General features: G+C 42.6%; 3 protein-coding genes across 4 annotated transcripts; 2 read left to right on the top strand and 1 right to left on the bottom strand.

The window, feature by feature from the left end:
* The first annotated feature begins 68,751 nt into the window (after positions 1-68,751).
* Positions 68,752-118,643, top strand: LOC147424997 (two-component response regulator ARR14-like). Of its 2 annotated transcripts, none has more exons than XM_086499549.1 (5): positions 68,752-69,015; positions 69,104-69,256; positions 116,967-117,365; positions 117,439-117,515; positions 117,609-118,643. In XM_086499549.1, the coding sequence occupies exons 1-5, from the start codon at positions 68,913-68,915 to the stop codon at positions 118,125-118,127; spliced, it is 1,251 nt and encodes a 416-aa protein (XP_086355675.1). In that variant the 5' UTR covers positions 68,752-68,912; the 3' UTR covers positions 118,128-118,643. The 2 variants fall into 2 exon arrangements, with proteins under 2 accessions (XP_086355675.1, XP_086355676.1); XM_086499550.1 differs by having other exon boundaries at positions 68,756-69,015; positions 116,942-117,365.
* A 1,973-nt stretch (positions 118,644-120,616) lies between these two features.
* Positions 120,617-121,883, bottom strand: LOC147424996 (uncharacterized). Its single transcript, XM_086500168.1, has one exon. It carries the CDS (start codon positions 121,723-121,725, stop codon positions 121,000-121,002), a length of 726 nt encoding a protein of 241 aa, XP_086356294.1. The 5' UTR covers positions 121,726-121,883; the 3' UTR covers positions 120,617-120,999.
* A 19,054-nt stretch (positions 121,884-140,937) lies between these two features.
* On the top strand, positions 140,938-141,870 carry LOC147424995 (uncharacterized). Its single transcript, XM_086500011.1, has one exon. The coding sequence runs from the start codon at positions 140,938-140,940 to the stop codon at positions 141,868-141,870; it is 933 nt and encodes a 310-aa protein (XP_086356137.1).
* Positions 141,871-144,179: the final 2,309 nt, after the last annotated feature.

The raw sequence follows: 144,179 nt of genomic DNA, 5'->3' as shown, positions 1-144,179 counted from the left end.
TCCAGCTGGTACATTGGACGATCTTCCGTTACTACTGCAGTTTTCGTTGTAATCCCAAGGAAAGAATCTCTTACCTGTCACCATCCAAGAAACACAAGCCCGTCAGAACTAGCATTACTTGGGAAGACAGGTGTCAACGACTCCCTCCCCTTGTTATTGGTGTCAAAAGTTACAGCAAAAACTAACAACATAACATAGATCAAATATTATATTTAAAAGACTGAGCAATTTATTTCCTATATTGTTTACATCTTTTAATTCCAAAAAAAACGGACAGCATCTCCTTTGTAAATTGGATCAATTTTCAAAAAGTCCAATCTAATGCCATCATCTCTCAGACCCCCACTTGGGGATTAAGGCTCTTTTATCAATGTGTGCAGATTAATTTCAAAGAAAATTACAAAGACCTTTGTTTCAAAAATTATGCATTTATCCATCCAGAAAGGATATCATCAAACATCTCTGTGACTTCACCATATATACTTACCTGAATCAAAAGTAAGCTCCCGCATAGAAGTACAATTTAAGAGAATTGGTTTTTTCTAGTATCTGTAGTAATTCGTATTGCATCCTTCTTCTACAATGTTTACAGCTATGCAACTTTTTTTGCTAGCCTTGAACATAAATAAGTTAATTCAAGCTAATAAAGTTGGGTAAGGTACCCTTGAATTGATTCACTACCTTCCTATCTCATAGTATATCATCCAATTTAAAAACCACTTTCAGAAGATATACCATAATGTTGTTTATCTTTCTATAACTGAGATACCAAAGGATAATCCAGTATCGATCAAAGCCAGAACCTAATAATATACCATATGTGCATATCTTTTATCAAAAGAGACATGTATGTGGATCCAGACCACCTCCTAAAAAGGTATCCCCTTTTATCCTCAAGAAAATCCAATTTTTGGAATAGTTAACCTTTACAAATTTGTTGTATAAAAGCCACAAGATTCCAGCTTTCAATCGATGTAATTAATATGACTGTACAGCTTGACATAGGTTTCAGGGCTTGACATAGGTTTCAGAGTTTATTAATGTTTATGTACCATTCCGTCATCTAAATTTCCCATCTCCAAAGGTAAAAATTTGGACAGCATCTCCTTTGTACAGCGGATAGATTTTCAAATTTCTAGTCAAAGCCCTCTCTACAGAGACCCTCACAGGAGGTTTACGGCCGTCACAACAAGTTCAAAATCTATAATGTCATACCAAACCAAGAAAGTTTGTGTGTAAGCGTATCCGTGCATTCTTTTGCATCTTTAACGTAAAAAATACAATAATTATTACTTGTACATCCACCTACATCATGAGATCCCACATCCGTGATCAGATATGGTGCTATGTATCCCTGTGTACAATCATCATAATCCAACCCATGCATGTTATCAAGAAAGAAGATGGCACTCCGAAATGATCATAAGAGATAACTAAAACAACCCAAGTTTCTCTATAACGTACTCCTCAAACTCAGCATAAAGGAGCAAGCATATGTGCCGGAACAGATCCCTTGATGTATTATGCTCAATACAAGGCTTCCTCCAAATTTTACCCTCAAATTAATTACTTTATTGAGCAGAAGATGACATTCATAATTAAAATCGTTCAGCCAGTATATCCTAACATGTATCATCATCTTTAGCCATAAAAAGTAATTCAAAGTCCAGCATTAGTACGAAAAAACCTGAATTTACAGAGTAGATACATATGTACCTATATGTGTATCATATAGCTTAGATCTTATTGCCGAGCATTTAAGAGCTATTATCAAAATGTTTTTCAAAAGAAATGCAAGCATTTACACCCTCCAATTTTCTTGAGTAGGTGCAAGTGCACCTACCTGTATGACGATGAATCTTGTTTTTTTTATCCGATGAAGCATGAGGGTTGGATTATTCGTGTACACCGAGAAAGGTATTCGACGTTCGATTACATCTTGGTTGACCTCCTAGAGCATGTGTGTGTGCTAGTGTGATGGGAGAACGACTTGGCTGCGATGTGTGTTTTCTGTAAGAATCGGAAATCTGTGGCAAGGAGGGTGTAGAGACCAACCCCTCGTAATCAGGTAGGGATAGAATCGTGAGCAACCCTATATGAACTACTGCGGTGGCAAAGTTGTGAGGCTCTTTGTGTGCACATGATTGTGCATGGGAGGCCTAAATGTCACAGATATTCAATAGCAGAGAACGCGATGTGTTTGGGGTAAGGCTTGCATGCAACAAACTGCCTGTTCCTTTTATGTGTAAGTATGGGAGTGTAGATAGGGTAGGTCGGTAGGGGAAGTAGGCACCGAAAGTGAATAACAAGGTAGACGGGATTATCCTTGAATGCTTTCCCACAATGCCATTGAATACATAGGGTTACCCCATGTGATTGCAAAGAACAGTTCTCATTTGTAGATCCTTGAGTGAAGTCAAGAATGTTAGCTGGAGATTTTGCTTCCAATTTAGCTGGAGATTCTACCACGTGGGTTTGTGTTAAAAGCCTTGTATTACCAGTCGTACCGGGTTTGGTGCAGTTGCTAATAAATGTGTTGTATGTGACACAAGAAAATAGAGCTATAATTGGATAAATACACTTCAATTGCAAGGAGCATGTGTAGCTACACCCATTGGATGGCTATTTGCAAAGGCTAAGGTATTAACTTTGATTTCAGATGTACCAACTTGTTAGGTGTGGTACTATTTACCGCTATTTGAAATTTGCAAGGATTACCATTCCAAGCACATACTCCAGACTCGTAACATGAAGTTTATGACTGGAAACTGGGAATTAATGTTTGGGGTTTGGCTATAGTACGCCAAAATAGAGGTACAGTACGCCAAAATCGAGGGTCCATCATGAAGCTCTCACCTTTATTGACTTCATTATGAGCATCCACCCTATGTGAATTGACTCAGAGCGTTATAGTTCAAATCTACTGCCTGCCCAATCTCCTGTTAGGTTAAAACCCGTGCACATGGTCGATTAGAATCCCAATTAGGGACGAGCCAAAATAGTAACAAACTTGATGTGACCACATTGTTAGGAGCAAGCAAAGACCAGGGATCCCACAAGGACTTCCAGAATACCGTCTTAGCTTAAATATAGGAATCGACACTATCAGCTCATAGAGTGAGACAAAAGTCTTGACTGGAGAGGGGCCGAAATAGAGAATAGTATTCATATTTAATAAGCAAGGGGGTGTGTGTGGGTGTGGTATACATCTGGTACATATTTGGTACCGGGAGCAATTCCATGTGGTCTTCTCTAGATACTCGGTAAAACATTTCTAGAGATTAGCATCTCTATGTTAGCATACCAAAAGGGGAAGCTGTCAGCCAATGGTTAGTCAACAACTTGACAGCTAGATAAGAGTGTGTGTGTGTGTGTGTGTGTGTGTGTGTGTGTGTGTGTGTGTGTGTGTGTGTGTGTGTGTGTGTGTGTGGCCCTCCCCCATCCCAGAGGAGAGATCCACTTCGTGGAGGATGGTCCACCAAGTGGACCAATCCCCCACCAATAGTATTAATTGCTTCCTAGAATTTTCCATGTTTTATAGCTCAGTCACTTGTATGATGTTAAAAAGGTTTAGTTGCGAGATTACTCATTTGTAATGTGTTTGAACAGAACTTAGATGTAAGTACACCCAATTTTTGTATGATAAAGGGGTCCTCCAAGGAGGAGAGTAAGGGATTATGAAATCTACATACCTGATGTCTCATGATCTGGATGATGTCACTCCAAATTTGTGGAATATGTCGTGATGTTGGTTATTGTACAATACTCTGATCCTGCAAGATAACTTGAAGATCCACACCTGCTCGAGGGTAGTTAATAATTATAGTATATGGATTATATGTAAACATGTAGATGCTTGACCAATTTAGGAGCTGAGAGCCCCGACCCATCCCTTTGGATTGGGTGGATCAAGCTAATACTAATGTAACATGTATTAAAGATTAGGCAATCCAATTCTTAGGGTATAAATACCCATATCCTGACAAAATCGTTTGATTGAAGTCAAGATAAATTGGAGTAGCTATATTATTATCTGATATATTATCTAATTCCAATTGCTAAGTATGGCACTAGTCCGACCAAAGACTAGTAGGGAAATTGTGTGTGTGTGTGTTTAAATATGAAAAATCCCATCATAATTGAACCATACTTAGACAACTGTATTAGATAATATATTACTTAACAATATTTGAAAACAAGATGTCATATACACCAATACAACATTCTGTATCTAGTGGATAATACAATCATTTAGATCAAAAATTTGATCCTTGATCACTACAATATAATATCTTGCTGTTGTATCTTATGTGCCTATCCTTTGGGATGAGCTTCCACTACATCTACATGTAGAAGGATCCAACTGGTACATTAGCTAGTACCTTGGACGATCTTCCGTTACTGCTGCAGTTTTCGTTGTAATCCCAAGGAAAGAATCTCTTACGTGTCACCATCCAAGAAACACAAGCCCGTCAGAACTAGCATTACTTGGGAAGACAGGTGTCAACGATTCCCTCCCCTTGTTATTGGTGTCAAAAATTACAGCAAAAACTAACAACATAACATAGATCAAATATTATATTTAAAAGACTGAGCAATTTATTTCCGATATTGTTTACATCTTTTAATTCCAAAAAAAACGGACAGCATCTCCTTTGTAAATTGGATCAATTTTCAAAAAGTCCAGTCTAATGCCATCTTCTCTAAGACCCCCACTTGGGGATTAAGGCTCTTTTATCAATGTGTGCAGATTAATTTCAAAGAAAATTACAAAGACCTTTGTTTCAAAAATTATGCATTTATCCATCCAGAAAGGATATCATCAAACATCACCATATATACTTACCTGAATCAAAAGTAAGCTCCCGCATAGAAGTACAATTTAAGAGAATTGGTTTTTTCTAGTATCTGTAGTAATTCGTATTGCATCCTTCTTCTACAATGTTTACAGCTATGCATCTGTTTTTGCTAGCCTTGAACATAAATAAGTTAATTCAAGCTAATAAAGTTGGGTAAGGTACCCTTGAATTGATTCACTACCTTCCTATCTCATAGTATATTATCCAATTTAAAAACCACTTTCAGAAGATATACCATAATGTTGTTTATGTTTCTATAACTGAGATACTAAAGGATAATCCAGTATCGATCAAAGCCAGAAACTAATACTATACCATATGTGCATATCTTTTATTAAAAGAGACATGTATGTGGATCCAGACCACTCCTAAAAAGGCATCCCCTTTTATCTTCAAGAAAATCCAATTTTTGGAATAGTTAACCTTTACAAATTTGTTGTATAAAAGCCACAAGATTCCAGCTTTCAATCTATGTAATTAATATGACTGTACAGCATGACATAGGTTTCAGGGCTTGACATAGGTTTCAGAGTTTATTGATGTTTATGTACCATTCCGTCATCTAAATTTCCCATCTCCAAAGGTAAAAATTTGGACAGCATCTCCTTTGTACAACGGATAGATTTTCAAATTTCCATTCAAAGCCCTCTCTACAGAGACCCTCACAGGAGGTTAACGGCCGTCACAACAAGTTCAAAATCTATAATGTCATACCAAACCAAGAAAGTTTGTGTGTAAGCGTATCCGTGCATTCTTTTGCATCTTTGACGTAAAAAATACAAAAATTATTACTTGTACATCCACCTACATCATGAGATCCCACATCCGTGATCAGACATGGTGCTATGTATCCCTATGTACAATCATCATAATCCAACCCATGCATGTTATCAAGAAAGAAGATGGCACTCCGAAATGATCATAAGAGATAACTAAAACAACCCAAGTTTCTCTATAACGTACTCCTCAAACTCAGCATAAAAGAGCAAGTATATGTGCCGGAACAGATCCCTTGATGTATTATGCTCAATACAAAGCTTCCTCCAAATTTTACCCTCAAGTTAATTACTTTATTGAGCAGAAGATGACATTCATAATTAAAATCGTTCAGCCAGTATATCCTAACATGTATCATCATCTTTAGCCATAAAAAGTAATTCAAAGTCCAGCATTAGTACGAAAAAACCTGAATTTACAGAGTAGATACATATGTACCTATATGTGTATCATATACGCTTAGATCTTATTGCCGAGCATTTAAGAGCTATTATCAAAATGTTTTTCAAAAAAAATGCAAGCATTTACACCCTCCAATTTTCCTGAGTAGGTGCAAGTGCACCTACCTATATGACGATGAATCTTGCTTTTTGTATCCGATGAAGCATGAGGGTTGGATGATTCGTGTACACCAAGAAAGGTATTCGACGTTCGATTACATCTTGGTTGAGCTCCCAGAGCATGTGTGTGTGCTAGTGTGATGGGAGAACGACTCGGCTGCGATGTGAGTTTTCTGTAAGAATCTGAAATCTGTGGCAAGTAGGGTGTAGAGACCAACCCCTTGTAATCAGGTAGGGATAGAATCGCGAGCAACCCTGTATGAACTACTGCGGTGGCAGAGTTGTGAGGCTCTTTGTGTGCACATGATTGTGCATGGGAGGCCTAAATGTCACAGATATTCGATAGCAGAGAACGCGATGTGTTTGGGGTAAGGCTTGCGTGCAACAAACTGCCTGTTCCTTTTATGTGTAAGTATGGGAGTGTAGATAGGGTAGGTCGGTAGGGGAAGTAGGCACCGAAAGTGAATAACAAGGTAGATGGGATTATCCTTGAATGCTTTCCCACAATGCCATTGAGAATACATAGGGTTACCCCATGTGATTGCAAAGAACAGTTCTCATTTGTAGATCCTTGAGTGAAGTCAAGAATGGTAGCTGGAGATTTTGCTTCCAATTTAGCTGGAGATTCTGTCGCGTGGGTTTGTGTTAAAAGCCTTGTATTACCAGTCATACCGGGTTTGGTGCAGTTGCTAATAAATGTGTTGTATTGGACACAAGAAAATAGAGCTATAATTGGATAAATACACTTCAATTGCAAGGAGCATGTGTAGCTACACCCATTGGATGGCTATTTGCAAAGGCTAAGGTATTAACTCTGATTTCAGATGTACCAGCTTGTTAGGTGTGGTACTATTTACCGCTATTTGAAATTTGCAAGGATTACCATTCCAAGCACATACTCCAGACTCGTAACATGAAGTTTATGACTAGAAACTGGGAATTAATGTTTGGGGTTTGGCTATAGTATGCCAAAATAGAGGTACAGTACACCAAAATCAAGGGTCCATCATGAAGCTCTCACCTTTATTGACTTCATTATGAGCATCCACCCTATGTGAATTGACTAAGAGCGTTATAGTTCAAATCTACTACCTGCCCAATCTCTAGTTAGGTTAAAACCCGATGTGCACATGGTCGATTAGAATCCCAATTAGGGACGAGCCAAAATAGTAACAAACTTGATGTGACCACATTGTTAGGAGCAAGCCAAGGCTAGGGATCCCACAAGGGCTTCCAGAATACCGTCTTAGCGTAAATATAGGAATCGACACTATTAGCTCATAGAGTGAGACAAAAGTCTTGACTGGAGAGGGGCCGAAATAGAGAATAGTATCCATATTAAATAAGCAAGGGTGTGTGTGTGGGTGTGGTATACATCTGGTACATATTTGGTACTAGGAGCAATTCCATGTGGTCTTCTCTAGATACTCGGTAAAACATTTCTAGAGATTAGTAGCTCTATGTTAGCATACCAAAAGGGGAAGCTATCAGCCAATGGTTAGTCAACAACTTGTCAGCTAGATAAGAGAGAGAGAGAGAGAGAGAGAGAGAGTGTGTGTGTGTGTGTGTGTGTGTGTGTAGTCCCCTTTGTTACGACTACCATGAAGTCAAACTCAAGCAATATTATAAACCACTGAACAATTCTTCCAATGTTGCAAGGTTTGTTTACTAGATATAACAGTGCTTGGTGATCTACGAAGAAAACAAACTTGTTTGCAAGAAGGTAATGTCGAATTTTTTGACAGCATATATCATTCCCATACCTTCTCTTTTCCTAGTGGTATAATTTTTCTCTTCGTTGTTTAGTTGTCAATTAGAGTAGCAAATGGGAAAATTCATTTTCTTCTCTCCTGGCTAGGCTAATATTCATCATATGGCATAGGCTACTAATGCATCAACATGAACATGGAAGATTTTGCTCCAGTTAGTGGCTTGCAAAATTGGAGCAGAAATTAGTTGCTACTTCAATTTGTGGAAAGCCTACTCGCATTCTTCTATCCATTCAAACTTAGCAATGAGGGCATACAACGTCTTAGCTATTACAGCATACATATATATGAAATTGTTGTAGTACCCACAATGCCCCATAAATGCTTGCACTTTTTTCATATTTGTTGGTCTCAGTAGTGTGGCAATTATTTGTACTTTTTCTTGATCAGTGGAAATTCCGTTTTTGGACACAATGTGGCCCAAAATTTTACCTTGTCTTACCATAAACATGGATTTTTCAGGGTTTAAGCAAATACGATATGTTTTTCACTTTGGTCACTTCTCCGACGAGAATGAACACAAAGATCATCCATGTATATCTCGAGAAATTGTCTGAGATATTCCTTGAATGCATGACTCGTTAGTCTTTGGAAAGTTGTAGGGGCATTGTTCACGCCGAAAGGCATTACCCTATATGCAAATATACCCCACTGTTGCAAAAATTGTCTTGTGTTGATCTTCTACTTTAATTGTCCAACTGGTTGTAGCCCAAGAACCCATCCATAAAACTATAGGCCTGTTTCCCTGCTACCCTCTCAATAACATGATCCATTATTGACAGTGGATAGTTGTCCCTGATGGTGGCTGCATTTACCTGTTTGAGGTTTACACAGACACGCAATTTTTCATTCTTTTTGGGTACTACCACAATAGGGGACACCCAATCAGTGTGTTCAATCTCGTAGATAAACTCTACATCTTTCAGTTTGTCTATCTCTTCCTTAATTTTCTTGGCAAAAGTCTCATTGAACGTGTAAGGACGTTGTATGTGTGGTCTGACATCACTTTTAAGGGGTATCGTGTGCTGACAAATTTTAGGATCTATCCCCTTTAGATCTTTGTATGACCACGCAAAGACATCTTTATATTGTCTGAGTGTATCTATCAAAAGTCGCTCTTCTTCCTCTCAGTGAGGTCCGTGACAATGTATGCCGGTTTAGGTTCCTCACCTAGTTCTGCTAAGTTGATGCATTTGGCTTTTTCAGGCCCATCATATGAAGTTCCTGATTCTTTGGGATCTCATTTGGGTTTTTGCACCACAATTTTCCTATCTTGAATGGTATACTTCTTATAGTGGGAAGGTGCATCGAATTTGTCATCATTTGATTCCTCATCAGTTTCCATTTCTGTAGTCCAAACTTCTTTAAAGCTCGTTTTAGTTCATTGTATTTGTTTTTGTGCTCCATTTTGGACAACTTCGTCGATTTCTCAGAAATGCTCTCCTTTTTTGGTTTTTGTGTGTTCTTCTTTTTCATTTTTGTTTTGGTTGAGTCAGGTTTCATGTACATCTTTGATTTCCCATAGTTGAGGCAATAAGTTGCTTCTACTAACCTTAAGTACTTCATTTTGTTGGTTAACAGAGGTACTAAGTCTTCTTTTGTCTTGTTTCGTTTGTTTATGCATTTATCTCGATATCTACGCTGTCTTCGAGGATTTTGGTTCGGAAAGTCATAGTAGATCACCTGTTGATCCTTTTGTATGATGTTTAGACTTGAGCTACTAGAAAGCTTGTCATCTGCATTGTCCTCTAACACCTTATCTGTCGAGTCCTAAAAAGCTTCTCCGTCTGTTTGGTCAAGGTCTCTTATTGAGATTTCATCCACTATGCGTCGGCAATTGGCAACCCCTCCTCGTCAAGGACTTCCAATTCTAATTTTGAATCTAGACTGACACCCAACATCTTGAATGGAATGATATCATATCCTTCCTCATCATAGAATTTGGTGAGGATCACTTCGTTTACACAAACATCAAGAGTGGCTAGTATATCTATTGCCATCCAAAAGGTTCGAATATCTCCTCTGGAAAAGGCTCAAGTACATATGCCTCGTCTTGTGTAGTCCTATCAAGAATGCAATCTTTCTTTTTTAAACTACCATCCTTTGAAGCTTCTCCTGTCCAATGGTCAGCTTTGTTCTGCAACCATGCCAATATTCCCCCTTCTTGGTCAGTTGTGGAGTTTAGTTCTTCTCCTGGGGTTTGTTCTCCATTTCTATAGCTATGATCTGTGACACTAATTTTTGTAGTGACATCCTTGTTCCTTAGATAGATTTATATTCGTATTCCCAATCTTGTACCATTTGAGCTGACGCATGAATGGTCTTCCCAGTATGATATCAAAATTGCTGCTCTTATCAAAATTCATAACTGTGAATGTGTGTTTATATGCAATTCTGCAAGAGGTTACTACAATCTACTTCAGGATGCCAGTTGGTCTCTCTAGATACCCATCTGCTAACTGAATTTTCATTCTAGTCTTTTGGAGAGCAGGTTTCCCTTAATTTTTCCACATTGCTTTGGTGGCTATGGCTATTTTGGCCCCACTATCCAATATTGCTACCGACTTAACTTCTTTGTACTCCAATGGCAGGGTAGTTTTTCCTTCTTCACCTTCACAATAATCTCCTACCTTGTTCACTGGTACTGGCTCATGTTTAGCTTGTTTTGAGGTTTGGGTCTTCAGTGTTTTTGAAGAAGCATTCGGTGGCGGAATTACCAACCCTATTTTTTCCAAATTTTTCCCGACCTCCTCCCAAAGATGAGGTCTTATCTGCAGTAACTCTGATAGAGTTAGTGTACAACGAATAGGGGATGACATTAGCTCATGAAGAGTTTTGGTATCCATCATCTTAAGATTGGCCTTCCATTGAGATGGTACTTTCTTCACCTCCGATCGGGTTTCATGGTACCAATAAATGAAGGTAAATTCTTCAATGATTGTGGTTTGTTGTCTTTCAATATCATCGTACCTGCATCACCATACAGCGATCGAATGTCATTTGGGTAGAGCTCATGTTCTAAGTAGATATCTCTGTGATAGGGGTTGACAAAAGTGTAGCACTTCCATCTTTTCTATTCTTGATCTTCTCTCATAGCTCCTGAGGCCATTGTTTTGCCACTTTTGGAATTGGCAGAGGTGCTTGCAAATACATTCCATATGTTCTATTGTCTACCACCCTTGTATCCAATGGTGTTTCGTTTACAGAATTTGGTTGGTCTTCCTTTGCGATTCCCTACTCCTTTAACTCTTGAATTTTTTCACGGACTAATACCTTAGTTTTTGGAGTAGTCGCCCTTGAGCGGCTTGGATGAGCTCTTTGCACATCTTTAGCCTCTCTTTTTCATAGCCCAAATTGTTAAGTATGGAGCCTGATTTACCCTTGTAATTTTCTGTGGTAAAAGCACACATTTGTAAGGCCACCATTATGAGGAGAAGCCATCGTGTGTGAAGGAAAATCACTCACCGGAAACCAAAAATTTCATGGACAAGAATCAGGGGCAACTTTAAAGGCCTCGGGGGCGGAGGCCCCCGAGACTTTTTTTCGCCGAAATATTCCTTTTTCGCCAGAATATTATGGCCGGACGGCGGCCGGAAAGTGGTCGGAAAACAACCGGTCGATTGGCCGGTGGCCGGTAGTCAATGGCCGATGGCCGGTGGTCGGAAGTCAATGGCCGGTGGCCGGTGGTCGGAAGTCAATGGCCGGTGGCCGGTGGCCGAATTCAAAAGCGGACTTGTCTTCTCAAGGGCGGCCACACATGGGCGGATTGAAGGGTCCGATTTGGACTTATTCGCACAAGGGCGGCTACACATGGCTGTCTCTCATAAGAGAGGGCAGCCCTTTTGGCCTATAAAAGGAGGCCATTTCTACACACATTTCATAGTGTGTGAAGTTGATGCAACAAGGTGAGTGTGAGGTGGTGAGAGTGAAGCAAGGCGGGAGCTCCATTAAGGGTATAATCCCTTTGTAAACTACTTCTTATTTTGAAGTACTAAAGCCATTGAGTGGCTGCTTTCCCGTGGACGTAGCCCACATTGGGTGAACCACGTATATCGTGTGTACTCTCTCTCTCTCTCTCTCTCTACTCTTTAACTCGTGTATATAAATCTGTCTCTCTCCATTAAGTAATCTACTCAATTATCTATTTAGCTACGTCTTATTTCCTAACAACTGGTATCAGAGCAAGGTTTGCTCGTAGCTAAATTATCTCAAGGAAAGGATTCCTTGAATTGAGTGGGAGTTATGGCGGAGGAAGGGAAGCTCAAGATTGAGAAGTTCAACGGAAAAACCTACCAACATTGGAAGATGCAGATTGAAGACTATCTCTACCAGAAGGACCTCTATTTGCCACTAGGCGGTCTTGCGAAGAAGCCCGCAACAATGGCAGATGAAGCATGGATTGTCCTTGATCAAAAGGACTGGGAACAATCCGGTTAAGCTTGGCGTCAACGGTGTCCTTCAATGTTTCGGAGATGAAGACCACGGAGGACTTGATGAAGTCACTTGACGACTTCTACGAGAAACCATCGGCATCCAATAAGGTATTTCTTATGAAGCGCTTGTTCAATCTAAAGATGGCAGAGAATGGTTCAGTTGCAGAACACCTAAATGACTTTAACACAAACATAAGTCAACTTCGATCAGTGAAAATCAATTTCGATGACGAAGTGCGAGCTCTCCTTATACTATCATCTCTACCAGATAGTTGGGACAGCCTTGTGATGGCTGTAAGTAATTCTATCTCTGGCACAAATACTCTTAAGTTTGATGATGTTGTGGGTGTTCTCCTAAGCGAGGAAATGCGAAGGAGAAGCACAGGAGAATCATCAAGTGCTGCACTATCAGTGGAAACAAGAGGAAGGCCTAAGGAGAGGTTCAAAAACCAAAAGGGTCGTGATCGCTCAAGACGGAGCAAGTCACGAACAAAGTCAGTTCTTGAATGTTGGAACTGCGGCAAGAAGGGCCACGTCAAGAAGGATTGCTGGTCCAAGAAGAAGAAGGAGACGGAGTCTCAAGACAACAAGCCAACATCGGAGGCTAATGTGGCAGGTAAAGTAGAGCAAGATGCTCTAATTCTCTCATTAGACAATGTGTCTAATTCCTGGATAGTAGATTCCGGGGCTTCATTCCATGCGACACCACACAAGAAACATTTCCAAGACTACACCAAAGGTAATTTTGGGTATGTATACTTGGGAGATGATGAAGCTTGTGAGATTGTCGGCAAAGGTACAGTTTCTGTCAAAACTGCTAACGGAAATGAATGGAAGCTTAAAGATGTTAGGCATGTTCCTTCTCTTCGCAAAAATTTGATCTCTACAGGACAATTGGACGATGAAGGTCACAACATTGCATTCGGAAACAAACGGTGGAAAATCTCAAAGGGATCTTTGGTAGTTGCCAAGGGTGAAAAAGTCGGTACACTTTACTTGTGTACTGTTAGCACGCAACCTTCAGCTTGTGCAGCAACTACAGAAGTTGATAGTGCGGTGTGGCACTACCGACTTGGGCATATGAGTGCCAAAGGAATGCAAATCCTTCAAACGAAGAAGCTTCTACAAGGTTTGAAAGAAGTGGACTTAGAGTTCTGTGAAGATTGTGTTTATGGTAAACAAAAGAGGGTAAAATTTCAAAATTCAGGAAATGAAAGAAAAAATAAAAAACTTGAGTTGGTTCATTCTGATGTTTGGGGTCCTGCAAGCACACCATCACTTGGTGGCTCATTGTACTATGTAACATTCATAGACGATGCGACTAGAAAAACATGGGTTTATATCATGAAGAATAAATCCGATGTATTTTCCATATTTCAAAGGTGGAAAGCCTTTGTGGAGAATGAAACAGGTACCAAGGTTAAATGCCTCAGATCTGACAATGGAGGCGAATATTGCAGCCAAGCTTTTGAAAGATTTTGTGCTAGCAATGGCATTCGGAGGCAAAGGACAACCCCAAGGACACCTCAACAAAATGGGATTTCGGAAAGGATGAACAGGACAATCATGGAACGAGCACGAAGCATGCGGCTACATGCAGGCCTACCGCTTGAGCTTTGGGCAGAAGCTGTAAGTACGTCTGTGTACTTAATCAATCGGTCACCCTCAACGGCATTGGATGGGGGAGTTCCAGAAGAGGCATGGACAGGTAAACCGGTGAATTATGCATTTCTCAAAGTGTTTGGGTGTGAGGCTTTCATGCACATAGATAGAAGCCTAAGATCACAGCTAGATGCAAAGTCCAAAAAGTGTTTCTTCATTGGCTATGGAGAAGGAGACTTTGGGTATCGCCTATGGAATCCTGAAGATGGTAAAATCTTAAGGAGTAGGGATGTAATTTTTAACGAACAAAATATGTACAAAGATTACTTGGAAAGAAAACAAACAAAAGAAACAGGTGATGAGTACATGGAGCTTGAGGACGGTGAAGACTCAAGGACTGCAAACGGTGACAATGTGCAACAACGTCAACCAAATGAGGAGCCTCAACCTATTCCCCGAAGATCTACAAGAGCAAGTAGACCTCCAGAAAGGTTTGTTCCTTCCTTCAACCATCTCTTGATCTCAGATTCTGGAGAGCCGGAATCATATGAAGAAGCTATGAAACATGAATCCAAAGAAGAATGGACGAAGAGCATGCAAGTGGAGATGGACTCACTACATCGCAACCAAACATGGGAGTTGGTTGAGTTGCCTAAAGATAAGCGGGCACTTCAAAACAAATGGGTGTACAAGATAAAGGAAGAAGAAGGTGGGAAGAAAAGGTACAAGTCTACGCTTGTGGTAAAAGGTTTTTCTCAAAAGAAAGGTATTGACTTCAATGAAATATTTTCTCCTGTTGTAAAAATGAACTCAATTAGGCTTGTCTTAAGCCTTGTGGCTGCTCATGATCTAAATCTGGAGCAAATGGATGTAAATACGGCATTCCCTCACGGTGACTTAGAGGAGGAAATCTACATGCTTCAACCAAAGGGGTATGAAGTAAAAGGTAAGGAGAAAATGGTTTGCAGATTAAAGAAGAGCTTGTATGGTTTAAAGCAAGCATCAAGACAATGGTACTTGAAGTTTGATCGATGGATGTTGGATCATGGATTCACAAGATGCAACTCGGATCACTGCGTCTACACGAAGAATTTGGGAGATGGGAAATTCATCATCCTAATGTTGTATGTTGATGACATGTTGATTGCAAGTGCTAACGTGCAGGACATCAAAGACCTAAAAGAGGAGCTATCCAAATCTTTTTCAATGAAAGATTTAGGTGCTGCAAAGAGGATACTTGGTATGAAAATATCAAGGGACAGGACGAAGAAAACAATAAAGCTATCTCAAGAAGATTACATCAAGAAGGTACTAGAAAGGTTTGCAATGCAAAATGCAAAACCAGTTTCTACACCTTTGGCTGGTCATTTTAAACTAAAGAAGGATATGTGTCCAAAGACACAAGAGGAGATAGCCTATATGTCTAAAGTTCCATATGCTGCAGCGGTAGGTTCTCTAATGTATGCTATGGTCTGGACAAGGCCAGACATTGCACATGCAGTGGGAGTTGTGAGTAGGTTCATGGACAACCCAGGTAAAGAGCATTGGCAAGCTGTGAAGTGGATACTTAGGTATCTAAAAGGGACAACAACAAATGCTTTGTATTTTGGAGGAACTGATATTTTTCTAGAAGGGTATGCTGATGCAGATATGGCAGGTGACAAAGATACTCGAAGGAGCACTACTGGCTACGTGTTCACGGTTGGAGGCACAGCAGTAAGCTGGGCTTCAAAGCTGCAAAAAGTGGTTTCACTTTCTACCACGGAAGCAGAGTATGTAGCAATGACGGAGGCAAGCAAAGAAATTCTGTGGCTTCACAGATTCTTAGAAAAGCTTGGATTCAAACAAGACAATTGTGTCTTGTACAGTGATAGCCAAAGCGCTATCCATCTTGCGAAGAACTCAGCCTTTCATTCAAGGACAAAGCACATTGAGGTGAGATATCACTTCATACGCACTCTTTTGGAAGAGGGACAACTAAAGCTAGGAAAGGTGCATACAAGTGAAAATCCTGCAGACATGTTTACAAAGGTGGTCAACAAGGAGAAGTTGAGTTTTTGCTCATCTTCAATCGGCATTCAAGGATAAGAAGCCAGAATGAAAAGCAGTCACAGGTTTGGTTTGGAGATCAGTCTCCAAGTGGGAGATTGTTAAGTATGGAGCCTGATTTACCCTTGTAATTTTTTGTGGTAAAAGCGCACATTTGTAAGGCCCCCATTATGAGGAGAAGCCATCGTGCGTGAAGGAAAATCACTCACCGGAAACCAAAAATTTCATGGACAAGAATCAGGGGCAACTTTAAAGGCCTCGGGGGCGGAGGCCCCCGAGACTTTTTTTCACCGGAATATTCCTTTTTCGCCGGAATATTATGGCCGGACGGCGGCCGGAAAGTGGTCGGAAAACAACCGGTCGGTTGGCCGGTGGCCGGTAGTCAATGGCCGATGCCCGGTGGTCGGAAGTCAATGGCCGGTGGCCGGTGGTCGGAAGTCAATGGCCGGTGGCCGGTGGCCGAATTCAATGGCCGGTGGCGAAATTCAAAAGCGGACTTGTCTTCTCAAGGGCGGCCACACATGGGCGGATTGAAGGGTCCGATTTGGACTTATTCGCACAAGGGCGGCTACACATGGCTGTCTCTCATAAGAGAGGGCAGCCCTTTTGGCCTATAAAAGGAGGCCATTTCTACACACATTTCATAGTGTGTGAAGTTGATGCAACAAGGTGAGTGTGAGGTGGTGAGAGTGAAGCAAGGCGGGAGCTCCATTAAGGGTACAATCCCTTTGTAAACTACTTCTTATTTTGAAGTACTAAAGCCATTGAGTGGCTGCTTTCCCGTGGACGTAGCCCACATTGGGTGAACCACGTATATCGTGTGTACTCTCTCTCTCTCTCTCTCTCTACTCTATAATCTCGTGTATATAAATCTGTCTCTCTCCATTAAGTAATCTACTCAATTATCTATTTAGCTACGTCTTATTTCCTAACACAAATGAGGGTACGTTAAGCCACTTATCCTCTTGGGTTTGGTTAGGCTTTTGCCTTGCATCATAAGCTTTTAAAATCGCATCCAAGGGCTCAAAAACCTTGTCCGCCAAGACAGATCCTTCTGATGGTATAGCCGATGGTTTTTCTACCTCGTTCTTTTCCTTAAGGTCTCTTTCTCTTCTCAATTGTTCCTCTATTTGTAGTAATTTGGTTTCCAAAACCGTTTTTTCTTTCTCTCTTTTGGCTTTTATCTTGTCCCGTTTTGCCTTCCAGGATTTCCTAGGGGTTAGAATAGACAAATTTTTTATCTCTGTTTGACTGGCTGGGGCGTTCCTTGCAGCCTCATGTGCTTGGGCTCTCGTTACCGCGTTTATCAAAATGGTTGGTTTTGTTTTTTATCCACTTGAGCTTGGCGCAATCCCAATTTTATTCATGGTTTCCTTCCCTTTGTTATCAGGGCTTTTTGGACAGTGTGAAATGAGATGGTCAGTTGGTAAATCCTTCACAAATCCCAAAATGTTTAATCCGTTCTCCTTTATTTGGACAAATCCTTGCCCAATGATCACCGCCGCATTCATAGCATGGTCCTACAAGTGGTGGAGAAGCTTGTGGAGCCTCCATCGGTTGTTCTGCTCTAGGAGGATACCCCTTAGGTTTGTAGTTCTAGTTTGCCATGAATATAAGCATATTTTCATCGACCAAGTAATGGTTTTTCGTTGGTTGTGCTATGTATGAGGGCTCGGGCATCCCTTCAGGGATTATCCATGGAATTTGTCCCTCCGGAGCATATGCATTCCCATCAAACCCCCTCTCATAGGTATTGTCTAAATCCTTTTGACATGAAACTACCTAGACCATAGTCTGATCGGAAGGTGTTTCTATGGGTTGAGAAATCCTTACCATGGCCCTATTTTCTTGGGGTGAAGGAGGTCGATGCCCCAACACAGGTTGAGGATTTTCTTGCCCTTGGATTGCGTTATTTGGCTCTAATTGGTATCTTGGAGGGGGTGGAAATTGTTGCCCTCCATGTGGTCTGTATTGTCTCTCTCTAACATAGTTCCAATTGTAGAAACACTCATGGGTTTCATGGTTTTTCCATTTCTATTCGGTAGCACACCACTTTAGTACTCGCAGTATATTTACTCCTGGCCTCTGTTGAAGGTTGCACCACTGAGCTGGATGATCTCCTTCACAAGTGTCACATTCTTGGGTGGGCGGTTCTCGTGTGTTTGGGTTCATCCTGTTTCTTTGGTTTATCCTTTTGATCACTTCCTCGATCATTTGATCAAAGTGCGGCACAGTTGGGTTTTGCCCACCCAATTTCATCGTGGACTCACTAGTGGTTGAAGAGGTACTACTCGTTCCCTGATCTGTGTCTTCAGTCACCTCCCCATATGCCTTGCAATTATCTACCAGATACAATGCCTCTTTCATGACTTGCTCAAAACTTTCACATACCTTTAAGTACAAGTACTTTTTGAGCGTGTCATTTTGCAAACCTTCTATGAAAAGGACTGACAGTCTTTCATCCTGAGGTAGTTCTGGAGCAAGGCATATTTCTATGTATTGCTTGAAACGAAGCGATGCTTCCTTCACTTTTTCTTTCTCCTTTTGCCTAAATGCATAGATCTGGGAGATAGTGTTATGCTTGATTCCTCTCTTTGAGAATTCCTCAGCGAACTCTCGGAGAAGATTCTCAATACTTGGGAATTCCAGGCTGTTTAAAGATTGGAACCAGGTCAAAGTAGTCCCTCTAACGTCAACCCAAAACCTTCATATTGAGTATGGAAATCAGTTACCTGTTCCGCTTTCAACACTTGTTTGAAGATCGAAACATGGACATACGGACCTCCTGATCCACTATACTTTTTGGGTACGCATTTTGCCACTTGAGATGGTCGCATATGTCTGGCCTCCGCAACCATCCTTACAACCCCTGTTCCTCCTAGTGTGGTTTCTCTAGGTTCATAATCTCCTCTTGGCACTACAAGTGGTATCCTATCCACTATATGTTCGTCAAGTTGATCTCCTATAATAGTAGTGGGGATTCTAGTGGTGTAAGTCACGTCAGGAGCAATACTGCCCCTATGTGTGTTCATGGAAGCCCTAGACCCCGTTGATCCTAAAGGCCCTATGTTTGGAACTCATTCATGTCCAAAAGAACCTTCCACTCTGGTTCTCACTGGACTCACATGTGCAGTCTCATGTCTCGTGTGAGTAGTCACGGTTTTCACCTCTTCCGGATTTACATAGTATTGGTGGAGTGGTCCCCCAAAATATATATAGTTCTCTAACTCCTTATAATCCATAGGAGACTACTTTCGGCCATACTTGTCTATTATGACCACCTGAATACTTCTCCCTTTCGTGTACGTAAAAACATATAGTTTTTTACAGTCAGTTAGTTCCTTGATGTGAGGTTCGTCACATCTATAATAGAGTGTTTGTTCTCCATTATTAAACTTATATAGCCCCACATATGTGTTGTCTGTATTAAGACGTTCTGTCTCATTGGTGCAAATGAGCACCACATTTTTCCTATCCACCTTGGGTGGCTCATCTGCCAGCTCTTGATCTACTTTGTCCTTGGTGCCAGTCATTTCCCATTTATCCACAATAAAGGGGTTATGAACCACTAGGTACATCATTCCCTCTCTGTCAAAATATCTATCCCCATCATAATCAACATCTACAAGGTCTCTGAACTTGCTTGGCTTATTTTCCAACTTAACTCAGTAGCGGTCCATTCCATCTTTATACATTTTAACCTTAATCACATTTTCAAATTGAAACTTAAAATACATCAGTTTTACATCAGATGCAGGTTGAGAAGGACTTGCCCCCATTGAAGCTATTCCCATAGGGTTCAACTTGTTAGAAACTTCAGTCATGAGGCTGTATGATCTTTTTGAAGAAGTGTCAGCAGAGAAGCTCTCCTCTAAAATGGTGTCTAAGGACTGCATTGGTCTTTGATTCATGCTTCCTTTAGTTGAGTGATTGTTCCCTTGGTCCAAAACGTTGGGATTCCTATTTTGGTACAATCTTCCTGATTGCAAATTCATGAAGAATTGGTATTGCAGAATCCAAACCAGGTACCTCATTAGCTAGTTTGAATTCCCTGGTTGATCTTACTTGTTGGGTAGTATCCTCTAGTACCTGCAATCTATCAAAAAATGTTTGATAGTTGTGAGCTTACAGCCATTCCTGATAGTTTTGGCTTTTAATCGAAAAAATTTACTAGGTTTTTCAATAGCACACAATTCCTCACACAACATCAACAATTTAGGTCCAATTTCTATTTTGAAAGAGCCACCAGGGTCCTGTGGACTAGCTCTTTGTGTAGTGAAATTCTGCTTCTGTTATGACTCAGAGGAACATGGATCGTAATCCACGTTGGGAAGCCAAATGGAATTTTCTTGATACCATCGGCTTCAGCATGATTAGGAGGTCTTATACTATCAAAAAATTTTAGAAATGAACCTCTCGATTGGAAGCCGAGTAAATTCTGTCACTTTGCCAGAGCTCCTGCCAGTTTTGGGCTTTTGGAATGGTTTTTTGTATCCAAATTCAATTTTGAAAGGACCACTAGATTCTCTGTGATTCCCTCTAGCTATGGTGCAACTTTTGTATCAAAATGTGTCAGAGGAACATGGATCGTGATCCATGTACCTTAGTGCTAGAATGGACTGAAATTTGACTCACAGCTAGTCCTTGGCCTACTAATGCTGGCTATATGGTTTTTGAATGTTTTGGAGTTTTTTAGGTCAACCAAAAGTCAATTTTAGGGTATGTTCGAGTGGTTTCCCCCTTGATCTCTTTTTGCCCCTTTGGCCCTCTTTTTTAACTTCTCTAATAAGGGTTCCTTGGGAGAAAGTGCTTCAAATGTTCTCACTTTTCTACTTGCCCAATATTAGCTCAAAATTCCAAAAAGGTACATGGATCGCGATCCACGTTTGGCAAGATTTTGAACTGATACTTTGTGAGTTTGTGATAAATGGTCTGGTGATGCTATTCTTCAAATCTTTTTAGATTTGATCAACTTTTTCCAAGTCAAAAGCAAGATTTTGTATTTGCTTTGCGATTTTTTGCAAACAACTCCTTTTTTGGTATTTTGATCAGGTTTTTTCACTTTTTGGCTATGGCTCCTTTTGGAAAAGTTGTTCCCTTAGTAATCAAGAGTGCACTAGTCAACTTTCACTATCAGATGTCTTCTAGGAACATGGATCGCGATCCATGTTGGGAAGCATCTAGTCATGATTTTTGATTCTGTTGGTTCCCTGCTTCTAGTTGATCCCAATTCTCTTCCCTTTTTTTGAATTTGGACAAGTAAAAGTTTAGTTTTTCCCAAGTTTCCTCAATTTCCAAGGTTTTGCTCTGCTCAACCCAATTTCTTGATTTAAATGATCTTTTAGCACTCTATTTCTGACCAAACTCAAGGTTCTGGTACCTGAGAGCCTGTTCTAAGCAAAGGAAACAGTTTTAGCCCATTTTGCCAGAAAGGTACATGGATCGGATCCATGTTGGACAAGAAAATTTGAATTTTTTTGCACAGTCTGTTTCTAGCAAGCTTGTCTGTCCCCTTTTTGAAGGTTTTGCTAGGTTTGGTTCAGTTTTGAAGCTTTGACCATCAATTTTTCAACTTTTCAGAGTTATGGTCGTTGACATTAAAATAAGGTTTTTGACAGTTTTTTCCTCGATCCTTTTGGCCCCGACTGATGGTGTAAATTATAAAATAACCTACTCCTATAAACTAAAATAAATCCACAAACATAAATGAATCTAACTATACAAAAACGACAACGAAGTGTGTGATGGAAAAGTCCTTTTCAAGCATGGAAAAATCAAAGAACGAAATACTCTCTTGTACTTCACTCATAGCTTTCTTTGCTATAAGGAGTAGCACTGGCTAGTCTTGGACTCCAGTCTCTACTAAGCACTAAACCTACGTTTTGTCATTAAATCTAATATCTAGCCAACCCAAATGTTTTTCTCATATTAAACTGATCATTTAATGTAGGATAATAAACGAGAACAAGGGTTAGAATATAGACATGTGCTTACGGATCTATCTCAACACGGGGCCAATGGTAAAGGGGTCCAAATAAGAGATAGTCTGTCAAAGAGCAAGGTTAACTATTGGAGCTTAAAAGACCTTAGGGTTAGCTTCATTAAATACCTCCAATGGTTAGAGGGCTGAGCTTGAGGTGAAAACCCAACCTAAGCTTGAGGTGCTTGTCGTGCTTGATGACTAAGGTGCTTGTCGTGCTTGATGACTAAGGTGCTTGAGGTGCTTGTCATGCTTGATGACTACGGTACTTGAGGTGTTTGTCATACTTAATGAGGAAGGTGCTTGAGAAGATTCCCATGTATGGGGGGTAAGGTGCTTGAGTCAAAAAGATACCATACAAACATAATGAGGAAGGTGCTTGACAAGCTTCCCATGCATAGGGGAGTAAGGTGCTTGAGTCAAAAAGAGACCCTACAAACTTAATGAGGAAGGTGCTTGAGAAGCTTCCTATGCATGAAAGCCCCAAAGTTAGGGGAATCTTTGACTTAACCTTCCACTCACCCAAAGGGGGCCCCTTTTCTCAAAGGGCACAGGGGACACATGTTAGATTCTCCCTATGCTTAACCACATGGTGTGCTTGAATGCTATTGGTTGGGCTAAAGAGGGGTCCAATGAGCTTCAAACATGTGTAAAAGCTACAACTCGTCCCAAGCAAGCAAGGGGGGTGTTGGGGGGGATATACACCACACACACACACTCATTTTGTGGATTCATTCTCACTTGGTGAAAGTTGAGGAACTCCACCTCCTTCTCCAAGCTTGTGAGAACTGAGAGCCTACACCAACACTCTTAGCTATGGAATGCAAATACAACCAAGAGCCATGATTCAATGCTTAAGCTTTCCATCTTCTCCATTTTCGTTACTATGCTATTATGTATACTAGCAAGTAGAGTGATGATAAGTGAGGAACTATTTCTTTCTCCTATGGAATGTTTCTTCTTCCTCTTTCCTATCCTCATTCCCCAATAGCTCTCTCCACCTTCGAAGGTGTTTGAGGCCTGGGGACTGAGGCTTGGGATAGTTAATGCTTTCTAAAAAGTTTATGGTATGCTTGTGATGCATGAAGCTTTCCATCTTCATTGCATCACTTAGGTCACAAGGAACACAAAGATTATATTGTACCAAGTCTCTCTTGATGGGAGAAACTATAATACAAATGCCTATCGGAGGGGGACCGGCTCCGTATGAATCCGGTCCTCAACTATTGTCATGTTCTCTAAACTCTCTCTCTTACAAAATTATTGTTCAATCCAAGTTAACTAAGTACCATGTTTATGTTGCTACCATCAATCAAGTTCACCCGCTATGCCACAGAGTAATCTCACAAAAGTGCTTCACGTGATTTCCTAATTCCACTACTCTCAAAGTTCATAGGCCATTTCCATTACATTAGTATCAAAGCATTTTTCTTTTCTTGCTTAAGAAGAGAGCTCCTTAAGTAGCCTATTGATGGTTGATTTTGTTAATTATATTAGGGTAAGTAGGACTAGAATCTATTATCGGTTTTGTTGAGCCCACTATGTGGGATATGGTGCACACCTCGGGAGATTTGGTCTTAATAATGGAGTCTTTTTAGACTTGCTTACGGCTTTACCATTATTGATCCATAAGAATTCCAAAAGGAGCTATTCCTCGGCAACTTCGCTATGTTAGACTCACTCCACTACTCTCTATAATTAACCAATTCGAACCATGGGTGTAGATACTTAAGTGCCTATTTTCAAAGGCTAAGAGGAGTAGCAAGTAAGGTTTTGGATTGCCAAAGCATACACTAAGTAAACATATAATTTTAATTAACATGGCTGACAATAACCAAGAGAGTAGAATGAACATTGATAACTTTGATTTTGCACATGAAGGTGCTAATGATGATGCCCGCATGTTTGTTAATTATCTTGTTACTAGGTTGCGCAACCCCGCTTTACAAGCCGAAGTTACTCAACAACTTTGTGCTTATGGGAATTCCTTTCCTCTCCAAGAGGAGAGAGAGCTTAGGAGGCCTCTTGATGAGACCCCCAAAAGAAGAATCTCTCCCATACGAGAGGAGGAATCCAAAGATCAAGAAAGTAATGAATCCCTAAATTCCTCCAAAGATGTGGCTCCACAAAGAAGGCAGACTAAACGATCGCCGACTCCTCCCAAGAGGAAATGGTTAACCCATAGTCCTTCTCCTCGTCACTCCAAAAAGGAAGAGGGGAAACCAAGGAAGAAAAGGGCAAGAAAGAGGTCACCCTCTTCTCCTTCTTGTTCACCTTCCTCCTCTACCGATGAAAGCTATGGCTGTTTTCCTAGAGAATACAAGAGGGGAGGACATCCAAATCTTACCTTGCATGGTGAAGGTCACAAAAGCTAAATAAGTTCAAAGAGGGAAGAAAGAGTATCTCTTTTCTCACCTATGATGGTACCTTTGGTGCTACCGACAAAGTATTGGCCTTCATCCAACAGTTTGATGCAGCCTTTGGAGACGAGGGCTTCACGGAGTCCTCCAAGCTACACCACGTAGCTATGCACTTCCAAAAATCGGCTCGTCAATGGTGGGCTAGCCTTCGTGGCAATGGCAAAGCCCCAAAGACATGGAAAACTCTATGAGTTTCCATTATGTAGCAATTACTTGCAAGCGATGCAAAGGACAAAGTGCTCACTGACTGGTGGAGTTTGAGGCTTCTCTCTCATGATTCTATCCTCAAATATGTGGAAAAGTTTTGGGATTACATCTCAAGGCTATTGTCTTTCAAAAGATAGACTTTGCTGAGCAAAAGCAACAATTTTGTGCAGGATTACCTGAAGAGATGGCCGAGTATGTCAGCTCTCAACAATCTGGTTCTATCAGCGAAGTAATCCACCATACCATGGTTGCTTCACGCATCAAATTTCCAACAAGGGGTTAGACGAAATGTCAAGCCCATGGAAAATAAAGACAAAAGTGATGCAAAGGGAAAAATTAATGCCCAAAATTCTTCCCAAGGCCATTCCAACAACAACAACAACAATCAGTCCAAGGAGAAAGGAGTTTTCAAAGGTAAAAATAAATTCTATCCTAAAGAGCTTGAAACTTTTCGCAAGGATCACAAATGTTTTAAGTGTGGGGAGCAAGGACATGGTTATCATTCTTGCCCCAAAAGAAATGCTTGCAATGAGACTCCTCGAGCTTCCACTGTCGAAGCTCCAAAAGAGGATGCTCATTGCAAAGGATCACCTCTCTCCTACGCTTGGGGAAAGCTAAGGGAGCATGATGCCTTCATTTTGTTTGACCCTGGTTCTACTTAAACCTTCATACCAATGGAGTTGGCCACCAAGTTGGGCATTCAAGCCTTTGAGATGGAAGATTATGTAACTGCCAATGCCGCTTTCAAGGGACAGCAAGACTCCGTTACTCCCTTGATTGGGAAGTTGAGGCTTCATGTCCAAAGCTATGTCAACACTTCTTTATCTCTCCTCTCCAACATGAGGATGCTATCCTAGGGGTACCATGGTTCAACCGCATGGCTGCCAACATGAAGTTCCCTGAAAGGAGAATCTACTTCACCTACAAGGGAAAGAATATGTATATAGATGCTAATGAGTCTGGTCGTACTATACCACTTGTAAATCCTCTTGCCCTTGATAAATCAATGAAGAGCTCAGTTTTTGCGTACATGATTATTGTCAAAGAGTCCCTAAAAGGTCCTAATGTTTCATCAAACGTGAATGGTCAGAATCAAGAAGAGTTAGACTTGTCTAACTTTCTAAAAGGATTCCAAGATGTGTTCATCGATGATATACCTATGGACTTATCTCCAAAACGAAGGGATGATGACCGTCAAATTGAGCTCCTATCAGGAAGCTCACCACCTAACAAACCTCCTTATCAAGTTTTCGAAGCTCAACAAGAGGAGATCATGAGGCAAGTACAAGAATTGGTAGATAAAGGGGTGGTGAGGCCTAGCTCCATACCGCATGTGTGTGGACTATCGTGCACTAAACCATATCACTATCAGAAACAGATTTCCCGTACCTCAGGTAGAAGGTCTATTTGATAAGCTACAAGGATCTACCTACTTTAGTAGGATTGACCTTAAAAGTTGCTACCATCAAATAAGGATAGTGAATGAAGATATCCTAAAGACCGTGTTTCGTACAATGTTTGGCCTTTATGAATATCTAGTCATGCCTTTTGGCTTGACTAATGCACCAGCTACATTCAATCGATTAATGGAGAATATTTTTAGACCCTACCACAAATTCAATGGAGTGTTCTTTGATGATATCATCATCTACTCCAGTCCCTTGGAGGAACACAAGCAACATCTCCAAGTGATATTTCAAGCATTAAGGGAGAATAAGCTTTTTCTCAATCAAAAGAAAAGTGAAATTTTTCTTCAAGAGATTCAATACTTAGATCATATTATCTCTCAAGATGGTATCCGTATGGATCCATCAAAGTTGGAGGTAATAAAAGCATGGCCTAATCCAAGGAATCTACATGAGCGAAGAAGCTTTATTAGTATGTGTGCATACTATAGATGCTTCAGAGCAAAGTTCTCTCAAATAGCGGGACCATTACATGGCTTAACAAAGAAAAATGTTAAGTATTAATGGACTTCTAAGAAACAAAGTGCTTTTGACAAGCTCAAAGAGAAGCTTACCTCCCAACCAGTCCTCATGCCTCCGGATCTCTCGAAGCCATTTGAGGCCCAATGTGATGCTTGTGGTGATTTCCTTGGAGCAGTCTTGCTTCAAGAAGGGCATGCCATAGCATATGAGAGCCGAAGGCTCAACACGGATGAACGGGTCTTACACATTTATGAGAAAGAGTTGTTAACTATACTACATGCCCTAGACACATGGAAGCACTATCTATTGGGTACTCCATTCATTTTACAAACAGACCATCAAAGTCTCAAGTACTTCATGACGCAAACAAAGCTTTCCGACAAACAAATGAGGTGGGAAAATTTTCTTTTCCAATTCAATTTCCACATTGCTCACATTGCTGGTAAGCACAATTAAGTGGCTGATGCACTTTCACAATGACCAAAAGTTAATGCTGTGTCAATAGCAACTCACAATGATCTATCTTCTATGATAGATGAGTATGCTACTGACCCTGACTTTAAAGACATAATGTCAGCCCTTGCTTTGGGGAAGAAAGAGGAACCATTCACCTTGCAGGATGGTTATCTTTTCCATGGAAATAGGTTATGTGTTAACCACTCCCTTCGTGAGAAAGTCATGTATGAATCCCATGCTCCTCCCTATGTGGGCCATAGAGGCATTCAACCTACTCTTGAGGAGTAGAGACATACTTTTATTGGCCTACCATGAAACTGGACATACAAGAGTATGTTCAAAATGTGTGGTATGCCAAAAGACCAAGTAGGATAGAGGGAAGCAACCTAGATTACTCCAGCCACCATTGCCAATCCCTAATTCACCATGGGAAAGTATATCCATGGATTTTATCTTTTGATTACCCAAGTCTATCCATGGGAATAAGGGAATATGGACAATAGTTGACAGGTTTAGCAAGCAAGCACACTTTATTCCTGTCAAGAAGACTATTAAGGCACACCAAATGGCAACTCTCTTCATATCCCAGATTTTCAAACACCATGGATTGCCAACATCCATCATGTCAGATAGAGATCCTAGGTGACCAGTAATTTTTGAAAAGGTCTCTTAAAAAATCTAGGTACAAGATTGAATTTCTCTTCGACCTATCACCCACAAACAGATGGCCAAAGTGAGATAGCCAATCTTACGATTCTTGATCTACTAAAGACCTATGTTACAGAAGTAGATCAATGCTCACAATGGGAAAAGTACTTACCTCTTGTAAAGTATGCATATAACAATACTATCCATACTTCTACAAGAAAAGCACCTTTTGAAATCATAGAGGGAAGACCTAAAAGTCCCTTGCTACTTAAATTATAGGGGAAGATCTTTGCGGCTGATGAGTATAGTCGTGACCTACAAGCATCTTTTCAAAAGATTAAGGAGGCTATATCCATCTCCCAACTAAGGAAAAAAGCTGTTGTTGCTGACAAGCACCGAAGGGCCTTAACGTTCAAAGAAAATGATTGGGTCTTACTTAAGTTTCCTAAGGCTCGATTGAGGCAAACGACGGGCAAAAATCCTACGGGCCATCAAAAATATTATGCTAAACTAGCAAAAAGATACTATGGTCCTTTTTAAATTTTGAAGCCAATCAATAAGGTGGCTTATCAACTCAAGTTGCCTAACCATTGGCTCATACACAATGCTTTTCATGTGAGCCTACTTAAGCCCTACAAAGGAGAGCCTCCAAATGAACCAATTATTGAAGGCCCTCCCGAAATCAAAGACTAGGAAGAGGTGCTACAACCCGAAGCTATCCTTTGGCATGAAGACAAGGTACTACGACATGGTAAGATTATTCGACGGTATATTATTAAGTTCAAAAATTATCCTTTTGAAGATGCTAGATGGATGCAAGGAATCCAGCTTAAGGATAGTATAAACCTTGTCAACGCTTACAATGCTACATTAGAGTAAGCAAATATACATGTTTCTTTTAAATGATCAATGTTTTTCTCTCTTTATTGTGCACAAATTTAAGTAGTATGCATACTAACAATCATGTTTGGGATGACAACGTCTCTTAAACACCATGTAGAATTTGTCACTCTACGTGGGAGGTTAAAATGGACTAAAGAGCAAACATGCTTGCAGCAGCTATGTCTCCCAAGCACCAAATGGATTAGTCATCCATCTTGGAATGATGTCATAGGGTAAAAAGAGATCCTCTACCCGCTAAGACAAGTTGACTAATGACTATGGCTTTATCTCTTTTACCTCATAGTCGAGGACGACTATGATTTCAAGAGAGAGGTAATGTCATTAAATCTAATATCTAACCAACCCAAATTATTTTCTCATAGTAAACTAATCATTTAATGTGGGATAATAAACATGAACAAGGATTAGAATATAGACATGTGCTTGCGGATCTATCTCAACACGGGGCCAATGGTAAAGAAGTCCAAATGAGAGATGGTATGTCAAAGAGCAAGGTTAACTAATGGAGCTTAAAAGACCTTAGGGTTAGCTTCATTAAAAGACCTCCAATGGTTAGTGTTAAAAGTCCTTTGACCTTAGGCAAGCTAGGGCTGAGCTTGAGGTGGGAACCCAACCTAAGCTTGAGGTCCTTGTCGTGCTTGATGACTAAGGTGCGTGCTTGATGACTAAGGTTCTTGAGGTGCTTGTCATGCTTGATGACTAAGGTACTCGAGGTGCTTGTCATACTTAATGAGGAAGGTGCTTGAGAAGCTTCCCATGCATGGAGGGTAAGGTGCTTGAGTCAAAAAGAGACCCTACAAACTTAATGAGGAAGGTACTTGAAAAGCTTCCAGTGCATGGGGAGGTAAGGTGCTTGAGTCAAAAAGAGACCCTACAAACTTAATGAGGAAGGTGTTTGAGAAGCTTCCTATGCATGAAAGTCCCAAAGTTAGGGGAATCTTTGACTTAACCTTCCACTCACCCAAAGGGCGCCCTTTTTCTCAAAGGGCACATGGGACACATGTCAGACTCTCCCTATGCTTAACCACATGGTGTGCTTGAATGCTATTGGTTGGGCTAAAGAGGGGTCCAATGAGCTTCAAACATGTGTAAAAGCTACAACTCGTCCCAAGCAAGCAAGGGGGTGTTGCGGGGATATACACCACACACACACTCATTTTGTGGATTCATTCTCACTTGGTGAAGGTTGAGGAACTCCACCTCCTTCTCCAAGCTTGTGAGAAGTGAGAACCTACACCAACACTCTTGGATATGGAATGCAAATCCAACCAAGAGCCATGATTCAATGCTTAAGCTTGCCATCTTCTCCATCTTCATTACTATGCTATTATGTATGCTAGCAAGAAGAGTGATGATAAGTGAGGAACTATTTCTTTCTCCTATGGAATGTTTCTTCTTCCTCTTCCCTATCCTCATTCCCCTCTAGCTCTCTCCACCTTCGAAGGTGTTTGACGCCTTGGGATTGAGGCTTGGGATAGTTAATGCTTTCTACAAAGTTTATGTTATACTTGTGATGCATGAAGCTTTCCATCTTCATTGCATCACCTAGGCCACAAGGAACACAAAGATTGTATTGTACCAGTCTCTCTTGATGGGAGAAACTATAATACAAATGCCTATTGGAGGGGGGGACCGGCTCCATATGAATCCGGTCCTCAACTATTAACATGTTCTCTAAACTCTCTCTCTCTTGCAAAAGTATTGTTCATGCCAAGTTAAATAAGTACCATGTTTATGTTGCTACCATCAATCAAGTTCACCCGCTATGCTCACAAAGTAATCTCACAAAAGTGCTTCACCTAATTTCCTAATTCCGCTACTCTCAAAGTTCATAGGCCATTTCCATTACACGTCTAGCTGCTTTACTATCTATGTGTAAGCGGAATGGGTGTCAAAAGATTTGGAAGGGATTTTTTCGTACACTGAGTCACTCACAACCTAAGGTTTTCTTTCCCCGGCAACGGCGCCAATGTTAGCAAGTCGCCGCGATGAACGTCTGCTGCATAGCTTTTCTGTACTAACATAATGTCAATATGCAAGGAAGCGACTCGGGATGGGGCACATAGACTTAATAAGAGTGTCAATCTCACCAAAGTGAACTCAGAGAACTACTCATACCGCAACAAAATCAAATCAGCCACTTCCTAGTCAGAGAGTCAGTACGCGTCCAATCTCACCGCTCTAGGTCATCACGCCTTTTTGGCATCCAAACAAATATGGAATGCAGCAAAACTTAACGAGAGGTATTACAACACCTAGGGACACAATCCTACCAAGTTTTGCAACCATTTGTGAAGGTACATAAATCACGCTCCATCACAAAAAATGTGCAGAGAACTGAAACAAGACTATACAAAAAGGTCCCCCTCAAGCGTAGAAACACTTATCCATGGTCAAAACATCAAAAAACAACCATTTAAACCTTCAAATCAATGCATTTAGCTCACAAGCAATGCGTCGCAAACCACAGCAAAATTGAGAATGGTTATACTTAAATTGTAGAGCAAGAGACAAGGAACACAATGTGCTATTCGGAAATGAATTCTAATAACCACTCCAGGAGAAAAGTGGATTACAACTTGTAGCAGCAAGAAGCTTCTCACAGTGAATGTTCAAAACTCTTTTTAGCTAATGATATCCTTTTGTCTAAAACTAAGGGTTTTGACTTAAAGGCTAAGGGAACTTTCCCACAGCCATTCGGACACTTACAAGGGTGTAGGCTCAGAGAGGCTGAGAGGGTATGCCAAAATATATTACAATTACAAATCTTCATTAGCTGAATTACATAACTTCGTTCAAAAAAATGAGTGAGTATTACAAGGTTTGGTGTAAATCCGCCTATTACGTGTCAGTTTGTTGTGTCCACCAAACAGAGCATTTAGTCCATTCAAGGGCACCTACATATGCACCCAGCAATTGTATGGCCCTAGGGCCATAGGATCTCTAATTGGAATAGAGGGTAACCTATGGCCTTTGAGCTTCTACATTGGCACCCTATGGCCCTAGGGCCATAGGATCTCTAATTAGAATAGAGGGAAACCTATGGCCCTAGGACCTGAGGATCACCTAGATAACACTCTAAAATCTCCCAAAGAGTATTTGCACCATTCAAGGCACCTACATATGCACCATGGCAACCCTAGGGCCATAGGATCTCTAATTGGAATAGAGGGCAAACTATGGCCCTTGAGCTTCTACATTGGCACCCTATGGTCCTAGAGCCATATGATCTCTTATTAAGATAGAGAAATACCTATGGCCTTAGGACTGTAGGGTGGCCTAGGTATAAATGTAAAAGCTCTCAAAAAGCATTCAACCCATTCAAGGGCACCTACTTATGCACCATGATAGCCCTATGGCCCTAGAGTAATAGGATCTCTAATTGGAATAGTGGGAAACCTATGGCCTTTGAGCTTCTACATTGGCACCTAATGGCTCTAGGCCATAGGATCTCTCATTAGAATAGAGATGAACCTATGGCTCTATGACATGAGTGTCACCTACGTGTCAATGTAAAAGCTCTCAAAGAAAATTTAGGCCATTCAGGGATACCTACATATGCACCATGGTAGTGCTATGGCCATAGGATCATAGGATCTCTAATTGGAATAGAGAGAAACCTATGGCCCTTGAGCTTATACATTCGCACTATATGGCCCTAGGGCCATAAGGTCTCTCATTAGATGAGAAGGAAACCTATGGCCCCAGTCAAAGGGTGGCCTAGGTGTCAATGCAAAAGCTCTCAAAGCCCATTTAGGCTATCGAGAACACCTACATATGCACCATGAAAGCCTTATGACACTAGAACTATAGGATCTCTCATTGAAATAGAGGGGAATCTATGACCCTTGAGCTTATACATTGACACCCTATGGCCCAAGGGCCATAGGATCTCTCTTCAAAATAGAGGGCAACATATGGCCCTAGGGATAGAGGGTGACCTATGTGTCAATATAAAAGCTTCCTATAATCATTTAGGCCGTTCAAGGGCACCTACATATGCACCATGTCCCTAGGGCTATAGGATCTCTAATTAGAATAGAGGGCAACCTATGGACCTCGAGATTATACATTGGCACTCTATGGCCCTAAGGCCATAGGAACTTTCATCATAATAGAGGGCAACCTATGGCCCTAGGACCATGGTGTGTCTATCTTTCAATGTAAATCTCTCAAAGAGCTTTAAGCCATTCAAAGGCACCATGGCATCCCTATGACCCTAGAGACATAGGATTTCTAATTGGAATAAAGGGACACAACCTATGGCCCTAGGGCCATAGGATCTTTAATTGGAATAGAGGGAAACCTAAGGGCCTTGAACTCATGCATTGGCAACAACCTATGGCCCTAGGGCCATAGGATCTTTAATTGGAATAGAGGGAAACCTAAGGGCCTTGAACTCATGCATTGGCACCCTATGGCCAAAGGACCATAGGATATCTCATCAGAATAGAGGGAAACCTAAGGGCCATAGGATGGCCTAGGTGTCAATCTGTAAGCTCTCAAAGAGAATTTAGGCTATTCAAGGGCACCAACATATGCAACATGACAATCCTATGGATCTCTCATTACAATAGAGGGCAACTTGAGGTCAAAATTTAGAAATAAACCAAATGGAAAAGGGATTTTTCCCACTACATGCATTGTCATGTAGACGTGGGTGTGCACATACATCACACCCATGCATATAAGTATTGACCAATAAAGATGATATTATAACCCGATGGTCCTAATCTTTGTGCACCTCTAGATCGATGTGTGCGGGGATCTGGCATGGCTAGAGAATGTGAGGTTGTTTACACTATGCCAATGTAGAAGCTCTCAAGGGACATGTATGCTACTCAAGGACACCTACATAGGAAATTTCATTAGATTAGAGTGTACCCTGCTGCCCTACCACCATAGGGTGCCAATGTAGCAGCTCTAAAGAGCATTTAGGCCACTTAAGGGTACCTAAATGGGCACCATGGACATAAGAACTCTCATTCAATTAGAGGGCACCCTATGGACCTAGGTCCCAAAGGCTATAGATTAGTTAGTTTATGCTTATGGTAGAGGTCATAGTTTATATATAAACCAGACAACAAAGGGGTTTTTTCCACTACATGCAGTGACATGGGTGTGCACATATGTCGCACCCATTAATATAGGCATTGACCAATAAAATCAGTATTACAACCTGGTGGTCCTGATCTCTGTGCACCTCTAGACCGAGGTGTGCGGGGATCGGGCATGGCTAGAGAATGTGAGGTAGTTTACACTAAACATTTATGCCACTCAAGGACACCTACGTGGGAACCATATACATAGAAACTCTCATTAGATTAGCGTGCACCCTATGGCCCTAGGGACATAGGGTGCCAATGTAGAAGCTCTAAAGGGCATTTTGGCCACTCAAGGGTACTAAATGGGTACCGTGGAAATAGAAACTCTAATTTTATTAGAGGGCACCCTATGGACCTAGGGCCATAGGGTGCCAGTGTAGAGGCTCTAGAGGGACATTTAAGTCATTCAATGGCTACTACTTTGGCACCCTATGGCCCTAGGGACACAAGGTTCCTCTAATATCATAAGAGATTCTAGGGTCATAGGGTGGCCTAGGTGCCCTTGTAGAACCATTTTGTTGGCACCCTTTGGACCTAGGGCCATATGGTTTCTTTGGACCTAGAGCCATATGGTTCCTCAATAACATAGAGGGGACTCTATGGCCCTAGGTCCATATATGTGTATTAATATCCATCTTGTTTAAATATATGTTGTTATTTTTATATTTCTCATAAGAGAATGTCAAATTCGGTTGATGCAACAAGATCAACACCAAGTTCTTGGTATCTAGATTTTTACTTATCAAATGGTGGAGTTGATGAGAAAGTTCACTTGTTCTTTCAAGATAAAGAGAAATTTCCCTTCAAAGGCTGTGGGATTATTTAGGAGATAAAGAAAGATTGTTCAAATCTTGACATGTCTCCATGTCTCGAAGTGAAGCTACTCAATGGTGTTTCCTACTTGTTGGAGCATATGGCCTTTGCTCCAGATTTGGTGAAGTCTGGTTGTGATGGAGTGACAATGTCAAAAGTAGGATGGGTGGAGCTTAAAAAGGACATTCCAAGTGAGAACTTCATATACTTATATATTGAGGGCTTTAAGAAAGTCACTCAGTATTTAGGTAAATTGAGCAGCACAAAGAAGAACAAGAAGCAAAAGAATGAAGACATAGGTAAAGCAAGCCAAGATAAGACTCTCAAGGAGAGTGAGACTCCCTCACTTGGAGATAACAATAGAAATGTGACCCAAGAAAACCTTTCAATTATACCCTTATAGGATCAAGAAGTAGGAGATACTAGTGGACTTTTGGGAATGTGGAGCTTGAAGTGTTGTGTGAGCTAGTCCAGGCAACTCCCCAAACAGTGCTATAGATATGGATGTTTAAAGTCAACGTGGTTTGAAGATCCTAGACAGACAGGGCAAATCAGGACAGATGATCAGAGCTGAAGTGGATGCATGGCCTAAAGTTCTCATCAAAAGGTGCACATCCGTCTTTTTGGATTGACAATTGGAGTCCCGGTTGCCAAGATATAGGGCTTTGAAGTTTCGTCAGGGGTCAGTTATGTGCCAATTTGGTCGCCTTGGTGGGTGTGCCATCTGAAGTTTTTGGAGGCTTACCAAGGTTTGTATGTGAAATATGGGGTATTTGAAGACTACAAGAGTTGATGGCATGTCAATTGGAATCCGAACGGGCAAGATACTGAAGTTTGAAGTCGACGGAAGTTGCTAGTCAGGTGGTATCAGGAATGTTTTTGCCATTTTGGCACGTATCATTCGAGTGTCCGAGAATCCCAAAATGCAACGAGGTTTGTACAATTGGAAGCCAACAAAGAGGGTTTTTGGTTGGAACTTGCTACTCAAGAAGTAGAGGCTTGAGTAGTGAATGACAACAGATGGAAGCTGGGTGAAAAAAAAGAAAGTTTCTTTGAAAGTTTGGAGAAGGTTTAGGGCTATGGACGGTCCAATGCAGTCAAGAGCCACCACGCATCACTCGTTTTATCCCACATGGGATTCAAAGGCTAGGAATCTCATGGTATGGATACTAGAGGGGGAGCGCCTTATAAGGCATCATAGGAAGAGAGAGAGCTTCCTAAGCTCTTGGCTATGATGGTGACTGCCTACGATGTTGTGCAAGCATTGTCGAGCGGATTTTGGTGGTTCTCAATGCCATTGAGGTGTCGTCGTCGGGAGGCCTTGCACAGTGATGAGTGATGATGTGGCAAGGTGGCATTGATTCCCACGCATCCCAAATGGATGCACCTTTTTAATGCGGACAAGGGGGGAGGGACCTGTGACATATGCTAAAGTGGTAAATTTTGTGATAGGAAAAACCAAAAATATTTTGAAGAAGCGGCAAGCTAGGCAAAGTCTATCAAATGTTGTGGTGCCTAAGCCAATTGAAGTGATGGACGTGAAGCCGAGGTTGGTGCAAAGAGATATGCTGGTGCAAGAGGAACCAAGGGTTGTGTGATTGCAAACAGATGGAGTGGTTTCTATGCCCAAGATGCCAGTTAGGGAAGCTCCATTTGTGAAACAAGAGCGAAGGGTTTCAGATAGGGTAGAAGATGCACATGAAAACTCATGTATGGTTGTTCAAGCCCCATTGGTGTATGCTAGAGATAAAAAGTGTGAGGTTTGCAAATGATGTTGAAGCAGTGAAGGTAGAATAAATCCCTAATCAGAGAAACCAAAGGCAAAACTTGTGCTTGTAAACAAGGTTGGTCATTACTACGAAGTTGAAGAAGGAAACACCACCTTGCCACTAGAGCACGAGGGAATATACTTGATAGCGGGGCTAGAGTGGCCATAGCTACAAAAGAAATATGGGAAAATTAGGAAAGATCAGCTCTCAAGAAAACATGAATGAAGTTGCAACTTGCAGATGGATTTGTGGAAAGACCTTAAGGTATGCTAGACCATATCATAGCATCGTCAAGTGGAATTGAGAACGAGCATACCTTTGCCATAGTGGATTTTGGAAAGGGAAACAACTTTGACGTCATTTTGGGGTGGCCATTCATGCATCAACTTAAAATGGTGCAAGATGGGGGCTATGACCATCTCTATTTTACGGCATAAAGATGTTACCACAATAATCAGTGTCAAGGATCATAGTTACATGGATGCTAATCAAAATCGTGTAGAGGGATTTGACTCGACTATGATCCATGGAAAACCGAATGATGAAACAAAACAAAACAGTGTTGAGAAACTCTTTTATGATTTTCCCAACCAAAAGTCTAGAAGACAAACGAGGTATCCAGTAACATGTGTGTGAAAACAAAAAAAACATGCAAGGAAAACCTATGCCTCTTTTAAACAGCAAAACACACTTTTGATGCTCGTGGGAGCAAATATCTGGGACAAAATAACACAAAAACCAATGAAACTAGCTTCAAAAAAGATTAATCCAAAGAAACAAAACAAAAGGAAACTCAAAGACGTAGCTAAAACATCATAAAAAATGACCAGAATTGAGTGCAGACGTGAATACCAAAAGCTAAAGCAAACCCTGAAGGAGGTTTAGACAACAGAAATGGAAATTGAAGAGGGATCTAGCACTGAAAAATTTGATGCACCCTCTCACTATAAGAAGTACATGATACAATATCAAAATATCATAGTTTAATGAGATAAATTATGGAACTGGGAGCATCTTATGATGGACCTAAAAATGCTAAGCACAGTGACCTAGTTGAACCAAGAGAAGAGCCAAAACCGGCATATATTGCCTCAGACCTCACTGAGGAGGAAGAGCAGGTATTAATAGCTACTCTTAAACAGTATAGAGATGTGTTTGCACGGTCATACAAGGGCCTTAAGGGAGTGGATCCAAGCATTTTCCAACACATGATACCCCTTAAGAATGGTGCAAAACCTCACAGACAACGTTCATATACATACAATAAAACATTTGCAAAAAAAAGATCAAAGAGGAGATAGACAAAATTAAGGAAGCAGAGTTTATCTATGAGATTGAACACACAGATTGGGTGTCATTGATTGTGGTAGTGCCCAAGAAGAATGACAGATTGCAAGTGTGTAAATCTCAAACGGGTAAACACTGCCACCATTAGAGATAATTATCCTCTCACAGCCATTGATTATGTAATCCAAAGAGTTGCGGGCAAGGAAGCTTATAGCTTTCTTGATGGATTTTTAGGCTACAAGCCAAAGGATCAGTATAAAACAACTTTGCAACAAAACGGTGCATATTTGCTTACAGAGTAATGCCATATGGCTTGACCAATGCACCTGCCACTTCCAAAGGTTGATGAGTCATGCGTCTAAAGAGTATCTAACACAATTCGTAGAAATCTACATCAACGAGTTATATGTGCATTCTCTCCTGAGAAACAAACATATAGAGCATCTGAAAAAATCTTCGATAAATGCATGACTTATCACATCTGATTAAACCCAGATAAATGCATCTTCATGGTGAGACAAGGAAGACTTTAGGACACATTGTGTCCAAGAATGGTGTTTCCATTGATCTTGAATACAAGTAATTGTTTCTCTTCCCACATCCATGAAAGTTAGATAGGTACAAGCCTTCATGGGCCATTGTGGTTACTATAGAAGATTTATCTATATATATGCAATCATTGCCAGGCATCTCTCTTCTCTCATTACAAAGTTTGAGTGGATTGATGAATGTGAAGAAGCATTCCAACAATTGAAGCAAAGACTATTTTCTACTCCAATTCTAAAGGTTCTTGATTGGAATAAGATATTCCAAGTCCATGTCAATGCATCAACATATGCTATCAGATGCATCTTAGCACAGCCTAGAGAGAACAACATGGATTTTCCCATCTGTTACTTCAATAGACAACTTAATAGTGCAAAAAAAATTTAATGACCACAAAAAGAGAAGAGTTAGGAATGGTCTATGCAATGAAAAAGTTTAGACACTACCTTCTCATAAATAAATTTATATTCTTTGTGGATCATCAGGCACTATTATACTTGGTGAACAAACCTTGCAATACAGGACATATTGTTTGATGGTTTATCATATTGCTTCAGTTTGATTTCATCGTAGTAGTCAAAAAGGGGATTACACGTCAAAGGGTTGACCATTTGTCTAAATTGACTCATAGAGAAGCACCGAAAGGAGTTGATGATGACTTCCTTGACTCTTATCTATTAAATATTGAGATGTCACCTTTGCTCACCATTTGTTCATTACAAATTGAAAGGCAGTCGTGAGTCACTGAGCACACACAAACACTTGTGCTTATAGTCAAAAGGCTATATAAGCAGGGGAATGATGGACTATCGAGGCTTTGTATAGAGCCAACAGAAAAGAATGTGTACTTGAGGCAGGCTTATGTGCAAACAACAAGGATTCACAATGGAAAACCATAAACATTTCAGTGATTGATGTGACTTGGTGTGTACTTGAGTAACCTGCAACGAAGTGTTCATGATTCTATTAGTTCATGTGACATTTGTGTAAAGCAAGCACCACTAAATCATGGTACACTATTCCACGTAGCAGTTGCACCCTAGTGGAATTTGTACATTGTGGATTACCTAACCAAAGGTGTGCAAGGGTGTCTTACCAAAGGGGTTGAAAAAATCCAAGAGGAGATACATTTAGCCCAAACCAAAGAGCTATGTGATAATTGAGGATCACCTCTACAAGCAAGGAAAGGATAACCAATTGAGAATGTGTGCCAAGGAAAGTGAATATATATTAATTCTTGAGCAAGCTCATGTTGGATAGGCAGGCGGACTTTTTTTGCAGATAAAACTATGAAAGAAATCCTTCTTGCAGGAATTTGGTGGCCGACCTTGTGCAAAAACGTTTGTAAAGAGTTGTGATGAATGCCAATGTACCAAAGCACTGATGAGGCAAGAAAAAATCCCATTACAACCTATGATGGGAGCAAGGGCTTTTGCCAAACAACAGGGAATTTGACTTTGTCGGACCTATCACACCTTCAGCATGTAGAACGCATGCTCAATATATCATTGTGGCCACAAAGTATCTAACTAAATGGGTAGAAACCAAAGCAACACAAAGAAACGATGCGAGAACAATAACACAATTCTTGCATGAAAATGTATTTACAAGATATGGGCTATCGATCGAAATTGTGAGTGTTTGAGGGACTCACTTCAGAAATAAGATGATTGAATTCTTGTTGAAAGATTTCATGGTAATTCATCATGAGTCAACGCTATATCACCCTCAAGCAAATGGAAAAGCACATAGCATAAACAAAATTCTATGTATAGTGCTCACAAAAATAGTGAACGAAATCATTGAGCACTTGTTAATGCCATGAAGTATTCGACATACCTAAAGATGCCACATGTACAATTGATGCCGATTCAGATGGAGCTTAAAGCAACAAACAAAGAGAATATGGTCAAATTAGGTCAAGCCAATGTACCAATCAATATAGATGGCCATCACTACCCACATCAGCTCCATGTAATGGTGCATAATGATCTCAATGAGGCAATCATCTTGGGTGTCTCATGGATGTGCACGTACAAAGAAATTCCAAATTGGCAGGAGGAAACCTTAAAGTTCAACCTAAATGGCACCTCTTTTGGCACAAATTAATTATGCTTGGGATGTACATCCCATTAAAACCAAACAGTAGCTTGAATTGTAGCTTAAACATGTTCAACAACTCAATGAACAACCAATCAGGCATGTATGGGTGAAGAAGTCAATCATGGTCGTCAAACCATAGCAGATATGATTACCAAAGCCAAAAGCTCCATAGGTGCCTTCAATCTCAAAGAACCAACAACCAGCAATATTAGGAAACACTCACAAAAGCTATACTTGGAAGTGGCATCCCAAAATACCAACAAAATCGACACCAAGTCAACCTAGATCCCCAAGAGAAAATCAAAGAACAAGCCCCAAAATCCCAAACCCAATTGGAAATGGAAACCAAAACAAACGATGCAACAAAAATCTCATCCATCTCCACAGCCAAAGTACGAGTGGATACCAAAACAAAGACCACCAACAACAGACATCAAGACAATGGTACTCTCCAAACCAATAATCAAGGATAGAGCATGCCATCTTTAAAAGCTTTCCTTTGGACAATGTCGTTTAGATGGAGCCTCGATAGTGAAAGCCACTGAACAATCAGTTTAGTATGTACATCTTGCATTGAATATTGTTACCACATGCGTCTTTTCCATTGGCATAATAGGGCCACATTTCACGGCCTTGCATTGACATGTTGTTTGCGCCCAGACACATCGCATAAACCTTCGTTCGAGACAACTCAAAATGGGAAGGGGGGAGTAGCAATAGCTCTAGAAGCTTATTGCAAGATCTTTATCTGCAAGATGTCAAGAATTTATGTATATAGTATACAAAGCGTGTCTTTTGCTAAAAATTTTGCTTTATAGTTGCTATTTATTCAGATTTATCTCTTATCATGCATAATTATGAGGTGTATCAACAATTCTTGACAGACATGATGCCTAGAGTGAGAGTATGTATATATGAGTGTGTGAAATATTTTTGGCTAGTTTTTGGCCAAATAATAATATTTTTTAGTATTTTTCTTTAACTTTTAAGCTAATAAGGGTAAAAATATAATAAAATGAGCCAAGAAAGTCAAAATCAAGTTCTAAAAGCATACATTGGATCACAAAGCAAGAGATTCAAGTATGTCAAGTTTAGGAGAATTTGGCATAAGTCAAATTTTGGGCCAACTTTCGATGGGCCAAAATTGCAAAATCAAGGGCAATCAGAGATTGAGCATCCAAATGATGAGCAGTCTGAGCCACAAGTGATATACCATGAGGAATCGGGGCAAACAAAACAATTATGTACTTATCACTCCGGGTAGGTTGGGCACATATAGGCAAAATGGCGGCTCATTTCTAGTGGTCACAGAGAGAGAGAGAGAGAGAGAGAGAGAGAGAGAGAGAGAGAGAGAGAGAGAGAGAGAGAGATCTTTTTTACCTAGTGATGTGCTTTCGTGTTTCTACTTTCGGCAATCACTCAGAGACACCACACACTGCCACATTCACTAGGTATGCTCCTCTATTGTTCACGGACAAATGTGTATAGCCCACACTACACAAAAACCACCAAATCAACTGCACGGATCAAAATCAAAACCGATTGTTTGCAAACTATCAAAGGCTATTATGAGCATCAATTTTTTCCAAACACCAAAAGATTTCACTAATGAGCTCCTCAAGCAGGAAAAAACTTAACCATGCAAACACAATATAATTTAGGTTCGGAACATGGATCGTGATCCATGTTCCTCCATCTCCAAATCCAGAGAAATTTTACCAAGAGACACCTCTCAGTTGCACCTATGCACTCATGCAATTACAATTTCAAAACTCTTCCCAACATGGATCGCGATCCATGTACCCTACAATGCCAAAGCCCTACAAAAATTGACCAACAGCTAGATCTCAACTTAGGGTTATCACCTAGAAATTTTGGGTAGAAATGAACTTTAATAGACCCTAAAACCCTAAAAATTTTAAAATTCGTTTTGCATATGGTCATTTTGACCTAGCCAAAGAAAAGTTAACCCAAACTTCAAAAAAGTGTGACCAATAGCTTAAAGGACTTGTCAGGAACCTTCCCCCCAAGTTTGGTGTAATTTGGCTCCAGAACATGGATCTCAATCCATGTATCTAAGGGACACATTTGACAGAGTCAAAGTCCAAGTGTCTACAAAGGCTAGTATCATCAAGTTATTAAGGAAATAATGCAAGATTGTTCGGATTTTGGTAGTTGGCAATTTCAGAGTATTCAGTGCAAGGTTGTGGCATCTTTTAGAAATAAGGAAAAATGAAATTTCGGTGTATTTTATGTTCAAAAAGGAGTCCCAAAATTCTTACCAGCTGGGAAAATTTTACCAACACAATTAGAGGGATCAAACGAACTCCAAATGAAGTGAAACTTGACAATTAGCTGGCCTTGGGCATAAAATTCAACCTCAAAGCATCAAATCAACCAAATTCGACACACTCTAGCCACAGGGCTCGATCCAACTTGGCTCCTAAAAACCAATATGACAAAAGTCAAAAAAACTAGGCCACAGAGTGGAAAATTGGGTATACTTAGGAAAAACAAATCAAAATTTAAAAAGATTCCACGAGTGTGCTAGGATAGGCCATAGGATTATGTCCCCAAAGTATCATCTCCAAATGTGACCAAACATGGATCGTGATTCATGTACCTTTTCCACATTTCTAAACCAACGCCTAGCCATCAACTCCCAAATGCCAAGTAAAGCTTAACCCTAAAGTTCCAAGTCATTTGAATACCAAAACCCTTGTACAGATGCCAAAATTCTCTGAGTCTATGGAAAATTTTCAAATTCAGGCTTAAACCAGTGATCCAAATCACAAAAGTTTTCATCCATAGTATCCTCATAACATACTAAATCAGATGGTGCAAGCATATCTTCAAAATATGTTCCAACATAGATCACAATTTATATACCTTTGACCCAAAATTGACCCGTAACAATTTGACCTAGTGCCTATACTTGTCACACTAATGAAGTTTGGTCGAATTTGGAACTATTTTGATCAAGTTATGCTCATTTTTCATTTTATGGTCACATTTGTGTTATTTCAACTTTTCAACAACATCTCAACCGGTTTCCAAGCCTAAACAAATGACTTTTTGGTAGTAGGATGCCTCGTCGAAAAGCTCACAAGGAGTGGGAAGTTGCTGCATATGAAGTAGTGGACATCTCCTCAAATGAAAGGGCCCATGTCACCAATGAGGAGTTAGCACAAATACCGGCAATATGTTCACAGGTGGAAAATTTCTGACAGCATATGGGACAAAGGTGAAGACCACAATTTTCCCCACAGAACCATGGACCTTGCATGAAAAGAGATGTGTCAATGCCGGCACTTGGATAGCTACGTCCCTCTCACCCATAGGCAAAATTGTGTGTGCTAGCACCAACTCATTGACCTCTAACATGAGCATACCAAAGAACTCCATATCTGTCAGCTCTGTCATTGTCTCTAGGGAGCAGACCTGCTCTACCTCTACCTGCACAAAGTCTGACAACACCTGTTGTGTCTCACTAGAGCACTGTCGCTCTACCTTTGTCTCTATAGAGTCTACTGGCACGTCCTGCACAACTACATGCTCTGTCTCGTGAGCATGATGGAGCTCACCTGCAAAAGAGACATGTCTCATCTCTCGCTCAAAGCATGCCAGAAAAACAAAATTGAGACTATGCCATCTCGAACCTCAAACACATGCATAGGATATACCAGGTCGTTGCGGGCTCCTCTGGCAATCATTAATGAATCCCAATGCATCTAGAAAGACTGCTCTCTAAGCAATATCTAACAATCAAAAGCTGCCAACTGTCTCACTGGATCAATCTCTATCTCAGCTAACATAGCACACATGTCATAGCGTGTATGACACACCACTAGGCAAAGACAAACAAACCTCTCCTGCACCCTCTATGTTATTGTCCGCAGGTGACCAGTCTTGGTCTTCATTCTTTGTTGTCTTTGATTATTGCATCCTATTTGCATTCTGTATGTCTAACATCTTCTGGGCCATTGGCATTCCCATTATGATGTCGTCTGGCATATCCTTTGCTATGATCACATGAAATTGAGCTATGATGATCTGTGAACTTACTTCAATGGTGGTGGAAATGATTCCCCAGTATTCTGCTCGTTTGTTTCCAGATATGCTCACAAATTCAGGACATCTTCCAGATGTCGTTGGCCCCATCTTTTCCAAGTGCGAAAGGACATGAGGTTCTCGTTTAACTGAAAATCTAGCTTTACTTCACTTGACAGATTTTCTTCGTTTTCATTGGTGATGTTGCACTTGATATTCTCAGAATTTCTTTTTGTATTGATTGATTATGTTGTGGCAGTGTCCTTGGGTTGAGCTCTTTCTGCATTTTCTTTGCTTTGACCACTTGCTTCAATCAATGTTGGCTCCATTGGCTGTAATATTGCAACTTTTTGCAATTGTTGAGCATTGTCCTCCTGCATCTGAGTAACCTTTGATCTTAGAAGATCCACTATAATTTCTGCCAGAATCTGTCTCTTTGGAGGAGATTTTGGTGGTGACCTTTGTGTAGCTTTCTGGACTTTAGCTTTCATTGATTCTGACTTTTTTATCACCTGTTCGGCAGCTTGAGGCTTTGTATCATCTTCAGATAGTCTTTGATTTCAATCGGGCTATCCGTATGGGTTTGTACAAGGTTGTGATCTTGCTGATATTCATTACCATGTGCATCTTGATATGCATATGTGAGCTTGGTCACATGTAACTATTTGAACACTATTGGATTTGTCGATTTTTTACTTTGATTTGTGGAGATCATCTGAAACTTTTGTCCTTGATAATCTTCATATAAGCATTTGCCTACAGATTCTGATGGAATCTGGTCATTTGGAAACTTCCAACAACCATGTGATCTTTCAATGGTTTCTGCCTTGAAGTAGTCTGTTGGCTAGCGGCTCTAGGGCTTCTAAATGGTGTAGCATTTCCTGGTATTAGAGCCGAGCTTGATGGATTTGCAACTCCCCCCTTCCTAGGATGATCACTATAGCCTGCTTCATTATAAGAGTTCAAAATTTTCTGGCTCTAGTTTAGTCTCACCTTTTGGGACTGTGAAGGTACACTTTGGGTAGCATTGTTGATGTTTGGCATTTGTAAACCTTCTACATAGTTTCCTATGTATCTTCGTGAACATGACAAATTATTCCCCAAGTTAAGCTATAAATAGCATTATGAATTATGGGTGCCATACAAAGCTAACATCATTTTGTTTGATGTGTCCCTTAGACTCGTGAATGATTTCACACTTGTGGTAGTGGATGCAAAATCATTTGCAAATTTAACAGTCTTTTCAACATTCGGTGATATCTCGACACCTTGACCAAATTCATGCAAGAATTTGTTGTTTAAAGAATCAATTTTAGCTAACATCATTTTGTTTGATGTGTCCCTTAGACTCGTGAATGATTTCACACTTGTGGTAGTGGATGCAAAATCATTTGCAAATTTAACAGTCTTTTCAACATTCGGTGATATCTCGACACCTTGACCAAATTCATGCAAGAATTTGTTGTTTAAAGAATCAATTTTAGGCTTTTCAGGTGCCTGTAAATCTTTATGCTGATTTTGAATTTGGAGTGTTTTTACTGGTGCTTCTAATGGTAATGCAAAATCATCCGATTGCATTAAAAGTGACGAGTTAATGCACTTACATCGAAATTTACATTTCCAATTTGCTGTGTACCTTGCTTGGAAGTTGATATATCCTTGTTGTCAAAATTTCTTGGACAATCTTCAGAAAAATTTCCACCTTTCCGTCCACAATCTGAGCAATATGCCATGACTGGTGGTATTTTATTTGGTTATGTAATGTCAAGCTCTAGCTGAGGTGCTTCTGTTTCTATGCTAACCAAGTTGTCGGCATCTTCTTTTAGAACACTAAGCATCAAGCTATAGACTGCTTCATCTTGACCTTTGTACCGTCTTTGGTTTGGTTCTCCAATTAGATTGGCTTCTATTGGTTGATCTGTTGGATCTTGCAATTCTGGTTTTCGATTATAGATCTGACCATTGTAATCCATGTACAATGACCCTGATTGCATATGCACCAAATGGATGCTTTGCGGGCTTGTGCAGATATCTAGATAAATACTTGGGTTGACTTTCTGCACTTTTATATGCACTTCATCTTTGAGCTTGCAATACGTGGCTCCACTGAAGTCTGGGAACATCTGGGAGTTCTCTGAATGTGGCTTTACTCTGATCAATAGGATCTTGCCTCCTGTGCTTCTTTTACTGCTCATAAGATACCTATGACCTTATGTATCTGCATACAAAACCTTATCTCCATTGTAGCCATATAGCTGTAAAATCTGCTCTTGTGCAGTTGTGCACGTGTTTCCACTGTTACTAGCATGCTCTGATGTACTTGAACTCTCGGCTCGATTTGAGTCCATGTCAAAGGGTTCTGTAAAACTGTCTCTTGGTAGATTCTGGTACTGATTAGCAGAATTTCTACTTCTCGTACTAGCCTAATCTACAATTACATGTGAGTCGTGCTCCTATTCATGGAAGCTCAATTGCAATGCAATTGCTTATACTTGCCAATTTCTAGCATGCACGTTCACTTCTAGCTCCTTGATCGAATCGCGGCAACTCTGTCAAAATTTAGCTAGAATAATAATATTCTTGGCCAAATTAATTCAATCCCAGTTCCCAAGGAGATTCCAAAATCTAGCTCTAAATTCTGAGCTTTGATGAGTTTACAATTCTGATTTGTTAATTTTTGGCTCGATTTTGACAAATTTAGAAATCCCCCCCTCATAGCTTTGAGTCGATCTTTCCGCTCGCTTTTTTCGATTGTACTAGTTCACTTTGTGCGGTGTAATTCTCGGCTTGCAGTGTTTGCTCGGTGTGCGGTACACTTTTCGGCTTTGCCTTTTTGGCTTTCGATTTTCTCGTTGCTATTTTTCTCGACGTTGTTTTTTTGCTTTTCGGCCTCCTTCTGGCTGTTTCTGGCACTTTCAGCGACTTCCTTTTTATTTATTTTTTAATTATTTATGAAATTTTGAATTTTCTAATTTTTTAGATTTTGTATGATTTTTTAAAGAAAATTTTGATTTGTATAATTTTTCTATAAATTTTGTGATTTTTTGAAGATTATATGATTTTTACAGTTTCTAGGATTTTTCCCGATCAATTTTGGATTTTTTAATGAATTTTTTGAGTTTTTACGGTTTTTTTTTGTTTTAGGGATTTATCTGTGTCAATTCTTCATTTTTTAAAGAATTTTTTGTGTTATTTATGAATTTTTATGATGTTTCTATGTGGGGTTTTTTTTTGAATTTTCTAAGAGTTTTTCTTTTAAAATTTTTTGTGAATTTTTTTTCTATTTTTTGGTTATTTTTTAATGATTTTTTAATCCTTTTTTATTTTTTATTGGTTTTTTATTTTAAATTCTTTTTATGTTTTTTAATTGTTTTTTTATTTTATAACTTATTTTTAAACTTACTTTAACTAAAACTCCTGCAGCAGCAGCAGCGGGCTTTGATTGCGACGCGTTGACCTCTAGCTCGTTGGCAGCGCACAAAATCGAGCTTGAGCAGCTTGATTTCGGCCTGGCGTGATTGAGAGCGGGGCGCGTAGTACTAGCGACAACAGAGAGCGTGGCAGATGCAACAAGAGGCGGTACGTGACAAGCGGGCTGTTGACATGGCAGGATGTGTACGTAAGCACACAACAGCCACTGCAGTGCTAAATGACAAAGCGACAAAGCGGGGAGAGAGTGACTCAGTGAGTGAGGTAGAGAGAGTTAAGAGAAAGAGTGGGAGGAGAGAGAGAGAGAGAGAGTGAGGGCGTGGGAAGAGAGAGGCGGGAAGGTGAGGGGGTGTGTGTGTGTTAATGAGACAAAAGGGAGAGATAGAGGGGGTTCGTGATGCACAGTGCTAGAAGAATACATTTTCCCATCCAAAGAAAATAAGGGCAAACTTGAGGTCAAAATTTGAAGCTTTTGCCAGTAATTACACTAAAACTTGTGAAAATTTCTCTGTTTTCTTCAAGGCTAGCTCAAAATCTAATGGGGATTTTATGATTTTAACCGTTTAAAATACATTGAACCCGAGGAAGAGAGAATAAGGGGGGGAGAGAGAGAGAGAGAGAGAGAGAGAGAGAGAGAGAGAGAGAGAGAGAGAGAGTGTAAGAGAAGAGAGAGAGTGAGTGGGATGGGTTCACGCAGAACGGAGCAAAAAGAAAAAGAAGAGAATTTTAATGTCGACGACGACGAAAGCTATCTGTACAAACCGTAAAGTTTTATCCGACTTGAGAATTTGATGCGCCGCAAGGCACGGGCATCTCAACTCGAATTCGGCTTTTTATTTTATGAATTTTTTTATTTCCAAGTGCCGAAAATGCCAAAATTAGGCTGGAAATTAGTCGAAAACGCTAAAATTGGCCAGAAAATCCAAAAATTTGCCAAAAAGTCCAAAAATTCCCTGAAAATTCTAGAAATCTTAGAAAATCACCGACATTCACAACCAAACATTTCCGATACGCAAAAGCACACCAAAAAAAATAGATTTTATCGCAAATATAATTTACGACACAATCGTCAACCCGGCCCCCGGAAATAGCGAAACGCTCAAGTCTCGACCACGGAAGGCAAAAATGCGACAAAATGATTCTGTAAATACGCACACACAAAATAGATCATAAAGATCGCAAAATATCATTTTTTTGTGAAATTAACCACAAATTAATGCAAAAATTAGTAAAAATTACAAAAATTATCCAAAAAATTTCTACAAATTCTCCCCACATTGGGGAATAGTGCAGCCAATTAAAATTTCCAAAATCGCTTCAATTCAATTGCCAAACAATTTCATCAATAAAATCAAGACTAGGCAATTAAACCTGCAAAATTAAGTCAAAATTTGACGCAATTGAAGTGTGTAAATCCCTGTTTTGAGCACAAAAACGCAAATATTAATCATTACACACATCAATTATGCAATCAAAATATGAATCAATCATGCAAATTAAACTCTTTTTAGGCGCGCGCGCGCACACACACACTAAAAAATTGGCAGTTTTTACCAATCTTTAGGTGCGCACACAAAAGGGATAAACTTGTCGAATTTGCAATGTGACTTCACAAATCATTAGTTTGGCATGAGCACAACACAAATCAATCATGACAATTAAAAAATCATAACACACACATTGATTTTTAGGTGCACAAACATGAGCAAAATAGTGCACACACACCTAAAATTAGCATACACGCACTCAATTAGAATGCACACACACTTGATTTTAGTGCACACACACTTGAAATAGACCATCCAAGCATGCAATCAACTCAATTAGGTGCCCAATTAGCAACGTACAATCATCGATTAGCAATTGAAACTTGTGAAATTCATGCGCCACCAATTCTTTAAAAATTCAGCATTACGACGATGTGAAAATCCATAACATCAACATTGCATTGCATCAACATAGCATAGCATTACATTGCATCATGGTGAGATCTCTACACAATTCTACACATCTCTAGATTCTAGGGAGGTTGAAAATACCACCTTGATTACCTTTCCGTTGAAGATCAATTGGTCAAATGCTCCAATCCTTCATAGCAAATTAGTAAGGTAGCAAAAATTTCAAATTAGCAAGGGGCTGAGTGTGAAATGAGAGTGTGTAAACACACAATTGGCAAGATATGGTGTCAAATTAGGGAATTATGAACATATTGCTTCATGCACACACACATCAAAATCCACAAAAACATAAACACACAAGTGAAATTAGTGAGGGAACGCATTCGTTTATGCCACAATTACACTAGCGTAGGCCATCGTCCCCAGCAACGGTGCCAAATGTTGGGGGTCCCATCGTTAGAATAGCTCCAATGATCAACAAAATTGTCAATACGGAGGAATGAGCTACCCGGCTAGGGCATAGAAACACTCATATGGTTAGTGAGCTAATCGTGGCAACACAAATGGTTAACTCTACGAGGTGAAATTCTCGGCCTATGGAGGAGCTAAGCCACAATGAAGGGCAATCTCCATATCCACTTCTCTTCACCTCTAATCAACCCAATCACACACACTATGATTGCAAAACGCACACAACACTAATCCTATCATGCAACACACTAATCGCAAGCACACACACATAGATCTATCGAGCACCACACTCCAATCAAACCTACATGCACACACAAGCAAGAGAGAGCAATCACACAATGTTAGAGAGGGATTAACCAATAATTACTTAAGATCTAGCTAATCTAAGCATCATAGGCAATCATAAGAAGCATGAGAGAGGCATAGTGAAACAGAATGAATCATTCATTAGTGATAATCAAGTCTCATGAGCAAGGAGAAGCTCAAGGACTCCATAGCCACACACCTCAAGAGCTCTCATCAAAGAGTGCTCTCAACAAATGAGCTTGAGAACCCTAATTTCTTTTACACACTGCCTTATATACCTAGGGTAAAATATGCAATGTTCGGGCGCCCAAGGCCTTTAGGGCTCCACCACTTACTATATCTGCAACCTAAGCACAGTAACTAACCTGTTCTTTACAACTTGGAACTCCCATTGAGCCCGTAACACATTAGAAATATTACAAGGGCTTGAAATAAATTGGGAATCTACAATACATGACCATTTCAGGAAAATGTGGAAAATGTGTAACTCCAATCTTCACTGCTTCTTCATGTTGATCTTCAATGTGCATCCGTACGTCTTCGATCTTTAGAAGCTTTTGTTAACTGACGTTGACTCAGTTAACACCATGTTCTCATCTACCATCCCAGAGCCTCGAGCATACTTCAGTAGGAAGCTCTGCAAGGACGCATACATATCAACCAAGATAGTGCCAAGCACAACATCTTTATTCCCATATCAGCATATTGCATAGAGCCACGTGCAAGATGAAGGCGTGGACGAGAAAGATGAAGTTGGCCTGACATTTGAAAAACCTTCCTCTCGTTGGACTAGCACACAGGCCATCGTTGCATCTCCTTGGATGTGTGGGATAATTAGGAGTACAGTCGGTAAACCAATGAGGATATGTATGCTCATTGGAGCAAAGGCCAACACCATTCACTTATTTGTTTCCACATGCTAAAAAAATTCTTTTGAATTGACAATCTACAGCTAGATGATGGCAATGAACCCTCAACACCTATGTACTGCAATATTGCTCGAGAAGGGGCGGAAGATATTAAATTAACGGCATCCTTAAGTGATTTGATCCGAGACGTCTCCAGAGAGTGAGCTCGTAACTCTTCAAGATAGAGAACCTCTATCAAAATAATTTGTGGGCAATGTTGCAAGAAGCAGGAAACGTAGCTTTTCTACCCACAAAGAGAGAACCCAAAAACTTGAGGAAACTTCAAATTGCAGTGAATTGAGCCAGCAAGCAGAAAAATGGCTAGAAACGCTTCACAAAAGGAAGCCCACAGTCACTGCATTCCAAGAGGCGACATTCTGAATAGGAAGCTCCTCAAGCACTTTTTTTGCTTTCTAAAGCGCACCACATTTGGCATACATATCGACCAAGATGGTGCAAAGCTTGACATCTTTCTCAAGCGCACCACATTTGGCATACATATCAACAAGGACAGTGCCTAGCACGACATCTTTTTTCAAAAAACTCTGACAAACAATATAATTGTGATTTTTTGTGCCCATATCAGCATCTTGCACCACATGCCTCAAGATGCATGCGTAGGTGATTGCATCTACTGAAAACAAACTAGATCTTTCTCATGTGGGGCAAATCCTGCAACACATTCCAAGAGTCCACACTCCAGATAGGAAGCTGAAAATAGACTAGAGCTTTTTGGCCCTGCTTCTGTAGTGCGTATCCCACGACCCGTGCATTCCAAGCATTTGCATCTGCTGAAAACAGCCTAGAGCTTTATGGCTCTGCTCTTGTTATGCACATCCCACATTCAATGCATTCCAAGAGGCGACATTTCAAATAGGTAGGAAGCTCCTCAAGCAGTTTTTGTGCTTTCTCAAGCGCACCACATTGGGCATACATATCGACCAAGGTAGTGCCAAGCACGAAATCTTTCTAGCCCTGCTCTTGTTGTGCGTAGAGCCACATGCCTTCAAGATGCATGCGCAGGTGATTGCATCTACTGAGAACAATCTAGAGCATCCTGAAATCACTACATTCCAAGAGTCCACACTCCGAACTCTGGCGCTACTATTGTTGTGCACATCCCCAATCAGTGCATTTTGAGAGGCGACATTCTTGACAAGAAGCTCCTCAAGCACCTTTTGTGTCCATATCAGCATCTTGTGCCACATGCCTTCAAGATGCATGTATAGGTGATTTCATCTATAGAGAGGCCCTTGCTTTGCATCTGTTGAAAACAATTTTTGGCCTACTCTTGTTGTGTGTATCCCACAACCAATTCATTACAATGCCTTCCATCTATTGAAAGCGTCCTAGAGCTTTCTGGCTTTGCTCTTGTTATGCACGTCCCGTATTTGGTGCATTCCAAAGAGGCAAAATTTCAGGCAGGAAGCTCCTCAAATAGTTTTTGTGCTTTCTCAAGCGCACCACATTTGGCATACGACCAAAGAACTGTCAAGCACAATCTCTCCTCTCAATAGCCCCTGGGGCTGGAAATCTCCTCATGAATTTGTGTGTCGATGTCAAGATTTTGGGTGATGTCGCAGGCCTTCAAGATGCAAAGAGTAAGTAACGGCATCAGCAAAGAAGCCATCACTTAGCATCTGCTCATAGGAGTTCAGAGCTGAGGTGAAACTGCTACTGATTGCCGCAATTGCTGTTTGAATCTACGAGTGGGTAGAGAATTGCAACAATTGCTATATAAATCTGCGCTGAGATTCACTGCAATTTAAAAAGCCGTGCGATGATGATAAAGGGAGACAGCCATTTTAAAGCTCTACCACGTGGGTTACTGAGAGGCCAGAGATTTGAAATTGGCTCCTACGCTAACGAAGTAAAAACTATTGCAAATCTGCTACTTGCGAGCTACACCTAGCTCAAGCTGTATCCACATAAGCATACATAGCATGAAACTGCACAAGACCATGCAAGAATTGCTCTCTAGTGCTCCACATAAGTTGCACTGCAACCTATGAGCAAAACCGCTAAAAATTTGGCAACTACTACCTCATCGGTGGATAAACACGTCGATCGAAAAAATCTGCCAAGAGTTGTGTACGCTCAAGGAAAAACCCACTCCGAAATGGGCTGTCGGAGCCAAAAATGTCAGTATGTGCCGTCGAAATCGGAAAATCAGAGAACGTCAAAGTCAATGCTGTCTTTTGTCGCTAGGCGGAAGCGCCAAAACTCTAGAGTGCACTAGTCAAATAGCCGCAAATCGGTGTCAAAGCTGATGCCCCGAGCCATCAATGCTCAAAGCTGGTGCTGAGCCATCGATGCCGAGGTCAGAGAGGAATATTGCCGAGACACCAAGAAAAAGCCAAAATCGATGTCGAGTTGCACAAAAAACCATAGCCGAGGAGAAGCCGAGGTCGGGTCGATGCCGGGTGATATCCGAGCTTACTAGTCGAGGCTCGCAAACGCTTGTGTGTGTGCGCGGAGCGCACGCCAAAAGAGAGGTCTCTCTCTCTCTACCTCTCACTTGCTTGCTATCTCTCTCTCTCACTCGCTCGTTGTTATCTCTCTCTCACGCTCGCTCACTCTATCTTGCTAGCTCTCTCTCTCTCTCTCACAGCTCTCTCTCACTCACATGTCAGATGTATGTGAACTGGGGTGTGTGAGAGCATAGTCGTAGAGATCGGGAGGGCAGGAGGGGAGGGGGGGGGGGGGGGGGGTGTGCACCCACCCTTGCACACACAAAATGGTGTGTAACTTAAGTTTTTAAAATAACTTTGTCGATTTCTTCTCTGATGAAAATGTCGACTGCAAAGGGTTGCCTAAGTCTAACAAGCGCTTGTGAGTGTGTGTGTGTGCGCTCTTGCTCTCGACCTGCTGCTCATTCCCTACCACTCTTAAGCCTTCAAAGCTTGCCTAAGCTCTGTAGAGCTTCAAACACTGTGTGTGTGTGTGTGTGTGTGTGTGTGTGTGTGTGTGTATAGCAGCCCTTGATTCTTTGGCTGCCATAGTTCCAACGCTGCCGTGTTCACCCAATTGAGTGTTGCTCAAATGCGCCCTCTCTGCCCAATTTCCCCCCCAATTGATGGCAATGGGCTTGGAAAAAAGAAGAGTCATCAGATGCGACCTGGGCAACTACATCCTAAAGAATCTGGTCGAGGCGAATCTGAAGGGGAGTGACCGAAATAATGCATACATGAATGCGGTTCCAATGCTAACCAGGATTGCTTATCAAGGACTGGGCATGATAGATGAGCTACCAGAGGCTGAATCACAATTGAATTTATTACACAAGGCAAAGCATGCGGTGAGGTCAATGGGTAGCTCATCCACAACATCCACAAAGAGAAGAACAAGAGGACAAATTTCCAGGGCCAAAACACTCGATAGTGAGGCCATGAAGTCGGATTTTAAGAATTAGGAGGAAAAATCAAAACAAAAGATATACCCTCCAAATATCAATCTACAGATGAGGAGGAGGACATCACTGCTCCTTTGGTCCAAAAAAGAATGCAGCCTACTAAACAAATTCCAAAATCACAAGATCAGAGATCCATGGAGGAAGCGCAACGACTCTGGGAGGAACGACTAGCCAAGCTAGTCACTGAATAAAAGAAGGTAGATGAAGCTTCCTTTGAAGATGAAGAAGATGATGTTGAGCTTCGTAAAAAACTTGAAAAACTCAAGGAGGACCAATTTGAGAAGATCAAACAATAAAAATGTCAAAAAGCGACTGAGAAGCTCAATTGGTTGAATCCTACAGGCAAAAGATCCATGAGTTATTAAAGTGGAAATTTGACTAGAGAGAGAAAGAAGATTCCAAAAGACAAAAGACAACTGGCTTGGAGTCTCCACTGCACTCATCAAGGAGTCAACAATTTCTGTAGAGAGATTCTTCTAGAGACACAACTATCACAACTCAGCAAGAGGAGACAAAATCAGAGACGGAGCAACAACAAGTCTCACCCAAACTGAGAACTCCTCCTCTTGCTGACAAAGACCATGAAGGGTTGAAGATCAAGGAGACAAGAAGGAATTTGAAGTAAACAAAGGTGAATCTCAAGCCAAAAGCCTAAATATTTTGAAACAGCAAAACAAGATCAAAGCTAGCCAAAAGAAGAACACAAGCAACCTAAAGAGCAGAATGCAAAAGATCAACAAAAAAAGACGGAGTGCCAGAAAGTTCCTAGCAATTGGCAACTCAAGTATGGTGAGAGGTACCACCTCTCTCAAGAGCGGAGGCTGAGGCGACAGATAAGCTCCTTCGAGAGTTTGATTTAGAAGACAATTTAGAAATGATAAGATTGCAATTCAGATGCCAAAGAGCGGTTTAAAACTTGTGGGAAGTGGATGCAAGAGATGCCAAGACAGAGACCAATGCAACCATCAGAGAGATTGAGCGGCTCCGTAAGAAAATTAAATGCCTACAAGAAGACAAAGAGCAACTTCAAGCTACCTTGGCACGAGAAAAACAAGATGTGGTCAACATTTTTCAAGATCTAGAAAAACAGATCTAGGCCAACAATGAGCTGCAGGTAGAGCACCCAGCTCTAGAAGAGACATTGGCGAGAGAGCAATAAGAAATATGCAAAATTGTGTGAGTCATATGATCTGGTCAAGTACAAGCTCTCAACTCTATTGACACTCCAAGAAGAGCCCCCACCCACATTCGCATCCACATCTCAGGCTCCGACAGCCACTGTAGAGATAATCAAAGCACTGAAAATCTACAAAGACAGATGTTGATGGCTGGGTCAATAGCAACCAACACGCAAAGGGAGCAGGAAATCAAGGAGCTCCAAGGATAACTAGCCAAAGCAAGGGTAGATTTGACCAACTAGGTAGAGAGGCATACCAAAGAGTTACAAGCTAAAGACTTGGCAATCAGTGCTCTGTAGTCAAAGGCTATAGTACCTGCTTGTTGGGATAGGCATGTCCTTCTGTAACCATGGGAAACACCTCTACACTTGTATAGCTTAGTATTTGGCATTTGGCCTATGTGTTGTATGGCTATGTGTAAGCTAAGTAGAAAGGGAGGAGCTCCAGCTGGATATCTACTCCAGGCTTATAAAATAAAGCCCTCTATGTACATATTTTTATGCTATGGTGTGTACTTTAATGTAACACCTTTTAAGTCAAATCACAAGTACTCTCTCTCTCTCTCTCTCTCTCTCTCTCTCTCTCTCTCTCTCTCTCTCTCTCTCTCTCTCTCTCTCTCTCTCTCTCTCTCTCTCTCTCTCTAACTGTGTAAGCTATGTCTGCACACACACACAAACCTCCTTGAGCACACACATACACACACTCACCATCAGCCCCAACAATTGGTATCAGAGCTAGTGAGAATCACGACAAGCCTAGCAATCCTATTAGAATCACACAAGAGCCCAATTTGCTGATTTTCAAGTGCATTACGCACTGCTCAGAAGGTGATGAAGAAGCCCAAATCAGCCCCTTAATCAAAGAAAACCGAGAGCATGGCTTGGAGTTGCTTCGATCCGAGCTCGTGGATGTTTATCCCTCACTAAGGAGCTCTCTCTTGAAACTTTGGATCATGCAAAGCTGAAAATTTTAGCTTATCACCTCATTTGACGGCTTCGGCTTCGCTTCCCGGCCTTAGAGATTTGCCGATCAGCACCTTCGGATGTAGTCACAGCTCAAAAATGACCCCTCTTGCAATACCTGATCACGGAATGGCTTCAAGATTAGCCCACCTCGCTTTGGACAGCAACTGCTCATCTTAGCAACTCTCAGGTTTCATTTTCTATGTACATAATCCCTTTTTTTTAATTATAGTAGCCTTTTGAGCCTTTGATTGGCTAGTGGAGCTTCAGACCAACATACTACACATCTCCAACAATTTGCAAAGCTTCCATTATAATATTTTTGTCGATTAAAACCCGCAAGTTTATGCACACTCGAAGTGGCAGCCAAGCTCAACATCGACAACACGCTCAATTTCGTCACCAAGCTCGACATCGCCAAAATTTTATGGTCGATTTGTATTTGATCAAGCTTCCAAGCTGTTTGAACTTCAAAGCGTGCTTCTCCAAGGCACACATACACTTCACACACGTAATTTAATCACCACTTGTGAAGAGGGGCTTCACACATGTGAAGAGTGACTTCACAATTTTGGCTTTTGATCATTATGTACAGGGCAAGACACTGCCATAGAGAGAGTCTCTCTATTGGTAAGACCAAGTCCCTTTGTGTGTATAACCATTTTGCACCATGGGAGAAAAAGGGATTGAAAAATTTAATGGGGACGGTTTCCATACATGGCAGACAAAGCTACATGGATACCTCATGAAAAAACAGCTATGGTCTATTGTGAAACTGAGAGTAATCGAATCATCCACTTCTATTGAAGGCACTCTCACTAGGGCCCAAATCACGCTAAAGATGAACAAGCACTCGACATAATTATCACATCACTCCACGATAATTATGTGCACTTTACAGATAGTTGCACCGCTGCAATCCAAGCATGGGATACTCTGGAACATAACTTTGGTGCTAAACAAAAGCAAAGTAAGATTAGCTCAAAGAAAAATCTTTATAAACTTACTATGCTTCAAGAGGAGGATGTTTCAAGCCTCGTTAAAACAGATAATGAGCATAATCACGCAAGATCACTTACATTCAATGCCAAGCCCCGAAAGAAGATCAAGTCGTTGTGCTCCTAAGTGCTCTACCTGAAAGTTTTGACAACATAGTCACAGTCTTAGAGCAAAAGGAACCCATACCTTCTCTACAATATGTTACAGGGGCAATCCATGAAGAAGAAAAGCAAAATAAGAAGAAATCTAAATCAGTGGGTGGAGGTTATTTTACATCATCATCATCTAGGGAGCCATCATCATCACCTAGATTAAATAACAAGAAGTGTTATGAGTGTGGCAAGCCTGGACACTTCTCCAAGGATTGCTATAAAAACAAGTATTGTAGCAATTGCGGCATCAAAGGTCATCAAATGCCAAGGAAGCAACAAAGACAAAAGTAGAGTCAATCTTGCAGAAGAAGAGGACGGAGATGCAGCTCAACAGCCAGAGAATTGTCTCCCTGTGTGTGCCGTCCCCAACTGCTTTTGAGAGTATACTGATGTACTATAAATAGTTTTCCACCTTCTTTGTTTAAGGGGAGGATTTCTTAGTCTATGTGACACCATATGATGAGACCACTCAGTCTGTGTGACTACGTCCATTTGTTTGACTATTAGCCTGTGTGACTTTAGGTCTCAATCCAGCTTCATTCAGTATAGTCCATCATTGCCACCTAAGGGGAGGATTGTTGAAATAGGCATGTCCTTCTGTAACCATGGGAAACACCTCTACACTTGTATAGCTTAGTGTTTGGCATTTGGCCTATGTCCTGTATGGCTATGTGTAAGCTAAGTAGAAAGGGAGGAGCTCCAGCCAGATATCTACTCCAGGCTTATAAAATAAAGCCCTCTATGTACATATTTTTATGATATGGTGTGTACTTTAATGTAACACCTTTTGAGTCAAAATCACAAGTACTCTCTCTCTCTCTCTCTCTCTCTCTCTCTCTCTCTCTCTCTGTAAGCTATGTCTGCACACACACACACAAACCTCCTTGAGCACACACATACACACACTCACCATCAGCCCCAACATGACCAAAAAGCACAATAAATGCTTGAATTTGAAAGTACAAATTTACCCACAGTGGACTTACCAAGCACATCATCCGAGGGAGGTATGCATGATTTTGAAGAGGAAATGGAGCAGATAGTTTCTCGCGATGAGCTGAAGAAATGGATAGATGACATGCCTGTAGGATCACATAAAGAGTATATGTTGTATGAGCTCACAGTACTAGAATCGATGGCCTTGTAAATGATCAAACTAGAAGAAGTAGTAAATAACTTTGGCCACAAGATGATAGCCCTTCCACTAATGAAACAAGAAGCCTTATTGTGGAAAAAGAAGCTCTTGCAGGCATTGGAATTAATTGAAAAGGGAGACTACATGGATGTGCTAGTTACAGCAAATCAATTACGTCCTCATCCTAGAGAGTCAACCCCCATGGAGAAATAAGTGGTTTGAGAGAAGACCCTAGGTTGAGACCACATATAGGAATGCCTCTCAACAATTTAGGATCAACCCAATCGATTTTCCAATCCCTAGACGGCAATCCTAGGAGAGCTATTACACATGGATAAACAACTACAAACTGATAAAATTGTACATGGTCCATACCATGAAATCTATCATTGCTCAAATGAGGTATGTACATGCTAGTAAAGATAGCAAAAATGATTATCACATGCATACAGGCTGTAACGAAATATGGCTAAATATCATGGATTGTAGCGGAATTAAAGTAACAGCATTTCCTTAAGAGGATTCTTAATGAACATAAGGAGAGTACTTGATTGAAGGTAGCAAAATAAACATCATACCTAGTTAGCTTGGCATGAACAATACTTGCAAAAGAGAGAGGAGAATTAGAAAAATTGACAATAGTTGAGGACCGGATTTACTTGCAGCCGTGAATGCTCAACTTGGTGGCCAACTCCATTGATATGAAGTTGTGAGTAGACCTAGGGTCAAACAAAATGAAGGAATCATGATCCCTTACCTTTCCCCAAGCATATGAGAGAGATGATCCTTTGCAATGAGCATCCTCTTTTGGAGCTTCGATGGTGGAAGCCCTAGGAGTCTCATTGCGAGCATTTTTCTTGGGGCAAGAACGATAGCCATGTCCTTGCTTGCCACACTTAAAACACTTATGGTCCTTGCGAAGCTCTTCATGAGAGAGTTTGTTTTTACCTTTGTAAAATTCCTTCTCCTTGGACCTATTGTTGTTGTAGTTGTTGTTATAGGAAGTAAAAATGTCTTTGTTTTCCATGGGTTTGACATTCCGTCTAGCCTCTTGTTGGAAATTGATGCGAGAAGCAACCATGGTGTGGTGGATTACTTCGGTGGTAGAACTAGGCCATTGGGAATTGACATACTCGGCCATTTCTTCAGGTAATCCCGCACAAAATTGTTGCTTTTGCTCGACAAAGTCTATCTTTTGGAAAACAGTAGCCTTGAGATGTAAATCCCAAAACTTGTCCACATATTTGTGAATAGACTCATGTGAGAGAAGCTTCAAACTGTGCCATTTGGTAAGTACTTTGTACTTTGCATTGCTTGCCAAGGAATTGCTTCATGATGGAAACTCGTAGAGTTTTCCATGCCTTTGGGGCTTCACCGTTGCCACGAAGGCTAGCCCACCATTGAGGAGCCAATTTTTGGAAGTGCATAGCTACATGGCGTAGCTTGGAGGACTCCATAAAGCCTTCATCTCAGAAGGCTGCATCAAATTGTGGGATGAAGTCCAATACTTTGTCGGTGGTACCAAAGGTGCCATCATAGGTGAGAAAAGAGATACTCTTTCCTCCCTCTTTGAACTTCTTGAACTTTTGTGATCTTCGCTAGGCAGGGTATGATTTGCGATGTCCTCCCCTCTTGTATTCTCTAGGAGAATAGCCATAGATTTCATTGAGAGAGGAGGAAGTGAAGAAGAAGGAGAAGAGGTGACCTCTTTCTTGACCTTTTCTTCCTTTGTTTCCTCTCTTCCCTTTTGGAGTGACAAGGAGAAGGACTGTGTGTTGACCGTTTTCTCATGGGAGGAGTTGGCGATTGTCTAGACCACCGTCTCGGTGGAGCCACATCTTCAGAGGAACTTAGGGATTTATTACTTTCTTGTTCTTTGGATTCCTCTTCTCGTCGTATGGGAGAGAGTCTTCTTTTGGGGGTCTCATCAAGAGGCCTCCTAAGCTCTCTCTCTCTTTACTTGGAGAGGATAGGAATCTCATAAGCACAAAGTTGTTGAGTAACTTCGGCTTGCAAAGTAGGATTGCCCATAGCTTGATGCAAGCTAGTAACAAGATAATTGATAAACATGGGGGCATCATCATTAGCACCTTCATGTGCAAAATCAAAGTTTTCAATGTTCATTCTACTCTCGGTTATTGTCAGCCATGCTAGTTATACTTATGTGATTACCTAGTGTATTCTTTGGCAACTCAAAACCTTAGTTTCTACTCCTCTTAGCCTTTGAAACTAAGCACTTAAGTATCTACATCCACGGCTCAAATTGGTTAATTATAGAGAGGAGTGGGGTGGGTCTAACATAGCATAATTGCCGAGAGATATCTCCTTTTGGACTTCTTATGGCTCAATAATGGTAAAGCCGTAGGCAAGTTAAAAAAGACCCCATTATTAAGACCAAAGCTCCCAAGGTGTGCACCATATCCCACATAATGGGTTCAACAAAACCGATAATAGATCCCAGTCCCACTTACCCTAATATAATTAATAAAATCAACCATTAGTAGGCTACTTAAGGACCTCTCTTCTTAAGCAAGAAAAGAGAAACCAAATGCTCTGGTACCAATGTAATGGAAATGGCCTATGAACTTTGAGAATAGTGGAACTAAGAGAATTAGAGTGAGCATTTTTGTGACATTACTTTGAGAACATAGAGGGTGAACTCAATTGATGGTAGCAACATGAACATAGTACTTAATTAACTTGGCATGAACAATACTTTTGCAAGAGAAAGAGAGAGTGTTATAGAACATGACAATAGTTGAGGACCGGATTTACTTGGAGCCGGTCCCCCTTCCAAAAGGCGTTTGTATTATAGATTCTTCCATCAAGAGAGACTTGTTACAATACAATCTTTGTGCTCCTTGTGACCTTGGTGATGCTATGAAGGTGGAAAGCTTCATGCATCATGAGCATAACATAAACTTTGCAAAAAGCATTAACTATCCCAAGGCCTCAAATACCTTCGAAGGTGGAGAGAGCTAGCAAGGAAATGAGGGTAGGGAAGAGGCAGAAGAATCAATGATAGGAGAAAGAAACAGAGGGAATTTCCTAGAACTTGGAAATTGAAGCCCGCAGTAGGAATATTCTCATGGGGATTTCCCTTGCACTACCTGCAGACATTCAAGGAGGCTTTCATCATAGGGTTCTTTGAGATGGACTCCACCATCTTCAATCCCCTAACCAAAGATCTACTGTAATGGAATTTGCCTATTCAATTTGAGAATAGCGGAATTTAATGAGAGTACTTTCAAGAAATGATTTTGTGAGCATAGCGGGTAGACATAATTGAAGATAGCAACATAATCATAGCAATTAGTTAACTTGGCATAGACAATACTTTTGCAAGAGAGAGAGTTTAGAGAACATGACAACAATTGAGGACCGGATTTATGTGGAGCCGGTCCCCCCTCCAATAGGCATTTGTATTATGATTTCTCCCATAAAGAGAGACTTGTTACAATACAGTCTTTGTGTTCCTTGTGACCTAGGTGATGCCATGAAGATGGAAGGCTTCATACACCACAAACATAACATAAACTTGAAGAAAGCTTTAACTATCCCAAGCCTCAGTCCCAAGACCTCAAACACCTTCGAAGGTGGAGAGAGCTAGCAGGGAATGAGGGTAGGGAAGAGGAAGAAGAAACATTTCGTAGGAGAAAGAATTAGTTCCTCACTTATCATACTCTTGTTGCTAGCATACATAATAGCATAGTAATGAAGAAGAAGGAGATGGCAAGCCTAAGCATTGAAGCATGGCTCTTGGTTGGATTTGCACTCCATAGCCAAGAGTGTTGGTGTAGGCTCTCAACCTCTACTTGCTTGGAGAGGGAGCTCTTGCACTTTGCATATCACACAATGAGAGTGCTTGTGAGTGAGTGTGGGTGAGTATACCCCCTAGGCACCCCCCTAGCTTGCTTGGGTCGACCCCCCCTTGTAGCTCATGCCTGAAGCTCATTGGACCCCTCCAGGCCTAGCCAATCACAAGCAGGAGCCATTACAAGCAACATGGGTAGCCTTGGGACAAGTGTCCCCCTTTCCCCTTTGAGAGAGAGGACTTGATAAATGCTAAAACAATTAGATAATTCATGTAATTTATCATTGGACCCCTTTGAAGCCTAGCCAATAGGCTTCAAGCAACACATGAAGGTAACATGGGTAGGGGCCTGACATGTGTCCTTGCTGCCTCTTCAAGATGGGCTTCCCTTGTGTGTGTGAGTGGGTGTTCTCTCTCTAGGCCCTAGGAAAAGGGCTCGCCCCCCCTCTTGTAGGAATGCTTTTGACTTTTAGGTGATCAAGCACCTTACTCACCAAGCATGACAAAGCACTTGAACTAGGGGGGGTTCCCACAAGCATCTCAGGCAAGCTTCTCAAGGCACCTCAAGTACTTTAATCATGCAGCAAGTCAAGCACCTCAAGCATGGAGCCAGTCAAGCACCTCAAGCATCTTAATCAAGCACCTCAAGCATGAAAAACACCTCAAGCATGACAAGCACCTCAAGCAGGACAAGCACCTCGAGCTTGGGCCGGGTTCCCACCTCAAGCTCAGCCCTAGCTTACTTAAGGTCAAAAGGACTTTTACACACATTTATTGGAGGTCTTCAATGAAGCTAACCCTAAGGTCTTATGCTCCATTGGTTAGCCTTGCTCTTTGATAGACCATCTCCCTTTTGGGCCCCTTTACATTGGCCCCGTGTTGAGATAGATCTAAAAGCACATACCTATATCTTAACACTTGTTCCCGTTTATTCTCCCACATTAAGTAATCAATTTAATATGAGAAAATCATTTGGGTTAGTTAGATATTAGATTTTATGACATCTACCGACAAGGCACATAGCCTACCGGAGTGCATTTCTCAACAATCCTTTCAAAGGTCTATCAGTCCAAGCCGACATAGTCACTCGAGCTACCAAGTTCATTCGGATCACAAAGAAATTGGAGAAATGGCAGTTCGACTAGTGAAGAGCAACAAACATGGCTTGCACGAGGACGTGCAACGGATAGGAAAGGGGGAATGTTTGACAAAAGTAGTTGATGGGCACCCTCCTAGCAATCCACACCTTGGCCTAGCCTAAAATTTTGTTGTAAGCCATATCATTTTTCTGAAAAATCCTTGTAAAAGCTGTATTCTTTTATCATGATCCTAGAAGCCTTTGAAGCCGGCCATTGGCTATATGAAAAGCCCTAGGTTAAAAGCTCAAAACCTTAGTTTAAACACACCTTGTAACATCATCCAAATGCCTATTATAAGTCCTCCTAAAGTTTCGTTGCAATCCGAGCTCATTTTGTCGACAAAATGGTATGATGACCTAGAACGGTGAGATAGGACATATGCTAATTTCCCTGATTAGAGAGTGATAGTTTGCTAGTTGTGCTGATAGCTTAGTTCACTAGGTTCGCTTCTGAGATTGACACCTTCAAATTGTCTCCATACCTCATTTGAGTCACTTCCCTAAGTATTGACATTATATTAGTGCCAGATAGCTATGATAGGGACGTCCGATTGTGGCTACTCGCTAACAATATGCGGTGTCTCAACAAATCTAGTTAGTTTGCAAGATCATTGCTTGTATATCCAAAGAATCCCCAATTGATGAGACATACTTCACATTTATTCAAAACAATGGTGAAGTTCTTTGTAATGTTTTTGCATCCCAATGGAGGCTTATGCTCATGTAATGTATCCATTTTGGTCTTGTACATCCCTATTTTGCTTCTCGTCTACACTTGCTTCCATGTTCTTGAAGTTAATTTTTGAATCTGCATTTGGCATGCATGTGGTGTGCTCTAGGATGTCATTTGGTATTCATTCCAAATCTATCCCTAGTTCACCCTGAGTTCATCAATGTGAGTCAAAAACCCATGTATGCATGCTCTTAGAAACCATTTGCAAGTTTTATCCCTAGTTCACCCTCAGTTTACCTCTAGCTCACCCTTATTTCACCCCTAGTTCTTCAATGTGAGCCAAAAACACATGTATGTATGCTCTTAAGAATCATTTGCAGGTTTTTCTCCTAGTTCATCTCTTGTTCACCATTGTGAGCCAAAAATCCATGTTATATGCATGCTCTTAGGAATCATTTGCAAGTTTTGCTCCTAGTTCACCTCTTGTTCACCCCTAGTTCACCACCAATAGCCAAAAACCCACGTATGCATACTCTTGAGACTCATTGGTAGGTTTTTCTCCTAGTTTACCCTTAGTTCACTCTTAGTTCACCACTTTGAGTCACAGACCCATGTATGAATGCTCTCGGGAAACATTTGCAGGTTTTTCCCTAGTGCATCCTTACTTCACCCCTAGTTCACCCTTGTGAGCCAGAATCCCATGCTCTTGGGAATCATTTGTAGGTTTTGTGCCTAGTTTACCCTTAGTTCCCTCCAATTTCACTTTTAGTTCACCATTGGTTCACTCCAAGTTCACGCTTAGTTCACCCTTGTGAACCAAAACCCCATGCTCTCGGGAATCATTTGTAGGTTTTGTCCCTAGTTCACCCTTAGTTCACTTTAAGTTCACCCCTAGTTCACCCCAGCTTTAGGCCTAGTTTAGACTCAATTCAACCATAGTTTACCTATAGTTTATACCAATGCCTAGTTTCCATTTGAGGGATTTCACCCTTACACGACATCCAAACCTTACTTATCCCGTTAATAGCCTTCAAACCTTAATCATCCCATTAATAGCCTTCTTGCCAAGGCACACTCCATACATGGGCCACTCCTTTTATTGCTCTTTGCCTGTGGTTTGTACTATCATTCTTTCATTTTGGACTATAATTTCCTAGCAATGCAATTTCAAACTCATTCTCTCATTGCCTTGTATTTTCCTTGCATTGCATTATTTGCAATTGTTACCTCTTACTACAAACTAAGACCAGAAAGTGATAATTATATTAGAGGGATGGCAAGATGGAATGCATTACATAAAGAGCCAAAATATTATATCATGTAGCATTGTAATTTTTTGGAATAATTTTGACCTTAGGACACTTTTGAATTGGAATTGGTCTTCACACATCATCAAACTATTCATATCCAAAGGAGAGCATAATGAGACATATTGGAGGAAGCAAGATGGACTATATTGCATAAAGAACAAAAAAATTACATCAAAGCCTTATCATGTAGCATAAGAGGCACTAGCATATGATGCACTATGCTCACATAAGGTCTCAAGATTTATATTACAAAAAAATTCACATAGCATCAAATGACTTCCATCAAATGAGATAAAAAGATATGCTAGGCCCATATCTAATCTATAGTCTCCAAGGTGCATCATCCTTGCACACCATCAAGTCCTAGAGTCTTTTTGATCCAAGCAATAAGCTCCTTTTTTAGCCTTTTAATGGCTTGGTGCTTGAACCCGGTCTTTGTCAGCCATACATCAAACATAAGGAGTTAGTGAGCTATGTAAATCACTAAGGTAAGAGCATTGCATGAAGTCAAGTGATCAATCTTGCAACAAAAATCACATACCCATCTCTTTGACTATTTTCCAAGGGCCCCAACAAGAAGATACTTCATGTATACCTTGAGATAAAACCCACAATCATGTGCATTTGGTTGACGAGGAACCTAAAAACATTCATCATTTTGTCAATCGTGCAAATAAAAACCCTATAAATTGACCTTATTAACATGCAACCAAACACACATGATAGCACTTAAGTCATTGACACACCTCATTCATTTCGAGCGGTGATAGTGCTTTCCTCGACTTTACCATGAGCTCTTTCAAACCCTCATTCAAACAATTGTGAGAAAGAATCTCAAAACTAGGAAACTTGTTACTTCCAGCTCTCACCAAGAAATCCCCTATATTCCTTACCACAAACATACCTAAAAACACTAGCAAGATAGGTTGTGGCATCGAAGTCCGGCAATGAATTGAGATACATGATAACATGTGCCTCCCGAGGAAATTTGTCAAGCTTTTTGAACTGATTGTTGAAGAGGACCCAATGGTTCCCTAAAGGTGACATAGAAACTCAACAAAGTAAGTATAACAACAAAGGCACATTACTTTTAAATACCAAAAACAATGAATAGAGCATACCTGTTACTATTGGGAGAAAAATGAACCAATAATGTTGAGACATATCTAAACCTTGCACATAATTCTTAATAGCCCCAACATCCTCATGATGACGTGCATTGTATTGAAAACTTACATCACAAAGACACGTGCTTAAGAGCATTCAAGTGAGCTTTAGATTACACTTACATCATAAACAAGCTCATCGTTTTGGTGGAAGCTTTTGCGTGGGAGATAGCTTGAAGCATTTTCATATCCACCTCCATAGCTTTATTAGATCATTGATATCTAAAGTGAATTGGCAATCCACTTTCAAAGCTATATGCCAAAGCAAAGAATACGTCGATTTATGATAGAGAGGATAATAGTATTCACCGTGCTCGTATGGCCTCACTGTCATATCTACTACTTGCTTCCAAGTTAATTCCCTTGTTGCTTACACGAAGAAAGTGGGATGGATCCTTTGCAAAGGGGAGAGTCACTAATTGTTTGGATTTGGTTCGAGGAGCCGATGGTCAAGCTAATCTAATGTGTTTAAACAAGGTAGCCCCACATCTTCCATTGCTTGTGATTGTCAGTATGTTCAAAGAGCACGATGTGACGATCGAGCATGAAGAGCAAAGGGCACAAGGGTGGGGGTGCAATCATGCTCCAATGGCAAAATCTAGAGCTCGAACCTTTTTATTTAAGGTTGGAGGGGGAAAGAAGACCTTATTAAGGTATTAACGATGAGAAAAGAGCATCAAGAGTTACAACTTGAAATGGTGCTCCACATAAGGCATTAAGGATGAGAAAGAGAAATGGTGCTCCAATGGAGCCGAGGTTTCTTGACCAATGGAGCCGAGGTTTCTTGACCAATGTGGGCATTGAGATTAAAGGGAGGAAATTAAATTGAAGTCGAGAATAAAGTAAAGTAGACATAACATTAAGGTGCGAATGGAGCTATTGGTCTGCTGCATAATGTGCCACAGACAAGCAGGAGGAAGGAGGCAAGAACGAGGAGGCTAGGGGCAACGTGAACACGTGAGGGTGAACTAGGGTTGTGTGTGCCAATGATGGCTTGCGTGGAGCCTTGAATGCTCACGTGCCCCCTCACATTATTTCAACGCCGGCTCTAACAAAAAGCGTGAAGGCCCTTTCCAACTTGGCAAGGCACACATCACCCTCCACCTCAACGCTCCCAATCCGTCGCCATTAGACGACCCAATTGGCTCCTTCCTTTGCTTCCCTCCATCCCCCTTGCCACCCCGCCGTGCAAGATAGTGATAACGCCTGCCCTCCCCATCGCTCCCCATGGTCTCTGCATGGCTGTTGCTCTTTGTTTTGATTTCCAAGAGGGTATTTGGAGAGATACCGACGTATTTGCACGGGCAAGATTCTACCCCCGCCTGCTTGCGGAAGATAATGTCTTTACTCTCCATTCTTGCAAAATGGACAAAGTTAGCATACACCATCTTCTACCCTCGTGAGCCACCCTGCTTAACAACTTGCTTAAAACCCGAAAAATACCCCTAATTTTCTGGAAAATGATTGGTGGGGGTTCTACCCAGCCCGCGCGAATCTGTTCTAATTAACTTGCTGCCCCATATCGTTCATTTTCAACGTGCGCACCTTGCACTGCTGCTTCAGCCTAGTACACACTACCTTCTCCTGTTCTTGGTCCCTTTCCCTTCCCAAGGATATCTTTCTTCTTCTCCTCTCGCTTGTTCCCTTGCGTTCTTCCTCTCACGCGCACATAAAGGTACTCCCATAGTGCAGTCGAAATGGAAGAGCGATTTCCTGCTGGGCTTCGAGTGTTGGTGGTCGATGATGACCCAATTTGTCTTCTTATTGTTGAGCGGCTACTTCGTAGCTGTCTGTATCAAGGTATGCTCTCTCTCTTTCTCTCTGTCAGTGGTTGCTGTGTGCATTCCTTGTGTGTGTCTCGTTTCTTCTCATTCTGTGGTTGTTTCAGTAACGACTTGTGAGCAGGCGGTTATGGCGCTTGCCATGCTGCGAGAGAACAAAAGCAGGTTTGATGTAGTCCTGAGTGACGTGTACATGCCCCACATGGATGGATTCAAGCTTCTTGAGCTGGTTCGCTTGGAGATGGATGTCCCTGTTATCAGTGAGTTTTCACATCCTCCACAGTGATTGCAACTTCTTTGTGAGCGTGTGATCGTACATGATGTAGCTGTTAGGTCCATATGCATGTCATCAGTGCACATGTGTGCGCAACACCGCGTGCATGCACGTGCACGCATGCACATACACTCTCTCTCTCTCTCTCTCTCTCTCTCTCTCTCTCTCTTTCTGCAAAGAAAGAGGCTGATTTCTGTGACTTGAACATCCCTCAGAACGCCCCAAATGGTGCTGATTCTTAGGGCAAGTACATCACTGATTGCCATCGGTAGGATCTGACAACAAAACCCAATGTGGATAATTTCATAAGAAATTGAGACAATGAAAGAAACAGCAAAGAAAGAAGCTCATGAAATGAAAAGAGAAAACATGCTCTAAAAACACACACACACACACTCTCTCTCTCTCTCTCTCTCTCTTTTCATCACCCTTATGCACACACATGAGTGTAAACACACAGCCACACACTAAAACATACGCATACGGTTTTGGATATAGGGGCCTTATTGGTAGATGTTAGTCACTAGATTAATCTGGCTTGCTTTAGCTTTCAGTCTGTGAGCCAATTAATGCAGCAAAGTAGGTTTCTTATTCATAAGCTCACATAGGATGTCGGGTCCCAACCCTCCAGGGCCCCCTTGCTCTGTTGCCAAAGCAAGTACTTTCTTTATTCTTGCACAATGCTGATACAATGTCTAAATGCTGAGGTGTTGGTGCTAATGGGTACTGATGTTGTGGTACTTGATGACGACTATGTCAACGACGACGATGGAGACTATGATGACGATGACGATGGTGTCGTCGTCAAGTCCGGGACTTGCGATGATGATGATGATGTCAACGACAACGATGATGTCGACGACGACGACGTTAAGGTTGAAAAAATGCTAACGCTGAAAACTGAAATCTGTCGTGATGGATTGCTTTTCGACGAGAGTTTGCTGTCGGGAATGGAATTGGGGATGCGACGAGGCTAAAGGGATGGTACTGTTGCAAAAACGTTGATGGCTGAAATCTGCTCCAAAAACACTAGTGCTGTTGGGGTATTGTTGAGAGAGAGACCACCTGCCGGGTGCAACACTTGGTGTACCACCTTTTGCTGCCTCCTCTGCCTCTACACAAGATATCGGGTCCCAACCCTCAAGGGTCCCCTTGCTCTGTTGCCAGAGCAAGTACTTTCTTTATTCTTGCACAATGCTGATACAATGTCTAAATGCTGAGGTGCTGATGCTAATGGGTACTGATGCTGTGGTACTTGATGACGACTATGTCAGCGACGATGGAGACTGACGACGACGACGATGGTGTCGTCGTCAAGTCCGGGAACTGCGATGATGACGACGATGTCAACGACAACGATGATGTCAACGACGACGACGTTAAGGTTGAAAAAACGCTAAGGCTGAGAACTGAAATCTGTCGTGAGGGATGGCTTTTCGACGAGAGTCTGCTGTCGGGAATGGAATTGGGGATGCGACGAGGCTAAAGGGATGGTACTGTTGCAAAATATTGATGGCTGAAATCTGCTCCAAAAACACTAGTGCCTGGTGCAACACTTGGTGTACCACTTCTGCTGCCTCCTCTGCCCCTATTGAGTGCTCAATGGGTTTCTTTTCTAGTTTCTTAGCAATTTGTCCTTAGCCTCGCGAGAACCCGCTCCCACTCAGTTGTAGATCCTCGCTAGTTTCCCCGTCAAGACCTAGATCATCCTAGCGTTTTCAGATTTCAGAAAATCAGCCAACGTTTTGCAATTTCAGCCCTAGCTCGTCGAAGCGGTTGCATATCCAGGCCGCAGTGCCGCCCCAGTAGCAGATTGTAGCAGAGCATCCGGCGTTTTCAGTTTTCAGCCTTGATGGCGTCGTTGTCGACACCATCGTCATCGTCGTTGTCATCGTCATCGCAGATCCCTATCTTGACGACGACACCTTCGTCGCCATTGTAGCAGATCCCGGACTTGACAACGACATCATCGTCGCCATCGTCACAGTCTCCATTGACATCATCGTTGTCGTTGACATCATCGTCATCGACATAGACTCCATTAGCACCTCGTCATTGACATCATTGTCATTGACATAGAACCTCAGTACCCCTTCAGTACCTCAGTACCCAGCATCAGTTGAAACCGGCCCGTGGGGCGGTAGACGTTGGCTTTTACCCGAAATTCTTTACTTTAGACACACACATAGAGCACTTTGCAAAGAGAATCTGCGACGGGAATTAACACTTCAATACACACATGGCTCGGAAGCTAGAATGTCTCGAGCAGATGCCGACAACCTGTAGGCCCCAAAATTGGCACCCCTTTCGGTATTTCTTTATACTTTGAGAGGGTAAATTTACAAAGTACCCAGGTCCTGGGAATCCTTTGTCTATATCCAACTAGATACCACTTGATTTGGCAATTTCGGCAGCATAACAGCCCCAAAACTTGCGCAAAACCAATTCCCCTGTTGGAACTCACTTCCACTGGCATAAACCCTTTGATTCCTGCCCAAAAACAGTAAATTCAGCACGCTGTATTTACTGGTTTTTGCCCTGTTTTCAGCCCCAAACAGTCCCCTAATTGTCCTCTGCCAGTGGGGCACATTCCCAATGGTTCTGGCGTTCGTATGACTGAAAAACAGTCAATTTACAGCGCATACACAACACTGAATTTGCACCTGTACGGTGAGGTTATGACCCTCACCGGTGCCTGCTTTGGAGTAGTAGCTAGCTACCCCTGTTCCTGCTCAAGGAGGCTCTTGTCTCAGCACAAAAGCATGAACCCACACAGCTGTACATCAGTCAAATGAAGAGCCCTCTTGTGGGGCATCACATAACTGCACGTAGGGGAGAGAGAGAGCAGTGTGTAGCGTGCAAGGCATCACTCCTGGCACCACACTGTACATAGAATGGAAAGGAAGCACTCCATAGCTCTTAACCTGTGATAGGCTCTCAATGAAGCATCCCCCTAGCATAAATTGAGCGCCCTCTCTTCTGCCCTTGACCTGTAATGCATCTGTGAACAAATAGATGCAAAAAGGGGAAGATTTCCAAGGGCTCTTCTGCCCTTGACCTGTAATGCATCTGTGAACAAATAGATGCAAAAAGGGGAAGATTTCCATGGCTGCCAAAACCTGCGTATCACTGAAAACACAGCAAAACAGCCTTGCAAACATGCATCTGATGCCTTCCAATGCTGAAAATGAGTTCCTTAGTCTTAGGTGAAGTCATGGGAAGCTAAAAAATGGAGAGAAATGGCTGAAAATCACAGTTATCGGCCTCCAAAACTGCTCCAGAAAGTTGGTTACAGATTCTCTTCTCCCAAACTTGGTAAATTGACCAAAAAGTGCCACTTGGCACTCATACATGCAATTTCCCGGCATTGGGCTTCCTGCTTAAAAATCTCTCAACTGGTGCATCAGTTGACTTTGCAGCAGAGTAATAAAATGTTCCCCTGGTCATACCGAAGGTAATGACGCGAACACATTTCACGGCCCAAAATAGCAGTTCCCTAATTTTTAGGAGATGTTTCCGTTGGGCTCCCACTGGTCATCTGACCATCTATCCTCATTGGGACTGCATCCAAAAGTGCAATGTGGCCCAACTGTCGAATACTTTCTGTTGGTGATCCCACCTTGACTTTATGCCTTTATTGAGTTCACTTCCTAGTATCCACCAACTTGCTAAGTGTGATGGGGGGACCTACATGATCTTGCTCTGAGCTTAGACATCCTCTTTCTGTACAAATTCCAATGCCGACCACTATCCATCTGCGGGTGAAACTACCGTTCACATTGGCCATACAATGTCCGATCATTTGCAACTTCAAAAAGAGGGTCTCAAAAATTAAACAAAAATCATTGGAAAGAAACCAACAACTAAGGTTAGCAGTTGCCACGTCCTCGTGACATCAGTAGCATCAATACCCATTCGCATCAGCATCTCAGCATTTAGTCATTTTATCAGCATTGTGCAAGAATAAAGAAAGTACTTGCTCTGGCAACAGAGCAAGGGGGCCCTTGGAGGGGGTTTGAGTCTTGAGAACCATCTGGTGTCGTATTCTTCTCTCTCTCTCTCTCTCTCTCTCTCTCATTCTCAACACTTTCATTCACAGAAGCATTCACTTTGTTTGTGATCATTGCACTTGCACTCTCTCTCTCTAAGAACGGAAGGCTCTCCCTCCGTAAGTAAAAGGAACCCTTGAGCACAGTTTGGAGCACTCATGTTGAGCACTATCAACATTTACTTCCGCTGCACCTTACAGATTAGGTTTAAAAACCCTCTTTGGGCCACTCAACAAGAACTTCCAAGCTGGTAATAAATTCTTTTGCTTCTTTCCAAAAGGGTTTAGGCCCCTTTGTTGGGTCCTTCTCATTAGGCTATGCTACAACCTAATTCATGAGTTTGTGACATTCAAAGAAATGTAATGTAAGGTGCAGCTGAATGAATGTTGTATTTTCTCAAGATTAGTGATCTTTATTGCTCAAGGTTCCTTTTAGTTCTTAGGGAAAGAGAGAGCTTGAAGAGTGTTGTGGTCACGAACAAAGTGAGTGGATATTGTGCGTGTAAGTGAATGAGACTGAGAGAAGGAGAGAGAAGAGATACGACACCGAGAGGTTGTAAAACCCTCCTCCGAAGGCCCCACTCTCGTCGGCGAGAGTGGTCTACTTTGATTGCACAAAGGAGTACCATGCGAATGCAATGGACTGATGCAATGGGACTATGCCGATGACGACGATGGTGGTGACGATGACAACTTGATGGCTGAAATCTGGGATCTTCTAATCGCTGAATTTGGGGACTGTTTCGGTGGCTGAAAATGACGGTTTTGGCTTCTTGGCTGAAAAATGAGGTTTCTTAGGGCTGAAAACTGATGGTCTTTACGGGCTGAATCTGCTACACTTTAGGTGAATAATGCCGGTCTTAATTTGCTGCTGAAATCCAAAAACGCCAGGGGTTGAAATTGGTCCTTCTGTCGTCGGGGTTCTGCAAATGCAAAAACGCTAGGCTGATCTGCTGTGTCGTGATGACACCGGGGCTGATTTGCTGTGCACAAATCGCCAAGGCTGATCTGATGCAAAAACGCTAGGTCTTCTGTGGAGAAAACGCCAGAGTAGTTACGGGGGTTGGTCTTGTTGAGAAGCTGCCTGTTGAGCAAGGTGCTCCTGTTGCCTCTTCTCCAGAAAGTGTGAACTTTGGTTTGCTTATATATTAACTTAGCAAAATTGCCCTACCTACTTTTGTTGGAAAGTCACTTAAAAATAATAAGTGAAAATAACCAATAAATAGGAAAATAGGCTAAATGCATTGGAAAATTCCCCTAACTGATGCTAATGGATTCTGATGGGAATTCCGATGATCATGCTGTGTGCAACCGGAGGATATGCATCTATGCTAAGTGACTGGGCATGCACGGTCTACGAATAGACTCACAAAAGTGCTAGATCACTGCTAATCTAACTTGATCGGACTGATTGAACCCTGCTGTGGTGTAGCTTGTCCACGGACACATAGGGTTGGGATGTGTCACGTGACATTCCCTCCTTTTCAAAGTGAGGTACTGGTACCGAACTGGATGGCGTCGAGGGAGATCGTCAACAGCATCCGGAATCCTGGAAGGGACTCTTCGCCGGCCCACTCTGCTGTGTGGGTCAAGCAGTACTTGAACTTCATAAAGGTCTGCAACGCTTGCTTCTTTGGGCCGCGTCAAAAGCGACACAAAGTCTTCTGAATCTTCTTTCTTGAGTCAACTTCGTCTAGAGACCTGCTTCTTTCGTCTTCAAGAATCTCCATGGCTGAAAATTCCTGAAACCATCTCCAACACAAAACCATGAACATACCCATTCCATGTAAAGTGAAGGAAAAAAATCTTGTCTTCTCTAAAGACTGTGCATGCAACGTAGATGAACAAATAGACTGAGTGACAACCCGTTCATCAAACACATGCAAATAATGAGGTCGAATCTTTTCTGTTTGATCGAATTCAATCAACTGTGGCAAATCACAAATGGAAATGCCCATGCTTGGTGCTCATACAATCATGTGCTCTTTCGGAAACTGTGTCATGCCAAGGAAGAGACATGGAATGCGACTTCCTTACATACAAACTTAGCTTTGTACGAAAAATCCGCATACATTCGTGCTCATCTATGAGAGAAACGTGCTCAACATATAGTATGTCATGCCTAGTAAAAGGGATCACATAACGATGCTGACTAAAATACAGGAAACCTTCACGAATGAAACACTCGAACAATGGGTGCGTATCAATCATGTGAACACATAGTACTTCCTGTAAGGGCTATTTGGACCAAGGCTCGAGAGCCAAGATCGCTTTTTCCGGATCTATCGAATCTTCGTGTGGGGGATCTGTGGACCTTGACTCGAAAGCCAAGATCAATTCTTAGTGATTGATCGATTCTACAACAAGGTTAGCTTTGCTAGGAAAAGCATCAACTAACACATCATCATGGCGAACAATCACATAATCTTCAGGCAATTGATCATGCTTGTCTTTTTCATCCAAGTCATCATGCAAATCATTATCCTGCAAATCATCATGCTTCTCATAATCATGCAATTCCTGTGTCATGCTGTGGAGAAAAAGTGACTGAGAGAGTCTCTTTATCTCGAATCCTTTCAACCTTGTTCTGCATATTAGCAATGAGAGATGGAGAAGGAGAAGTATCCACTCCATGAAAGACAGTAGGAGAATCGCTTTTGGCATTGAGAGTTAAAGTGCTAGCCTCCCAATCAACGAGAGGGTTGATTTCACGAAACCATTTCATGCCTAAAATCATATCACATCCTGAGAGAGGAGAAACAACAAATCTTCTAGTGAAGGGAGTCTGTTGAATTGCAAACAACACATCAAGGCACTTCTTTGTGATGAGAGTGTCCATACCAGGACGAAAGCCAGAGACCTCGATAGGAGATCTCGGACTAACTTCAAGGCGGGCTCCCTTAACAAGAGAGGGGATGATCACATCATGCATACTACCTGGGTCAAACAATATGACAAAACGGTGCCCCGACGTACGACCATAACATTTAATGAGAGAATCATCAATGGGAGGGTCCTGAGAAACTTTGGGCATAATCGTGTTATCATTCATTGCATTGACAGATGTAGTGGGTGCTGAGGGTTCGTTAGATTTATTCGATTCAAGCTTAGGACATGTTCTTTTTATGTGACCCTTAATGTGACAATGAAAACAACGACCTTCTTTAGAATAAGTGCTTTGTTCTTCCGAAGTGATGTAACCTCCTACAATTCCTTGTGCTACCTTTTCATCTGCAGTAAGTTTAGGTTTAGCAATTGCGTTAGCCTTACCCTTAGATTCATTGGAAGAATTCTTTGATGAGATACTGTTGGTAGATTGGTTAGAAGAGTTATCATTCTTACCATTCTTACCGTTCTTACCGTTCTGAGGAGTCTGCGAGGTACTTGTGGAAGTCTTGTTCTCCTTAGGCTTTCCCTTGTTGTGCTTCATCTCTTGCGCGAGAGCAATCGCTATCGCCTTGTTGAAATTGATTGGATCGAATACCTCCACATCGTACTTGATATACTCGTCCAATCCAAAGAGAAAAGCCTCTTTGCGCTCATCATCCGACATGCGTAATTGGGTACCTAGCTGCAAAACACGACTAGAAAAAGACATAACCGGCATACCATTTTGCTTGGAAGCGCGCCAATCGTCCTTCAACTGTGCGAGGTACGGAGATGGCATAAACCGCGCCTTGAGCTTGTCTTGGAAATCAACCCAACTAAAAGAGAGGGGCGTGAAATCGTCGGCTGCCTCTAGGTGCGCGGCTAGCTGTGCCTCTTGCCATGCGTGGTACCAATTAATGGCATCACCGGCAAGGTACATAGCTGTTGTCAAAACTTTGCTATTGCTTGTTTTCTTAGTTGTCGCAAAATAAGCATTAAATTGATGCAACCAAGAATGAATAACAGTAGTATCCATCTTACCGTCATACTTACTGAAAATCAACTTTTCTGTGATTGGATGGTTGGAATCCGCGTTGTGGCTTGCGCCACTTGACGAACTCCCACGATCTTTGGGTGGTTCAGTCTTCGAGGCTAGGATGTGGGAAATAAATTCTTGATGACGAATCTCCCTTTGAGCCTTTCATTCATCGCGCTCGCGTTCGAAAGCAAGCCGATTTTCTTCTTGTTTTGCGGCAAGAGCAATGCGCTCACGTTCTTGAGCAAGGCGATTTTCATCGCGCTTCTGCTTTGCTTGCGAGTTGTGCCAATGCAACTTGATTTGTTTCTTGTTGTTGTGCCATTATGTCCAACATCGACTTGACCATCATCTCCATAGGAGTGAGTGCAACTGGTGGCGTAGATGATGAAGGGGGAGGGTCGAAAAAGTCTCCTGGTGGGGAAAAATCTTCGCCGCCTCTCTCATGCTCATCACCTGTATGCGAAGTATCCATTCCGCTTCGGGTGACGACCATGCACTATAATCTTGGGTTCTGAAGTTCGCGAGGAACTTGGGTTCTTGAGGGTCTTGAGGTTCTTGAGGTCCTTGATTCGTGAGAATCTAGGGTTCTTGAGGTTCTTGAGGGTCTTGGGTTCTTGGGTTCTTGGGGTTCTTGAGGTTTTCTTTCGCTTGCAAATCGTGTTGAGAAGGATCTTCTCTTCACCTGAGTTCTATCCTTTTCTGCGGGCGCACCCCTTGGCGGCCTTGCGCTCACACCAAGGTTGCTTTTTCCCACCTCACGTCGATTGGCCGGCCGCTAAGTGCACGGTCCGCTCTCAATGAGTGAAAAGAGACACAAGGGGAGGCTGGACAAGCCCTTCTTTCTTGGGATTCCTGTCACTCTTCAACAAAACACGATTAGGAATTGCCACGCCCAAGTAAACTTGGGTTCGTGCGATCGCAACAAGCAAAAAAAATTCTTGTGGTTCTTTCCTTGAGTAATGCAGAACACTTCCAAAGCTCTGATACCAATGTTAGGTGCAGCGGAATGAATGTTGTATTTTCTCAAGATTAGTGATCTTTATTGCTCAAGGTTCCTTTTAGTTCTTAGGGAAAGAGAGAGCTTTCCGTCTTGAAGAGTGCTACGGTCATGAACAAAGTGAGTGGATATTGTGCGTGCAAGTGAATGAGACTGAGAGAAGGACGATTGACAAGTTGTTTGGGACAAGCCTGGAGAGCACCATGAAAAGCACCATATGCATTCTTAAATGTGCACTTTTATGAACCTTAAGCAATACTCCTGACTAGCCCCAAAGGGGAACCTTTTGGCCTAAAAAACCACCAAAGACATACACCGCTAGATCCTCTTGACTGTACCCGGTCTTCATACATGCTCTGACACTGTGTCATACCTCTATAAACACTCATGGACTTGCTTTTCCTTGGCATGGACACTCTTTGGCTGCATCATCATTACCCAACTCGTTTGTTGAACAACCAAAAAAGCTATTTATTGAATGTAAAACTCCAAAAAATAAGTAAACCTCTTGAGCAAAAGAAAAAAGCAACCGCAACTGTATGTACAAAGTTTTATTGGTAAACCTTGTAGACTTCCTTCAAGCGGGTTTCCCAAACCCCTCAGTCACAACTTGATGAACGTCTGGCACTAACTCCTTGTGAAAGTACAGCTTGATACGCACTCCATTGACGCTATGCCTGAGATGCTTACCATTCATTTACAGTAGTTGATAGGTATCATTGGAAGAAGCCCTGTGTACCTTATATGGACCCGTTCAACACTTCTTAGACTTCTTTTGGAAGGTGAAGTCCTGTATCCAAGCCTCAATTGAACTTCACAACTCCCTTCTCTCGTTGCTTCACATAAAAGTCCGTCGTTGCTTCTCTATTCATTTGCAATGTTTCAAGGCAAGTAATCCTGTCTCGCAACACATCGTGCCGAGTCGTATTAACTTGCCATATACCTTAAATAAAGAATCAGGCAAACCGAGGTATAGCAGTTGTTCCACAACAATGGTTACGTATTGCTTATTAGAGCAGATGCACGAATTGCCTCTAAGTATGATGGACACAAGTCAACCAAGAGAAGGAAGAGACAGGGCTAGGTCTTTGCCTGGTTAGTGCTACAATTGCGGAGAAGAGGGACACTACGCTCTTGATTGCCCGCACCCACCTAGGGAAAGAAGAGGCATGCGTCCACTATTTGGAAGAGGTAGAGGAGAGGGTAGGGGCCGAGAATGACTTCTATATTGCTATGACGGTGGGTATTGTTGCTATTGGAGCTGTTTTGTCACAAAAAGTGGATAAGTGCTACATACAATCTATTTCGACAGCAAAGTGATAAGTCTTGGAGAGATGGCCTATATTGAGGCTGAGCAGTGGGTGATGACTCTTTTGTATTTGCATGCCAAAGTTCAAAGTGTACCTAATTGTTTGCAAGTTTTATGTGCTCACATCCATTGATTTGTTGCATGAAGCGGTGCTACATTTGAATCTAGGGAAGTGAATCATGAAGTGGGCATTGAAGTTGCAGGAGTTCGAGTTTGAATTCTAGATTGACCATACCAGTAGGTCTCACTTGGAGGATATTTTGGTTAACAAAAATGCATGTTTGTCGATGTATCCAAGGGTGGTTCGAGAAGAAGCAAGTGAGAAGCCTAGTATAGAAGAGACATTTGTAATGTGGTTCGATGGTGCGTATAAGAGAGTGGCGCTAAAAGCTGGAGGAGATGTAGTAATCCAAGATCCACAAGGTTTATGATTTTGAGAATGTTCACACAAACGAGGCATAGTATTTGGTTTTCTAGTGTGTAAGTACCATTAGAGACTTATTTGCAGGAGATAACATAGATTTAGTAAATATTATAAGGTTAATAGCAACATACAATGAGAAACAATGCAACAAGAGCCCAATCCAACACCAAATTTATTGAATCTTGCAAAACATTTGCAATGAAACGGTCAAAACCGACCTTGATCACCTGAAAACATTAGAAACCTAGGGAAAGTCTCCACATGAGCTATGGTTTCTAATGACAGCAACTTCAATTATAGATTCAGAGAACCCCAATTGCAATCCGATTGCGTACGCCATCCTTAGCATACACCTCGATTTGCGAACGCAAACCCCAAAAATCTATTTCTTTGATGAAACCGTTGCCTTTCAAGCATGAACTGCACGCATTGGCCATCATCAAAAACTTCCCCTTCTCCTTTGTTGATTCGTTGTCTTCCTCCACTTACTTTTCTCTTTACATCGTTTCCCTTGCACAAAAATCCAGAGAGAGAGAGAGAGAGAGAGAGAGAGAGAGAGAGAGAGAGAGAGAGAGAGAGAGAGCAAATGCTCAAGAAGAATAACCCCCCCCCCCCCCCCCCCCCCCCTTCCTCTGCTTGCCCTTCTTCCTTCCTCTTCTCCTGTTTCTTCCTTGAGCCTTAGAAAACAGTAGAGCAGGAAAACTTGAATAACTCTCAACTTGTGTGGAGTTGGCCTATGTGTGTGAGACGCACAAATATTCAAAACTGCCTTTTTTTTGCTCTCTAGTGGCCCGCTTTCACAGAAAATGAGTTTTGTAAAAAATTTACAGAATAGCACTTTTTGGTCTCCAAACTTGGGCTTGCATACTTGCTCTGACATTCTAGCATGCTGATAAGATGACCAAAACACTCAAGTACATCCAAATGCCGGTCTTTCACTCCATGCCCGCAAAACGGCACAACATCCATCCCCTCTTAACCTGCAAACATAGTAACAGGGAATAGGCGAAATGGCCCCTAACCGTATCCAAACGGCGTTCCAATCGGTTCAAGGCGTCGAAACGGTACTGGGAACGAATAAACGTTTCGGAACCGGAACATAACAGTGGAATGGGCGGCAAGATTCAACAAAAGTCATCCTCTCCTAGATAATCCAAACCCTCTCCCTCAAGCCTCAAGCTCTCAAGAGTAAAAAACAGCCCCCCCCATGGCATATTTTAGATTCACCATTCTGACCCCGTTCCTGTTTCGCCGTTCTGCCCTCCCCCCCCCCCTCCCCTTTTCTTTCGGAAATATTCCGGAGGCCCCCATTCCCGTTCCCCGTTCCCGTTTTGTGTACCTATGCCTGCAGATCATCCGGCATGTGCAAACTGGATTGGAATTTGCATATATAAATTGTAAACACACAAGCACTATCCCATTGTAAGCATGCTTCAATAAGCACCCTATCATGGCTGTACTGCATACATGCTGTCAGTAAACTCACAATCTTCAGCCTCATGAGTCCTCCAGGATCATACTTAAAGCTCAATACTTTATAGTCAACCAAGCATAGATACCCTTCACCCAATGAATCCCCTGCTTCAAACGACACGGAGATAACTTGCCATAACCTGTAAGCATCTTCATACTCACTTGTATCAAATGGCATAATAAGAAATTAGCCAAACACTGGAGCTTTATAAAACCCTTCCAACATATGTGGCTGCAAAAAACAATAATGTATGTGTATTTTGCAGACTTCACATAATGTAACACCATAGCACGGCCCGAATACCCCGAATACCATACAACCATATTGAATGTGCTTCCAATTTTTCTGAATCCACTAGGTTTGAACTTCATGTTGAGCGCATAGCAGTTGTAATCTTTGCAATCTATGAAAACTTATCCTGAGCCAAGAGGAAGCATCCAAACCATGTTGGTAATTGGCAACAAAGTCTGTCTTTTGGCATGCAGACGAGAGCAACTACTCCCTTTTGCTGGCAATCAAAAGATCCCTGACACAATCAACAATAGAGGAAGTACCATAAAGAACCCGTATTTGCATATCCTCCGAGGAAGTTAGTAAGCATTTGACATTATTTTTGTGAGAAATTTCCCACATACCGCGCTTGTTGCTCTGCTGCCCACCATCGCTGCAACGCACCCCTTCTCTCCTCCTCGCGTTGGCCCGCCCTACCCCCCTTTCGCCCGCGCATCCCTCCCCGCCTTGCCCATTCTTGCTCGTGCTGCCTGCACCCAACCCCCCGTCCGTTCTAACTGCCCTAACTCAACCTACGGCCCGATCCCCCCCCCCCCCCCCGGCCAGTGCTGCCTCTTCGTGCTGCCCACTCGCTACCTACCCCACCCGCGTTGCTTGCCTTGCTCGCTTCACCCTCCCCCCCCCCTATCGCTTTTCTTTCTCCCGCGTCAGTGGCTTCGGCCTCCCCTCTGTTGCTTGGAATCCTCCAAAGAAAGTGTCACGTGCACATGGCTCTGTGTGCCACGTGGACATGCTTCATCGACCTCTAGAGCCAGTTTTCCCCTTCTTCCTAGATAGGGATGTCTAGAATCCTAGGAGGATTCAAGGTTGTACCATACGTACTGTACGGGTCGTGACTGTACGTACTGTACGTCGTGCTGTATGGATAAATTTTTTAGGTACATAAAAATACGTACCTTTGTAAAAAAACAATAAATGAGAGGAAATTTAAGAAAATTTTATTTTCCTCGTTAGAGGATTAACCAATCTATATCATGCAAAGTACTTGGGGACACATTACTACACACATTATCCACTAGAGATTCACTTAACTTCAAAACAAGTACCAACCTTCAAGAAACAATATACATTGAAGACAAGAGAACTCAGAACAATGACAAACCTTCAAGCATGAAGCAATTGAACAAAAGGTAAGTTGCTGACAATAAACTCAGAACTGTAGAAACAATGCTTCAAATCGATATATAGAGTCCAGTAGCCTAAAAGGGCTTTAAATTTTTTTAATAAAAAAATCACCGTACTGTACGATCCATACGCGTACTGTACGGATCAATACGGACATACCGTACAGTATGGTTCCACACGTACGTATTGGTACAACCTTGGGAGGATTGATATCGACAATTTTGTGAGCCTCTGCATGTCCGGACGAATCCATTAGATTAGGTTTTCCAGTTTTGGAACCCTCTTGCATAAATGGTTTGTTTACGTGTTTTGACAGTTGTCATTACACTACGGTGGGCATCTGGCATGACGAGCATGTAGTTTTAGGTTAGAGGAATCCGATGCGCGAGTCCCTTGTCAATCAGATTCCCGGGGGCGGATGTGCGATAGTTTCACCCAAATCAATAAATCATTTTATGATTTATTTGTTGGAAAAGCTGGTGGACAGTTGCCCTACCTAGGCCTTAATAAATACTTAAGGCCCATTCCTCACCTATAAAGGGGGCAAGTGAGCTCTCAATTGAGTCAAGTTGGAGGAGGAGGTTGCAGAATCTCTAGCACTAGCTGAGCAGAGGAGCAGTCCAGCGTTTTTTGCTCAATTTCAGCCTAGCGTTTTTGCTAGCAGCAGATCAGACCTAGCAATCTCTCCTTGCAGCAGTTCAGCTCTAGCGTTGCAGTTCCCTTGCAGATCAAGCCAGTGTTTTTCAGTTTTCAGCCCAGCGACCAGCGGTTTTACTGATTTCAGCTGTGGCGTTTTTGCTAGCAGCAGATCAGCCCTAGTGATCTCTCCTTGCAGCAGTTCAGCCCTAGCGTTGCAGTTCCCTTGCAGATCAGGCCAGTGTTTTGCAGTTTTTAGTCCATCCTCGTTGCAGTGCGGGTGATATCTGCTAACGCTTCCCGTCACGGTTGTGGTCCGGTACTTTGGAAGCCCATTGAGCCCTCACCTCGGCCATTCCCTCGCCGTCATCGAATGCTCCATTGCCGTCCATCATCGGCATCGTCAAGATCTGCATTTTCAGCCCTTCATTCCTCTCACATCGGGAGTGCAAATCAGTCCCTTGGTCGCCATCCGCAATCCCACATTGAGAAGGATCCAAGGTGCATCAAATCAGCCCGGAGGTGCCTCTTTCTGAGGAGTGACCGTGGTGATTTGTTGTCATCGAGTCAGTAGAGTCTGCATTGAGGTATTGCATTGTGTATACATTCCATTTACGCAATCTAAAGCAAATACCACATCGGTAATGGTGTGGGGGGCCCTTGAGAGGGTTGGTTGGGACCCCATCGGGTGTCGCTCTCTCCTCTCTCTTTCTCTCTCCCTCTACTTACCTCTATTGCATTCTCTCATCCCCTTTCTTCAGGGAAAAGTAAAAAGAACCATCATTCAAGCACCAAGCATTCACTAACGCAAGGAAAGAAGTTGAAGGATTATGTGGAAGTGTAAAACTAGATCTTTCGCATTTCAATTCCACTGCACCTGACAGAAAGCGCTTGCAACAACAAAGGACGTGTCGTTGCCTTGCCCCCCAACAATAGCAGGCACAAATGGAGGCTCGTGCTTTGCCCTAGAGGAACTCCGATAAAGTCCTCTCGACCAACCCCGCCGAGCCCATCATCCGACTTGCTTTGTTGCCATCGAGCGAGAGAGCCTTGCAGAAGAGGTGGAGGCTCCTTCTCCGCATCAGGGGACTCCGATGAAGTCACCTCGATCGACCTCGCCACCATCCGACTTTCTTTGTCGCCATCGGAGCTAGCAAGCCTAAAAGAAGAGGTGCAACACCTTTAGGCCACCTCTGTTATCTGCAAGATTATTGGGAGTAGTCCCAGCAGAGGTGAGGTGCGCGACCTCCTTCAGGCCCGTCTCCTCGCAGAGGTAGGAAAGATCATCGACATTTAGCTTCTCAGGCGGGGGTACTACCAGATAGAGTTTGGACTTCCGAGATGACCGCCGAGGTCATTGCCATGACCCCTCTCGCCATCCGAGCGGTCAAGGTTCATTTCCAACAGTCGCGCCATGGGTTCGACCCAACCTGAGATGTTGCCGAGGAAGCAGATTTACCCATTTTGATGTGCTTCCCCAGTCTGAGGAGATAATACCTCCCACTTCTTTCCAAGATTGGTTCCGAGATCGGGACAATCTTGGAGACTCTGCGCACGGTAGCTTCAGTCGCTGCCAAGGTTGTAAGTATATCCACAGTACGCGTTCTGGTTCAAGAGACCCACACTCTCGAAGGTTGTCCTACCTACGGTGAGTGGCGGTTGGCTCCGCTAGAAGGTGGGGCTTCCGAACTAGTGCTTCATTTGCAGACAGATGGGCAATCTAGCAAAGGCGTGTCCTTGTAGGAGATCGCGATCCGCACCACAGGCTCAACCTCCCAAGGCTGGTCAATCACAATAGCTAGGTACCCAGGGGCCAAGACACACATGCTGGTACTTCCTCAGAGCTCAATGGATGGCTTGCAGCAAGTTCACGATCGCCGTCGACAGGATTAGGCTCGCCACACTACTCCCCTTGGTGGCTGACCTATGATAGTCCAACAACATTGGGTTCCTACAGGGAACCGTTTTGGCCCTTTACAGCAAGATACCCCTGAGGAGCCGCAGTCCACCTCAGCCTCACCGTCTCTCCCCCCCCCCCCCGCGCATATCGACTCCTTTGCTCCGTCCCCACCTCCCCCTTCCCCTTTCCCCCCCCCCTCCTCGTCCTCTCCCCATTGAGGCCTCAACTTCTTCTCCTGACCCTTCTTGCACTCCCCCTTCCCCTTTCCCCCCCCCTCCTCGTCCTCTCCCCATTGAGGCCTCAACTTCTTCTCCTGACCCTTCTTGCACTCCCCCTTAGGCTTAGGGGACTGGACATTCCTCTACAGCTCGACGTTCTCTTGGCAGTGCTTTCGTTACGAACTGTTTGGCTCGGGAGGGACAACCCTAGTTGAGGACACCATTGTTGGTGCAAGCCTCTCCTTTTGCATTAGTCCCTCGTAGGCTGACCAACTTTGACATTCGTCAATGGTGGGACGTCTTCGACTATGGCTTTGATCGATTCCTCGGCGACCCATCTCCTGACCTCAAGGCAACCTGCTTCAGAGTACACGTTCTCTTTCTGGCCGCGAGAGGCACTGAGGCTTTGGACACATAGTTTTGCTTCTCCTTCCCAATGTGTCGCAGAGATCACACAGAATGGACTCTGTATATAGTCCTAGATTGGCTCTAGGTCGAGGCTCTAGAGTTTTCGTACCACGCAGGGGACCTGGGAGTGACAAACTTGATTTAGACTTTTTGTGTCACGTGCGCACTTCACTTGGGCTACGTGGACATGTTCTGCCACAATCTAGCATGATCCAGTAGCTTAGGACTGAGCCTGGCACCTTTGTGAGCCTCTAGCAGGACGTGCATGTCTAGGCCGGTCATGGTTGCATTCCCTCTCTTGCACAGGACATCATTTCATCATGCAGGCATTTTACCGCGTAAACCACCTCTTATAGGTAATAAGTGACTTCATTTATCCTTGTTGGAACTTGGAATGTAGGTAGGGCAAATGGCTAAAGGAACTATAGAAGGAAGCATGGGGCGCCAATAGAGAGCAGAAGAAGTACGGACATAAGGAGGCAGACACCTGATCGGCAACACCTTAAGATCTCTAGCGATTTCTCTAGAAGGAAGACCAGTGTTTCAGCCTTGAAGACTACCGTTTTCAGTTTTCAGCCCTTAGCCTCGCGAGAACCCGCAACATCCATTGCAGATCCTGGCCGCATCGACCATCAGCACCCAGATCAGCCTAGCGTTTTCAGTTTCAGCACAAACCAACCAACGTTTTTGCAGATTCAGATTCATCCAGCTAGCGTTTTGCATTCTCAGCCTCTCATGCATCGGCTGTTGCAGATCAGCCCCGTAGAACCGCCTTAGTAGCAGATCCACAGCAGAAGTTCCAAGTGTTTTCAGATTTCAGCCTTTACGTCGTCGTCATCGTCATCATCATCGTTGTCGTCGACATCATCAGCTTCGACATAGAACCAGTAGTACCCAACATCGGTAGCATCAACATCTCAGCATCTAGTCATTGTATGAGCATTGTGCAAGAATAAAGAACTCGCTCTGGCAACAGAGCAAGTGGGCCCTTGAGGGTTGGGACCCGACATCCCCATGTCGTCTCTTTTCTCTCTCTTGTTTCTCTCTTTCTTCAGTTCAGTTCACTCTCTTCCACTTCAGGTTGCTCATCAGGCTCCCCATCAACTGACACCTCACCTTTAAACGGTTTCAAGAGATTCACATGGAATGCATCGTGAATCTTCCAAGTATTGGGCAGCTTGAGTCGAAAGGAGACATCATTTATCTTTTCTGGAAAGGGCCATAATACCTCATGCTAAGCTTTGGAAAAAGTGGTTCCTTTCCCTTTCGTTTCCTCAGGCGTGCCTTCTCAAAACGTAAGAGCACCCAATCGTCTTCCTTTAGTTTCAAATCTCGTCGATGTCGATCTGCTGCCTTCTTATGTCGTTCTTGAGACTTCTCTAAAGCCTCGCGGACCTTGGCAAAAGAAGTGTCCAAGTCCTCGTGTACTGGTCGGCTTAAAAAATCTTGTCTTTAGTGCTGAGAAAGGGTGGAACCTTTGGAGCACCTTCAATTATCTCAAATGGCGCCTTCCCCGTCAAAGAGTGAACCGTGTTGTTGTAGGCAAATTCCACCAAAGGCAATTTCTTTCCCATTGAGTCTTCTGATCAGAGATGTAAGACTTCAATAAATCGAGAACAACTGAATTTGCAATCTGAAATTGCCTATATGTCTGCGGGTGGAATGATGACGAGAACTGCAACCGTGTGCCAATGTTCTCTCAAATAGCCTTCCAAAACAAATTCGTGAATTGGGGATCTCTATCGGAGACTATTGCCTCAGGCATGCCATGTAATCGAAATATCTGTGCAATGAACAGTCTCGCTAAATGGTCCGGCGTGACTGTTTTCTTTAGTGGAATGAAGTGAGCTTGCTTGCTAAATCTGTCAATGACAGTCCAAATGCCGTCGTGCCCACTCTGTGTCTTTGGGAGATCAAAGATGAAGTCCATTGCAATTTGCAATACTTTCCCAGGGTCAAGTGGGAATGGGTAAAGGCTGAAGTAATCCTTGTGTCTTATGCTTGTCAAACATGACCTTTTGGCATACTAAACAACTGCGAACAAAGTTGTCCACATCCTTTGTTAGGTGCAGCGGAATGATTGTTTGCGCTTTGCTCAAGATGAGTGCTCCGAACTGTGCTCAAGGTTCCTTTTACTTCTTATGGAAGGGAGAGCCTTCCGTTCTTAATGGAAAGTTCTATGATCACAAACAAAGTGAATGGACACTGTGCGTGCAAGTGTATGAGACTGAGAGATACAGAGAGAAGAGGGATATGACACTAGAGACGTTGTAAAACCCTCCGGAGGCCCCACTCTCGTCGGCGAGAGTGGTCTACTTAATGATTGCACAAAGTGGTACAATGCGGATGCACTATGCCGGTGACGACGATGGCGACGACGGCGATGACTTAGAGGCTAAGATCTGTGCGAGTTAGGGGCTGAAATCTGCAAACTTTTGGGGCTGTTTTCATAGGCTGAAAATGACTGTTTTGGCTGCATTTCCAAGGGTTGAAATTGGGGGAACTTCTGCAACCAATTGGGATGTATTTGCTACCTTGCTATAGGCTGAAAACCTGCATTTTTAACTGCTGAAATTCTGCGTTTTTGTCTGCTGAGTTATGGGCTGAAAACGCTGAGGGTCTGCAGGAGCTTGCTGGCGTTTTTGGGCTGAAAACGCTGAGAATTGTAGAAGCTGCTAGCGTTACTAAAAACGCTGCAATGGCTGATGTTATGCTGGCGATGATCTGCAAAAATGCTACACACTGTGGTGATGGCGATGGTCTGCAAAACTGAGGAAAACGCCAAGGATCTGGGAAAATGCCCTGCGAGGATGGGGATCCAAAAACGCTAGGGGTGCTGGGGGGTACTGCTGAGAAGTTGCCTATTGAGCGGGAAGCTCCTGTTGCCTCTTCTGCCAGAAAGTGTTAACTTGGGTTTGCTTATATAATAGCTTAGCAAAATTGCCCTACCTACTTTGGAAAGTCACTTAAAAATAATAAGTGAAAATACAAAAAAATAGGGAAAATAGGCTAAATGCACTGGAAAATTCCCCTGACTGAATTTGATGGATTCTGAAGGGAATATTGATGATCATGCTATGTGCAACCAGAGGATATACACCTATGCTAAGTGATTGGGAATGCACGGTCTACGAATAGACTCACAAAAGTGCCAGATCACTTCTAATCTAGACTTGACTGGACTGACTGAACCCTGATCATGCTTTAGCTTGTCCACGGACACATAGGGTTGGATGTGTCACGTGACATCCCCTCCTTTTCAAAGTGAGGTACTGGTACCGAACTGTATGGCGTCGAGGGAGATCGCCAATAGCATCCGGAATCCTGGTAGGGACTCTTTGCCGGCCCACTCCAATGTGTGGATCGTGTGGTACTTGAACTTCATAAAGGTTTGCAACGCTTGCTTCTTTGGGCCGTGCCGAAAGAGAGACAAAGTCTTCTATGGCTCCTTCGATGCTTCAACTTCGTCGAGTGTCATGCTTCTTTCTTCTTCAAGAATCTCCATGGTTGAAAATTCCTGAAACCATCTCCAACACAAAACCATGAACATATCCATTCCATGTAAAGTGAAGGAAAAAAATATTGTCTTCTCTAAAGACTGTGTATGCAATGTAGATGAACATAGAGACAGAGTGACAACCCGTTCATCAAACACATGCAAACAATGAGATCGAATATTTTCTGTTTTATCGAAATCAATCAACTGTGGCAAATCACAATGGAAATGCCCATGCGTGGTCCTCATACAATCATGTGCTCGTTCGGAAACTGTGTCATGCCAAGGAAGAGACATAGAATTTGACTTCCTGACATACATACTTTTCAGCTTTTCATGAAAAATCCGCATACATTCGTGCTCATCCATGAGAGAAACGTGCCCAACATACAATATGTCATGCCTAGGAAAAGGGATCACATAACGATGTTGACTAAAATACAAGAAACGATCACGAATGAAACACTCGAACAATGCGTGCGTATCAATCATGCGATCACACAATACTTCCTGTGAGGGTTCTTTGGACCAAGGCTCGAGAGCCAAGATCGGTTCTTCGTGATTGATCGAATCTACGACGAGGTTAGCTTCGCTAGGAAAAGCATCCACTAACACATCATTCTTGTGAACAATCACATCATCTTCATGCAATTCATCATGCTTGTGAGAAATCACATCTTGATCATGCAAATCATCATGCTCGTGAGAAATCACATCTTGATCATGCAAATCATTATGCTTGTCATTGGCATCCAAATCATCATGCTTAGTAATATTATTCAAATCATCATGCTTATCTTTGTCAATCAAATCAACATCATGCTTCACACAATCATGCAAATCTTGTGTGTCATGCTTTGGAGAAGAAGAGACTGAGAGAGTCTCCTTTTCCCGATCCTGTTGAATCTGTGCCTGCATTTGAGAAAAGAGTCGCAACATCTATTCTTGCTTTGGTCTCGCGGTCATATTCTGCTTGTCTTGCTTTGGCTTCCAAGCGGGCTTGCTCGCTCGCACGCGCTATGGTTGCCATTCTTTCTTGGTACTGGCGCTCTATGGCTGCTATTCTTTCTTTGTGTTCACGCTCTATTTCTACTTTTCGTTTTGCATCTCTTGCTTTGTCTTCTAACTTCTTGTCCATCATCCTCTTGTCAAAAGCCTCCATAGGAGTTAGTGCAATTGGTGTCGTAGTTGGGAAGGGTCAGAAAAACCTCCTGGTGGGGAAAATTCTTCTTCGTCTCTCTCATGCCCATCACCTCCAAGCGAAGTATCCATTCCGCTTCGAGTGATGACTATTCTGCAATCGTGGGTTCTTGTGGGTACTTAAGTTCACGAGGAACTTGGGTTCTTGCGGGTCTTGGGTTCTTGAGGATCTTGAGGTTTTCTTTCGCTTGCAAATCGTGTTTGAGAAGGATCTTCTCTTCACCCGAGTTCTACTCTTTTCCGCGGGCGCACTCCTTGGCGGCCTTGTGCTCACACCAAGGTTGTTTTTTCCTACCTCACTTCGATTGGCCGGCCGCTAAGTGCATGGTCTTCTCTCAATGAGTGAAAAGAGATACAAGGGGAGGTTGGACAAGCCTCCCCTTCTTTCTTGGGATTCCTGTCACTCTTCAACAAAACACGATTAGGAATCGACACGCCCAAGCGAACTTGGGTTCGTGCGACCTCAACAAGCAAAAAAAATTCTTGTGGTTCTTTCCTTGAGTGATACAGAACACTACCAAAGCTCTGATACCAATGTTAGGTGCAGCGGAATGATTGTTTTGCGCTTTGCTCAAGATGAGTGCTCCGAATTGTGCTCAAGGTTCCTTTTAGTTCTCATGGAAGGGAGAGCCTCCCGTTCTTAATGGAAAGTGCCATGATCACAAACAAAGTGAATGGACACTGTGCGTGCAAGTGTATGAGACTAAGAGATAGAGAGAGAAGAGGGATACGACACCAGAGACGTTGTAAAACCCTCCTCTGAAGGCCCCACTCTCGTCGGCGAGAGTGGTCTACTTAATGATTGCACAAAGTGGTACAATGCGGATGCAATGGACTGATGCAATCGGGGACTATGCCGGTGACGACGGCGATGACTTAGAGGCTAAGATCTGTGCGAGTTAGGGGCTGAAATCTGCAAACTTTTGGGGCTGTTTTCATAGGCTGAAAATGACTGTTTTGGCTGCATTTCCAAGGGCTGAAATTGGGGGAACTTCTGCAACCAATTGGGATGTATCTGCTACCTTGCTATAGGCTGAAAACCTGCGTTTTTAACTGCTGAAATTCTGCGTTTTTGTCTGCTGAGTTCTGGGCTGAAAACGTTGAGGGTCTGTAGGAGCTTGCTGGCGTTTTTGGGCTGAAAACGCTGAGAACTGTAGAAGCTGCTAGCGTTAGTAAAAACGCTGCAATGGCTGATGTGATGCTGGCGATGATCTGCAAAAATGCTACACACTGTGTGAAACCGGCCTGTACTTTCAAAAAGGGCGGTAGACTTCAGACTTAAACCTTATTTGCTTTCACCCATTTAATTTGTCGCCCACTTTACGTGTACTTTCAAGACACAACAAAAGGGGAGAGGGATACAGGCTGCTAGATTGCACCTATATGAGTAGACTGACACCAGATTGGCCCCTAACTTAGGCGCCCCTTTCGGTATTTCTTCTTTGTTTAAAAGAGGGAAAAAACGCTGTGGTTCCCTACAAGCTGCCCCACACAAACTTGACTGAATTTCAACTGTTCCGGCCCGATTTCGGCAGCATAACTGTACTAGGACCCTTCACAATCAGTATTCCCATGCATTGAATGACTTTCCCGACGCATATGGGCACTTTGCAAAACCTGGCGAGAATCTGCAGCACGCTGAATTCTCTGTTTTCAGCCCGAAAATGCGCCAGATCACCTGTATAGCGGTCCCCTCGCGTCCTCGAACCTTTTGGGGGTATTAGGGACCGTTTAGGGCCAAAACCCTAAACCTGCAAAAATACACAGCAGGCTGTAATTTACTGTTTCGGGCTCCGTTTCGCGTGCCGGTCGCATCCGTAGCAAGTCCTCGAGCTCCCGCACTTGTAGGGCTACTTGCCCTTTGAATCGAACGAGATTTCTGGCGTGAAATTTCTCCGAATTCACCTGTACGTGTGGGGGATTAGCCGCTAGCTAATCGAGTATGTGTGCAAGAGGCTCTTGCCTCGGCAATCGCGCATGAACCCACACAACTGTACATTGGTCAATTGAAAAGCTCACTAGAGGGGCATAACATACTGCCATAGGGGAGAGAGAGGGCAGTTCGTAGCGTGCAGGGCATCACTCCTGGCACCGCGCTGTACATAGGAGGGAAAGGAAGCACTCCATAGCTCTTAACCTGTGACAAAACTGAAAAATGAGCCTTCGTCCTCCTAAATTCAGCGCCACTTCTTGTTGCATGAGGAAAGTGCACCAGAAGGTGCCACTTGGCACATTTACAAGCATTTTCCCGTTTCGGGGTTGCCGCCTAAAAATCTCCCAACCGGTTGCCCAGTTGACTTCATGGCAGAGTAAAAAATGTTCCCCTTGTCATTCCGGAGGTAATGACGCAAACACATTTTCAGGTCCCAAAATAGCAGTTCCCTAAATTTTAGGAGATGTTGCCATTGTATCTTTCTAGGTCATCTGACCCCCTTTGTACACTGCACTGAGCCACACCCAAAACTGAAATGTAGCCTCTGTAGCAAAGGATTCCACTTTGGCTAGTCAATGACCCCACTTTGGCTAACCATAGTCTTTGTCCAACCTTAGTGCTCTCTTGCTCTCAGGCCTGGACTTCCTCTAGACAGTTCCACACTAGCTATGCAATGCAGGGCAGTTAGATTTCCCGAGGGGTGTTTCCAAAAAGGGAAAGTAAATAAATAATAAGAAAGAAATCAATAAAAAGGATAGATAGTAGTCACACGTTGGTGACATACCCCCCTCTTGAAATTTCAAACGTCCTCGTTTGCATCTATGTCGTACATGCTCACAGTCAACATTGATGTATTCAACACCTGTCGACACATGTACGACACATACATGCTCAGTGTCAACCCTGGTGTATTCAACACCTCGTCGACACATGTATTGCCTGCGTGTGAACCCTGTCCCAATGACATAGTGGTAGCTTCGCACTCTGCCATTGCTTTGAGTCACTAACTTTCCAATGACAAAATGATAGCTACACATTTTGCCATTGTCTTATAGTACACGTTGGATCCCGTAACACTTTCGAGCATACCCAAACCGACAGTTTAAGAATGCAGTTACACATGTACTCTTAATAGAAGCAATTACTGTATTCTTGACAAACTGACAAGAAATACTCACTTCTATAGCACCAAGCACACTTTTGGACATTCCATAAGAGCAATTGCCAAACTGACAATCTGTACAGCTCTAACATTCATGTAACAGGTATTTCATTTGAGCTCACTTTAAATACCATGTACATCATTTCTTTCAGAAGCCATTGTCACACTGACAATCCATGTAGCTTTGAAACTAAGGGGTCAAGGTAGGTTGCAAATTGAAGGCTTCAAGGTAAAGTGATAACAGAGTTGGTGACTCTGCAAGTTCACCTTCTTCCATCCACATAGCATCCATTGGTGGATAGTTTTTGAACTTTACCAAGTAACGCCTAGCAACCTTGCCTTTCACTTTCCTTTCTTTGTGTGCCAAAATCTGTTTGGGGACCAAGATCTCGTCAAGTTCCTCGACTTCCGGCTGATCTTCAGCTGGCATATCCTCTGGCACATCACCCACATAGGGTCTGAGAAGACTCACATGAAACGCATTGTGAATCTTCCAACTCTTAGGCAATTTCAGCCTATATGCAACATCAATGATTATGTCGCATACTTGAAAAGGCCCATAGTAACGCATGCTGAGCTTTGGAAACAGTCTTTCCTTGCCCTTCATCTTCTTTAACCTTGCCTTTTCAAAGCGTAGAAGCACCCAATCACCAAGTGAAAATACCACTTTACGACGGTGACGATCAGTTGCTTTCTTTTGCTTTGTCTGAGTCTTTTCCAAGGCCACTTTGACCTTCTTGTACATTTCATCCATGTCTTGAACATACTTATCTGCTTCAAATATCTTGTCCTTTGTATGCAGTATGGGAGGAACTTTCTTGCCACCTTCAACTATCTCAAAAGGTGCCTTGCCAGTTGATGAATGCACTGTATTATTGTATGCATACTCCACCAATGGCAAATACTCACATTCCTTTATGCTCTGACACATAACACTTCAGCAGATCTAGGACAGTAGAATTTGCCTCTTCTGACTGCCCATCTGTTTGAGGATGAAATGACGAAGAGAATTTGAGCGTTGTGCCCATATTCTCAAACAAGCCTCTCCATAACAAACTTGTCATGCGTGGATCACAGTCGCTAACAATTGACTGTGGCTTGCCATGATACTTGAAAATATTGCTCATAAACAAGCGTGCCATCTAATCTGGCTTTATCTTCTTCCTGACAGGAATAAAATGAGCCTGCTTGCTGAATCTGCAAATGATGGTGCAAATACCATCATTTCCTGTCTGCGTTCTCGGAAGATCAAAGATAAAATCCATAGCAATACTTTCCCATGGTTTATCTGGAATAGGTAGTGGTTGCAATAACCTTGATGCCTTTTGCCTGTCAAACTTGACCTTCTGGCAAATTAGGCATTCTCGCACAAAGGCATCCACATCTCTTCTCAATGTAGGCCAATAGAAGAATGTCTCAACCGCTTTAACTGTAGCATCGATACCACGATGCCCTGCATACGGTGGGACATGACTCTCTTCCATAACTTTGCGTCGCAATGGCTTTGTGACACACAATCTGCCATGCATCATCATGAACCCATCTTTGAGAAGATAGTGTTCATGACGTTGTCCATCCATTGGTTGCTCGAAGACCCTTGCAAAATCTTCATCATTTGCATACTGTTCTCTCATATCATCAAGTTCATGATGGTAAGGAATTGACACAGCTGAAATTTGTGGCTTCCTTGACAAGGCATCAGCCACAACGTTCTTCTTGCCTTCCACATGCACAATCTGAAAATGGAACATGGACAAGATATTTGCCCATCGCATATGCTTCTCAGATAACTTTGTCTATGTCAAGAAGTATCGCAAGGTCTGATGGTCCGTTTGGACAACAAAATCTGCACCTAGCAAGTAGTGTTTCCAACTTAAGAGCGCATGAATCACAGCCAGTAACTCTTTCTCATAGACTTGCATGGTCATCTCTGGCTCTTGCAAAATTCTGCTCTCATAGGCTACTACCCTGCCATCTTGCATTAGCACTGCACCAATGCTACTACCACAGGCATCACACTGGACCACAAATGACTTCCTAAGATCTGGCAACACAATGATTGGATCTGAAGTCATCTTTTCCTTTAAGAGATTAAAAGCTGAAATCTCTTTTTGTGTCCATCTAAAGGTGACTGCCTTCTTTTGAAGAGCATGTAAAGGTGAAGCAATCTCAACGAAATTTCGGATAAACCTTCTGTAATAGGAGCATAGTCCCAAGAAACTTCGGACATCGTGCACCGTCTTCAAATCTGGCCATGACTTGATCGCTTCAACTTTAGCAGGATCCATTCTGACACCATCCTTTGAGACAATGTGTCCGAGAAAATGAATCTCTTCCAAAAAAAATTCACTTTTCTTTGCATTGATGAGCAACCTATGACTGCGTAGCTCTTTGAACACAATGGCCAAGTGATGCCTATGCTCCTCTTCATTCTTTGAGTAGACTATCATGTCATCAAAGAATGTACCAACAAACTGCTGGTGTGGACGGAAAATTTTGTCCATCATCCTATTGAACGTAGCAGGAGCATTTGTGAGACCAAAGGACATCACTAAAAATTCGTAAAGGCCAAACGTTGTTCTAAAAGCAGTGTTGTGCACATCCTCTGATCTAATGCGAATCTAATGGTACCCACTCTTTAGATCTATCCTGCTAAACATAGCTGCTCCTTCTAATTTGTCCAGAATATCATCAATTCTAGGTATAGGGAACCTATTCTTGATGGTATTCTTGTTCAGTGCACGGTAGTCGATGCACATACGCCATGAGCCATCCTTTTTCTGCACCAACAACACTGGAGAACAGAATGGAGATGAACTGGGCTGAATCAGCCCCTTTTCTAACAGCTCCTGTACTTGGCCTATTATCTCTTTCTGCTGAGCCGCACTAACCCTGTACGGAGGCTTATTTGGTGGGCTACTGCCTGGTTCCAAATCTATCGCATGGTCCTCGGGTCTCTCTGGCGGTAATTGAGACGGTAATGAATCGGAAAAACAGTCACTATACTGTTGTAAAAACATTGACCTTTCTTTATCTAACAGAGATAAATTTGATTCATCACAATCTGACACTTCACGTGCAAAAACCAAGTACGCAGAAAGATGCTTTTTTATTACAGAAGTAATAGCAGAAGCTGATACAGTGGGAATAGACTCCCCTTTAAGCTTTACATCCAGAATGTGAGTCTTTCCCCTGCTCTGTACAGTGATCTTTTTGTTGTAGGCATCCATGATTCCCTGTACACGAAACAACCAAGGAATACCTAACAACACATCACATCCGTCCAGTGGCATGATGTAAAATTCTTCAGCATCTACATAGGACTGGATATGTAGGCGCAACTTTCCGATGATGGGTGTCACAGCCTCTTTATGGCCAGGACATGCCAAACCTGCCTCTGCTGTATACCCCATCTCTTCAGGTCCGATTTCCAACTTTGAAGCCAATTATGGGGAAATGAAATTGGCTTTGGCACCTGGATCAAAGAAGATAAGCACTGTTTGATCCCTGACCTTTCCCCATGCTATGCAAAGCTCACTTGCATCTGAATTTGGCTTGTCGCCCACCATATGTGGCACTAGACCAGCCATGGGCTTCTTTCCTTTCCTGTCCTCCTTGTCTTCAGAATCAGCTGGCCTTTTCTTTGTAGGACAATTGTAAGCAATGTGGCCAGGCTGCTCACAGATGAAGCATTTGTTCTCTGACCTTAGGACCTTCTTTTGCTCTTCCGACTTGCGAGAAAAACGTATTTTCTATTTCTTCGCTGGTTCCTTTTCTGATTCAGCCGTAGCTTTGTCTTTCCCTGCGTTGGCTGGCTCCTGAATCACTTTCGGAGCCTCCTTGGGAACATACTTCTTGGCTGAATTTTTCTTGGCTGATCCTTCCTTGATGCCAGTATTGAATTCGCAATCTTCTCCCTTGAGTAAACCATTGCCAATGTTTGCTACCTCGATGAGCTACGTCAAAGTAGTGACTTTGGTCTTCGTGCAATACTTTCTCAATCCTTTGGGTAGGCCATAACAGTATTTTTCAATCTGTTCTGTCAATGGCACAAACCTATAGGAAGTTACTGGAAGTAGAGCTTTCCAAAACTTCCGATTGTAATCATCCAGATTCTTGCAAGTAGCAGCATTAAGCTGGTGCCATTCTGTCATGACATTTGCTTCAAAGTCATCAGATAACCATGCTGCTGCAAAAATCTGCTTGAAGTAAATCCATGTGGACAGAGCTTGCCCTTGCAGCAATAAAGTTGTCCACCATTGTCCCGCATTCCCTGTCAAGAAAGTGGCTGCCTTGCGGACCTTTGAAGCCTTCGTAAAATTTCCCCTTGCATAGGCCTTGTCAAACTGTTGGAGGAATGAGAGAGCCTTCTTCCTGTCATCAAACCCTGTAAAGGTCGTGAATGTCACACCTTTGCCACCTTCTTTGTACGGAGTTGGCCTCTCCAGCGGCGTTAAATTGTCATATGGAAGTGACTGAAACATGGGAACACTGTTAGGGTTCATTTGTGTTCCCTGACCGCAATTAAGTTGACCTGGAATGTCATCTATCCTCGGTATGGGGAACCTGTTCTTGATAGTATTCTTATTCAAGGCGCGATAGTCAATGCACATGCGCCATGAACCATCCTTCTTCTGCACTAAGAGTACAGGCGAACAAAAAGGGGATGAACTGGGCTGAATCAGCCCCTTCTCTAAAAGCTCGTTGACCTGACCCATAATCTCTTTCTGCTGGGCTGCACTAACCCTATATGGTGGTCTATTCGGTGGACTAGAACCTGGCACAAGATCTATAGTATGATCCTCAGGTCTCTCAGGAGGTAACTCCCCTGGCAAAGAGTCCGAAAAACAATCACTGAAACCACTCAAAAAAGTTGACCTGTCTTTATCTAAGGTAGACAAATTAGATACAACTTGAGGTACTTCTTTTGCAAAGATCAAGTACGCAGAAAGATGATTCTTTATTACAGATGAAATAGCAGAAGCAGAAACAACTGGAACAGACTCGCCTTTAAGCTTTACATCAAGGACATGAGTCTTTCCTCTATGTACAAGGGTAATCTTTTTGTTGTAAGTATCCACCATAGCATGCAACCTGTAACACCATGGGATACCCAATAACACATCACAGCCCTCAAGCAGCATAATATGAAATTCTTCCGCATCCACATAGCTCTGAATGTGCAGACGAAGCTTTCCCAGAATGGGAGTAACAGGCTTTGAATGTCCTGGGCATACCAAACCTGCTTCGCCTGTCATACCCATCTCCTCTGCACGAATGCCCAACTTTGATGCCAATTCTGGTGATATGAAATTTGCACGGGCTCCTGGATCAAAGAAAACCAGCACTGTCTGGTCTCTAACTTTTCCCCAAGCTCTGCACAGCTCCGGGCATCTGTGTTTGGCTGATCTCCAACCAAATCTGGAACAAGTCCTGCACTCGGCTTTGGCTTCTTCCCTTTATGGTCTGACTTGTCATCCTTATCCTGTGACTTCTTCTGTGGGCACTCATTTGCAAAGTGTCCTTCCTGTTCACAAATGTAGCATTTCTTGGCCTCCCTAAGAGCTTTCCTTTCTTGAAAAGTTTTGCCAGAAAAATGCCTTTTTTATCCTTGTCCTCGTTCCGAAGAAGATTTAGACTGCTTCTTGGACGTATCAGCTTCTTGAGTGGAGGGCTTCTTTGCAAGAGACTCAGAAGGCTTTGCTGCAACATTGCCCTTGGCTGAAAACTGTTTGCCCTGGGCCCCTTTCTTGTGGCTATTAAATCCATTGGAATCTCCCTTCGACAGATTGTTGGCCACTCTTGTATTCTCTATCAATTGAAACATATTCATGACAGTAGTCTTTGTGCAGTAGTCCCTGATTTTCTTGGGCAATCCGCAACAGTACTTCTCAATTTGTTTTGACAAAGGCACAAACCTGTAAGAGGTGACTGGCAACAGTGCGACCCAAAACCGTTTATTGTACTCTTCCAGATCCGCACACTGTTTAGCATTCAACTCGTGCCATTCCGTCATTACATCCACTTCAAAAGTGTTTGTCAACCATGCAGGCGCAAAAAGTTGTTTGAATTGGACCCACGTTGTTGGGGCTTGACCCTGGTTCAACAATGCGGTCCACCATTGAAGCGCATTCCCTTTCAAGAAAGTGGCAGCCTTGAGTATCTTTGAAGATTCCGTGAAGTTTCCTCCAGCATAAGCTGCATCGAATTGCTGTATGAAGGTCAAAGCCTTCAATTGGTCCTCAGTTCCTCTGAAAGTTTCAAACTTCACTCCTTGCCCACCTTCCTTGTAATCCTTAGGTTGACTCAAAGGAACCACATTATCATAAACAGGTGCCTGTAGTAGTGGTGCTCCATGAGTGTTCATTCCAGCACTCGCATCAACTGTTTTCCCTGTCATATCTGCATTTTGTACGTATGGCTGCGAAAAACCAGCCATACCAAATTGTGTTCCAGGCACTCGAAACTGGCCATAGGCACCCTGAAAACCTGGTTGGACACCCATGTTCGCGTACATAGGGTTACCCATGCCTGTTTGCATTGTCCCGAACACATTCCCTGGCATATAACCTGTGGAAGGTCCAGCCATAGCTTGAAACACTGAACCACCTCCAAAATAACCAGGATAAGTATTAGGTAATGGAAGGGTCTGACGCATAGCCTGTTCATTGCTCCCTTGACCATTCACAAACGGTTCGTGTCCAGCTAAAGCAAGTTGCTTTGGATCATTGGACACCGCTAGTTGCTCAACCACATGGGCTTTCCCTCGAGCAACATGAGTCCTCTGCGCATTGGAAATCTCCTTTTCCTGCAACGGCTCAGTCATGCCCTGTGTAGGAGGCTGAAAACCCTGTGTCGGAGCCTGTAAGAATTCCTGCATCCTTGGGTTGTTAGCCAACCGTTGAAACATGTCCATGCAACAACACAGTTGAGTTCTAAACAACCTGTCCTCTTCTTGAAGAGTTGAAGGAATTTTCTCTGTGCCATGTGAGGAAGATCCCTCTTCAGGTACTTGGTCTCTCTTCTTTGCCATATCGACAAGCTCTGTGTTGCTTTCACCCACAACAATCCACGTTGCACTTTTTGAAGAAAAAGTGACTATCCCGTCGATGGAACCATATAACCGGCCCGTACAACGTAGAGGGCGGTACTATTTCAATTACGTGTTAACTTTACACAGAGCACTGAGAAGGGAAGAGAACACAGTTGCGTCCAGCGACTAGAATGTCACTGCGCACACGAGACCGACACCTTGTAGGCCCCAAAGACTGGCGCCCCTTTCGGTATTTCTTTATTCAAATTAAGGTAGACGATCCGACCACTTCGCACAAGCTTTCACAAAGCTGTCCAAACCTGGCGAGGGCTGAAAACGCAGGTTTTCGACCTGATTTTGGTAGCATAGCGGCGCAAAAACCCCTGTAGGTCAAAAACACCTGTCTAGAACGGATTCCCTCGCTATCTGGAAGCTTTTTGGTGAGCTGTCACAGAATTTCAGCAGGCTGTAATTCCTTGTTTTTCACTGCCGGTTGCCCAAAAGCCTGTACACGCATCCCAAGGCTCTCACGAGACTCCCCCGGTGCTCCCTTGCAGTTTAGGTGCGAAACCCTAAACCTGCAGAAAAACACAGCAGGCTGTAATTCGCTGTTTCGGATCGTTTTTAGCGGAGCGAACACGCCTACGCGTGTCCCAAGGGCTCCCGCTCGCAATGGGACAGTTCCCTTGTGAATTGGACGAGTTTTCACGTGAGAAAACTCTCCAAACTCGCAATCTTTTGTGATGGAACTGTGCGTACCTGTGGGGGATTAGCAATTAGCTAATCCGGTTCCTGTTCAGAAGGCTCGTGCCTTGGCAAACGCGCATAAACCCCCTGAACTGTACATAGGTCAAATGAGAAGCCCACTAGTGGGGCATAACATACTGTACGTAGGGGAGAAAGAGAGCAGTATGTAGCGTGCGGGGCATCACTCCCGTCACCATACTGTGCATAGAGGGCAAGGTAAGCATTCCATAGCTTCTGTACCTGCTACATTCCACCTGAGGCTGAAAATGGCGCCCCCTTTGTTGATATGCAGCTCGTTTTTGCCTCCCAGAGTGGCAGAATCGCTCACAGGCTGACACGTCGCCCAGTTTCCGAGTTTGGGCTTTCCCTGCTAAAAATATCTCAACTGGTGCGTCAGTTGACTTGGCAGCAGAGCAATAGAATGTTCCCCTTGTCATTCCAGAGCTAATGACGCGAACACATTTTCCGGTCATAAATAGCAGTTCCCTAAATTTTAGGAGATGCTTCCATGGCGTCCCTATCGGTCTCCTGACCATCATTGAAGACTACCATTTGACCAACATCTACAATGTGGGTTAATTTACTGGCCCCTTTCAACTTATAAAGTTGCAGTGACTTGACGAGTGGCCCAAATTCCAGTTTGGCGCACACGAGCTTCCATACTCATCAGAATTCAGTGCTAACTGGCCCGGGTAGTCCCTGTCTGACCGACCTAGATCCCCGATGTGAGAAACCCATTTGGCTGCAGCCGTTTCACACTGGCCATGCAATGTATACTTGCACCTTTTCAAGGGTTCCGGGGAAAACAAGTAAAAATAAAATAAATAAAAATATCTAGTACTTATTTACGAAAGGCAACAGGAAAAATACACCTCCTGGTGACACACGGACACATAGGGTTGGATGTGTCACGTGACATCCTTCTTGAGTCTCGAACAAAAGAAGAACGCTCCACACCTTTCAAGGTGGTATCAATGTTGCGGTGACCTGTAAAAGGTGGACAATGGTACTCAGTTTTCCCTCACACATAACATTGTTTTCTTCAAGTAGCCATCTCATATGGAATATCCTGGCACCATCTTCCCATTCTATATCTGAGTAAAAACATCGGTAAAATTTGAATCGGTGTCGTACTCGTCAACCATATTCTTAGGCTTCTATGATGAATCACGGAAATAGCCAAGATGAGGGGCTTCCAAGACAAAGCATCTTCCACTAAGTTTTTTTGTCCCTGAACATGGATAATCTGGAAGTGAAAATGTGAAAGATGTTAGCCCACTGCATCTGCTTTTCCGAAAGCTACTTCTGTGAAAAGAAGTAGCGTAAACTCTGATGATCAGTAAAGACCGTGAAATTGGCTCCGAGTAGATAATGTCGCCACTGAGTAAGAGCATGGATGGCTGGCAATAGCTCTTTCTCATAAATTTGTGCTACCAATTCTAGCCTTGAAAACATTCTGCTTTCATTAGCAATCACATGGCCTTCTTGCATCAAGACCGCTCCAAGACTACGACCACAGGCATCACAATAAACTTCGAATGGCTTTTGCAAGTCAGGCAAAGCCAACATTGGTCAAGTAGTCAATTTTTGCTTAAGTGTCTGAAAGGCAGTTACCTTTGTCGGTCCCCACGAGAAAGGGACTCCTTTTTGAGGCAATAAGTGCAAAGGTAAAGCTACCTCCTTAAACTTCCGAATGAACTGCCGGTAGTAAGAACACAAGCCCAAAAAGCTTTCAACTTCATGAACATTCTTCAAGTCTGGCCAATCACGGATAGTCTCAATTTTGACCGGGTCCATCTGTACTCCTGCTGCTGAGACGATGTGTCTGAGGAAATGTATCTCCGGCAAGAAAAACTCGCTCTTTTTGGCATTGATAACCAATGGGTGATCACGCAATGCCTGAAAGACCTGTAGTAGATGGTGTCGATGGTCTGCTTCATCCTTCAAGAAAACGATAATATCATCAAAGAAAGTGCCCACAAAAGATCGATGCTCGCAGAAAATCCTGTCCATCATTCTGTCGAAAGTTGTTGGAGCATTGGTAAGTCCAAAAGGCATCACCAACAATTCGTATAAACCGAAGCTTGTCCGAAAGGCTGTCCTGTAGACATCTCCTGGAGCGATTGATATCCTGCTTTTCAAATCAATCCCGCTTAAACAAGAGGACCCCTGTAGTCGGTCAAGAATACCATCGATCCTTGGAATCGAATATCTGTTCTTGATGATGATTTTATTGAGAGCTTTATAGTCAATGCACATCCTCCAAGAACCGTCTTTCTTTTGTACCAATAAAACCGGAGAACAATAGGGTAAGTACTAGGCTAGATGAGACCCTTTTCAAGGTCTTTCACTTGGTTCATGATTTCCTCATTCTGGGCTCGGCTAACACGGTAAGGTGGCCGGTTCGGTGGTGTGGTTCCAGGAATAAGATCAATAGTATGGTCCTCAGGATGAGATGGGGGTAACTCGCCTGGCAAGCCTTTTGAGAAACAATCAGCATGTGTGTGCATAAATTCGGGCGTAATCTCGAGCCTTGCTGCCAATTCAGGTGAAATGAAGTTGGCCTTGGCTCCTCCATAAAAAAAAATAAGGGCTTCCTGATCTTTCACTTTACCCCATGCGCGGCAAAGTTCTGTATTTTCATCCATTTGGCTTTGGTCGGTTCCCATGCAATCCGGTACCAATCCTGCTTTCATCTTGCCTTTTCTGCCACGTTCCTCCGTTGCTCTAGAACTTTTTGGCCTATCTTCAGTTTGTCAAAGATGTTGCGAAGCCGATACAATAGGAACGGACTTGTCCTTCAATTTTGCATCAAGTATAATTTTCTTGCTCTTCTCATTTGTCAAAGTTGCTTTCTTGGCCGGATAGTCGACCACGGCGTTGTTCTTATGGTACTAAGGGATTCCTAGGAGGACGTCACACCCTTCCAAAGGCATGATGTAAAAGTCCTTGTGCCCTAAATACCCATGACAATGCAAATGAAGTTTGCCAATGAGAGACGTAATGGCTACATCCCGTCCGTGCGTGGCTAGAACTGCCTCCGTCGGTGGCCCCATCCTGTCGGGTGTAATCTCGAGCCTTGCCGCCAATTCAGGTGAAATGAAGTTGGCCTTGGCTCCTCCATTAAAAAAAAAAGGGCTTCTTGATCTTTCACTTTATCCCATGTGCGGCAAAGTTCTGTACTTTCATCCATTTGGCTTTGGTCGGTTCCCATGCAATCCGGTACCAGTCCTGCTTTCATCTTGCCTTTTCTGCCACGTTCCTCTGTTGCTCTAGAACTTTCTGGCCTATCTTCAGTTTGTCCTCGTTGTGCCTTTTTGGGGCACTTTGCGAAGATGTGCCCTTGTTCAGTGCAACCAAAACACGTCCCCTCTTTGAGATAGTTCTCTCTCTCTCTAATAGTCAATCGGGGTAGTGTATCTTTCTTTTCCTGGGGATTCTTTTTCTTTCTATTTTCATTGGTCGAGGTCTGTCTGGTCCTCTGAGTCAAAATTTCTTCAGTGGGGTAGGCCAAATTCCCTGAATGTATTGAGAATCCCTGTTTCGCATGTCCCATTAGTTGTTGTATAGACTCAGACTTTTGTTCAAGGCAGTAATCTCGGATCTCTGTAGGGAGTCTGCAACAAAACCGCTCAATCTGTGCTTTAAAGGTGACCTTCTTAAACAAAGAGGTCGGTAGAAAAGAATCCCAAAACCTCTCGCAATATACGTCCAAACTCCAAAGTATCACTCTTGCGATGGTTCCAAGCGGTTCTCACATCTCGTTCGTACTCCGGAGTCAACCAAGAAGAAATAAAGAGCCATTTGAACTTCAACCACTTAATCGGGGCTTCTTTCCTCAGAAGAAGAGTGGAACACCATGTTCGAGCATTTCCCTTAAAAAACGATGCGGCCCTCCTAATCTTGGAGTGCTTTGAGTAATGCCCTTCGGAGAAGGCTATGTCAAACTGCTGAATGAAAGCCAAAGACCTCGGAGCATCTCGGAATCGAGAAAAGGATTCAAATTTTATTGACTGTCCACCCTCTTTAAATTCCTTTGTCTTCTTGCTCTTATCTTCGAGGAAATCGTATTGGTTGGCTCTATAAAAGTGCTTCTTTTTTGCATAAAACATGTGATTGTCGGAGTCTGAACTGTCAGAGGATGACTCCTCCATAGAACTATCAGAAACTGGTTGGAATTTCATTTTTTTTGCCTTTTTCTTGTTCTTTTCAAATCTTTGCTTTTTGCTTCACTTCTTGACCTTTGTGTCCTCCTCACTCGAGTCGGAAGAGGAAGATCTAGAAGAACCGTGAGAAGAAGAGGAAGAAGCACGGGGTAGTCCTTTAAAACGCACATGCTTCTTCTGCTTTCTTGCAGATGCAAAAGAAGATTGACGACCCAAGTAACCGGGATAGTCAGTCCCCTTCTTGCGCTTCTTCAATTGCTTCTTCGATGGCTTCTTCGTGTCCAAGAGCTGACTGACCTGGGTCTGGACCACATCTTGAAGTTCTTCTTCAGTAAACATTCTCGGAGTAGGAGGTTTCTTAATTGCCGGTTTGATTGGAGGCTAAGCGGCTTTGTGCCACTGAGTATGCACTTCAGGCATCGACTGTTGGGTCAAAAATTTTGCAAATTGGGGATCCTTAGCAACCAGAAGCATCTGCTTTGTGCACTGGTCAACCTGCTGTCGACGTTGCATCTCCATGAGTTCATATTGTGTGGGCCGGGGTGGCCCGTACTCATCTTTTTCTAAGTCGCTTTAATTTTCCGTGCTGCCTCCTCTTGCCTCAGCGGTTGCAGAACAGGTTGATTGATTCTTTTCAGAATCCATAGATGTTGTGAGAAAAGGGATCGGATTTCTCGGTAGAAGAGAAATCGGCCGTACTCTGATACCAGTGTAACAAACTTGGACACCCCAAGTCTAAATTCTGTCGCGACACAATAGAGATTCACTTCCGATGCAATTCACAATTCAAGAGAGTCGACATGGCCCGGTGTAGTTCCGTGCCGAGGCTCAAGAGAGATTGGCCGCAAAGACTGACGCCCCTTTCGGTATTTCTTTTATATTAATCTTTGAGCAAAGTAAACTCCTGCGGGTGCTCGCTCTCGTACTCTGCGTCGAGATGCTCTGAGAAGTGAGCCCCATTGGGTCACTTATAAACATTACAAGGGGTGCTAAAAGCAGAGCCCCAAAAGTATTTTTTAGCACCCAAAAGTATGAAACTCAAAAACAACTCAATCCCAAAAGCTTGCAGCCAAAAGCAGTCAGTGTTCCTTGTGAAAATCCGTATTGCCACGTCAGCACTGTTAGCGCGTTTTGAGGCCGTTCGTACAGTAGTCAGCGCAGATCACGGCCGCCCGTACAACAGCCACGTCAGTAGGTCCTTCGCTTGAATTTTAAATTTTAATGCCTAGGTGTCCGTAGGCCCCTTGGCAAGAGTCCATAAGTTGGAAACAACTTATGAAGAGGTCATGCCACGTCATTAGTTTGTGACACAATGGCGCCTCTTTCGGTATTTCTTTATATTGCTTCAACATAGTACAACACCGGTGGCTCTGCTCTGCATTTGCTCTCGTTAGAATAGCAGAGGGAGAGCCCATCGTTCATATTTAAAGGCCCCAGGCCTTCTAAAAGCAGTTTACATGAAAAGCATGATTCTCAAAAGCACAAGTAACAGAAGAAGAAGTCCTACCAACTTATGGGGACCCTGTCCGATGGGGCCCCAGTAACATAAAAGACATTAAAATAAAGCAGGACCTACACGACTTGCGTAGCTGATGACGTGGCAGCAGTATGGACGCTCCGAAAATTGCGTTGACTGATGATGTGGCAGGTTGTACAAATTTCCGTGTTTTGCGTTGATTGCCGACGTGGCAATTGTACGGAATTCCGTGATTTACGCTGGCAGCTTTTTGGCATTGCTTTTGGACCAGAAGCTTTTGAGTTTGAAGGCTTTTCATGTAAACTGCTTTTGGGGCCTAGGGCCTTTAAATATGAGGCCATGGGCTCATTCTCTGGCATGCCTCTTGGAGAAGGTGCAGAGTCTGGAGTACCGGCTTGTATTGTGTTGATGCAATATAAAGAAATACCGAAAGGGGCGCCAAGGTTTGGGGCCAATTCTCTTTGGGGTGGAATTCCGCCGCTGCGTGTCGCGTGTCGTGCTCTCTCTCTCTTTCAATTCAGTTGTTATTGAAGTGCTAAAAGTCTGTTCAATCTGGTTTTTTCTATTGGCATCTGGTGCCCGCCTTGTGACAGTGGTATCAAAGCATCAGGCGTGTGCTTTTCTGAAAGCATACCGGTCCTACCACAGAGGAGACATAGCAAACCGGCGCTTCCAAAAGTCTACTGGAATTTTATTTGAAGTATCTTCGGGTCCCGACCCCGAACTTATTAGTCACTCCCACCTTCATACATCGCGCATCAGGTGCGCTCCTTTCTTCACCGCTCATGTCTTCCAGGGCATAAGCCAAAAGATCACTTGCAAGAGAAGGATCGAAGATTTGTTTCGAGCTGCTGTTTTTCTCAAAAGCAGTGCCATGCAAATGTTGATGTCTATAGCTACTAAGCCGCACACTCCAAGGACTTGGCAAGCTTTGAAGAAAATTTTTGCCTGAAGTTATACGGCTTCTGACATCTTCCTTCCGAGTGCAACTTTTGGCAAAGTGGGGTATCCTGAAATGCTTGCCATGGAAACCCTTGCAGATTATATCTTGAAATTTCTTGACATCTCTCAGTAGGTGTCTCTTTTCGAGCTAAAACCTTGGAGGTCCAGTGTGATTGCTATGTCTTTGGACTACCGTCGTCGTCAGAGTAACACTGTCTGTCCAAGAGCTTGTGGTTGGCTACGACCTTATGGCAGGAATCTAACCTTAATTTTTGTTGTAGGTTTCAGGATGGAAAGTTAGTCAACTTTTCGAGCCTGACTGATGTTGAGATTGCTTTTTAAGTTTGAGTTCTTTTTGAAACTTGTTTGGTGATCCTGTTTGGAATTTGTTTAAAATGGATTCTATCTGTTTTGAACCTGTTTTGGTGCCGATTTGAATTGTTTGACTGTGGTTTTAAATATTGGTTTCAATGATTGGGAATTTTGCTCCCGGGTGGAGAAGTGAGAAATACTGTTTTGGTATTGTTTGAACCTCGGAACGACGCAGGCCGATGCCTGGGGAGCGTTTCGTTGTATGTTTAAAAACCTCGGAACGACGCATGCCGATGTCTGGGGAGCGTTCCGTTGTATGCTAGAAAACCTCCGAACGACGCAGGCCAATGCCTGGGGAGCGTTTGGTTGTATGCTTGAAAAATATTGTTGTTGTGACTCCTGGCCCAGATCTAGATGGTTATGCGGGAGGAGTATTAAGAAGTCTGAACAATAGTTACTCTCAGCACCTCCAAACGACGCAGGTTGCGGTCTGGGGGGTGTTTGGTTGTAAAAGGCCTCTATATCTCCTGGCCCGGACCTTTTTAGGTTATGGGAGGAGTGATGAGGGAGTCGTTGAATATCTCACGGTCCAGACCTTTTTAGGTTATGCGGGAGGAGTGTTCATCGGCAGCTTTATGTTTCTATGTCTTGTAACATGCATATGTGAGCATTTGTGTTGCTTTGTGATGTGCCAACCACTGAATATTCCTAATTGGATGAGATTGCTTGGGTATGTAATTTTAGTGCATCAAGACACCCATGAAAGATCAGTGCGGTTTGGGTGTGATGGCTAATTTTACTACGCCAGCATATCAAGAGTTCCGAACTAGACGAAAGGAGAAGCCAACTCCTTGATCAAAAGAGTCGAAAGGAGAAGCCAACTCCTTGATCAAAAGAGCCGAAAGGAGAAGCCAACTCCTTAACAAAAAAAAAAGAAAATTGATTGTCCCTCGGAAATTTTTTGAGCTAACTTGAGTTGTTTTGCAGATATGCTATAATTGCGGACGATTACTCTCTTTCAAGAAGGGGGGATCTCACAAACTGCTGACGTGTCAAAGCCTTGAAGAATGGAGCCAACTTGCAGATCCTGGCCTAAACCCTAAGAAGAACAAGTAACAAAAGAAGAAGTCCTGGCAACTTATGGGGACCCCGGCCGATGGGGCCCCAGTGACATAAAGACATTAAAATAAAGCAAGACCCACACAAAGACTTGCACAACTGATGACGTGGCAACAGTACAGGCCCTTTGGAAATTGCACTGGTTGATGATGTGGCAGATTGTACGGATATCCGCGTTTTGCGTTGGTTATTGACGTGGCAGTTGTACGGAATTCCGTGATTTATGTTGGCAGCTTTTTGGCATTGCTTTTGGACCATAAGCTTTTGAGTTTGAAGGCTTTTCATGTAAATTGCTTTTGGGGCCTAGGGCCTATAAATATGAGGCCATGGGCTCATTCTCTGGCATGCCTCTTGGAGAAGGTGCAGAGTCTGGAGTACCGGCTTGTACTGTGTCGATGCAATATAAAGAAATACCGAAAGGTTTGGGGCCAATACTCTCTGGGGTGGAATTCCGCCACTGCGTGTCGCGTGTCGTGCTCTCTCTCTTTCAGTTCAGTTGTTATTGAGGTGCTAAAACTCTGTTCAGTTTGTTCTTTTCTATTGGCACGTAATGCCCGTCTTGTGACAATTTCTTTATATACAACACCGATGGCTCGGCTCTGCATTTGCTCCCGCTAGAATACCAGAGGGAGAGCCCACCGTTGATCTTTAAAGGCCCCAGGCCTTCTAAAAGCAGTTTACATGAAAAGCATCAATCTCAAAAGCATCTGATCCAAAAGCTGGCGTTTTAAAACAGCCATCATAAACTATGGTAATCCGAACACTTGCCACGTCAGCAGCTTGTCAACGCAATTTACGGGCATCTGTACAGTGCCACATCATTAGCTTTTACAAAGGGGGTTTTGTGTGTGTGTGTGTGTGTGTGTGTGTGTGTGAGGTTCTTGCCTTGTTTTTAATAACTTGGGCCCCATCGGATGGAGTCCCATAAGTTTATTGGGGTTAGGGTTTTAATCCTAACCCTTTCTTTAATCACTGGGCCACTCGGCGAGGATCAGTAAGTTGGTAAAGACTTCTTCTGTTGAGCCCCCTCGGCTGGAATTTACAAGTTGGCTAGGGTTAGGCTCGGGAAGCCCTAACCCATTAGGTCTTCAATGGCTTGACATGTTAGCAGTTTGTGACAATCACTTGTACTACCGTTGGTAAAGCTTCTATCTCAAGCTGGGCCGCCCACTTTCCATTGCACATGAGAATCCTCCCCTCTTCCCCTTGCTCTAGCTTGTACTACCGTTGGTAAAGCTTCTATCTTAAGCTGGGCCACCCACATCCCATTGCACATGAGAATCCTCCCCTCTTCCCCTAGCTCTAGCGCAAGTTCTAGTGGGGGCCTCATAAAAGGTTGAGGCCCTTGTGGCCCCATGTGTGAATTGGCCACACTTTGCACTGCCCGACACCACCTGTAGCATCGACAACAACCACTAGAGCCGCCAATAGATGGCAACGAGCCCGCCAACATGTGTCTACACACGTCTGCAGTGCCGGCGCAAGGAGGGAGAGCAGGGCCGCCATAGCCGTGGGCTCCTCTCTCTCTCTCTCTCTCTCTCTCTCTCTCTTTCTTTGATGCCTATAAGGAGGGCAGCCTCCAATACATAAACCTTGAGGCTTTAACCCCCCAAACCCCATGTGGGTTTATTACTTAGCTACGTGGTAGCTCTAGGGGGGCTCTTGTGCTACCCTCCAAATAAACGTCAAGTTACTTAAAAAAAGATGCTTTTTTTGGGTCCCCTTGGGCTATTAATTTCCATATGCTCACTTACCCAATGAGAATTCAGTAAAATACCACATAAGAATTCATGTTCCGGGCTTTGCTTTCGATGCTCCATGCTCCAAACAAAAAACCTATGGGCCTCGAACTAATGGCTCCAAATTGGGAAAAAAACATTTTCCACCTTGGATTTCTCACTCTCTATCGGCTTTGAATGTCTGTATCTTGATGCTCGGGAACCCGATCAATGAGCTGTCACTTCTTGATCCGTTGCATATCATCTCCAGAAACCCTAGCGAGCTTGAAAAAAACTCTGGTTGCACTTTCCCCAAGATGACCAAAATGGAGCAGATTGTGCTCGACGAAACTTTATCTGCTCATAACTTGGCCGTTTGAACTCCAATTGGCGATCGGCATAGACCGGCATGTATAGCAAATTGAACACTTCAATCCTGTAACTATATATATCCCTTGGGTGATCGTCGCACTTGCCTGATATGGTATCAATCTCCAAACCACTTCGAACAATTTGCAATATCTTCCTCATTGTAGCTCCGATTGACAAGTTGTTTGGATGAGCTTGGAGAGCACTTTGAAGTTTGAAGAGCACCATATGCACCTTTAAACCTACACTTTTACGGGCCTTGATCATTACTCCTGACGAGCCCTAGAGCAGGAGTGGGACCTTCTGGCATGAAAAACCACCAAAGACATACACCGGTGGAACCTTTTGACTATACGTGGTGTTCATACTTGCTCTAGCACTTTGGCATACCTCTGTAGACACTCATGGCCTTGCTTTTCCCCGTTCCTGTCATCGACACTATTTGCCTGCACATCACCAACTTGTGAGATAACTTGAAAGAAGAGTAATCATTTGCCATTATACTTGCAAAATTCAATCTGATTCTTTAGCAGACATTGTTGCTATGCATATATGCTAATGCCCATCATCATCAGACAACACATTCTCTAGCATGCATTACATCATACAGTTTCACAATTTGAGGGTCATCCAATCATCTCATGCCGCATAAGAGCTCTTGAGATTCGGGTGTAGCAAAGTTAGCCATCACTCCCAAATTGTATTGATCTTCAAAGGGGTGTCTTGATGCACTCAGACCACATACCTAGGCAATCTCACCCAGCTTGGAAGTATTGATGCACATAATTCATATGCTTTACAAATCACGATGGAACATAGATGATTACAGATGCAATCGCAAATCACAAAACATTAAGACATAAACTCCCCCATGAATACTCCCCTGTAGAACCGAAGTTCAAGCCATGAGATATTCAATGGCTATATAGTATATACACAACCAAACGCTCCCCACACCGCAATCTGTATTGCTCAGAGGTTTCTATTTACAACTACTCCCTCCCCAGACTGCAGCATGCGTCGCTTAGAGAGGCCATATACAACTAGGTGTCACGTGCGCACTACACTTTCTCCACGTCGACAAGCTTCTGCTACAGTCTAGCGTCAGTCTTAGCTTAGGATCTAGCTTGGCATTTTGTGAGCCTCTAGAAGGACGTGGATGATCAAGCAGGTCATAGTTGCATACCCTCACTTGCACAATTAAGTCACTTAAGCATTTATGCATATGAACAGTCACTTAAGTCATTTATTAATAAGTGACTTTGACATGACATTTATTAAAAGTAGGTAGGGCAAATGGCTTAAAGACCTATAAATGAAGCCCCTTGGGCACCAGTAGAAGGCAGAGGATCAGAGAAGCAGAGCCTCTCAAGGACCAACAGTGCCAGCGTTTTTGCAGCCTTGCATCAGCATTTTTTCAGCCAGCAGCATCAGCGATTTTCAGCCAGCAGTCAGCCCTACCCTCGCTGTCGATTTCAGCCCTTCGCCTCATCATCGATTCAGCCCTCAGCCATTAGCAGCACCAGCGATTCTCAGTTTCAGCCATCGCCACTCTCGACGATAGCAGATCAGCCCACATCGTCATCGTCATTGTCGTCGTCATGTCGACCCCGCAACATCAAGTACCAAGCACCCACCGTAGTACCAAGTACCAAGCACCCACCGTAGTACCGAGCACTTAGCCTCTCAAGTACCAAGTAACCGCCGTACCCTTCATTATCTCAGTAGGACCAAGCATCTGCATCAAGTAGTCATTAGCATCTTAGCATGTAGTCATTGTATCAGCATTGTGCAAGTAATAAAGCAAGTACTTGCTTGGCAACAGAGCAAGGGGTTCCTTGAGGGTGGTTGGGACCCGACATGTCGTCTCTCTCTCTCTCTCTCTCTCTCTCTCTCTCTTTTCTTCAATTCAGTTCAGATCTTTGCAAGTGAAGTTCAGTAACCTTGTGTTTGTGCGGAGTACTAGATCTAAGCTAAATCCTTAAAACACTTTCCATTGCACTTTTAATTGGTATCAAAGCTCTGTGCGTTCTTCAGCTTCGCGAACTCAAGGGAAGAACCACCAAGAACCCAAGCAGAACCAAGAACCCAAAGAACCTCTCTCAGTTTTTTTCCTCAAAAAATCTTCGTGTCTCGATCTCAAACTTATCAAGGACTCCCACCCTTAGTCCATCGCGCATCGGGCGGGCTCCCATCTTCATCGCTATGTCTTTGAACGAAGATCGACATTGGATCCACGAAAACCCAGATCTTGAGTACCAAGATCTGCCTCCTATGCGCATATGGAAGGTATTGGTGAAAGGAAACCTAACCCTCTTCTGCATTCGCATATAGCATGCATCCACTTCCATCGATAAGCAACCTTGGAAATACCTTCGAGCACCCTTACCTTTCATCTTCACCCGCAATGTTTTCACGACAGGACTAATCGAGTGGTCAGTTTTTGCTCGCAAGGCAGAGCCAGCATCAAGGTTGGTATTCTGCGACAAAAGTAAGGCTACCTAGTAACTCGTATGGTCGGTGTTCACATCGTAGCAGAACCTACATGCGTAGTATCCACAAGTTTGAAGGAGTTTTCATCGGTTTATGCATTGACAAGCATCAAAAGCATTCAGCATCTGAAGTCCAGAAAACATCCAAGGAAGAAGTTCAGCAGTTGTGCCTCACCTTTAAGAGGGGGGGATGTCACGTGCGCACTACACTTGCGCCACTTCCACAAGTTTTTGCTACAGTCTAGCGTTAGTCTTAGTGTAGGATCTACCTGGCATTTTGTGAGCGTCTAGAAGGACGTGCATGATTAGGCAGGTAGTTGCATACCCTCACTTGCACAGTTGAGTCACTTAAGCATATGGGCATATGAACAGTCACTTAAGTCATTTATTACTAAGTGACTTTGACATGACATTTATTATAAGTAGGTAGGGCAAATGGCTAAAAAACCTATAAATGAAGCCCCTTGGGCTCCAATAGAAGGCAGAGGATCAGAGAAGCAGAGCCTCTCAAGGACCAGCCTCATGACCGATCCAGCCCTCAGCCATTAGCAGCACCAGCGATTTTCAGTTTCAGCCATCGCCACTTCGGCAATAGCAGATCAACCCAAAGCCTCGTCGTCGTTCGTCATCGACCCCGCAACACCAAGTACCAAGAAAACCCGCAGTACCAAGTACCAAGTACCCACCACAATACCCACACTTAGCCTCTCAAGTACCAAGTACCTGCAGTACCCTTCAGTATCTCAGTAGTACCAAGCTTCTTCATCAAGACTTCAAGTAGCCATTAGCATCTCGACATCTCAGCATTCAGTCATTGTATCAACATTTTGCAAGTAATAAAGAAAGTACTTGCTTTGGCAACAGAGCAAGGGGGCCCTTGAGGGTGGTCAGGACTCGACATGTCGTCTCTCTCTCTCTCTCTCTCTCTCTCTCTCTCTCTCTCTCTCTCTCTCTCGTGTGTCTCTCTTTTATTTATTTCAGTTTAGTTGAAGTTAAGTAACCTTGTGTTCGTGTGGAGTAATAGATCAAAGATGAATCCTTAAATTTGAGCGAAATCCTCAAACTTTTCCGCTACGCCTAACATTAGGTGCTCCCAAGACCGTAGTTTGTGTCATCCACAGGTTTCCCAAACAGTATTGAAACGAGTGTTACAACTAGAATCAAAGAAACTCAATCGGCACTAAGACAAGTTTAAAGAATATAAATTCTATGTCAAACAATCTACAAACAGAGTTCAAAAGTATCTAAATATAACGCAAAATCAAAATATGTCTTGGGTTGGTTTCAGTCGGTCGAACTCGAAGGATGATTGGCTTTTCGTTTTGCACCAAATTTATGGTTCAGTTCTGGATGTGAAGGGTAGCATTGTTCTTGTTGTGCCAAGGCATGCCCAAAAGAGCGTCGCAATGTCCTAACTTGATGATGTGGAAGTTTACCTTGCCATGGCACCCTTGGATGGTGATTGGAAGAGTGCCAATGAGTGGTACAATTTTACTGGTCGCCATTGTGGCTAACTTGGCCTCAAGTTCTCCAACAAAATGATCATATTCAAAGTCCATTTGCTTAAGGAACTCTAGATGGATGATGTTTTGAGTGGCTCCTGGATCGAAGAAGATAAGTGCCTTGAGGCCACATATCTGTCCATATGCACAATTCTTTGGAAGTATCGGGTACAGAGATGCCATAACAAGTTCTAGTGCAGTTTTGGCTTTCTTGGCAGGAGGTTGCTTTGGAGTCTTATCCCCTTTGTTAGGACATACATAGGAGGTGTGGCCTGTCTGGAAACATTTGAATCATCGGCCTTCTTGCTCTAAGGTTTCTTGTTGGCGAAGTGTCAAGCGAGGTCTTGCGGGCTGAGTCGAATTGTCGCAAGAGTCCCAAGAATTTGTACGTTGTCGAGGATTCTGGGTGTTTGTCGGTTGATTTTCCATGACAAACTCCAATCTTCCTTTCATAAGTTTGTAGCCGACCGCAGCATAGTCTACACCTTCGCATTGGTCCTCCAAGGCTATCAGCTTGAAGAAAGACACCGAAGATAGATATTGAGGATCCGTGCACTTGGCAAAAGAGGGAAGAGCGGGGGAGGGGGAGAGGAAGGAGGGTGGAGGGATGGGGCTCTGGGTGATTCAAGCAGCATGGGAGAGGAAGGAGAGGAGACCTGTTGTCGACGCCATTGGGTGGCAAACTCTTGCTGGCTTGCCCCGTCGTCGGACCGGGCACGCGGAGCGCCGGCCATGGAGGTGCACACCCGTCCATGTGGTGGTATCGGCAATGGCCGCGTTACCTCTGGCCTTCCAAGATCTTGACCACCAGTGGCCGAGCCAATGGGCTTGGCCCGGGGCCGCTGCGGTGCATTGCCCTCAACGGGAGGTGCTTAGGGTGAGCTGGGGGGTGGCGGGTGGGGTGCACAGGCAGCAGGTGGGGGTGGCTGGGCAATGATGGTGAGGGCTGTAGCTGCAGGAAGAGAGGCGGCAGCTTATGCGGAAAGGGGTGGGCAGCGAACGTGAGGGGAGCAGGCACCGGGCACGATGACGGCATCCAACAGGTGTGGAGGCGGCAGGCAGCAGTGAGGGTTGGCCGTTTGGTTGCTTGACCGGTTCCTTAGAGGTGAAGCTCATTCACATTTTTCTATTTTTAACATGAAAAACAGGTTCCGTCAGTTTTCAAAGCAAAATGAATTGCTTCATAATCTAGTCCTGTAGTTTTGTAATAGGCAGCTCTTTGTCCAAGACTTTCTCTTATACTAATGCAAACGTTTTGGTGTCCAGGACTTAATATCTTGTCTGTTCGCAGTGATGTCAGCCAATGGGGATACCAGCAATGTAATGAAAGGAATCTCAGAAGGGGCCTGCGATTACTTGCTCAAGCCAGTAAGATTGGAAGAGCTTCAGAATATCTGGCAACATGTGGTGAGGAAGCAACATACGCTAGCGAAGGTGTCTAAAATTGGACCTGATGCTCAAGATAGAGAGGGAGAAAGAACAAATCTTGAAGAACTTGATATGACCTTAGATGGAACACGCGATGGGAACACATGTTGCACAACCCAAAGGAAGAGAATGGGGTGTTTAGATGAGGACAGTGCTAATGAAGATGAAGATCACTTGTGTAGTGTAAAACGGCAAAGAGTGGTGTGGTCGGTAGAATTACACCAAAAGTTTGTTTGTGCAATCAATCATCTTGGGTTAGAACGTAAGTTAATAGACATAATTCAAGATGCAGTTTTAACACGGAGGTCAAGTTATTGAACTTGTTTCTGTTGCAGAGGCAGTTCCAAAAAGAATTCTTGACCTTATGAACGTGCCAGGTTTGACGAGGGAAAATGTTGCCAGCCACTTGCAGGTCCAGTCTTTTAACACTTTTCTGCTGTTGAAGAGGTGGATGATTCTATCCAAAATTGCTGCTGATTTTCTTGATCTGTTGTGTTTGAGACAGAAGTACCGGCTTTACTTGAGAAAGATGAGCGGGCCAGACATATCTACTTGTATCGGAACCTTGGACAGCTTTACGAACCCTTTTGATCTTATGGATGGGTTTCCAGCCTTTCAGTTTAATGCATTTTCACGGCAAAGTGAGTTACCTTTACAAACAGGCATTAATGGCAGTCCTATGGCATCTGATTCAACAGTAAACTATATTGATCGCAGAGCCTTCATGAATAGGTATAAAGATCTAGGTATGCAAGCTCATGTAGGTGTGAATGACTCTGTAATAGATAGATCAGCAACTATAAGGCATTCAAAATTTGTCCCGGAGAACAGCACCGAATGTTTTCCGGGACAAGGTCTCAGCACTCCTATATGTGTGTCCAATTTATGGAATGGAAGGCAAAGTGCTAGTGAGCTTGAATCTTATGGCAGAGGTCACTTGTTTATACACCAACTAGAAATGGCGGGGACCGCTCAATCAATCCACAGGGACTCATGCTTATCATTTGATGACATAAAAAGGTAGTGAGAATTATTTGTTTTACAAGTCTTCTTCAGCTTCTCAGAGATGACCGGTCATTTGCCCTTTTGTGTAACGTGGCTGACAGTGAATGACTATGACTAGAAGGCTCATTGTCCAGTTTTTACTTGAAAAAAGGCATCTTCACCAATCGATGAATCTCCATTTAGTATCACCTATCGCGGTAGCGATAGCGAGCCAGGCAAAAAGCATAGCACATGGAACTACAGGGAATACTATCTGGTGGGAATGACAGTGCTTGCAGGGATACCATTTTAGCAAGCTCAATGAATCAGCAAGGCAACATGGCAAACAGAAGTTTTAGCCCATTCTGATGTGATTTTGAGAGCAGTTACATATTTGATTGTAAACATCCCTTATAAGAAAACATTCATTTTGAGATTTTCTTGGCTTAGGATCTTGAGATGACCTACCCAACTGTATCCATTGACTGGGCCATGGAATATAAAGTGAACTTGGCGTGGAAAATCTACAGAAAAAGCAATTAAGCAATTATGCCTACTCTATTCATATAAATCAGTGTCAGTGCCTTTTTTTTTGGGGGGGAACAAAAAGAGCTTGCAACCCTCTTCATTGCATAGAACGAGAAAACTTTTCAGAAACCTTGAAAGATATACAATTGAGATAATGGGGAATAAATACTCATACAATCACAGGATTCATCAAATGGTAAGGTAATCATGAAGTGGTGAAGAAGCTCTATTTGGCTGTAGGAGGCCTACGCAAATCCGCCAAAAGCTCTGTCTGCCTCTGCCGGTTTAGTGAAACCTTGAAGACCAGTGCTAGCTACTAGAATGATAGCTAGATCAGTTGTACCATGTCTGTATAGATCTTGATTTTAACGGGTACACACAAAAACTGATGAAAGTATGTGTCAAGCTTAGAATTGAGTAATTGATGTAGATGGGTTTGCCACTCAATATGACATAGTGATAAGAGTTATATCAAACATTTGCCTTTATTACATGTGCTAAGCATTCTTGTTTTGGAGCTTGGAATTGATGTAGATGGGTGTGCCACTCAATATGACATAGTGATAGAGCTTTTATTACACTTGATAGGCATTCTTTATCACACTTTATTCTTAACAGAGCACACATGATTGTTCGTTGCATTTGCACATGATTTCTACAATGTGCTTGTTGAAGTTGAGCTTCATCAAACTAATGGTAACCATCGGCACCTCCTCCATTTAGCAAAGAGCCAAAGATAAATTAAATTAAGAGTATATTTCAATTAGGCCATACAAGGTATGCAGAGCTGTTAGTCCAGAAATGTTCCACATAGAATGATTGGCAGTTGTATGTTTGAGGGTAGGGAGTGATTTTCCTTTGTGAAGAACTTGCCACCCACTCATTTTCTTTTGGAATTGCCTTGTTGGGTTTCAGTTTGCTCAAGTTTCATGCATTTGTCTTGCTCCTCGTGGTGAAGACATCACAAAAAAAGAGCAGACATCACGCAATCACATTTGCATATTTGATTCTAAAGTATGGGAATATAGTAGTTAAGGATGGCCACTAAACACTTGTTTTGCTGCATAAAGTGAGAAGAGGCTAGTTTTAGGAAGCCAAATATTTTAGATGTCTTAAGGAAAAATCTTGGATTATAGGGTTACTTCAACATGGCTCCTTTAGGGCATCACAATCGTGTACCCATTTGTTCTTAAACTATGGCATGCACTTCAGTATCCCCATTTGTTCTTTTGTTCTTAGACTATGGCATGCACTTCAGTATTCTTTGGGGGTGGTCACTCATCAAGATCTCCCTATATCGCGTATATTCAAGAGCTTTTTAATAATACCCCTACATACATGCATGTTATGTATGCACTATGTGCTTGTTAGAAAAACCCACCCTCCCTCTAATGTATACATAAAAGTAAACATTTTGGAGTATTCATAATTCTCTCGGGTTAATTCATATGATATATTACACATTTTAAAAAGTGACCACATTGGGAGTATTCTTAAGCTATCTAAATGTGTTGAGAAAGAAATCAACATAAGCCATGCAATTAAATTCTAAGAATGTTTTGACCTAAAGCAATGGCCGTGCGAGACATAGTAAGAGTCGCTTTTATTGATAACTATGCCTCCTTTGTGTACACATGTACCAATTATTTGTTGTATACAACTATGCAAGACATATGGGTTTACAAATAACAACAAAACAGGCGAGGAAGTCCCTCAACTTACAAGGTCCACTCCAATGGAAGCCCAAAAAGAAAACAAGCATTCAAGCTCTCCTCTCGTGAACTGGGGTAACATCTTGCCCTGTAAATTGGAGTGGAGACCGCTCTAAAAAAAATTCCCAAGAATAGGAAATAGCTTGCTTGAGACATGCTTATACCTTTATTTTGTAAAATTTTTTGCTGCTTTCATATAAAATTCGAGTTTAAAAGGAAAACAAGGTGAAGGTTCACTTTAGAATTCAACAAAAGCCTAAAGAAAAGTGGACGGGACTCATTTACATACTTAAGAAACAGGGCATAAATTGTAAAACAAAGACAGGCACATGATGCCTTAAAATGAAGGGAACCAGTCGTAAACTCGAAATAAGGCAAACTATAATTTCTAGCCCTCTCTCTTTCTCCTCTGAGGTACTTTTGAGCATGCCAAAAAGGAGCTAGTTAGCCTAGAGGTAAAGGCGAGGAGGGTCTTTAAGCGCACTCACTATGGTTCAACCCTTGCGACAGGGTGTGTGGACGCAATCCCATAGAACTAGTTGATGCAAAGCATCAGATTGCTAATGTTGCTGTTTCTTGAATCTTGGCATTTCTATGTTAACTGTAATCTGACTTGGCTGATTAGGTGAGCTTATGCCTGCTAATGAGTTAATTTCATGGAATGGCGTCCGTTTACTTGCGTTGCTCACGAACACAATGCGTCTCAGCTGCTTTCATTCGCCGCTCGAGCTTTTCCACTTTAAGCATAGACTTCGCCAGCGTTTCCTTCAAAGCCTCTATCACTGCATCCTTCTTCCTTATTTCATCATGAAATCTGCTGATGATACCCTCATATGACTTCAATATTGCATCTACATGATGAGGACCTTGAAATATGGACTCATTATTTGAGCTATCTTTCTCCATGCCAAATTCATGCTCTTGGATCAAAGAGGATAGTTGCATGTGCAGATGAGAGAGTGTTTGTAGCTCCGCAGCCATGGCGGAGGCCGATGTGCAAAGGCTTGATTTCGGCGATGCTAGTGCAAAGAAGGCCTTCAAAGCAGAGATGCTGGATCCGAGCTTAGAGAGGAGAGTTTTGATGTGATCTGAAGGGCCAATTAGGGGATTGAAATCCTGCTCTTTTGGCGTGCTTGAAGGGGAGGATGGACAAGTAGAGCTCGAGAAAGTGGCGGGCATCGAAGAACCACCGACTGCGTGTGCACCACGAGGGCAGATGATGTGAGGGCCAGATGTAAGGGAGTAAGGGCTTGGTGGTGTAGGGTTGTGAGTGTGTGTATCAGTGAGAAACTGCTTTTCCTCCATAAATTCTTGCCCAACCGGTTCATGCTCCCTTTCCTGCAGCGGCGCCGGTTGTGAGGACTCCAAGCAACCAGGGCGCATGTTTAAAGCAGCCATGGATGGAGCTTAACAGCAGGTAGGGCAACCATTCTGAATGTGTGTGTGTGTATGTGTGTGAGAGAGAGAGAGGGTGAAAGTGCAGGGCGAGCAACTACAAAAACGAATATCCGTGGAATTGTAGGCTGCTTGCTACTCACGTGTGTGCGAGCGCGCGCGCCTCTTTGACAAAACCGTGCTCTGACAAATTGACGTGTGAGAAGTTTTAACGTCGATTAAAGATCTAGCCAAAGAGGAGTTGAGCATATGACGTATTATTCAAGAGGGAAATGGCATAACCAATCTACTCACTTGGTGATAGAAACTTGAAATGATTTATCCTTTTCCTCTTTTTATTAGCACACACCCACACCCACACCCACACCCACACACACCCCTGAGAAGAAGAGAGTTTTAACGTCGTAGGAAACTATCCCAAGAGACATTAAAGATCTAGCTGACAAGGAGTTGAACTCAAGACCTGTTATTCAAAAGGGAAATGGCATAACCAATCTACCACACTTGGGTGATAGAAATATTATATTATATCTGGATGCAAAAACTCACCCTACCTTCCCGTGGACTTGCTTCGTCCTGTTTTCCTACGCGTCTAAAGCTTGCACATATTCGCGGCCCTTCCTGTGGACAATGAGAAGGGGCCCAGTCTCTCTCTCTCTCTCTCTCTCTCTCTCTCTCTCTCTCTCTCTCTATTTTTCTTTGCAACTGAGGGCAAGGCGCTTCTGTTGTGTGAGAAGGTGTAGGTGTAGAACTGTAGCACATACATTGGGAAGGGGCCATGGAAGGTACCCTCCAGCTCTTCAAGACCAAAACTCCACCTGCCTCTAGCCCACCGTCACTGTACCAGCCATGTATGGAATTAGGCAGTGCAACATGTTGGCGTACCCACCCACATGCTCCTGACCAACCGACGACGACAACCCGTCGACAACCCAAATCTGCTGACGACGGCCGCTGTCACTACTGCAAGCCCAAACTCCACCTGCCTCCTGGCCCCGTCACTGTACCAGCCAGAGAGAAGCGCCATGCAACACGGTGTGCCCAGCCTACAACACCGAGTGCCCACCTGCTCAAGCAAAACCGCATGCTCCTGACACCAGGCCATGATATAGACGGTGACAACCCAAACCTGTTTTGACGCTGCTGCCAACCCATGCTATAATTTTTATAATTTAACTCAAAAAAATGTTTATGGTAGGTCGTTTATTGTTTTCAAAAATGTCGGTTGAGGGCAAGAGGAAAAGGAGCCCCAAAATATAGAAAAATAATGTTAAAACCAGAAAAATACCCCGATTTTTCTAAACTTTCCTCTTGGCAAACTGAAGGAAAGGAATATTATATGTTTGGAATACTGGTAGTGGGGCGGAATTTTTTTGATTTTTACACTGCCACCCATGCGTTTTTTTGTTGCGTAAAACAAAGTAGCTGATGTATTTGGCCCAGAGTCGGCACGCTTTCTCTCTTCGTCCTTTTGTGCACTACAACATTGTTGGCCAAAGCTCAACAACTCTCACAATTTGAATTGATACCTTATCCATCAACTCCATCTTTCGCTCATTCTTCTAAGTCGCCGCATTTCCCCCGGGAGAAGTTCCCTATCCAGTTTTCAAGTAATGCTTTGAAACATATTCCATGAATCTCTACAATCACAACACCTAAGTTTAGTGTGCTCTAACCTTAAGTAGAGTGAAAGGCTTAGGTGATGCAATGTAGCATGGCAAAATTACAGCTAAGTAGAGAGAGAGAGAGAGAGAGAGAGAGAGAGTCAGAGAGAGTCAAGTAACAAATTTTAATATTTATCTCAAAATTTAAAATTGAAGGGTGAGAAAATCGACAAAATCTCAGGGCCAGAAAGCTATGGGCTATTTTTAGCAGATGCAGAGAGAGGGCATCTACCCAAATGAAATCACGCAAACTTGCACCTTGAGGACATGCGGCATTACACAAGTGGTTTGGTCGATATGTATGCCAAATATATGTGGTACACTTCATAAAGCACAAAAAGTACTTGAGGAGGTTCCTGCTCGAGAGGTCGTCTCTTGGAATTGTAATGTACCCAATATTTTTTAATAAAAGTATTTCATTTAATTTGCAAATATTTGAGGTTTGCATTTTATTAAGTCAAAGAGCATTCTAATGGAACGATCGGATCAAAAATCGGACTTTAGAACTATTAATTATGACCCTTATTCACTTGAAACCAGTAAGGTTGATGGAAAACTTAAGCCTCAAGATTGTATCTAGAGATAAGAGTTGACTCTTGGGAAAGAAGGAGCAATTTTAGGAAAGGAAGAGTATGAAAGAGGAGGGAGTTAAGTTTAGAGTTCTTGTCTTGGAGCTCTAAAATTGGAGAACCAAAATTGTGCATCGGAATCCGTGTTCGTATTTTTTTTTGGGGGAGCCGTGAACGTACGCGAACTTATCCCTCTATTCTTAGCTGACCTTGAGAGCCTATATCCCTCCCCCCTCACTTTCAGAAGACAGACACACACTCTCAGAAGCGGAAGCTCTCTTGCTTTGATGTTGGAGTTACCTTCTCTCCCTCAACCTCTCTCCCTCGAGCTCTTACCTTCAAGCCATCTCCATCTCTAAGTCTTTCTCTACCATCGTCATGTTGCCTTGGAATTCTGGAGTTCTCTTCTCTCTTTCCCTCTTCTCTACATCGATATGATGGCCCCGAAGCAAGTTACTCGAAGCTCGAAGGACGCTCATGTCGCTCCACCTCCAAGGAAGGTGCAAAAGAAGATATCATCTACTCTAAATGTTGCTGAAGCGGATGTATTGGTCGCGAAAGAAGTCGAAGCCGTCCAACCTCAAACACGGGAGGTAATCAAACATGTCGCTAATCCGGTAAGGCAAATTTATAATTTTGCATTGCTATTCATGTTGATCTAGGAAGCTAAGCATAAGGATTCCCTTAAACTGTCCAAGAAACGTGATTCTATCACAAGAAACAAGCATATGTTTTCATAGATTAGTGAAAGAAATGTTTGATAAATTGTCACTATTTGTTAAATTGTTATTGCTTAATAAATTGTTATTGTTTGATAAGTGGCTACTGATTGATATAAAGAATTGGTTGATCATGTTTGATGAATCATTTAAAGAGAAGAATTGTTGAAAGTATATCTTTTGTTCCTCGCGGGTAGCATGGTGATTCCGCGGTTAGCGGAGATTAAGCTGAGGTTATCGGCTCTCTTTTGTTTCTCGCGGTTAGCGAGATGCGTCGTGGGTAGCGGGATGCCTTACGGTTAGCAAGATGCCTCACGGGTAGCGGGATGCCTGTCAGTTAGCAAGATGCCTCGCGGTTAGCGAGATGGGAAGGTTGCGCAATTCGCGGTTAGCGAATAAATCCTTTGCAAAGGCTCTGTTGGTTAGACAGAGGAAGTCCGCGGGTAGCGGCAAACTCATAAGAAATTGGAAAAGTTGTTTTTGTTGAATAAGAGGGTTGTCTTCATTAGGCTTTGTTTGAATTGTTTTGGTATTGTTTGAAGGGCTGTATAAAAGAACCTGTGTTTGGAATTAATTAAGGAACACTGTTTGTATATGTTAAACAGCGTGGTAAAAAGTGTGAGTGTGGGGTGGAAAGTGGGGGCTAACTCAGGTTGCGAGTCAAGGATGGGTGGTCTCGATTAGTTGAGAAACTCTCCACTCACTCTTATTAAGAAAAGTGAAATTAGAGACTTATTGTGACAAGAGTCGAGATGTCCCAAATCTACGTGACATAAAATTACTATTTTGTTTAGACTAAGTCTTATATCATACTAATAGTTTATAGATGGTAGCCGTGCCTCTTAAACGTGGGGAAAAAGGTGTTGTTTATGAATTCTAAATATGTCAATGGGATTTCATCTTTATGTTAGGAAACAGCTTCATTAGAATCCTAGATTTATCGACCTGGCTTGTGGCATATGACCCTTGTGGCATATGACCCTACGTAAACGATGGATGGAGGACTTCCTCTCTTCTGTTGCTCGTATCTCTACTTTGTGGAAACGGAGTAGGGTGTCGTCAAACAGAAAAGGAGAATAAAGGAAGGCCATCTATCAAGTCGCCCCAATCTTCTCGGAGTTGGGGACCTCACAGGAATGCACCGATTGTGGGATATGCCCAACGTGGTCAAGAAGATCATGATTGTTTTTTGTGGATGCTAAGCGAGGGTGTCTCTCCAGATGCAATCAACAAAGCAACACCAAGAAAGCAGCAACATCCGCTACACAAGCAAACATGGAGAGGAAGAGCGCAATGGGTCTTTGGCAAGCTTCATGTTTGCAATGTTGTCTCATTAGGTGTATTGATTATACGATATGTCTAACAGGGTGAGGGTCGTGACGCTTTAGAGAGAGGGCGTAAGTGTAATCTCACTTACAAATTTTGAGATTTACCTTTGAATTTTCAAATTCAAGGTGAGAAAACCTATAAAATATAGAAAACTTTAGTGTAATTTAGTGTTAAAATTTCAAATTTAGATAATTTACCTCTAAAATTTCTCATATGTAGGTTTGGAAAGTTTTTGGAAAAAGTGTTTTTTGAGCCCTGGACGATGGGGCTTAAGTCGAGTGAAAGGCATGTGGCATTACACAATTACCTTGGTCGACATGTATGCCAAGTTATATGATGCACTTCATAAAGCACAAAAAGTGCTTAAGGAGCTTCCTGTTTTTCATGGATAATAACTCTCTCTCTCTCTCTGTATGTTTATATATATATATATATATATATATATCCTGTTTTGCAATATATGTATCCTCTCCCTCTCCTTTTGACAGGAAGCTCCTCAAGCACTTTTTGTGCTTTATGAAGTCAAGGAGAGAAGTAGGTGAATATCTACAACCATAAGACATTTATATATCCATGTTATATGCATCTCATGACTAGGTTTATACTCAATTGTAATTTGTTTATTGGTGCATCTATTCTCTTTTAGTGATGGATAGCCATTCTTCTGGCTCTCAAAATGTTTTCCAAGGAGATCATGTCGTAAATGAAGTCATCATGCCTACACCTCCAAAGCGCAATAGCGTGCGAGCCGCAAAACAATTGGCTAGATCAGGGGGACAATTGAATTGCGAGGGTCCTTCAAAGAGTTTACAAATCATTCAAGAATTTTGTGAATGCAACAAAGCTATCCAACAAGAGTGCGAAAACTTCTTACAAAAGGTTTGTAGACAAGTTCAAGGTGAAGAAGATCACATCACCTTTCGAGAGGAGGTGATTTCATCATTGCAGGATATCAAAGATGAAATTTCACATTTGGAAATCAACCAACATGAACTCTATACATCACATGTAGTAGGTTTGGGGCTTGAGATTAGGACCTTTAAAGAACACAAGGAGTAAGTTGAAGCTCTGAAAGCACATGTAGTAGATTTAGGGTTTGAGATGACGACCTTAAAAATTGCAACTAATCGCTTGAATGCCATCGATAAGAGACTTAGTCATATTGTCATGCCTAATGGACCTGGGGGTGTTACGACATTTTATCCTAAAATGTAATGTTTTATGGACTACTGAGATATAGCAAAGCTTCAATTTATCATTGTAGAAATTCTCTCTCTCTCTCTCTCTCTCCCCCCCCCCCCCCCCCCCCCCCCCCCCTCTTCCCTCCCCTCCCCCATGAACACATGCATGAAAAGCTCAATGTGTGTGTGTGTGTGTGTGTGTGTGTGAGAGAGAGAGAGAGAGAGAGAGAGAGAGAGAGAGAGAGAGAGGAGAAGGTTATAGGGGTCAAAGATATAGGACATAAATAGAAAATAAAACATAAAAAGATATAGGGAGGGATAGAAAGACAAAGGGAGAGGTAGCGAGAGGAGGGAGGAAAGGAGGTAGATGCAAGTGATCTTTGTATTGACAACCTTTTGGCTGTTGTTAAATCAGCCTCCCTAAGTGATTAGTCTTTAAATTTTTTTATTCCACATAGATGGTGTCCAGACCACGGGTTTTGTCCCCAGGACACACACATCGAGCTAGACTGTGCAACATTACTCGAAAAGCTAGACGAGAAACAACATGGGCTAGGGCTCAACGATCTTTGCAACAGATCCCATTGGGTATTTTAGGAGATTGTGTGAATATCATGCATTTAAGCCATGATGGTCAACAAATGGATGCAATGGCTATGCAATCCACCACCATGTCGAGTATTTTTGAAGTACACCCCCCTTGCTCAATAATGGGACTTCTCCATGCCTTGAGTGCTAAAAATCTCAAGCGATCCATATTTGTGCAAAAAAAAAGCACCATGTGCAAACAAGATACGCTGTTCACATGAGTAAACAATCCACATTATTTAATAAAAATAATCCCTTGTAATAAGTTCACCACGTACATGGCTTACAATGTAATGTGTGATGTTATTTTCACCCCAAGAAAGGGTGAGACTTTGGTAAAATCCACCAAGGCTTCTTGAAATGTTTGGCATTGTTCTTCTGTTGTGCTGTTAAGGTCCATAAGCTTGACCATTTTATCAAAATGTGCCCAAACTTGCTTGAGCTTGTTTGCAAGCTCGCCATTTGAATCATTGTCAGTAGTAGCTTTACATAACTACTTCCAAAGTTCCAAAGGTTACCTGCCTGCTGGTTGGAGCTGTTTTGAGCATCATATCGATCTGGCTTTCCTTGGGTTACTTTCTTCAAAAAGTGTGTGGCTTTTTGTCCACTCATTGACACTTATTGCGCAATTTCATGGGCCTCCCTTGTGTTTTGCAGCAATGATAGATACATTTCTCCCGTGGCAGCCGATGGAATTCAAGAGTGCCTTCACCCTTCGATCGCATCTTGAGATTTTTTCAATGGCCTCATTGTGAAAGCATACTCAATGTGGAGCTTCAATAGCCTACAAAAATACACATGAATGTATGTAATGTACAAAAAGTGTACATTCGATAGAGGAAATGGAAAGATTGGATTCCAAGCCTGGTCCTTTTGTGCATGGTCTGGGGCATTGAGCATGGGACATCTTAAAATAGCTGCTACACATTCTCGGCCTTCATCTCCGATATCACGACAGCATAGCCCTTGTTCTCCATCCCCTTGCCATGGAAGCATTGAACCGACCTTTGTAGAGCTCTTGTGTTATTTTTGTGGTTTGTACTCTTGAGTGCAAAATGGACAAGGCATGAGAGAAGAAGCCCATTGTTTTCAACCAAGCAAACACTTTATGGTCTTCAAGTCCCCACCTAAGTGCCACTCCACATCATAGCTACCAAAACCCTCAACCTCCAACTTCTCACGTGCAATTTGGGAGTGTATTACTTTTGTGATCCATGGAGTTCTCTCAAAAATCCATGAAAGTACTCCATTGGTCTCTTTGGGCACCTCAATAGCACCCAACCACCAAATGTCTTTCTCTGATTGCACACTAAAAGATGGGGTGGAAGATGGCTTGTTGACTGAATCCCTTCGCTTGGTTTGCAAAAGGGCCTCATTCATTAAAGTGACACTTAGCTTCTCTAACCTTCGGCCTTTCACTATTTGACACTCATCAAGTTTTGACACAAAAGCGACCTTTGTGCCAAGCACTGCAAAATAAATAGTGGCTAGACCTTATACTTCAAAGTCTATGATAAGAACACAGTCAAAAGAAAGAAGTTTAGTGTGTCACCTTGTTCAGGTAACTCATAAAATATAAGCATGTCTAGTTGAAACCTTCTAAGATCCACAAAAATATTATTCCACATTGTGTAAGGGAAGCCCTTCTCCATAGGTCTTGTGGAGCGTTTCTTACCTTTTCCCCTTGCCTTTGTTGTGCATGAAACATAAAGCGAAGTTGGCATTGTGTCCTCAATGTGTAGGTATGCCCCAATGCGGGAGAACACATCTTCGTTTGTGGCCTTCTTTGCAAGGTTGACCTTGTGCGGAACGGGAAATAGGTTTTCCACAATGCCACGCTCTTTGAGGGCATCCTTTAGGAGTTGAGAAATAGCCTGATAGGCTTTGGTGTTGATCCCTGCCTCGTCACAAGCTTGTTGCATGTCATCTTCACTAACCACATTATTCAATTTTCTCATAAGGTCCTTGGTGACTGCATCCTTAATGTGCTTACCTCCAGGTGATTGTAAGATAGAAATCACATCATGGATATTGAGACAACTAGTGAGAAGGTTGAATCGATCATCTTGGCTTGTTCCACCGCATGCCTCCTGGATGAAGTTTCTAGCAACCAATAAGATAAATGTTAGAAAATAGTGTGAAGTAAGAATGTATCATTCAAGTAAAGACCAAATCACCTTGTGGCTGTCACTCGTTGTTTGCGTGCTCCACCCGAATGTGAAAGGGTTTCAATGGATGAATACGTGCGTTTGCGTTCCCTTGCATCAAGGGGTGTTTCTTTCAAATATGTGATAGTGTTGGCAAGTTTCATACTGTGGGAATCCTTTACTTGCATGTGTTGTTGAAGGGTTTCAACCTCCCTCTCCAAAGAGGCAATACTATCTTGTAATGCCGTCGTCTTGAGCTCTAGAGCTTGACATTCGTGCATCCACATATGCAAAGAAGCACTTGCACCCATACACAACCGCTTGCAATAGCCTATCAAGACTGCTTCTCCCCTCCCAAGATATTGAATAAATGTCATAAAGGATGGATGGAAGCGGCTTATAGAGCCATGATCAAATAGGATGAAGGCATCATGTTCCCTCACCGTCCCCCAAGCATATGAAAGGGATGATCCTTTGCAATGAGCATCCTCTTTTGGAGCTTTGACCTTCAAAGCTCTAGGAGTCTCATTGCGGGCATTTCTTTTGGGGCAAGAACAATAGCCATGTCCTTGCTCCCCACAACTTGAAGCATTTGTCTTCTTTACAAAAAGCCTCTAGCTCTTCACGAGAGAGTTTGTTTTTACTTTTGTAAACTCCTTTCTCCTTGGTTTTGTTGTTGTTGTTGTTGGAATTGCCTTGGGAAGAACTTTGAGTATCGTTCTTTCCCTTTGCATCATTTCGATCTTTGTTTTCCATGGGCTTGGCATTCCTTTTAGCCCCTTGTTGAAAATTGATACAAGATGCAGCCATAGTGTGGTGGATGACTTTGGTGATAGAACCAAGCCGTTGTGGGTTGACATACCCGATCATTTCTTTAGGTAATTCCACAATTTTTTTTTTTGCTTTTGCTCATCGAAATCTATCTTCTGAAAGGCTATAGCTTTGAGATGTAAATCCCAGAACTTGTTTACATATTTGTGGATAGATTCGTTGGAAAGTAACTTCAAACTCCACCATTTGGTGAGCACTTTATCTTTGGTGTCGCTTGCAAGGAATTGCTTCATGATGGAAACTCGTAGAGTTTTCCACGTTCTCCATTGCCACAAAGGCTAGCCCACCATTGACGAGCAGATTTTTGAAAGTGAATAGTTACATGACATAGCTTGGAGGATTTAGTGAAGCCCTCGTCTCCAAAGGCCTCTTAGAATTTCTGGATGAAGGCCAATACTTTGTCAGTAGCATCAAAGGTGCCATCATAGGTGAGAAAATAGATACTCTTTCCTCCCTCTTTGAATTTCTTAAGCTTGTGGGACTTTTTCCAAGCAGAATAGGATTTGCGATGTCCTTTCCTCTTGTATTCTCTATAAGAATAATCATTGCTTTCGTTGGAAGAGGAGGAGGTAATGAAGAAGGAGAAGAGGGTGACCTCTTTGTCACCTTTTTATTTCTTTGTTTCCTATCTTCCCATTCAGACTGACGAGGTGAAGGACTATAGGATGATATTTTCCTCTTGGGAGGATTTGGGGATCGTCGAGACCGCCGTTTTTGTGGAGCCATATCTTTAGAGGAGTTTGGGGATTCACTTATTTCTCGTTCATCGGATTCCTCCTCTTCTCTTATTGGAGAGAGTCTTCTTCTGAAAGTCTCAACAAGACGCTTCCTAAGCTTTCTCTCTTCTTGGAGAGGTAGGGAAATCCCATAAGCACGAAGTTGTTGGGTAACTTTGGCTTGCAAGGCAGGGTTGCCCATAGCTTGTTGCAACCTAGTAACAAGATAGTTCACAAACACTGGGGCATCATCAGTAGCACCTTTATGTGCAAAATCAAAATTGTCAATATTCATTCTACTCTCTTTATTATTGTTAGCCATGCTAACTAAACTTATCTATAAGTTACTTTGTGCTTTGGTACCCTCAAAACCTCAGTTGCTACTCTTCTTCACCTATGAAAATTAGCTCTCAAGCAGCCAGACCCGTGGTTTAGAGACTGTTGATTTGCAAAGAGTAGTGGAGAGGGTCTAACATTGCTTGGTTGATTATGGTTCTTGTTGAGACTTCTAGTAGCTCACGAATGATGAAGACAAAGGCAGAGACTCCATTATTAAGCCTATAGTTCCCAATGGTGTACCTCGAACTAAATCCTTTTCAACCAAGATAATAGATCCCTGTCCCACTTACCCTCTTGCAATGAGCATGTCCAACCTTTCATGGAAAACTTAAGGGCCTATCTTCTTAAGCAAGAAAAGAGAAACCAATAGCTCTGATACCAATGTAATGAAGATGGACTATGAACATTGAGAATAGCGGAATTAAGAAAACTGTAGTGAGAAATTTTATGAGAATACTTTGAGAAAATAGATGGAGAAATTGATTAGAGGTAGCAAATTAACCATTATACCTGAGTAGCTTGGCATAAACAATACTTTGCAAGAGAGAGAATTAGAGAACTTGACAACAATTGAGGACTAGATGTGGAGCCGGTCCCCCTCCAAAAGGCTTTTGTATTATAGCTTCTCCCATAAAGAGAGACTTGGTACAATACAAGCTTTGTGTTCTTTGAGACCTTGATGGTGCAATGAAGATAGAGAGCTTCATGCACAACAATTATGCTTGTAAATTAGCTAAATGAAAGCATTAGCTTGTCCCCGGTCTCAGTCCCAATACCTCAAACACCTTCAAAGGTGGAGAGATCTAGCAAGGAATGAGGGTAGGGAAGAGGAAGAAGAAGTATTCTTATGAGAAAGAAGTAGTGTCCTCTCATACCATTACTCATAGAGCTTAGAATAGCATAGTATCATAGAAATGGAGATGAAGAAGATGGCTAGCGTAGCATTGAAGCATGGCTGTTGGTTGGATTTGCATTCCATAGCCAAGCATGTTGGTGTAGGATCTCAACTTCTCAAGCTTGGAGAAGGAGATGGAGTTCTTGCACTTTCACAAAGTGAGAATGAGAGCATGTGAGTGTGTGTGAGAGAAAGTATACCCCCAAGCACACCCCCAACTTGCCTTGGTCGACCCCTCCTTGTAGCTCATGATTGAAATTGATTGGACTCGTGCAAGCCTAGCCACTCACATACTTAATGCATATCAAGAAATAAGGGTAGCATTTGGACAAGTTTCTTCCTTACCCCTTTGAGAGAGGGGGCTTGATAATGCCTATATAATTATTTAATTAAACTAAATTCTCATTGGACCTCTCTCAAAGTGAACCAATAGGCTTTAGGCGCACTAAGGGGTCAACCTAGCTAGCGGCTTGACATGCGTCCTATTTGCCTCTTTGAGCAAGGGGTGTCCTTGGGTGAGGGAGAGACTATTCAACCCCACCCCCTACTCTTGGGGCTCACTCCCTTATTTGTAGGCCATGGTTTGACTTCAAGCACCTCAAGCTTCTTGGCCGCCAAGTACCTTAACCACTTCAAGCACCTTAATCATCAAGTATGACAAGCACCTCAAGCACGTTGTTGGGAAACAAGCAAACTGGAACACCTCTATAGAAATGTCACCCAAGAGCACTGAAAGAGAAATACAAGACACCAAAAGATTTGAAAAAATCCCTTTGAAACACCACAAGTCCAGCAAGAGTAGTCCCCTTGGGAATTTACTAGCCGTCGCCCACCCACGAGACTATGTCACATAGGAGCAAAACCCTTTCAAAGCACGAATTTACAGCACACGCCGACCAATGCATATGAAGACAAGGTCCTCCCCTTTCATAATTGAACATCACAAACCCACAACTTCAACATCAATTCCACAATTCATACAGACATGCCCTCCCAATTTGCCTATACACAATTTGCCACTAGGTTGCCATAGCCATAACCCTACAGAGAACTAGTCGTAAGCTGAAGAGCACAACTCCAATTGGGGCACTTTAAAGCTTGAAAAAAGGATTGAAAAATGACTGGTGAGAAATCTGAAGATAAACAAAATTGATTCCATATGCCTCCATGAGCAAAATTGACGCGAACAGAAAGCTGTCCCAACACGACTACACGTAGAGAAGGCTAGTCGGGGCAAAAAACTGCATCCAAGAGCACCAAGGAGACACAAAGAGCTAAAAACTGCAAATTTCTGATGTTTGGATGAAATTTTTTAAGTTTGTACATGAGTTTAAGTTATATACAAGGCTCACTTCAAAAAACTCACTCACGGGCACTTACAGTAGCTCGATAGCTGTCACTAGACTAGCGACTTGCAGTGCATGTACATGTGCTTGCTAAAGAAAGCTAAAAACCCCACAAATAAAAATCCCACACACCCTTTTCACATCAGGCGTCATGTCCGTAGGTACAAATTTATCAAAAATGGGCTGTCAGAAATGCTCCCAACATAGTTTGCCACACCTCAGCTTGCTACATCATTCATGATCAACAGCACAAAAGAGATCCTGTAAACCACATGAGAGAGTCTTCACTTCATCTTCATCATTAGCCACATGATCAGTAAATTCTTCAAAAGAATGTTCATCCTCAATCACAGTCATCAACCTTGCAATATACTTCTTCAACGTGTAGCCATTCAAATGTGCTTTATGTGGGGTACCATCCAAGTCAGCAAGCTGATATGTGCCATTTGGAAACCTGTTTAAGACCAAGAAAGGACCTTGCCACTTGATTTGAAATTTATTTTGAAAAGTGATATCAAGCTTAATATTGTAACGAAGCACCATGTCACCCTTCTTGATGTCCTTGTCCTTTACCTTCTCATTTGCCTTTGCTTGATTCTTCTTCAAGACCTGCTCATAATGCTCAAAAGCCAACAACCTATCCAACTCTACACATTGCAAATATAGAAGCCTTTTCTTGAATGCATCATTGGGCTCTTCTTCAAGCTTTAGCATCATCTTCAAGGGTGGTATCTCCACCTCAATAGGAAGTAAAGCCTCTTTGCCAAAAACTAAATGGAAGGGAGAAAAACCAGTACCTGATTTGATGGCAGTCCTATAAGTCCATAGAGCACAAGGTAGCTCTAAATCCCAAGTCTTCACATTGTTTTTTGTCATCTTTGTAAGAATCCTTATAAGCTCTCTATTAAATCTTTCATCCATGCCATTGCATTGGGGATAATATGGAGTAGTAAACCTGCGATGCACATGAAGCTTCTCACATAGATAATCCACCAACTCTCCCCTGAAACCTGGACCCTTGTCAGAAAGTAACTCCAATGGCATGCCAAATTTGCAGCAAATATCTTCATATATAAATAAGGAAAAATCTTTACTCGTGATGTGCTTAACAGCTTTGGCTTCGGCCCAACTGGATAGATAGTCAATAGCAGTAAGTATGTAACATTTGCCTCTAGCTGTCATAGGTAGAGGACCTATTGCATCAATACCTCACTTCTCAAACACATCATAGGCCACAATGGTGCCTCTAATTTCTGATTTGAGAACCCTATTTTCCATGCTTTGACACTTTTTACAAGACTTGCACCAATGATGAACATCACGTTGAACACTTGGCCACACATAACCCTCCTGCAAGACTTTATGCAAAGTGATCTTTGAAGCAAAGTGACCACCACAAGAACCCTCATGATTCCCTCTAAAATTTTGTAAATTTCCTCTTTCCAAGGCACTTTTCTCATCACAAGATCAGCCCCCTTCATATACAAGGCATCACCAAGTAGCACATACCTTTTGGCACGACGTAGGAATGCGTACTTTTTTGGCTTCTCCAACTCTGATGGAAGCATACCTGTTTGTAGAAACTCTTCCTCCCTCTCTAAAGATTCCCTTCCCAAATAAAGAGGAGAATCAGTCCTTATCACATACAATTGCCCAATTGAAGCTTGCGCTGCACCATGTGCTTCTTCATTTTGAGACTTGTCCACATGCCTTAAACTCCAAGCTTCAAAATGCTTAAGCAAATTCTTCACTTGAAAACACATATTTTTTAGCCTTGGATTCTTACTTTTCCACACCCCAAGTACTTGCTTAACCACCAAAAGAGCATCACCTCTTACCCTCACACGACGGATGCCAAGCTCAAGGCAAAGGTTGAGACCTTTCTCCAAAGTAGCATACTCAGCTTCATTGTTGCTTTGTGCTGTAAGCTTCAAACTCCTTTTAGTTACCAAAGAACCTTAAGGATCATAAACTACCACACCTCCTGAAGCTTCACCATGCGCTTTCCTGTAAGAGCCATCAAAAAACAATAGATAGGCATTGTCTATGTCAGGAGCTTCCATGTGTTGCTTCTTCACTGCATCTTCCTTAAGAAAAAGATGGATTTCCTTATAGGTAAGAAAATCAGCCAATGTAGCCCTTGTACTCTCCTCAACAAGAAAAGAGAATTGGAATTCCTGTAGCTCCACAATACACTTCATGAGCCTCTTTGACAAAGTAGGGCTATTCACCAATTGATGTAGAAGAGTGTAGCTAGTGAGGAATGTGAATGGTTTAGGGAGAAGGTAGTGCCTAAACCTTCTACATGCATAAATCACACTCACCATAATGAGCTCCACCTCAGTATAGCCTCTTTCCACCTCTAGCTTCACCCTTCTAGCACAATAGATAGGCTTCATGTAGTGGGAATTGTTACCTCGTTGAAGAAGTATAGCTCTAATAGCATCCTCACCTACTGATGGATTCACATAAAACTCCTTATCCCAATTAGGAGCTTGCATAGAAAGAAGAGAACCAAGAACCTCTTTGATACCTTGAAAAACCTCTTCACATTCATTTGTCCATTGTAGAGGATCCAACCTTGCTACTTGTTGTAGAGGATAAAGAAGTTGAGAGGACAAAGGAATGAACCTTGCCATATACTTCACCTTTTGAATAAAAGTAGAAAGTTTCTTTGTATCTTTAGGTGATGGGAGGAGCACCAAAGCCTTCACTTTGTCAGGATCCGCTTCAATCCCATTCTCTGAGATCATATGCCCCAAAAACTTCACTCTTGGTTGAGCAAGATGACATTTCTTTGGGTTGAGTTGACCTCCACTATCATCATATTGCTTCAATGCCATCCCAAGCTTTACACAATGATCCTTTCTAGAGCTATAAACACAAAATTCATCAATAAGATCCTTCACAAACTTGCCAAGAAAGGGAGAGAACACCTTGTTGACGCGCTTCTTATACCACGCACATCCATTCATAAGACCAAAAGAAAGTACACAATAAAAAAAGCATCCCTATGGTGTGATAAATGTGGTCTTCTTTTGATCTTCTAAAGCCAAGGTGAGCTGAAAATATCCAGAGAATCCGTCACATACACTATACCTCTCATGCCCTGCAATAGAATCAAGTATGTCATCTATGAAAAGAAGAGGGTATGGATCCCTCTTCATGGCTGCGTTTAGGGGCTTAAAATCAACACATATCCTCCACTTTCCATCCTTCTTGGGTGTGACAACAACAGGACTCACCCATTCTGCAGTGTTCACAGGACATATGAAACCTGCTTCAAGAAGCTTGTCTACCTCTTCCTTTAAAGCATTAAGTTGTACCTGTCCTATTCTCCTTAGCTTTTGGCGTACGGTCTGAGATCCTTCCTTGATTGGAATGTGGATTTACTCTCCCTTAAACCCTCTAAGTTCCTCATAAGAAGTGATGAATAAATGGGGAAATTGTTGTATCATATGTAGGTACTCACCCTTCTCATGACTAGTCAAGTCGGGAGACAACATACCTTGTATCAGCTCTTGTTTGACATTAGGTTGAACTTTGGGTTGCATCAGCTCTTCAATTTGCTCATAAGGACCAGAGATATCCTCATTATCCATAAGGCCAAGAAATATTTGTTTCTCATCATGCTCTTCTTGAAGAAACACGGAGGAAACATCTAGATCACTATCGCTGCTATCTTCCACTTCACTGCCATCATCCCCATTGTCTTCTTCTTCACTTGAGGAATCTTCTTCATCACTTTTATCATCAAAATCAGCATCCAAAGATTGCTTGCTAGCCATGTCAAACCTCTTCTTATCACCCCTTCTATTGAAGAGAGTGATGGTACTATGTCCCCAATCCTGTATAGCTTTGGTTGCCTGTAACCATGTTCTTCCAAGGATGAGAGGGAAAGCACCAATACCTGCGGGCATAACATGGCAATTGACCAGAAATTTAACATCAAATACATCCACTTCCAAGTCCTTTACAACTCCCAAGCACCTCACCCTTGATTGGTTGGCAAGCTTTATGCGAAAACCTCAATTCTTCACCATGTTGAGTCCCAACTTCAATACACAAGCTTGAGTAATAACACATACCTGTGCACCTCCATCAATATAAGCCTCTCCAATGCAATTCCTCTTATGCCGTGCATCCATAGTAGGATATATATCAGGTAGCTCATTCAAAGATAGGAATCTCACTAACCCCCTTGCAGGCTCCTTCTTCATGGGGTTGACTACGTGCTTCCATTGCCTCTTTAACTTGGGACACATCTCCATGAGTTGCCCAAAGGTAACATCAGTCTTTCTACCCACCAAATCAGCCCTTAAACTATAATTTGGTTGCCCTTCTCCCAAAGGAAAGTCGGATGCATTGTAATGTTCCCTGGTCTTTCTCTTCTTCTTCTCTTTACCTGTACCTGTTTCAACATGTTTCCCTCTTTTATGGCTGGGACTTGCATCACTCATATCATGATCTCTTGTAACCCTCTTACCTACATGCATGACAATAGATCCCAAATCATCCTCTTTCTTATCCAAACGGATTATTCTTACCACTTTTGTTTTGCCCTTCTCTTCAGCTGTCAAACCGCTTGGACCTGCTTCCCCCTTAATCTCAATACCATAATGTTGAGCTCGAGAAGGAATTTGTGGAGGAAGAGGAAACATGTCACCACCCATTCTCTTTGGCTTGTCACATTGAGGGCTTTTATGACCCCATTCACCACAATTGTAACATTGAAACATATCCCCTCTTCCAGCCATGCCTCTTCCTCTACCACCTGTATAACCCTCATTTCTTCCATAACCACGTCCATATCCATAGCTTTGACCTCTTCCACCTCCCATCATATGCACACTAATATTCTTCATAAGACCTACAACCTCTTGCATCTCCTTGCGAAAGGCATTCACATCATGAGAAGCTTGTTGATCATAACCTGGCTCTTTGATGAGGACCCTTGGTTGCTCTACCACTTTCACTTCAAGCTTTGGCTCGACATTGATTCCAAGTTGATGAAGACGCTCTTCTTTCCACTCTTTATTCTTTGCAATTTCAACTGCCTCCTCAAAGGTCCTTGGCTGCTTAAGCTCTACCTTCAAGCGTAGGTTACTCCTCAAGCTTGCAAGAAACCTGTCCTTTTTCAACATGGCTGGATAAATTTTAGCCCCCAAAGATGTACACCACTTTGTCCACAATGCATTGAACGCCTTCACAAAGTCTTCTATGGTTTGGCCTTCACCTTGTACTAAGCCTTGAATAGACTGCCATACCTTTTGAAAGTGCCTTATCATTTCATAAGTCATAACTTGAGGAGGTTGGGCTGATTGTATCTCCTTTTTGTAGCCTTCCAACCATTCCCTAGCATCTCCCTTCCAAGAGAAATAGAAGATTCGCAGCACCAACGCTGGGTCTTGCTTGTCAGTAAGAAGGCAAGCAAACTCCATTCTCTCAATGAAAGCTTTGGAACTTTCATTTGATTTCCCACTAAACTCCGGAAAATTAAATGCCATGTCTTCAAAACCTGTAAACTAAAGGTAACTTGAAGCGATTCCTCGGTGGCGGGCACCAAAACATTGTTGGGAAATAAGCAAACTGGAACACCTCTATAGCAATGTCACCCACGAGAGTTGAAAGAGAACTACAAGACACCAAAAGCTTTGAAAAAATCCCTTTGAAACACCACCAGTCTAGCAAGAGTAGTCCCCTTGGGAATTTACTAGCCGTCGCCCACCCAAGAGACTATGTCACATAGGAGCAAAACCATGCCAAAGCACGGATTTACAACACACGCCGACCGATGCATATGAAGACAAGGCCCTCCCCTTTCATAATTGAACATCACAAACCCACAACTTCAACATCAATTCCACAATTCATACAGACATGCCCTCCCAATCTGCCTATACACAATTTGCCACTAGGCTGCCATAGCCATAACCCTGCAGAGAACTAATTGTAACCTGAAGAGCACAACTCCAATTGGGGCACTTTAAAGCTTGAAAAAAGGATTGAAAAATGACTGGCGAGAAATCTGAAGATAACCAAAATTGATTCCATATGCCTCCATGAGAAAAATTGACGCGAACAAAAAGCTGTCCCAACACGACTACATGGAGAGAAGGCTAGTCGGGGCAAAAAACTGCAGCCAAGAGTACCAAGGAGACACAACGAGCTAAAACCTGCAAATTTTTGATGTTTGGATGAACTTTTTTAAGTTTGTACATGAGTTTAAGTTATATACAAGGCTCACTTCAAAAAACTCACTCACGGGCACTTACAGTAGCCCGACAACTGTCACTAGACTAGCGACTTGCAGTGCATGTACATGTGCTTACTAAAGCAAGCTAAAAAACCCACAAAAAGAAAGCCCACACACCCTTTTGACATTAGGTGTCATGTCTGTATGTACAAATTTACCAAAAATGGGGTGTCAGAAATGCGCCCAACAACGTTAGTCAGCAAGCATGACAAGCACCTCAAGCACTTTAGTCAGCAAGCACAACAAGCACCTCAAGCAACTTAGTCAACAAGCATGACAAGCACCTCAATCTTGGGCCGGGTTCCCACCTCAAGCTCAGCCCTAGCTTGCCTAAGGTCCTAGGTCTAACGGCTTTTAACACTAACCTTTGAAGGTCTTTAATGAAGCTAACCCTAAGGTATTTTAAGCTCCATTAGCTGGCATTTCTCTTTGCTAGACCATCTCCCATTTCGACCCATTACCTTTGGTCCCATGCTAAGATAAATGTAAAAGCACATGTCTCTATTCTAACTCTTCTTCCCATTTATTCTCCCACATTAAATGATCAGTTTAATATGAGAAAATTATTTGGGTTAGTTTGATATTAGATTTTATGTCATAAATTGCATTTGCAAGTGTATCTCCCACAACCGAATATGGTTGCTTTTAAAGTCTCTACTGACATATCCAATCTAGTGAATAATGAGGATGATAGGAAGACACCACTTAGAGAGTGGTTTGTGGTGAATCAACAATATCTAGAAGCAAGTGATTTTTTATATATAGATTTATCCTTTGAATGGGTTTGGAACCCCACTAATAAAGTGTGGGGAGGTGATACCATCGGGAGAATGTACAATGTTGTTCCCAATGCTGACGATCTTTATTATTTGCATATGCTACTTACCATATGTAAGGGTTGTAAATCATTTGAGGAGATTCACACTTTCAATGGACAAACCTATGCCACTTTTAAGGAAGCTTGCAGTGCCAGGGGTTTGCTACAAAATGATGATGAATGGTTTATGAGTTTTCAAGACGCACCATGTACAAGTTCCGGCTTGCAATTACGACAACTATTTGTTGTGATCTTGGTATTTTGTGAGCCATTGTGCCCAGGTACATTGTGGCACCGATTCTCCATGGATATTTTTGAGGAATATGTTTATGCTTTGCTAGAATGTACTAGTGATGAGGGTGTATGCCATGAGATAGCTAAGAATCAAGCATTATGTAACTTGGAGTCTCTGCTTCAATCATATGGAAAACGACTTTGTGACTACTTTGGGATGCCCAAAGTGGATCGTTTTGTATTATCTGGATGTGGGAGTGTTTTGATAGCAGAAGAGAGGATGTTCAGTGAAAACGAGAAAATGAATTTAGCCATTCGTATGGAAGCATCTTTGAATTGTGGACAAAGAGCTTCTTATAATGAAATCATGCAAGTAGTTGACTCATCAAATGGGACAGTTTTTTTCTTGGATGGATCTGGTGGGACTGGGAAGACTTATCCCTATATGTCGTGTACGTGGTTAACAAAATGTGGCTTTAGCATGTGCATCCTTGGGAATTGCAGCTTTACTTCTTAGCAATGGATGTACAACACATTCGAGATTTAAGATACCGATAGAAGTGCATTCAAAATCAGCATGAACATCAAAGTAAATAGTCAACTTACAGAGCTTTTGAATTAACATTGATCCGAGCCTATTAGAAATTTTTGTTTATCATATTTTGTTGGTTTTCCTTGCTTCTAGAGGTTTACAATAAAAGAAAGAGTGAGAACAACCTCTTGGAAAAATTAAAAAAAAAAAGATTTGATAGGAATTTTTCTTGACTAGTTCACCGGAGGTGAAAGGTAGAGGGAGAACCTAGTGGTAAAGGAAAGGGAAAATATGTAAATGTGAAAAGAAAAAATATGATGTGGTTGTGGAGCCATGCACCCATGATTCAAGGGTCATGAGTGGCTCATATCATCATGGCTTTGGAGCCATATGATGATTCAAACAAATGGGACCCAAGTGGAAGACTTGATAAAGGAAGAAACCAGACACAGGATTTTGCTGAATTTTTAAAAAATACTTCCACTCTGATCCAAGAAAAGTTGTCTTCATCAAAGTTGTAGCTGATGAGCTGGAGATTCTGGCCATATTTTTTTAATAATTTTTGCATCTACGGTCTAGGAGATATGGCCAAAATAGTGGACGCCAGTTTTTTCAACTGTGGTGGAGACCACCCCCTCTACCTTTACACACACACACCCTTCCTTTTCCACATTGAGACCTTCTCTAAAAATCAGCCATTAGTCTTCTCACCCTCCTCTCCTTCCTCCTCTCTCTCAAGCTCAAAAACCCATCAAAATTCCTCTTCTAATCACCTCTCAAGTCATGCTTAATCTTGTTGTAATTCATAAGTCCTCATTCAACCCCTTTCTATTATTACTAGATACGTATTGATTTTATGTAGATTCTTTACATTTTAAAATAAGGAAGATCTTGGACTCAAGCTATGGAGGAAGGAGTGAAGACAACACAAGTGATGATGGAGCTAATTGGTCAAGAAATCACTTGGAAGGAGCTTCTTCATTGGTTGAATGTCCCTAATCAAGCTTCATTTGACAAATTACACTTGGATCTTAACCTCACTCCTAATCACTCTCTTTCCTATATAAAGAGGCCTTCCCCTTTGTAATTTCAAGCCTCCCTCAGCCCCATTGAGCCTTTGTATCACTCACCATGAGCCCATAAGCTCATTCATTCATTCTATTCTTGCACATCCTAGAGTGCAAATTGTTTCATGCTAGTAACCTCTCCTCCTCTTACTTATGTTAATTAAGAGAAATGTTTTATATGCGTGTGAGAGTGCTTGATGTGATCTTGGCTAATCCTTGAGTGATTGTTTGGTAATCTATATGCTATTTGGGTTGGGAGTGTTTGAAGTCATCCATTCCTTGTACACACACTACGGTTAATGCTTCATTCATAGTGATCTCTCTCTCTCTCTCTCTCTCTCTCTCTCTCTCTCTCTCTCTCTCTCTCTCTCTGTGTAGCGGTCCTAGTCCACGCTTCCAAGACTAGGTGGTGCCCTCATCTCATTTCCCTTGTGGCGCAATGGAGTTTGTTTTGGTGTAGAGGCCGCCATTCCAAATTTCCTTCGTCAACATCATTGATCATCTAGGATGAGGCTCCGGTGGTCCATCTCTATGATTTTGAGGCCTTGGATAGGACATTGAGAGATGTTATGCAAAGTGATGCATTGTTTGGGGGAAAGGTGTTTCTCCTTGGGGATGATTTTAGACAAATTTTGCCAGTTGTGCCCAAAGGAAATCGAGAAGATATTGTGGATGCCTCTTTGTGGTGATCTTATGTATTGAAACATGTGAAGACTCTGAAGCTAATAGAGAGTATGCATGTACTTCACTGTTCTAATGACTTGGTTGAGAGAGACTCGTACTAGACATTGGCAATGGGAATGTTTGTCACGGGGATTTACTTGATACTGTAGCATTTCCAAGTAGTATGATACTTGAAGATAACAATGCTCAAGGCCTAATTCACAGTATATATGGTGACTTAAAAAATGTCCAAAGACATGCAAGCTTATTTAGGGACATAAGTATTCTTGCACCACACAATAAGAATGTTTCCATAATCAATGACTTGGCTATGCGTAAAATGAGAGGAATTGGCAAAAAATACTTGAGTGCAGATTCTCTATGTACATTAGATTGTAATGGTGGGTTATATCCGATAGAGTTTTTAAACTCATTGGATCTTGGTGGTGGCTTTCCACCACATTGTTTGCACCTTAAAGAGAATTCTCCAATCATGCTCCTTTGCAATCTGGATACAAGGCGTGGTTTATGCAATGGGACAAGATTGATATGTAATCTTTTTAT

This window comes from Adiantum capillus-veneris, chromosome 25 (assembly GCF_014529385.1).
Source record: "Adiantum capillus-veneris isolate H3 chromosome 25, ASM1452938v2, whole genome shotgun sequence".
Lineage (NCBI taxonomy): Eukaryota > Viridiplantae > Streptophyta > Polypodiopsida > Polypodiales > Pteridaceae > Adiantum > Adiantum capillus-veneris.
Note: the sequence above shows the minus strand (reverse complement) of the source record. Positions and strands in the feature narration are given on the sequence as shown.

Coding starts and splice junctions, on each gene's coding strand:
- LOC147424997 (XM_086499549.1), top strand. CDS start 68,913: ATGGAAGAGCGATTTCCTGCTGGGCTTCGAGTGTTGGTGGTCGATGAT. Junction 117,366..117,438: donor CAATCATCTTGGGTTAGAAC/GTAAGTTAATAG, acceptor TTTCTGTTGCAG/AGGCAGTTCCAAAAAGAATT. Junction 117,516..117,608: donor ATGTTGCCAGCCACTTGCAG/GTCCAGTCTTTT, acceptor TGTTTGAGACAG/AAGTACCGGCTTTACTTGAG.
- LOC147424996 (XM_086500168.1), bottom strand. CDS start 121,725: ATGGCTGCTTTAAACATGCGCCCTGGTTGCTTGGAGTCCTCACAACCG.
- LOC147424995 (XM_086500011.1), top strand. CDS start 140,938: ATGGTTGCTTTTAAAGTCTCTACTGACATATCCAATCTAGTGAATAAT.